The sequence below is a fragment of the Carcharhinus amblyrhynchos genome, chromosome 15 (assembly GCF_965287045.1).
Source record: "Carcharhinus amblyrhynchos chromosome 15, sCarAmb.v2.hapA, whole genome shotgun sequence".
Lineage (NCBI taxonomy): Eukaryota > Metazoa > Chordata > Chondrichthyes > Carcharhiniformes > Carcharhinidae > Carcharhinus > Carcharhinus amblyrhynchos.
In genome coordinates, this window is record NC_137338.1 from 60701106 (window position 1) to 60845284 (window position 144179).

General features: G+C 42.1%; 1 protein-coding gene and 1 long non-coding RNA gene across 2 annotated transcripts; both read left to right on the forward strand.

Annotated features, from left to right (window-relative positions):
- The first annotated feature begins 43208 nt into the window (after positions 1-43208).
- On the forward strand, positions 43209-96688 carry LOC145352878 (mucosal pentraxin-like). The gene is made up of 5 exons (XM_080203182.1): positions 43209-43754; positions 59297-59400; positions 65361-65999; positions 70183-70218; positions 96483-96688. Exons 2-5 carry the CDS (start codon positions 59298-59300, stop codon positions 96686-96688), a joined length of 984 nt encoding a protein of 327 aa, XP_080059308.1. The 5' UTR covers positions 43209-43754; position 59297.
- A 5631-nt stretch (positions 96689-102319) lies between these two features.
- Positions 102320-110630, forward strand: LOC145353356 (uncharacterized). Its single transcript, XR_013888687.1, has 3 exons — positions 102320-102371; positions 106812-106859; positions 110583-110630. It is a non-coding gene; the product is annotated as an uncharacterized LOC145353356 (long non-coding RNA).
- The last annotated feature ends 33549 nt before the right edge of the window (positions 110631-144179 follow it).

The following is a 144179-nucleotide window of genomic DNA, read 5'->3' on the forward strand; positions in this document are numbered from 1 at the left end:
TGCACTAAAAGAGTTGAGTCAATGGTTAAAAAGAAAAAGGAGGCTTATGTTCGGATGAGATTGGAGGGCTCAGTAAGTGCACTAGAAAGCTTTAGATTGGCTAGGAGGGAGTTGAAGAGTGAGTTGAGAAGGGCTAAAAGAGGACATGAGAAGACTTTGGCTGATAGGATTAAGGAGAATCCTAAGGCGTTCTATAAGTACGTCAAGAACAGAAGGTTGGTCAGGGCAAGATTAGGGCCAGTTACAGACAGCAGGGGGAAGTTGTGTGTGGAACCGGAGGAGATTGGAGAAGTATTGAACCAATATTTCTCTTCGGTGTTCACGCAGGGGGACATGAATATAGCTGAGGAGGACATTGGGTTGCAGGGGTGTAAAATAGACAGTATTACGGTTGATAAAGAGGATGTGCTGGAAATTCTTGAGGGGCTGAAAATAGATAAGTCCCCTGGTCCGGATGGGATCTACCCTAGGATTCTCTGGGAGGCTAGAGAGGTGATTGCAGAGCCTCTGGCTCAGATCTTCAGGTCGTCATTGGTCTCTGGTGTAGTCCCGGAGGATTGGAGGATAGCGAATGTTGTCCCATTGTTTAAGAAGGGGAACAGAGACTTTGCCGGGAATTATAGACCGGTGAGTCTTACTTCTGTTGTGGGCAAGGTTTTAGAAAAAATTATTAGGGATAGGATTTATAGTTATTTGGAGTGTAATGAATTGATTAGAAATAGTCAGCATGGTTTTGTAGCAGGTAGGTCGTGCCTTACTAACCTTATTGAGTTTTTTGAGAAGGTGACCAAAGAGGTGGATAGGGGTAAGGCAGTTGACGTGGTATACATGGATTTTAGTAAGGCGTTCGATAAGGTTCACCATGGGAGGCTTCTGCAGAAAATGCAGATGTATGGGATTGTGGGTAATCTAGGAAGTTGGATCAGGAATTGGCTATCAGATAGGAGACAGAGGGTGGTGGTGGATGGTAAATATTCATCATGGAGTGCAGTTACGAGTGGTGTGCCTCAGGGATCTGTTTTGGGGCCACTGTTGTTTGTAATTTTTATTAATGATCTGGATGAGGGTATAGTTGGGTGGATTAGTAAATTTGCTGATGACACCAAAGTTGGAGGTGTGGTAGATTGTGAGGAAGGGTGTCATAGTCTGCAGGGAGACTTAGATAGGTTGCAGAGCTGGGCCGAGAGGTGGCGGATGGAATTTAATGCGGAGAAGTGTGAGGTAATTCACTTTGGTAGGAGCAACAGATGTGTCGAGTATAGGGCTAACGGGAGGGCTTTGAATAGTGTGGATGAACAGAGGGATCTAGGTGTGTGTGTACATAGATCCCTGAAAGTTGGGAATCAAGTAGATAAGGTTGTCAAGAAGGCGTACGGTGTCTTGGCGTTTATTGGTAGGGGGATTGAATTTAGGAGTCGCAGTGTAATGTTGCAACTGTACACTACTCTAGTGCGGCCGCACTTGGAGTACTGTGTGCAGTTCTGGTCCCCGCATTACAAGAAGGATGTGGAGGCGTTGGAGAGGGTGCAGAGGAGGTTTACTAGGATGTTGCCTGGTATGGTGGGGAGGTCCTATGAGGAGAGACTGAGGGATCTAGGGTTGTTTTCGTTGGAAAGAAGGCGGCTAAGAGGGGATCTTATTGAAACATATAAGATGATTAGAGGTTTAGATAGGGTGGATAGTGATAGCCTTTTTCCTCGGATGGAGAAAGCTAGCACGTGGGGGCATGGCTTTAAATTAAGGGGGGGTAGCTACAGGACGGATGTCAGGGGTAGGTTCTTTACCCAGCGGGTGGTGAGGGATTGGAATGCCCTGCCTGCTGCAGTTGTAAATGCGTCTAGTTTGGGGGCGTTTAAGAGATCTCTGGATAGGTTTATGGACGAAAAGGGATTGGTATAGGCTAGTGGGTCATTGTTTTTGTAACTGGTCGGCGCAACATCGTGGGCCGAAGGGCCTGTTCTGCGCTGTAATGTTCTATGTTCTATGTTCCATCTGCACCAGAAACTCCACCATACAATGATCACTCTCCCCAAGAGGATCCTTCACCACAAGGTCCCTAATTCTACCCGCCTCATTACATAACACCAGATCCAAGATAGCTCGCTCCCTCGTCGGCTCCAACACACACTGTTCAAGGGAACTATCCCGGCAGCATTCCAAGAACTCCTCCTCGAGCCCACCGCGTCCAACATGGGTCGACCAATCAATATGCAGATTGAAATCCCCCATAATTACGGCTGTCCCATTTCTGCACCCCGCACTTATTTGTGCATTAACAGCCCACCCTACCTCCAGATCATTATTCGGGTGTAAGTCTCTACAAATAATCAAGTGTTAAAGTTACAAATAATGTAAGTGGAGAGAGGGTTAAGCACAGATTAAAGAGATGTGTATTGTCTGCAGCCAGGCAGTTAGTGAGATTTTGCAAGTCCAGGTAATTTGTTGGGGTTACAGATGGCGTGACATGAGGTTGAGGCTGACCTCATGTGTGCGGAATTTGGCTATCAATCTCTGCTCAGCGACTTTGCGTTGTGGTGTGTCGTGAAGGCTGCCTTGGAGAATGCTTACCTGAAGATCAGAATGCCCATGAATCACCAGGCTGAAGTGCTCCCTGACAGGAAGAGAACACTCCTGCCTGATGATTGTCAAGCGGTGTTCATTCATCTGTTGTCGTGGTGTCTGTATGGTCTCCCCAATGTACCATGCCGATGTACAATGTACTGATCAGTGCCGGCAGAGGGACTCAAAGAGCTAAGCTGTGCTTTGGAATGTGGGAGTGGTTTAATGAAAGCAACATGGGTTTGCGTGGTAATACTGTTGTTAAAACAATTGGAAACTATATAATACCATGAATACAGCTTTGAATTTAGTTACAGCAGCTATCAACAGAATTTGAAGGAAATGTTGCAGAGATCTAAGCATAGACCTTTGAAATCCAGTTTGTTAGTCAATACAAAGGTGTAAATATATAAATTCGCATAGATTAGCGTTATTATTCTGATTGGGTCCTTCCCTACAACTAAATTAGCTAGGGTTGTTTTCTCTGGAACGTCCGAGGCCGAGGAGAGACCTGATAGAAGCCTATCAAATTATGAGAGACATAGATAGGGTTGACAGTCAGAACCTTTTTCCTTTTCCCTGACAGTGCAGAAGAAGGCCAGTTGATGGATCAAGTCTGCACTGGTTTACTGAAAGAGCGCTCGACCTAAGCCTGCGCTTCTGCCTCATCCCTGTAACATTACATATTTTTCCTTTTCTGATAGCAATCCAGAAATTCAAATATCAAAAATTGAAATGTCTAATACTCGGGGACATGCACTTAAGATGGGTGGGGGGGGGGGGGGGGGGGGGGGGGGGGCGAAGTTCAAAGGAGATGTGAGAGGCATGTTTTTCACACAGAGTGGTAGGTGTCTGGAATGTGCTGCCAGGGGTGATGGTGCAGGCAGATACAATAGGGGGTTTAAGGGGCTTTTAGATAAGCACATGAATATATAAGGAATAGAGGGATATGGACCAAGGGCAGGCAGAAGGGATCAGTTTAATTTGGCACAACATTGTGGGCCAAGGGGCCTGTTGCCACACATATATTCTAACTAATTCAGTCTTATTTGTATTTGCAACATCGGCATAGTTACACCAAGGAGGGAAAGCAGGAAAACATGCCAGTTGGTAGAAACAAGGACATTGCATTTGCGTTGTGCCTTCTCACACCATATTTGCTTCTTTTGCAAATTATTTTAAATTTGTGCCCTCTCGTTTTTAATCCTTTTCTGAGCAAGAACCGTTTCTCCCTATCTACTCTATCCAACCCATTCATGATTTTGGAATCTCTATCTAATCTCCTCTTAGCCTCTTCTCTCTGAGGAGAACAGCCCCAACCTCTCCAATCTATCTTCATAACTGAAGTTTCTTATCTCTGGAACCATCCTTGTAAACCCCTTCTGCACTCACTCCAATGCATTCACTATTGTAACATGGGAAACACAACAGCCAATTTGGACGCAGGAAGGTCCCACAAATAATAAAGGAATTAAATGTTCAGATAATCCTCTTCTAGTGGTGGGATTCTAAATACCGCCTGGAATTTTTTTTCTTCTCATCTGACCTGGAATGCGAGGGGCAGGATCTTTTGGCCTCCCTTGTTCTGAAATTGGAAAATCCTGCCTGAGGTCAATGGGCATTTCCATGGTCTGCCTCCCTCGCCCACTCCAAATCTCACGCCGGGCGAGACGGTAAAATTCTCCAGGGCCTCGGTTAAACACTAAGAGTGGCAATTCCTTAATATTGCATTGAGAAAGTGCTCAAACATAGTTGTTGGGCTTGAACCTACCAGCTCAAGGCTCATGCAAGAGTTCTGTGAAGATTAAATCTGTCTGAATTGCAGGACTGATGGCTTTACCCGAACATAGAAAATTGTCTCAAAGTGTCTTTGGCTAACCAGCTTCAGCTGCTTCATCAATGATCTTCCAACCAACATAAGGTAAAAAGTGAGGATATTTGTTGATTATCACACAATACTCAGCTCCGAGAACACTAAATCATTCTGTGTCCACATGTAGTGAGATTTGGACAATAATCAGGTTTGAGCTAATAAATTGCAAGTAACACTCATGGTGCACAAATGCCAGATAATGATTATCTCCAATAAAAGAATGTTTAAACTCTCTCTCTGCTTGCTATTCAATACCATTATGACTGAATCCCTTATGCTCAATGTCCAGGGAGATACGATTGCTCAGAAAGTCTACTGGACCAGTCAGCAAATACTATGGATACATGAGAGGGTCAGAGGATCCTGCAGTGAGTAACTCACATGCTAACGACATGGCCAACATCCTATCCAATACCATGAGACACAAATTAGGGGTGTAAAAAAGACTTTTCACTAGGCTGGATGAGTTCTGCTCCAATAACATTCAAGAGGTCCAGACAAAGTAGCTTACTTGGTCAACATCCTATTCACAATGACAAGGGCAGCAGACACATGGTGACACCACCACCTGCAAGTTTGTTCCCACAGCACGCACCATCCTCATTTGGGATTACATCGCCATTCCTTCACTCTCGCTGAGTCAAAGTCCTGGGACTCTCTTCCTAACAGCCCTATGTTGCTACACCAGATGGATTGCAGCAATTCAAATAGATGGTTCATCACCATTTTTTGGGGGTATTTAGGGTAATAAGTACAGGTCTTAGCAAAAGTGCTGATTTCCCACGAATGAACAAACTTTAAAACAAAATAGGGTTGGAAAATCCATGCTGTTCACGTCACATTCCCGTAACTTGGATGGGAGTTTGTTGGAATGACTGGAAATTAGGCTTGAAAGCACCAGCACTGCTTATTTGCTTTATTTTCCAGATGGCCTTATGGGGAGCAGATGCTCTTTTGGCACGAAATAGACCGCAATCCTCAGTGAGGAGCTGGAATTCCTTATGTCAGGAATTCCAGTGACTTTGCCCTTCAAAGAAACCCAGCATGTCATTGGCATTATTACACTGGCACAAGGAAACCAGGCACATTGGCTAACTTCAGATCAAAGGTGGAACCCACCTAGGCTTGGACGTCGGATGAGGTTTTTGGAACTGTAAGACAAATACTCTTTACATGCAGTCGTCTTGTAAACAGCTGCTGCACATTACCAGAATGGAAATATTGGATCTATGATTCCCAAAGCTTCACACTATTGAGGTTTTCCTTCCCTCTGTGTCTGTCGTAGATTAATTGCTGGAGCGAATACTCAAGAATCTTGACATCATCCAGCATAAAGCAGCCCACTTGATTGGCAACCCAACCACCATCTTAAACATTCATACCCTCCACCACCAGTGTACAGAGGCAGCAGTAAGTACCATCTGCAGCAACTAGTCTTGGCTCCTTCGACAGTACCTTCCAAACCTCCAATCTTTACCAGCCAGAAAAAAAAGGGCAATAGGTGTATGGGAACACCATTACCTTCAAACCACACAATATCCTGTAAATGTATGGCTGAGCCTTCACTGTCAGTGGGTCAAAATCCTGGAACTTCCTCTCCAAATAACTGTGAGTGTATGTGCACCACATGAACTACAGCATTTCAAGAAGGTGGCTCGCCACCACCTTTCCAAGGGCAATCAAGTATGAACAATCGATATTTGTCGCAACAGAATCCCAGAAATTAATGATTTTAAAAATTGTAAGGGATTTATTGTCAAGATTGGTCCAAATCTGCATTATTGGTGTATCACACAATTACCAGATAGAAAGTGGTAGATTGGATCCTGGTCTTTAATCACCTAGCAATTCTTATCTTCCTCCCTGACCCCATGGACTTTGAAGGAGTATGTTAGGGAGGAAGACAGGAGAGATTAAATGACAAAAGGGATGATGGTAGAAGACAACAGGGGATTGTAATCACACAAATAAGTAAACAAAATATCGGTGTTTCCAAAATAAGAGACACGTTGCTGAAGCTTTTCATCTTGCACCCATCAGGAAAAATGCATGAATACCAAATTTTAAACAATTGCCGCAATTTAAACAAGAAAAAGACTGCTGATTGGTTGGCAAGTGGACTGAAGCGTTGCATGGAGAAGGCAACAGGGAACTATAGGCTCCCCAAGTTCCTGTGCAATTTATAAAAGGCATGGGACTTGGGCATATTTCTTTAGTTTGCTGAGAATGGTGTCACGTCTAGGAATGTATGCACTTCTAACACGTATAAATGAATCATTCTACAAACTGTGTTCCCTTTTTCAGCAATACTGAAGTCCGAACTACCAAAGGACTAAAAACATGGGTCTACAGGAGGTGTAAATTAGGCGTTTTGGGCGCCGTACTTACGCAAGGATATTTTGGCCTTGGAGGGAGTGCAAAGGAGGTTTACTAGGCTGATGCCGGAGTTGAGGGGGTTGAGCTATGAGGAGAGGCTGAATAAACTAGGCTTGTACTCGTTAGAGTTTAGAAGAATGAGGGGAGATCTCATTGAGACGTATAAGATGATGAATGGGATGGATAGAATAGAGGTGGAGAGACTCTTCCCGCTCAGAAAGGATAGTAGGACTAGGGGGCACAGCCTCAAGATAAAGGGGGGGCGGTTTAGAACGGAGTTGAGGAGGAACTTCTTCACTCAAAGGGTGGTGAATCTCTGGAATTCTCTGCCCGTTGAAGTGGTGGAGGCTGCCTCGCTCAATATTTTTAAGACGTGGGTTGATGGGATTTTGATAAGAGAGGGGATTAAGGGTTATGGGGAGAGGGCGGGAATGTGGAACTGAGCCACGACAGATCAGCCATGATCTTATTGAATGGCGGGGCAGGCTCGAGGGGCTAGATGGCCTACTCCTGCTCCTATTTCTTATGTTCTTATGTCCTTATGAGGGAAATGTATCAACTAATTTGTATATACAATGGCTAAGGTCCAGATAATCTGCTTTTGAAATGTGGTTGAGGAATGAATATCGGTCAGAACACTGGGGAGATCTCTTCAGTTTCAGCTCCCTGGAAATGTGTATTTTCACCTGAGGAAATTGGTGGAGCCTTGACTTAACATCCTATCTGAAACTGCAGCACTCCTTCAGTGTTGCACAGAAGCGTTTGCCTAGATATTTCACTGATGGCTGTGGAATGGGACTCGGGCCAGCAACATTCTGATTCAGAGAGGGTTACCAGTGGGGCCGTAGCCACTACGCTATGCTGGCTGGTGGGGAGGGGTTGGGGGTGGTGGGTAGAATTTGAAAATGTGGCCTTTAAGCTGCCTAGAATGGCTGAAGCTTTCAGAAACGGGCTGACATAGAAGCTGATCTATAGTTAAACATTTTGCAGCTCTCTGATGGGTAGCTGCCATCGTTGGATGATCAAAGATTTTGGATCACTTTTGACGAATTTTGTTCGATGGAGGAGCAGGCAGTGATATCTGGGAAAAGAGAGTGGTTTACTAAATGGATGGAGGAGTCTGACATGCAAAGATTCCAACTTTCAGACACATCTGAATGAAATGTTCCAAGGAGAGACTGTGTGTGTGTGTGTGTGTGTGTGTGTGTGTGTGTGTGTGTGTGTGTGTGTGTGTGTGTGTGTGTGTGTGTGTGTGTGTGTGTGAGATGATGAATGGGATGGATAGGATAGAGGTGGAGAGACTCTTCCCGCTCAGAAAGGACAGTAGGACTAGGGGGCACAGCCTCAAGATAAAGGGGGGGCGGTTTAGAACGGAGTTGAGGAGGAACTTCTTCACTCAAAGGGTGGTGAATCTCTGGAATTCTCTGCCCGTTGAGGTGGCAGAGGCTGCCTCGCTAAATATTTTTAAGACGTGGGTTGATGGGTTTTTGATAAGCGAGGGGATTAAGGGTTATGGGGAGAGGGCTGGAATGTGGAACTGAGCCACGACAGATCAGCCATGATCTTATTGAATGGCGGGGCAGGCTCGAAGGGCTAGTTGGCCTACTCCTGCTCCTATTTCTTATGTTCTTGTGTGTGTGTGTGTGTGTGTGTGTGTGTGTGTGTGTGTGTGTGTGTGTGTGTGTGTGTGTGTGTGTGTGTGTGTGTGTGTGTGTGTGTGTGTGTGTGTGAGAGAGAGAGAGAGAGAGAGAGATAGACCAGGAGGAGGAAACAGCAGGTAACTGCCTCTTGTGACATTTAGAACTCACCATCTATAATCAGAATTGCAGATTGGTGTTGAAGACCTAATGCAGGTAGGCATTGTACCAGATAGTTTGGTTCTTCCACCCAATATGGGTGCATTGGAACACTGTTCATTCACCTTCTAAAAAGAAAAGTTAGAAAATTACTCTTCATGCTTTACTGTGGATCAGCCACATGTTTAATAGGAAGATGCAAATTGACGGTTGGGACCAAAACAAGTAACAAACTTCTTCTGACCTTGGCAGCACGAGAACCCAGTGATTTAAATTCCTGGCGCCTCATCCAGTCAATTATCTGTTTGACATGAGCAGGGTTTCAGGCTGGCATCAAAGGATAAGTTGTGAGCAGAAGATTTTGGAAAGACGGGGAAACCTTGGGCAGGGATGGCCTAATGTTTACTTCTTTGAAACCGAAAGGAATTGGGAACCTGAAGGCTCCGTCCTGATCTCATTGGGAAAAGAAAACAAAGTCAAAAAACCCTACCTGTTTGGCACTCTGCTGGCCCCAGATTTATTTCCATTGGTCAAGTCCATAGTCAAGCTTCTAGTTAAAATTGCAGTACAGTACCAATGATGTTATCAGATTTTGATCTGCTTTTTTTAAGAAAGGATGGTTATGACTTTAGCAGGGTGCCCAATGTGGCTACTCAGAAGTGCAAGCTAAAATTTGAAACAGTTTGACATCATTGGATAAGTCGCATGGCTACTTTTAACTATGTATCAGCCTGTATTACCAGGAGGTGAGAATTAAAACCACCCCTCAAATACATATGGAATCCCACCCCCACCTAGCCCACAAAAAACCCTTCCTTCATGTCAACACGGTGATGGAGTCAAATTCCTTAAATGAATAACGGATAAACGAAGAAAATCATTTAAAAAATTCTCCGTACTGGAATCCCCTTTCTATTTTTTGCAGTGAAAGCTGATAAGTTTCAATGTTATAAAAGGTTCAAATGAAGTGTAAAAATCTGTGTTTATTGGTTGATGTGTTGTACTGACTCACTAAAAACCCATTTGATAAACTCTAGACGTATTTTGTCTCAGTGTCTAGATACGTAAATCAGCGGGTAGCCAATTCAATGCTACCTCATAACCTTTCCCATCTCAAACACTTTAGCAATCAAAGTGGCAATTTGCTTTGCTATTAAAATGACCTCATTTGCTACAATGACTATAAATGACCCATAGCAAAGGTAGATAATGCTGCCAAAAGCAGTAGTAAACCTAAGGACGATTGTATTCTGCAAATTATCACCAAACAATTGATAAGAGAAGAAAAAGTGAGAGTAAATGAGTAGGAAATATAAAAACAAACTGTAGATGTTTCTGTATGCATGCAAAGATGAAGAAATTAATGGAAGTTGAGGGAGGTCGCTTAGAAGCAGAGGCAGGGGAAAGTATAATGGAGAGGGAAAGGAAAGTTCAATGAATTCTTTGAGCATTTGAAAATTTGCAGTATCAATACTGCACTGGAAATAGCATAGCAATGTAACCAACAGAGCTTTCCTTCTGAAATGTAATATTTGACAAGCTAGAGCCTCATTACATTCGATCATTGTGATATTTGGCGGTGTATATTGACTGTGAGTGGACACAACTTCATCAAAGAGAGAAAGCATTAATCAGTAGATGTAACATTGGACCAAATCCTACAGACATCTCAAAAAGAAACACAGAGATCCTGGCCCATCAAGAATGATCAATCGCCACTTATCCTGGAAACCCCAAGGTCATTCGGGGGTTGTATTCACTCCTGGATTGCCAAGGATTAAATAGTTGTCTATTTGATCTCAATCGGGCTGACAGTGAGCACATGTCTTTGTCCATAGATTAAAGAGGAAAACATTACAGGCTCCTGTTATTGATTACTTCCAGTGACTATTGTCAGGTAGGTGAGCTGGCAGCAATGCATTTAAAGCAGAGAGGCACACGATAGCTGGGGAAGACCATACTTGGGTGACTGAGGCTGACTGTAAGAATTGGCTTGTCTTTTTAATCCTTCAGTAAATCAAAGATGATCCCGATTAGGTGTCTGCCTTGGCTCAGTAGAAAGCACTTTTGCTTCTGAGCCTGGAATTCGTGGGTTAAATTCCCACCCAATAACTTGTGTGCAAGATCATTGCATGCCAGATGTTGGCCCAAATTTCATGGTAAGTGCTTTGCTCTTATTCCTGTTATGTCACTGCCCCATTCATGCTTATCTAAGGGAATAAACATTGGGTGGAATATGCCGCTCTCGCTCGCCCTGAAACTAGAAAAGCTTGCCCGAGATCAATGGATCTTTCCATGATTCCATGAACTTCCCCTTACCTACTCAAATTCCTGTGGCAGGAAGGACGGTAAAATTCACCCCACTGTCTCTGGTGTTAATTAACTGTGGAATGGCAATCATTCCATCTGCTCAGTGATGGTGTGAAATTTAAAGGGGGACAGAGCAACATCACAGTTATTGGGGCATTAATTCCGAATCAGTTCCCTCAGCGATGTATTGATTGATTTGAACTGTTATCTTTTGCAAAAAAAGTTAATGGTTATCAGCAGCATGCGATGAAGCTGCTGTGTAACCAGTTTTATATTTAGTTACAAAACATATTGACCAGAAGCCTGAAAGGTGACTAATTATGAGCTTGTGTCAGATCAGCCAAAATACACAACTTTAGGATTTAATGGGCTTTTTATGTGATTATTTAAGCATGGCTAAAGTAAACATTTGTCCTTTAGAGGAAGAGAAGGGGGATGTAATAACTGGAAAAGAGAAAATGGCTGAGGCATTGATCAGGTATTTTGTGTCAGTGTCCACAATGGAAGACACAAATAACATGCCAAAAATTGATAACAGGAAGGCTATGGCAGGTGAGGACCTAGAAACTATCATTATCACGAAAGAGGTAGTGTTGGCTAAGTTAATGTTGCCAAAGGTAGACAAGTCTCCTGGTCCTGATGGAATGCATCCCAAGGTACTAAAAGAGATGGCAGGAGAAAGAGCAAACACACTAGTGGTAATTTACCAAAATTCGCTGGATTCTGGGGTGGTTCCTGCAAATCGGAAAACAGCAAATGTGACGCCACTGTTTAAAAAAGAAAGTAGACAAAAGGAGGGTAACTATAGTCTGGTTAGCTTAACTTCTGTAGTAGGGAAAATGCTTGAATCTATCATCAAGGAAGAAATGGATATAAATTGTCCCATTGGTAAGACATAGCATGGGTTCATGAAGGGAATGTCATGTTTGACTAATCTGGTGGAATTCTTTGAGAACATTACATGTGCAGTGGACAATGGGAAACCTGTGAATGTGGTGTATCTGGATTTCCAGAAGGCATTTGACAACATGCCACATCAAAAGCTGCTGCATAAGATAAAGGTTCATGGTGTTACGGGTAATGTGTTAGCATGGATAGAGGATAGGTTAACTAACAGAAAGCAAAGAGTGGGGGTAAATAGGTGTTTTTCTGGTTAGCGATCAGTGACTAGTGGTGGGCCTCAGGGACTAGTATTGGGACCGCAATTGTTTAAAATTTACATAGATGATTTGGAGTTGGGGATCAAGTGTAGTGTGTCAAAATTTGCAGATGATACTAAGGTGAGTACAGCAAGAAGTCTCACTTCTTACTAAGTAAGAAGTGAGACTTCTTACTGTGCTTACCCCAGTCCAACACTGGCATCTCCACATCATGGCTAAGATGAATGGCAGAGCAAAGTGTGCAGAGGACGCTGAAAGTCTACAAAGGGATATAGATAGTCTAAGTGAGTGGGCGAAGGTCTGGTGGATGGAGTGCAATATTAGTAAATGTGAGGTCAACCATTTTGATAGGAATAACAGCAAAATGGACTATTATTAAAATGGCAAAAATTTGCATTATGTTGCTGTGCAGAGGGACCTGGGTGTCCTTGCGCAGAAATCTCAAGGAGTTGGTTTCCAGGTGCAACAGGTAATTAAGAAGACAAATGGAATTTTGTCCTTCATTGCTAGAGAAACTGAGTTTAAAAACAACAAGGTAATGTTGCAGCTGTATAAGGTGCTGGTGAGGCCACACCTGGAGTACTGTGTACAGTTTTGGTCTCCTGACTTAAGAAAGGCTATACTGGCACGGGAGAGGGTGCAGAGGAGATTCACGAGGTTGATTCTGGAATTGAGAGGGTTGGTTTATGAGGAGAACTGAGTAGACTGGGGCTATACTCATTGGAATTAAGAAAAATGAAGGGTGATCTTATAGAAACATGTAAGATTATGAAGGGAATAGATAAGATAGAACAAGGAATTTGCTTCCACTAGTGGATGAAACTAGAACTAGGGGGCATAGCCTCAAAATAAAGGGAAGCATATTTAAGACTTCTTCGCACAAAGAGTTGTGAATCTGTGGAATTCCCTGCCCAGTAAAGCAGTTGAGGATACCTCATTGAATGTTTTTAAGGTAAGGAGAGATAAATTTTTGAACAGTAAAGGAATTAAGTGTTATAATGAGCAGACGGGTAAGTGGAGCTAAGTCCACGAAGAGATCAGCCATGATCTTATTGAATGGCGGAGCAGGCTCGAGGGGTCAGATGGCCTACTCCTGTTCCTAGTTCTTATGTTCTTGTTCTGCTTGTCTGAACACTACCTGAATTTTTTGTGCCCTAATATCCAACTCAAATCACCGCACAGATTGGATGGGACATGATAGGATTTTAGTCGGTTGGCATTTTTCTGTCTAAAATTCTAATGAAGTTCTTGGACCAAATGCATTAAGCAAGTCAACAAATTGATCAAGAAGTGAATAACTAGCAATCTGACGCACATGCATCCACTAATGCTCTAAGAACAGAACCATCAACCCACTGACATGCTAGAGCAGCTTTTCCATTTTCTGGTGCCTGCATGTCCTGTATCAGTAAAACGTGCAACCCGTAACCATCAGGCCATTTTTATGGATGGAAAATCACTGACCGACATTATACCATTTCCCTGTTGGTGCCAAAGTGGAAAATCTTCCTTTCTTTTCCCACTTTGAAAGGATAGAAAAATATTACATTTGTTCAGAAGTGGTTTGAAATAATTCAATGGAAGGATAATATTTAATTTTGGGGGATCATAACATATAGAGTTTTACAGTGCAGAAAATGCCCTTTAGCCCGTTGAGTCTGCACCGACAATAACTACCACTAAAGTCGCAGTAATCCAATTTTCCAGCACTTGTCCCATATCCTTGAATGTTGTGATATTTCAATTGCTCATCCAAATACTTTTTAAAGGTTATAAGGTTTCCAGCCTCCACTATCTTCTCAGGCAGTGCATTTCTGCCACCTTCTGAGTGAAAAAATGAATTTCTTAAATCCCCTCTGAATCCCCTGCCCTTTACCCTAGAACTATGCTCCCTTGTTATAAACCCCTCAACCAGGGGGAACATCTGCTTCCTATCCACCCTCATAATCTTATATTCCTCAATCAGCATTCTCTGTTGTAGAGAAAACAATTCAAGCCTATCTAGCCTTTCCTTATAGCTCAAATGCTCCATCCCAGGCAACATCCTGGTGAATCTTCTCTCTATCCCCTGTAGTTCAACCATATCCTATAGTGAGGTGACCAGAACTTCAAACCGTACTCCAGTTATAGCCTAACCAATGTTCTGTACAGCTCCAACATAACCTCCCTGTGCTTATTCTCTATCTCCATATGCCTTCTCAACTATCCTAATCACCTGTTTTACCATCTTCAGGGATCTATGAATAAGTACCCCAAGATCCATCTGACCTCTGAGCTTTCCGGTGTCCTGCCATTCATTAAATAGTCCCTTGTCTTGTTACTTAATCCAAAGTGCATCACCTCACACTCAGAGTTAAATGCCAACTGCCTTCTCTGCCCAATTGGCCAACCCTTCTATACCTTCCTGTAACCTACTCCCTTCTTCTTCACTGTTAACCACTCGACCAATCTTTGTGTCATCTGCCAACTTGCTGTTCGTTCCCTCCACATTCTCATCTATGTCATTTACGTTGAGCAGGAGTTCCATTGAAATGTGCTTCTTTCCACTGGGAACCTTGTCTTCATGATGTGGGTATGCCGGCGTTGGACTGGCGTAAACACAGTAAAAAGTCTGACAACACCTGGTGTTGTCAACCTTGTCTTCCACAGAGCAAGGTTGGGCTACAGACATTATCAAAGCTGTGCACAGGTACTATTTAAATATGGAACCAGATAGAGAAAGCAGTGGGCTCACAGCAGGGCTGACAAATCGGAGGCCACCCATCTGGGTGTGTGTCCCGTGCATGTATAATTAATATAGTGGGAAGCTGACAATTCAGAGTGAAAAGCTGCCATTGCGACCAGCAGGTAAATGCTATTTTTCATTGCACTTAGAGAACTGAGGGGAAAACCCAGCCCCTAAATCTTTGGACAGCTTCAGCCTCATGAAGAACGGTAGTGAGCTTGGGGCTTGACGTCCCTAAAAACGTTTGACCTCTTCCTCTGCCCTTCCTACTCTATTCTGTCCACCTGCTACTGCCACCCTACCTCATGCTTAGTGAGAGCACAAGCTCTCATACTGTCCCTTCAGTTGAAATTTGTGGACATGTTTTGTCCAAATGAACCTGCCTCCTTCACTCTTAGAACCATTGAATTCCTACAGTGCAGAAAGAGACCATTCAGCCCATTGATTCTGCACCAACTTTTCAAAAGAGCATCACCCCCAGGCCCACCTCTTCACTTTATCCCTATAACTCTGCACATCTACCATGGCGAATCTACCTAACCTACACATCTTTAGACACTAAGGCAAAATTCAGCACGGCCAATCCATCTAACCCGCACATCTTTGGACTTCTATTTTATCACCTGCATAGCAGAGATTTAATGCTTACCTCGACAAAGCCATTAGATGTAAGCATTTAAATAAGTCCGTTCTTCAGAAAAGTGATTTTTATGGTGTAATTTTTCATCCTATTCCACAACAGCAGCTTACATAATACAGTGTTCCTCATTTAATGAAATATACCCAGGAAATAGCACTTCATTTTACCTACTTAAGGTGCAGCGACAGAATTCCCGCACCACTTAACCACACTAAGAAACTTGCTACACACATTATGCCCAGAGTAAAATATTATCTTTATCTCCCTGGCAGCATCCACAGCTGAACAAGCAGTGATTGAAACATCTATTTCACTGTGAATTATTCATCACTCAAACATAAGCTGCTTGCATTCAAATTCATTTAACGACACTTAAACTGATGTGACCAATTGAAAAGTTCAATCTTGCTCATCTGAAAATGATTCATTGTAACACAATGCCCAAAAGAAAAAAGATTAGTAATCCATTCTGATTAATTAAAAAGTTATTGAAGCCATAAGCATCCAACAGAAAGAAAGAACACTGTTCCATGATCAATCAGGGGGTTAGTTTAACTCGGTTAGCTGGTTCAGCGATGCCAACTGTGCAGATTCAATTCCTATACCAGCTGAGGTATGGTGATCTTCAGGTTACTTCACCACAGGGCCAACATGGTGATACAGTGGTTAACACTGCTGCCTCACAACGCCAGGGACATGGGTTCAATTCTTGGTCTGGGTCACTATCTGTGCAGAGTTTGCACATTCTCCCTGTGTTTGCACAGGTGCTCCAGTTTCCTGCCACAGTCCAAAGATAGAATATAGAACATAGAACAGTACAGCACAGTACAGGCCCTTCGGCCCTCAATGTCGTGCCGAGCTTTGTCCGAACCCAAGACCAAGCTATCCCACTCCCTATCGCTCTGGTGTACTCCATGTGCTATCCAATAACCACTTGAAAGTTCCTCAAGTGTCCGACTCCACTATCACAGCAGGCAGCGCACTCCACACCCCAACCACTCTCTGAGTAAAGAATCTGCCTCAGACATCCCTCCTATATCTCCCACCGTGAACCTTATAGTTATGCCCCCTAGTAACAGCTACATCCACCCGAGGAAATAGTCTCTGCACGTCCACTCTATCTATCCCCCTATCATCTAATAAACCTCTATTAAGTCGCCTCTCATCCTTCTCTGCTCTAAAGAGAAAATCCCCAGCTCCCTCAAGCTTTCCGCATAACACCTACCTGCCAAACCAGGCAGCATCTTGGCAAATCATCTCTGCACTTTCTCCAACGCTTCCACATCCTTCTTATAGTGAGGTGGCCAGAACTGTGCATAATATTCCAAATGTGGTCTCACCAAAGTCCCGTATAGTTACAGCATAACCCCACGACTCTTAAACTCAAACCCCTTGTTAATAAACGCTAACACACTATAAGCCTTCTTCACGGCTCTATCCACTTGAGTGGCAACCTTCAGAGGTCTGTGGGTATGAACCCCGAAATCTTTCTGTTCCTCCACATCCCTTGGAACCCTGCCATTGACCCTGTAATCCTCACTCAAGTTTGTCCGACCAAAATGAATCATGGGTTAGATGAATTGACCATACTAAATTGCCCCTTTGTCAGAGGGATTAGCTAGGATAAATGCATGGGGATAAGGCCTGGGTGGGATTGTGGTCAATGCAGACTCAATGGGCCGAATGGCCTCCTTCTGCACTGAGAATTCTATGATTCTCCAGCTTTCTCCCTCTCAAATGGGAGAGCAGCCTATAGTTATCTGGGACTATGGCGACTTCATACAGAATGAATATTTACTGGTAGATGTACCAAATTAAGGGTCCATTTGGCCCATTGAGCTTACCCCACTATTCAGATACTTTCCCCATAATCCTTGACTCCCTTACAATCAACAATCAGTCCATTCCAGTCTTGAACTTGTTCAATGACACTGTCTCCACAGGTTTCTGGGGAAGAGAATTCAAAAGACTAGCGACCTCTGAGAGAAACAAAACTGTCCTCATCCCAGCCTTAAATGGGAGACAACTTATTTTTGAATTGTTTATAGATCCTCCGTTTGCTTTGTTGCCAAATATTTTTGATACGCAGTCATTGTTGCAATGTGGTTTAACAGATTAAAGAAAGGCGTGAGAGCCATGGTGTATTGATTAAAGGCATATAGCTTTAAGATCTTCTATAAATTGACACAATGCCCAAGGCATTGTTTTAAGAAATTATTGATATTAATGGCTTCAACCAAGACAAACTCCCCATTTAGGAAGGTAAAATGCTGAGGAATATTTCAGTTGAAAGGGTGAGGGTGCAGGAATGAGAAAGATGCCCTTGTTGCTGTTTAGTTTATTGCTGCAATTAAATACACGCCTGCTTGTGGTCGGATATACCTTCCCATTTCAAGCTCCAGTCTGAGAGTCTAACTGACTGCTTTGTGTATTAGGATAATTGTGTTTTATCACTGCTACTTAGTGAGAGGCTTAAGAAGTCTACCTCCAGAAGGCTGAGGTCACCTGACTGCAGAAGGCCAGAAGTGATATCAGACTGATTATATTTCAGAACCCAAACATTCTCTTTTCATATCAAACAAAAATTCCCTATTTCCTCCCGAACACTAGACACATTCGAATGCATGTACTTTGTGACTCTAAGTTACCCACATTATCCATTATACGTACACTGTTTTCATGCATTAATAACTGTTTTCCCTATGAGTTAGGTAGTGTATGTGCATTGCACACGGTGGGTGGGATTTTCTGCCGCATCCAGCAGTGTGTTTTAACATAAGATAAGAAATAGGAGCAGGAGTAGGCCATATAGCCCTTCGAGCCTGCCCCGCCATTCAATAAGATCATGGCTGATCTGTCGCTGCTCAGTTCCACTTTCCCGCTTTCTCCCCATAACCCTTAATCCCCTCTCTTATCAAAAACCCATCAACCCGCGTCTTAAAAATATTTAGCGAGGCAGCCTCCACCACTTCAACGGGCAGAGAATTCCAGAGATTCACCACCCTTTGAGTGAAGAAGTTCCTCCTCAACTCCGTTCTAAACCGCCCCCCTTTTACCTTGAGGCTGTGCCCCCTAGTCCTACTGTCTTTTTTGAGCGGGAAGAGTCTCTCCACCTCTATCCTATCCATCCCATTCATCATCTTATACGTCTCAATGAGATCTCCCCTCATTCTTCTAAACTCTAACGAGTACAAGCCCAGTTTATTCAGCCTCTCCTCATGGCTCAACCCCCTCAACTCCGGCATCAGCCTAGTAAACCTCCTCTGCACTCCCTCCAAGGCCAAAATATCCTTGCGTAAGTACGGCGCCCAAAACTGCACACAGTACTCCAGCTGCGGCCTCACCAATGCCCTATACAGCTGCAGCAAGACCTCCCTACTTTTATATTCAATCCCCCTCGCTATGAAGGCCAGCATCCCATTCGCCTTCCTGACCACCTGCTGCACCTGCAAGCTGGGTTTTTGCAACTCATGCACAAGGACCCCGAGGTCCCTCTGCACCGTCGCCTGCTGCAGTTTTTCGCCCCGTAAGTAATAGTCCTTCCTACCATTCTTCCTACCAAAGTGGACCACATCACAGTTGCCAACATTAAATTCCATTTGCCATTTCCTGGCCCATTCGCCCAGCCTATCTAGATCCTTCTGCAGACTCTCCACACCCTCCGCACAATTTGTGGTGACAGAGGTGGTCTGTCTGGGATTGACTGCAGCTGGTGAGATCCCTTTGCCTGACTGCAGCCAATTGCAGTGAAAGAACAGTTTCACTCATTCATCGTATATGTATGAGTAACTCGGGGCTGGATTTTCTGAGTGGGGCAGTGGGGAGTTAGGTAGGGAGAGTGCAGGGACGTACTGATTGCCCTTGCCATAAGAAAAATCTGTTCCAAACCAACTGAAGTTTTAAAAAGCCTGTCCCCCGGCTGTAGTATGCAGGAAATAGTCTAGTCAAGCTGAGGGGCGGACTTCTGCCTCCTCAATGGACAGGAAATCCTGAACCCGAGAGTTACTGACCAGCGGGTGCAGATGGGCACTGCTGTGGCTACAAGCATGGAGATCACAGATGGTGCCTGAACCCAGTCTGTCAGGTGGGAGGAGATGGGGTGGGACAAGGGCAAAGGGTGTGGGGGGAGGGGGTTTTAGAGGGCATGTGGGGAGGGCTAAAGGGGAGAGGTAACATCTTGGGGGAGGGGTGCACCCAGTGTGCACACGGCAATAATTGATTACTTAAGATCTCAATTGGTTCAAAGGTGGGTAATCTAGTAGGTGCCCTACCTGTATAACCTCTTCCCACTCCACTCTCAACTATTCTGAGGAATAGTTCAAAGAATTGAGTTATAAGGAGTGGTTGGATAGACTGGGACTTTTTTCTCTGGAGTGTAGGAGGCTGAGGGGTGATCTTATAGAGGTCTATAAAATAATGAGGGGCACAGATCAGCTAGATAGTCGATATCTTTTCCCAAGGTAGGGGAGTGAGAACTAGAGGGCATAGGTTTATGGTGAGAGGGGAGAGATACAAGAGTGTCCAAAGGGGCAATCTTTTCCACATGAGGGTGATGAGTGTCTGGAACAAGCTGCCAGAGGTAGTCGTAGAGGCAGGGACAATTTTGTCTTTTAAAAAGCATTTAAATAGTTACATGGGTATAATGGGTGTAGAGGGATATGGACCAAATGCGGGTAATTGGGATTAGTTTAGAGGTTTTAAAAAAAAGGGTGGCATGGACAAGTTGGGCCTAGGGCCTGTTTCCATGTTGTAAACCTCTATGACTCTATGAATTGGGGGCTGGGTGGTGGAGAGGTGGTCATTATCTACCAGTCACATTATACATGCCCCTCTGCTGAGAACAAACCTTTTTTTGGCGCATTACACTAGAAATGCCAAAACAACCTGGCAGAAAATCTAGAGTAAGAAATCTTACAACACCAGGTTAAAGTTCAACAGGTTTATTTGGTAGCACAAGCTTTCAAAGTGTTGCTCCTTTCTCAGGTGAGTCAAGGGTTGTGTTCACAAACAGGGCATATATAGAGACAAACTCAATTTACAAGTTAATAATTGGAATGCAAGTCCTTACAGGTAATCAAGTCTTTACAGGTACAGACAATGTGAGTGGAGAGAGGGTTAAGCATGGGTTAAAGAGGGGTGAATTAGCTCCAGACAGGACAGTTAGTGAGATGTTGCAAGTTCAGGTAAGTCATGGGGGTTACAGATAGTGTGACATGAACCCAAGATCCCAGTTGAGGCCATCCTCATGTGTGCGGAACTTGGCTATCAGTTTCTGCTCAGCGATTCTGCATTGTCATGTGTCGTGAAGGCCACCTTGGAGAACGCTTACCCGAAGATCAGAGACTGAATGCCCATGACCGCTGAAGTGTTCCCTGACAGAAAGAGAATATTCCTGCTTCCTGTCTGCACTGCAGACGCTACAACAATGGCTAAATGAACACTGCTCAACAATCATGAGGCAGGAGTGTTGTCTTCCAGTCAGAGAACACTTGTCACGGAATTTCTCACCACTGATCTGTCCTTGTTGCCGCAGTTTTTATATGGCTGATCCAGTTCAGTTTCTGGCCAATTCTAACCCCAGAATATTGATAGTGGGGGATTCAGCAATGGTAATGTCATTGAATGCCAAAGAGTGATGGTTAGATTCTTTCTTGTTGGAGATGGTCAGTGCCTGGCACTTGTGTGCAGCGAATGTTGCTTACCACTTGTCAACCCAAGCCTGGATATTGTCCAGGTCTTGCTGCATATCGATATGAATTGCTTCAGTATCTGAGAAGTCGCATTGTGCAATCATCAGCGAATATTCTCGCTTCTAACCGTACGATGGAAGGAAGGTCATTGATGAAGCAGCTGAACATGGTTGGGCCTATGGTATGTTAACCATGAGATTCCCATGGCAAAGAGATGGGATCTGTCCCAATAGATTTGGATAAAACTAGAACTAGAAAGAGTCAAGTGAATGGTCAAGCCCAATAATGTATCTCTTGTTACCCCACAGGCTGAGCCTGGCTATGCATCGTGACATTATTTTGGTCTAATGAGCTATAGTGTGAGCAAAGCTGACAATGAAGGCCCCACAAACAAGGTGGACTGTTATCAGGTAAAAGCAAAATATTGCAGATGCTGGAATCTGAAACAAGAGTAGAAAATGCTGGAAAATCTCAGCAGGTCTGACAGCATTTTTGGAGAGTTAATAGAGCCAATGGTTCGAGTGATGATGATTCACACTTTTATCAGTTTTGGCAAATGCATCAGAAAATAATTACCTGATGCAACTCATGATATAACCCACTTATTCTTTATTTCCTGGAACATTTAGGCATTGACAATGGTGCTTATTGTTAGAGAGGCTGCAAAGAGATTTCGTGACAGTGAAATGGAGATGGATTACAATGTGGAGAAGTGTGCATTTATTCACCTTCGGTCATGAAGGAGAACAGAAGGGCTGAATTTTTTTTTAAAGGTGAAAATCTTGTAACTGTTGACATTCAAAGAGACTCAAGTGTGTTAGAACTAGCATCACATCATGTACAGCAAGCCATTGGGAAGGCAAATGGCATGTTGGCTTCTATTGCAAGGGGATGGGTTGTACAGGAATAAAGATATCTTATTAGAGTTGTCCAGAGTTTTGGGGAGACACACACCTCGAATACTGTGTGCAGTTTTGGCCTCCATATTTAAGAAAATATATCCTTGCATTGGAGGCGATACAGTGCATTGGACCCTTGGATGAGGAGGTTGTCCTATAATGAGAAACTGGGCAATGGATTAGTGGTATTATCGCTAGACCGTTAATCCAGAAACTCAGTTAATATTCTGGGTTCGAATCCCACCACAGCTGATGGTGGAATTTAAATTCAATTTTAAAACATCTGCAATTAAAAATCTACTGAGGACTGTTATCGAAAAACTCTAATGTCCTTTAGGGAAGGAAATCTGCCATCCCTGATCTGGTTTAGATGTGACTCCAGAACTGCAGCAATGTGGTTGACTTTCAGGCAATAAATGCAAGCTAGCCAGTGACGATCACGTCCCACAAATGAATAAAAATAATTGGGTGTCTTTTGTCTGGAGCTTAGAAGAATGAGAGGTGATCTCACTGAAACATCAATATTCTGAGGGAAAAAGTCGGCAAAAGGGAGGATTATTTTTGGCAGATAGTTGTGTAGTCCTTGGTTTCGGCAGGACTCTGTGGCACCTTATTTGGAAATGGGCTGTATGGAGTATGCATGCCTGGTGAACTTGGCACACCTAATGTCCTCCAAATAAGGAATTTGCAACCTCGTTGGGAACCATGACCTCCACCCCGTAACCCCATTGGCTGAAAGCCAGGGAAGCTTTTTAATTTAATTTGATTTATTATTGTCACGTGTGTTGGTATGCAGAAAATAGTATTGTTTCTTGCGCAATATGACAGTCAAAGCTAGGGTATAGAGAAAAATAAACTTAATGCAAGAGAGGTTCATTCAAAAGTCTGATGGCAGCAGGGAAGGAGCTGTTCTTGAATCAGTTGGTATGTATCTTTTTGTGGCAAATGAAGGTGGAAGAGAGAATGTCCGGAGTGTGAGCAGTCCTTATTTATGCTGGCTGTTTTTCCAAGGCAATGGGATGTGTAGACAGAATCAGTGGGTGGGAGGCTGGTTTCAGTGATGGACTGGTCTTCGTTCATTACCTTCTGTAGAAAGCAGAAAGAATGTTTTCTATGGTGCACCTATAAAAATTGGAGGGTCGTAGCTCCATTGCAAATTTCCTTAGTCTTCTGAAAAAATAGAGACGTTGGTGGGACTTCTTAACTAAAGTGTCAGCGTGGGGGAACCAGGATGGGTTGTTGGTAACCTGGATCTAAAAATCTGAAGCTCTCAACCATTTCTACTTTGTCCACATTGAGGGAGACAGGGGCATGTCCTCCACTACACGTCCTAGAGTCAATGACTATCTCCTTCATTTTGTTGACATTGAGGGACAGATTATTATAGTCGTGCCAGTTCACCAGATACTCTACACCATTCCTGTAATCTGTCTCGTCATTATTTGAAATCTGACCCTCCATGGTGGTGTCATCAGCAAACTCGAAAATCGAGTTGGGAGGGGAATTTGGCCATGTAATCATAGATGTATAAGGAGTATAGTCAGGCACCAGTGCTGAAGATGATCTTGGAGGAAGTACTGTTGCCTATCCTTACTAACTGTGGTCTGTGGGTTAGGAAGTTCAGGGTCCAGCCACAAAGTGGGGAGCTAACCCCCAATCATGGAGTTTGGAGATGAGTTTCATAGGAATAATGATGTTTAAGGCTGAACTGTTATTAATAAATAGGAGTCTGACATACGTGTCTACAGCAACGGGTAGGAAGTAGAAAGGGCCAAGAATTTCACGTTTTTAGGTGTCCAGATCACCTGTTCTGGTCCCTCCATGCTGACACTACAGATAAGAAAGCCCAGAAACGCCTCTATGTTCTCAGAAGACTAAGGAAATTTGGCATGTCAGCTACGACTCTCACCAACTTTTACAGATGCATCATAGAAAGCATTCTTTTCGGTTGTAGCACAGCTTGGTTATGGATCCTGCTCTGCCCAAGATCGCAAGGAACTACAGAAGGTTATGAATGTAGCCCAATCCATCACGCAAACCAGCTTCCCATCCGTTGACTCTGTCTATACTTCCCGCTGCCTTGGCAAAGCAGCCAGCATAATTAAGGACCCCACGCACCCTGGACATTCTCTCTTCCACCTTCTTCCTTGGGAAAAAATATACAAAAGGCTGAGGTCACATACCAGCCAACTCAAGAAAGGTTCCTTCCCTGCTGCTGTCAGACTTTTGAATGGACTTACCTTGCATTAAGTGGATCTTTCTCTACACCCTAGCTATAACTGTAACATTCTGCACTCTCTCATTTCCTTCTCTATGGTGGTATGCTTTGTCTGTATAGCGCACGAGAAACAATACTTTTCACTGTTAATAAATGTGATAATAATAAATCAAATCAAATCAAATCAAATCAAAAATATATGAAGTGTCTGTCAGGTAACACATGATCCAGTTTCATTTCTCACCAAAGCTATACAAGCAGATATCCTGCGACCAAAGTAAAATGCTGCAGATGCAGGAAATTTGAAACATGAGTAGAAAATGTTGGAGTTGCTCAGCAGTCCTGGCTGCAGGATCAGTCCTGATAAAACGTCCTGAAAGGTTAACTCTGTTTCACTCTCCACAGAGGTTACCACACGTACCCAAGATTTGTAACTGACTCATAGTCACCCCCAGTGATTATTTATCCTCTACTCACCGCAATCTCTAAGTATTTGTGGCGGCAACATTTCATTACGCTTCGGAATATAATTGTTCGTAATAATTCCATTGTGTTTTTTAGTTCTTTACAGGCTGAGAATTCTGGCTTCAGATGGCAGTTTCTCCCACAGGAGAAGGTCAGAAGAAGGAGGGCTGTTACATTTGTGCACATCATCATTTTGTGAAAGGCAAACCATCCCTAACCTGACGAGATGTGAATTTGAGAAATTCAGGTCATCACAATGTTGAACTTATGGATGTTCGTTTACAATTGGAGTGTGATCACCCAGTGTTGTTCAGGTCCTTTACTGTAACCATGCACTAATATGGATACTTCAAATCATACATCTATGCTGCCACACCATGCATTATTAATAACCAGGTAAAAATGGGTTGAAGCACTCAGGAATGAATTAAGTGTGTCCTGCTCCATTGTCTGAAGCACAGTTATTCATAGATAAGAGGAAGCATTATCTCCATGCTCATTAAAACCAGTGTACTCAATGATATAATTAAACTGAGAGGTATCAGTGTTGGTTTCCTTCAGATGGCCCAGTTTCCTCCCACAGTCCAAAGATGTGCAGATTAGGCTGATTGACCAAGGGCGAATTATCCCTTAGTGTCCCACGATGTAGGTTAGGAGGATTAGCAGGATAAATACGTAGGGTAACGGGCGTAGGACCTGGGTAAGAAATAGATAGTCAATGCAGATTTGATGCGCCGCATGATCTCCTGCACTATTGGGATTCTGTGATGTTTCATTCTTGTATTTGTTTTTCAGGTGTTTATTGAACCAGAATTTTTATTGTTTTTGTCATCATTGGGTCATTTGTTGTTGTGAGTTGCAATAGCAGATATGGATCTCTACCAAAAATGCACAAAAGTGCAAGATCAAGATTCCAAGCACTGCAGAAAATGACCTAATGATGATAAAAACAATAAAAATTCTGTTTCAATAAACACCTGAAAAACAAATACAAGAATGAAATATCATAAAATCCCAATAGTGCAGGAGGAAATCATTTGGCACATCAAATCTGCATTGACTATCTATTTCTTACCCAGGTCCTATATGCGTAACCCCACTTATTTATCCTGCTAATCCTCCTAACCTACATCGTGGGACACTAAGGGATAATGCACCATGGCCAATCAGCCTAATCTGCACATCTTTGGACTGTGGGAGGAAACTGGGGCATCTGAAGGAAACCCACGCAGACATGGGGAGAATATACAAACTCACCCAAGGCTGGAATCAAGCCTGGGCTCCTGGCGCTGTAAGGCCAACCTGACGCTGTAAGGTGCTAACCTGCCACTCATACCACTGAATCGAATGATCAAATACTTCAGAAAATAGGAATGTGGCAAATTATTCAATTTCTCCAAAGAGGAGGCAAACAAATACAGCTTCAACTCCGTGGTTAATGTACATTATGTCACCCGGTCATTGCATAACATCCTTGACTCCAAATGATGCAGACAAGCAAAATGCATCATGCAGAAAATAACAATGTTTGGTAACTACTTCCATAAAATGATTCTTCAAACAAAGCTTCTTTCAGTAATTTATGTAGAAATAATGCTCTGAAGAGGCATAGCTCACCATTTTATGTCTGTGAAGTAAGATATGATATAATTCATGCACACTGTACTCTACTGCAAATTACTTGCAAACAAGGCTGCTCTCTTATCTGAAGAAAAAGATGAAGAGTAAGAAACAAAGATTATAAGAGACCCATCGCCATTTAACACATATGGGCCATAATCTAGCTGACTGAGATATAGGAGCCTTTGAAATAAGATTAGTGTTCTGTAGGTTGAGAAACTAGCTTAATGATAAAAGCTGGGCAGCAAGGACAAGTTGGGCTGAAAAGCCTGTTTCCAGGTTTTAAACCTCTATGACTCTAAACTATGAATACATGGACCAAATGGATCACTGAATTATCCTACCAAAAATCACAAAACAAACTGAGGGCTTGTGGTATTGAAAGTATTTGAATCAAGTCGCATTGAACTACTGCCGTCTGATGTTATGGGATGAAAGGACAGAGTTTCACTTCTTCCTAGACGAGAGGATGTTAGATTATAATGCTAATGGACTATTTAATGAGGTTACACAGCAGAAAGATAGGGTAACTGTAATCAGAACTCCCTGGATAATATGAGACCAAGAGCCAGAAGCAGGAGCATGGCAGTTATCAGGTGGATGATACGGAGACCTAGACTGAATATAGAACCTTCTAAAGGAAGTGAAGAAGGAAGTCAGAGCGACAAAGAAAGAGTATAAGAAGAGCCTGGCAGCTAACATAAAAGGGGATCCAAAAGTCTTCCATAAACATATAAATAATAAAAAGCTAGTAACAGGATATGTGGGGCTGAATAAAGACCAGAGGGAGGATCCACACATGGAGGAAAAGATCATGGCTGCAGTAATAAATAACTACTTTGCACTTTACTACAAAAGAATATGTACTAATGTCATAGTGAAAGAGGGGTGGTTGAGATATTGGAATGGCAAAAAAAATAGGCTGTGAGGAGATATGAGAAATTCTGGGTGAACTTAAAATTGGTCAGTCATGAAGATGCGCAGAATAGTAAGGATGAAAATTACAGAGACATTAGCCGTAATCTTTCAATCCTCCTTAGAAACACCAGTGGTTCCAGAAGACTGGAGAACTGAAAATTTAATGCTTTTGTCAACATTTCAAAGAACGTCTATTTGTATTTTATTGGCATTACCATACCATCATTTAATAACTAGCAAAGGGCACTCTACGTTCGTCAACTCTGATACTGATTGCATTACAATAGTGAGTCAGAGGTTTCCCAAGTGAAATATAAATGGCTGTGTTTGTGTACATAGAATGCCTAAAGTGTAGGAGGAGGCCATTCGGCCCATCGAGTCTACATCGACTCCCTGACAGAGCATCTCGCCTAGGCTCTCTTCCCTGCACTATCCCCATAATCCCACACATTTACTATGGTCAATGCCATCTAACCCGCACATTGCGGGATTCTAAGGGGCAATTTAGCACGGCCAATCTGCCTAACCGGTACATCTTTGGGGAAAACCCATGCAAACTCCACACAGTCACCCACAGGCTGGATTTGAACCTGGATCCTTAGCTCTGTGAGGCAGCAGTGCTAAACACTGTGCCGCCCTGACCATGTGGATTATTTACATGGGTGAAATAAAATAAGACAACAAATGTGTACAATTCTCATCATTGGTTATTATTCACTGCTAAATGAAAGGGATCACATTATGACAATTTTGCTTCATTTGTCCAGGTCACAAATTTAAAAAATCTGAAGCAAAAACAGAATGCTGGAAAAGCACAGCAGGTCTAGCAGCATCTGTAATGTGAGAAAACAGAGTTAATTGTTGGAATTCTACCGCCTCGCCCGCCCGAGGCTCATAAGATCCCACCCGAGGCCAATGGAGAATGCCATTCTGCCAGTCTCGCCCACTTCTGGGATGGCCACGCCGGTAAAATTCCGACCAAAGCCTGCATGACTTCTACAGAAAGCATTCTATGTTTTTCCTTCAGATTTCAGCATCTGCAGCACTTTGCTTTTTTTAAAGAAATGTGATCTGTTCATGGACAAGGTCACTGTGGTGAAATACCCATAAATAACATCAAGACAAAAGCAAATCCACAAAACCCATTAATAATTTAATAGGAACTATTGATTTTCTTTTCAAACATCAGTAATGCTGAATGATATAAAATCCTCAGTATCTTTATGGACACCAGAAATCCCCTGTAGTAATACTAGTAAAACTGAAGCTATAAATACTGAACTCTGAGGAACTGCTCGAAATCAAACATTTGCTTAGTCCAAGTACTCAGGCTTTCTCTGAGCAACTTACTTACAAGGCTGGATAAAATGATACTGAAAGTCATCTGGAAGTTGTAAGTAGACATGGGTGTTAGATTGGTCAATTACAAAAATGCGTTGAACACTTTTCTAATGGGGACAAGATCATAGAAGTCATAGAATCCTGATAGTGCAAAAGGAATGATGTGGAGATGCTGGCGTTCGACTGGGGTAAACACAATAAGAAGTCTTCACACCAGAATGCAGTCCATTGGATTTATCTGGTAGCAAATGCCACTAGCTTTTGGACACTCACCTGACGAAGGAGCAGCAAGCGCTCCGAAAGCTAGTCGTGTTTGCTACCAAATAAACATGTTGGACTTTAACCTGGTGTTGTAAGACTTCTTACTGTGCAAAAGGAAGCCAGTCAGCTCTTCAAGCCTGCTCCAATAACAATCTCAACCAGGTCCTATCCCCACAACCGCACATATTTATTTACCTTGCTGATTCTCCTGACACTAAGGGTCAAATTATTACAGCCGTTTAACCTAACCCACGCATCTTTGGGCTATGGGAGGAAACCGGAGTATCCGGAGGGAACCCAGGCAGACACGAGGTGAATGTGCAAACTCCACAAAGACGGTCACCCAAGGCCGGAATTGAACCTGGGTCCCTGGTGTTGTGAAGCAGCAGTGCTATATGGGCCTAATAATTTCAACTTGCCGCCCCAAATTGTCCTCATTTTAATCTATTATCATTTGATCAATATTGGCACTTTGAACTGCACTGAGAAGACAATCTGAGACCGAATGCCAGCTCCACTATACTGTCAGCAAAGCACATGCTAGGAAGTCATGATGTTCAGCTTTCACTTGAACACTTAAACAATAGGTCTCCACCCTCCCATTTATACTCTGCGCATCCAGAGCTTGGATGTTTCCCATCCCTGTCTTCCCTAAAAGTCAAGAAACTTTCACAAAGGCCAATGGAATAGAGATTATTGGGTACATTTCGTGAGATTCCCCTTTAGCAAAGAGCCTGCACGGAGAATTAGCTACATGATACAATCATACATCATACAATCATATATGATTGTTCCCTGGAGCAAGCTGAGTGGAGGACTGATTTGTGACTGGTGCAGTAAGGTAAGCGATTGAGTGTATTTTGATTTTATTGCGGGTTTTGTCTTTGTACGAGTAGTTTAACTGTAAAGCGGAAGTGAGCCACGGGGTGAGCTGGGAAGTGTTTTTGTAGTATAAGTAAGCTACTCACCCGCAAATCCCCCTCATTGTTCCCTGGAACAGAGACAAGCATTCCACATCTGTGGCCCTGATAAAATTTTCCAGTGAATTATATTACATGAAACTGTATTTTACAGCAAGAACATAGGTTAATAAGTATTCCTTTAAGTCTTTGCTGACATTGAATGAGCAGCGATTGATGCTCTGGTTATTTACACACTGAGCCAACTTTGGTTTGATAAGTTAGGGGTGAAAACCTCAAATTCAATGTCACAGATTATGTTGTTTGGGTGAGTTTTGCATCATCGAATCTTATAGTACAGAAGGAGGCCATTTGGCCCATAGAGTCTGCCCTGACCACAATCCCAATCTCCATAACCCCATGCATTTACCCTGGCTAGTCCCCCGACACTAAGGGGCAGTTTAGCGTTGCCAATCCATCTAACTTGCACATCTTTGGACAGTGACAAAAAACCAGAGCACCCAGAGGAAACCCATGCAGACACAGGGGGAATGTGCAAACTCCACACAGAAAGTGCTTCAAGCTGGGTATTAAACCCAGGTCCCTGGCGCTGTGAGGCAGTAGTGCTAATCACTGTAGCACTGTGCCGCCTGTATTGAAACTTGATCAATGGACGGGGTGAAAACCACCTGACAGTAAAAAACTGACAGAAGTTGGTTTTAACCATTGATCAACTGCGAAGATCTACTTTGCAATTGAACATAATAGCAGAGTGCTGAAGATGGACTCTGTGATACTCATGGGTCTGGTTAAGGTGTGTCAACTTAGAAAAAAATGAAGTAAACATTGAAATAAAAACAGAAAATATTGGAAAATCTCAGCAAGTCTGACAACATTTGTGGAGGGAGAAATAGAGTTAGCGTTTTGAGTTTGTAATCTACACTAACAACAAAACATGAATATGAGAATACTAACTTTTAATTATTCAATGAATGCAAAACATAATCACAGTAATGAACAACAAACTAAAGATTAACAAACAAACTAAAATGATTGAAGACATGAAAGCTTGGTGTGTACATTTCTGTACATGTCAATTCACTTGGGGGTATGTGATCTTGAAGATTTTCCACTTTTGTCAATGATCATTCCAGAAATATTGGATAAAAAATTCTCTTCGCTGTTGGCTGTTTGATCCACACTGGTTAGTCCAAGCTCACTCCCTATGTCCTGGTATTAAATCTAGGATATTATTTCACTTGGCTTTCTGTCTCCACAGTTGAACATGGTTCAGTGAAAGGCCACTTCTGATAATGAGAAGGCATGGGCAGTTTTTAGTGTTTCCCCAGGTTACCATTGTGTGTTGCAACAACCCTCAGATAAACCATGGTAACATCTGAACATAAACTAAACACTTGAATCAAAATTGTTCTTCAGTTCCTAACCCCTTTTCTAAAGACTTACATGTTGTTCTGTATACGCACTTCTACCAACAGGATTTTTATCGTATGTTGGATTTCTACAGATAAAAAATAATAAGAAATTATTTAAACTACCAACAGGCATGAATAATGAGTACTTGTTTGCATACTGTTAATAAATGTGTTTTTCAAAATATGCATTTTTACTTTGTGACAATGTGCAAAGAATGCTTTCTGAGCCCTGAGGAAACTTACAAGTCGATTTGGATAGTTGAAAAGTCAATAATCTGAGCTTAAATTCAAAATTATCCACCAAAGCTTCAGTCATTGAGCCTAAACCAGGATATCCGGGAGATTCATTAAGAATTAGCTGGAGCGAGTGATTTGGCCGAAATAATAGTTCTCAAAGCTCCGAGGTTGCAGCAATGCTTAAATAGAAGATGATGCATCTTGTTTTGGGAATAGTCTTTCAAAACTTTCCAAGGTGCATTGACGCCAGTCGTTAATATGGTCCCAAATGAAAAGAAAGAATAGGCTACAGGTGATGTGCAAATTACCAAGAAGGACTCGAATCAATCCACTTTAATCTCCAAAAGAATGCTTTCCTAGATTTTCTCCCTGACTCCCCCTTAATAAATAAAGCAAAGCTCCAGAATGTTTGTCAACTGATATATCCTGCACAAAACTACAGATGAAGAACTTGGATTTAGGAAAACATAAGAACATAAGAAATAGCAGCCATCTAGCTCCTCGAGCCTGCCCCGCCATTCAATAAGATTATGGCTGATCTGATAGTAGTTTAGTTCCACTTACCCGCCTGCCCCCATAACCTTTAATTCCCTTATTGATCAGAAATCTATCTACCTGTGACTTAAACATATTTAACGAGGTAGCCTCCACTGCTTCAACGGGCAGAGAATTCCAGAGACTCATTAACCTCTGAGAGAAGAAGTTCCTCCTCAACTTTGTTCTAAACTGACTCCCCTTTAATTTGAGGCTGTGTCCTATAGTTCTTGTTTCCTTTCTAAGCGGAAAGAATCTCTCTGCCTCTAACTTGTCTAGCCCCTTCATTATCTTATATGTCTCATTATAGGTCTTCATTATCTTATATCTCCCCTCAGCCTTCTAAATCCCAATGAGTACTGGCCCAATCTATTCTATCTCTCCTCATAATCTAACCCCCTCATCTCCGGTATCAACCTGTTGAACCTTCTTTGTACTCCCTCCAAGGCCAATATATCCTTTTCGCAAATAAGGGGACCAAAATTGCACACAGTACTCTAGTTGCGGCCTCACCAGTACCTTGTACTGGGGGAGGACAGTAAATTCAGTGTGGTTAATTCAGAATGAATAGAGGAGTGGTTAATTCATAGGAAGCTAAAGAATCTTGGTAAATGGGTCATTTTTAGGTTGGCAAACTCATGTAGCTGAGTAGCACAGTTGGGCTCAACTACTTAGAATACCTAATAATGACTCAGATGAAAGGATTGACTGTATGTTGTCAAATTTGCTACAAAGATAGATGGGAAAGCAAATCGGCAGGATATTATGAGGTGACAGGGGGTGGGGAGGGGGTGGTAGATGGCTTGCTCCCCACCCCTCTCTGGAAGAAAAATCAATTGATCTACTCCATGTCAGTCCACCCCACCATTACTTATTGTGGGTGGGCTAAATAGGGGCTGTGCAGGACTTCTGCCTCTCACTGGGGTGGAAGTCCCCCCTTAGGAACTGCCAGCCAATTTGGTTGGCCATCAGTTCCATAAGCACATTAATAGGCAATGTTGGGTCTGCAACCATGATGAAGAATGGATCCTGGAGACTGGTAATCTGGGATCATGGGCCCAGAGGATCTGAGCAAGTTAGGGGGGGATGGGGGTGTTTTACATAGCAGGTGAGTATGAAGAAAAGTTAGTGGGGAGGGTTCTAGCTTTGAATACTGTTTTAAAAGTGGCCTGACCACTCTCACCCAACTGTTTACACCAATCATTTTATGGTATGAGCAGTGTAATAAGCCAATTGTCTTGTTAATTAACTCAGTTAACTTTTCATTAAATAAGGTGGGTGGACTGCCAATTTTGGTGCCCACCCTTTATATTATGGGGGGGTGCCCACGGGTTTGGGCAGAAGGTGGTGGGATGGGCAAATGTCCTGTTTTATATGTCTCTCCCGGCAAACATGTCTAAAGGGCAAATTTAAAATTCAATTCAAAGATTCTGCTAAGGGATGTAGAAAGGTTGAGTGAGTGGGCGACAATTTGGCAAATCAAGTATAATGTCCACTTCAATACAAAGAATAGAAAAGGCACTTAGGGGATTTTTACAGTCATTTCACTGCAGTGTTAATGTAAGCCTATTTGTGACAATAACATATAAACTTTAAACTTTAAGTACCGTGAATAATCTTTATTCAAGGGGGGATATACCTCTATTGGAAGAGAATATATTCAAAGCCTAGAAAGATATGAGGCAGGATTTTCTTCCCCCTCCACAATGTATTTCACAGTGGCAGGGGGTGGTGTACCACATGGGCAGCAGGATAGTACCGTCCTGTTGAACACACACCTCACCGCTGGGAAACTCGCAGCAGAGATGCACCGTTGGCAGGACCATTAGATTCTGCCAACATAAATGCCAGCAAGATTTAGGTCATAATCTTGAATTATATGTGAGTCAGGTGTTATGAAGGCCAGAGCAAAGTATAGTTAGGGCCAAGGTCGAATAAGCCAAAATCTTATTCAGTGATAATGCAAGCTTGAGGGACGTTATAGGCTACTGCTCCTGTATCTTGTGTTCTAATGTCTATAAGCTGTGACAGCTTACTAACAGCAGACCCACCAACCATTTGCATTTCACAGTCTTTGTCCGCACTGTTCATGCACGAAGAAACACCCACTCTGTCTCTCATTGCTGCTTCCAGCTACAAATCGGGAATTTCTGCCTATTGCTGCTCGTCCAGGGAATGAAACAAGCTAGTATTGTTTTGATAGCTTTATGTCATCAGGAATTCTCAGCACATCATGCAGCGAGCTCTGTTCCTCAGCAGCAGTGACAACCAAAAGAGCTGTGAATGGTGATGGGGTGGTATAAACTTGCAGACTGGGCATATAATTGCCAAAGGAATAAAGTGTGACATGACATGATGCACTTTGGTTGGAATAATAAGGCGTCACATATTCCTGGGATTAGTCTGAATAAGGTAGAGGAGTGAATGGATTTCAGTGTCCAGATATGCAAATCATTAAAAATAGAGATGTGGGGTAATAAAACTATAAAAAACACACAACACAATGAGCTTCATTGAGAGAGGGATTGCATTGAAAAGCAGATACATTATGTTAAACAATGGTTCGACAATACTTAGGACTACTGTGCACAGTACTGGTGCCCATGTTGTAAAGAAAAGTAAAAAGGCATTGGAGAAGGTATAAAGGGAATCATTAGAATGATGCTCAAAATGAGAAGTTTTACCCATCAGAAAAAGTTGAATAGAGTTCCTTTCAGCTGGCTATTGAAGGCTGGCCTGATGTAGACCCTAAAGACAATGAAAATTGTGGTCTTATGGTTTTATTTGAGAAACTGATCAGCCATGATTGAAAGGCAGAGCCCTAGATTCACTTTCAGTCTCAGTATTTGACTTTCACCTACATTCAGAGCTTTTTTCTGAATTGTTAGCCGTTGCTCAGAGTTAGCCAGTTTTCTTGATTAACATGCAGTGAAAGAAGGCGCAAAGTCATGATTAAACAAAAGGCTAGATAGACGCTGAAAGAATGGGCAGAAATATGAGTGAGGAACAAAAGAAGAAATGGAGGAAGAGCTAAATAGGAAATATCTTGGACATTACTGTTTCGTCATACATTTACACATCAAAAATCTTTTATCTCAATTTTTTTTTGATTGTCCTCTTCTTGCTTTTTGACAAACTATGACCACAATTGTTATCTTCCTCTAAAGAGTACAAAGATTGTTCTCCTCTTTATTCATTGCCTGAAGGCATACTGTAAAAAAAGAATGTTCATTAATATATCCTCTAGAATACTCCTGTTACTTTTGTAAAAATGATCTTGATTATGCATGAAACAATAAAGATCATTATTTCTAGAAAAAGTTAAATAAAAAGCACTATGCCACCTTGATTTTTGAAAATGATCATTTCTCCTGTATTATCCAATTGCTGATGTGAGGCAATGTCAGCATTCACAGCTCAGGGAAGCTCACTGAAGGCAAAGTAAAAGTCCTCTCCAGTCTTCAGAATCTGTCTCGTGACAACCCCGAAGAAACCATTCACAAATCAGCCATCTTCTGGTATTGCTGACTGAAATGGTAAGACTAACTCCAGAACCCGAGCACAAAATTCAACGCTGACACCCTAATGCAGTGCTGCAGTGTTGGAGGTGCGAACTTTCGGATGGGACATTGAACTGTGACCCTGTCTGCTGGGTGGAAGTAAAAATCCCATGAAATTATTTCAAAGAGCAGCAGTGTTATCTGCAGTGTCCTGACCAATACGTACTCCTCAATCAATGTCGCAAAACAAATTATCTGATGATTATCGCATTGCTATTTGTGAGAGTTTTCTGTGTGCAAATTGGCTGCCGTGTTTCCCACATGATCACAGTGACTGTATTTCAAAAATACTCCATGGACTGTGAATCATATTGAGACATCCAGTAGTCATGAAAAGGGTCACATAAATGAAAGTTTTTTTCTTTGATAGCAAAACCTTATGCTGTGTTCATCTTGCCGATGGGAGTTGAATAGAGATTTCTCAACCCTGTTCCACTTTGGGTACTTACAATAGCCAAAGTTGGAAACTTTTGTTTGTCCAGTTTAGTTTGGAAATGTTTCAACTTCCTCAAGCTCGATTTCATTGCAACACCCAGTACCTTAGTGCATTGTCGTTTTTCAGGTAATAGCTAATTAAAAATAAATGGGATGTTGCATCGCTTGATCACTGTTTGCTCTTGATTACAGATGAAGCTATAAAAGGGAATATTTTCTGGGTTGAACACTTGATGCTATTAATGGCTCTCGAGTCCTTGAGCATGATTTTAACTCATTCAGAACATTTTCAATTACGGCTTTAAAATCGGGCCTCTGGTATTGGATGCTGTTACTGAAAGAAGGGTAGATGGGCAGGTTGTTTTACTTGAATTGAATTTCTTTGGTGATGCAATTCCAATTGAACTTGCAACAGATTCAGTGCAAAATCTCAGTAACAAAAAATCTCATTCCATTCCTAATAACCTCCAATACTCAAGGATGCTGCTCCAAGGAAACTGAAATCTTCAGCTGAGTGTCAGGGTGCACTTGGGCAGTCCAACTGCATTGCGAACAGAATCTTATTTTTCAAGCATACGCCAGAAGTGCAATGAGATGTCAATCAATGCATCCAGACAAAAATCCCAAAGCTAAATTGGTAATGAGGCACGAGTAATGAGTTCCTCAATGGATAGGTGCATTGTGCGATATGCGATTGAATGATATCAAGAAAGTCGTAAGTTAGGACCCTGATCTGTGTGGACCTGTGACAGAAATCGGATGGTTAAAATTGTATTTGCTATATCTAAGCTGAGGGGGAGAAAAAAATCAGCAAGTGTTGCTGCTCTTGATTACCATCAAATGACATGTGGTGAAAGAACTCTGAATCATAGAAACTCTATAGTGCAAAAGGAGTCCATTCAGCCCGTCAAGTCTGCACAGACACTCCGACAGAGCATCCTACCAAAGCCAACCCCGCTCTATCCCCATGAATTTACTCCTCCAATCCCAGCCTATACATCTTGGGACGCTAAGGAGCAATTTAGTATGACCAATCCACCTAATCTGCAGACCTTTGGTGTGTGGGAGGAAGCCGGAGTACCCAGAGGAAACCCATGCAGACATGGGGAGAACATGCACATCTACACAGTCACCCAAGGCTGGAATTGAATCCAGGTCCCTGGCACTGTGAGGCAGCAATGTTAACCATCTTGCCACCTTGCTACCTTTTTGTGGAGTTTTGATGAGGAAAGATACAGGACATGAGGCTTGTATATGACTAAATAGTCTTGTTGATTCTTGATGAGTAAAGTGTTTCTGTGCATCTTTGGAATCCTTTAGTCCGGAGGGATAGAGTTGATAGATTAGAACAAATTTAATTGTCATTTTCCTCTCTCAATGTGGGTTCGAGGAACTCTCATATGTGAATTCTGAGTTTTCTGAACCATGAGTACCAAACACAAACCAAGTCTGCTTCAATAAAGACTAGGGTGACTGAAGGTAAAGTAAAAGAGGTAAAGTAAATTGAGATGCAGAATATGTCTTTTTTGATTTGGTTTGATTTATTATTATCACATGTATTAATGTACAGGGAAAAGTATTGTTTCTTGCACGCTATACAGACAAAACGTACCGTTCATAGAGAAGGAAATGAGACAATGCAGAATGTAATGTCATAGCTCGGATGTACAGAAAGATCAACTTAATGCAAGATAAGTCCGTTCAAAAGTCTGACAGCAACAGGGAAGAAACTGTTCTTGAGTTGGTTGGTATGTGACCTCAGACATTTGTATATTTTTCTCGAAGGGAGAAGGTGGAAGAGAGAATGTCCAGAGTGTGTAGGATCCTTAATTATGCTGGCTGCTTTGTCGAGGCAGTGAGAAGTGTAGACAGAGTCATTGGATGGGAGGCTGGTCAAGCTTAAGTCTTAAAAGTGTGTAAATTACAGAAAAGGGAATGATGATTAAGAGCAATCCTTCCGTAGTTTTGACTTTCTGTGAGTTAATCTGCAAGTGTCATGACTCTTGAGCTGATTGTAAGAAAGCTTAGAGGGAACAAAAGAGGAAATTCTCTAACCACATTGGTACTGATCCAATATAGGACATTGGCCCAGGGTTTGTGGTATTATGCAGTGAAGTTCATTGCTGACTTCACAGCAAGCCTCACTGAGAGATCCTGCGATCTCTATGATGTGAATTTCACCTCCATCACTATGCAGTGAAACTTCAATGGATTGTAGCATTCTTTACTGGGCATTCTCAGCATGGAGGATGAGTAATGGCATCACATTGACCAAGTAGCTTATTATTTTAAAGGATTTTCATAGACTTCAGCCTCCAAACAGGGAGTAAAAGCAGTAAAATGTCACTTTCAAAACTGTTTAGGTCTGCTTCAAATACAACATTTAAAAATTATTATTTTAGGACTGTCTCTTAAATTTAAAGTCAATAGGAAGAAAGAAGGGAATCATGTGACCTGCTCTGAATTCTGCCAGAACATAAGAACACAAGAAATAGGAGCAGGAGTAGGCCATCTAGCCCTTCGAGCCTGCCCCGCCATTCAATAAGATCATGGCTGATCTGTCGTGGCTCAGTTCCACATTCCCGCCCTCTCTCCATAACCCTTAATCCCCTCGCTTATCAAAAACCCATCAACCCGCGTCTTAAAAATATTTAGCGAGGTAGCCTCCACCACTTCAACGGGCAGAGAATTCCAGAGATTCACCACCCTTTGAGTGAAGAAGTTCCTCCTCAACTCCGTTCTAAACCACCCCCCCTTTATCTTGAGGCTGTGCCCCCTAGTCCTACTGTCCTTTCTGAGCGGGAAGAGTCTCTCCACCTCTATCCTATCCATCCCATTCATCATCTTATATGTCTCAATGAGATCTCCCCTCATTCTTCTAAACTCTAATGAGTACAAGCCTAGTTTATTCAGCCTCTCCTCATAGTTCAACTCCGGTATCAGCCTAGTAAACCTCCTCTGCACTCCCTCCAAGGCCAAAATAGCCTTGCGCAAGTGCGGCGACCAAAACTGCACACAGTACTCCAGCTGCGGCCTCACCAATGCCCTATACAGCTGCAGCAAGACCTCCCTACTTTTATATTCAATCCCCCTCGCTATGAAGGCCAGCATCCCATTCGCCTTCCTGACCACCTGCTGCACCTGCAGGCTGGGTTTTTGCGACTCAACATGCCTGGCAACAGAGATCCTTATAAAATTCCAACAGGATTACGCAGGGTAAGTTCAGAAAGAATGTTCCCGGTGGTGGGGGAGTCCAGAACTAGGGGTCATAGTTTGAGGATAAGGGATAAACCTTCTAGAATTGAGGTGAGGAGAAATTCCTTCACCCAGAGGGCAAATGGGACTAGTTCAGTTTAGGAAACCTGCTCGGTACGGCCAATTTGGGCCGAAGGGCTTGTTTCCATGCTGGATATCCCTCTGTGACAGAGGGTGGTGAATGTATGGAATTCACTACCACAGGATATAGTTGAGGCCAAAATGTTGTGTGATTTCAAGAAGAAATTAGATATCGCTCTTGGGGCTAGGGGGAACAAGGGATATGGGTGAAAGGGGGATCAGAATGTTGAATTTGATGAACATCCATGATCAAAATGATTTGCGGAGCAGGCCCAAAGAGCCGAATAGCCTACTCCTGTTTTATTTTCTATGTTTCTATGCTGAGTGGCTTGGTTAATAAATACTATAGGGGGAACCCAGGTTGTTTTACTGGGAAAAGGGTGCAAGATGTTCACACACGTGGACAATGTCAAGAGCATCTGTGCTGACTCTGGGTGGATGGTTAGTCTTCAAATCTCACATGGAGGAGTTAGGGATGTCAGGTTTTATAAACAAATATACTTTATACTGCCTTGTCAGTTTCAAGCCAGAGTGGAATTGTGGGTTTGGAAGATAGCTAATTGGGATTGAGGGGGGGACATGGTACAGCACAGCCTGCGGTGGAGCCCTGAAAGATGAATCACAGCATCAGGATTTCCACATTAAACTGTGCATGCTTGATATCCACCGCAGACACCCTGGCCCTGCACTCAACCCTGGAACACTTAAATAACACAGACACCTATGATAGACTCCTATTTATTGATTATAGCTCAGCCTTCAACACTATTATTCCCACAAAACTCATCTCCAAACTCCATGGCCTGGGCCTCAGCACCTCCCTCTGTGATTAGATCCTGAACTCCCTAACTCACAGACCACAATCAGATAGGATAGGCATCAACGCCTCCTCCACAATCATCCTCAACACCGGTTCCCTACAAGGCTGTGTTCTTAGCCCCCGACAATACTCCTTAAACACCCAAGACCGTGTGGCCAAATTCCCCTCCACTTCGATTTTCAAGTTTGCTGATGACACCACCATAGTGGGCCGGATCTCAAACAATGATGAGACAGAGTACAGGAATGCGATAGAGAATCTGGTAAACTGGTGTGGCAACAATAAACTCTCCCTCAATGTCAATAAAATGAAGGAGATTGTCATTGACTTCAGGAAGTATAAAGGAGAACATGGGGACAAAGTAGAAAGGGTTGAGAGTTTCAAGTTTTTAGGTGTCTGGATCACCAAAAATCTGTCCTGGTCCCCCCATGCTGACACTATAGTTAAGAAGGCCCACCAACACCTCTACTTTCTCAGAAGACTAAGGCAATTTGGCATGTCAACTACGACTCTCACCAACTTTTACAGATGCACCATAGAAAGCATTGTTTTTAGTTGTATCACAGCTTGGTATGGCTCCTGTTTTGTCTAAGGCTGCAAGGAACTACAAAAGGTCATGAATGTAGCCCAATCCATAACGCAAAACAATCTCCCATCCATTGATTCTGTCTACGCTTCCCGCTGCCTCAGCAAAGCAGTCAGCGTAATTAAGGACCCCACACACCCCGGCCATTCTCTCTTCCACCTTCTTCCTTCGAGAAAAAGATACAAAAGTCGGAGGTCACGTACCAACCGACTCAAGAACAGCTTCTCCCCTGCTGCTGTCAGACTTTTGAATGGACTTACTTTGCATTAAGTTGATCTTTCTCTACACCCAAGCTATGACTGCAACACTATATTCTGCACTCTCTTGTTTCCTTCTCTACAAACAGTATGTTTGGTCTGTTTAGTGTGCAAGAAACAATACTTTTCACTGTATGTTAATATATGTTACAATAATAAATCAAATCAAATCAAAATCAAAATCCTGACAATTGTGCTCCATTTCAGAGATGCAATGACAGCGAAGGCTGGCAAAAATCTGGACCATTCAATGTCCTGACAGAGGAATGATAAAAGGTGGAAGCTTAAGACAAATTATCTTTCAGCTGACAGTAGATTGAGATAAGTGGTAAAAAATCATTGCCAGGGCTGGGAGCTGTCTTGGATTGTTCTACTCTGTATTGGACAGATTATCTGTTGTATCGAGAATTGAGATCTGGTCAAAACATATTTAGCATTACAGAGAAACTGAGTTTCCTGAGGCAGTTTTATCAAAGAAGGAGACCTGGATATTTTATTGGAGGCCAATGGAAAAAGTAAAGCTAAAAAAAAGCTACTGAATGAAGAACTATGTAGCCCCATCAAAAACATTTATCTTCAGATCTACATCAGTTGTGAATGTATTGAAGAAATTGGAGAACAATATGATCTAAAAGAAGTTGATGAATGAAAATAATCTACAAAAGAGTGTTTTGACTTGGATGAAGGGGATGAGGGAAGGGTAGTCATTGATGTGGAGGAGTAAAATAGACGTCAGTCCAGAGGTAAAGATTTTTCCACAAATCTAAGCACATATTCTGTTTAAAATGCTGCCTCCACGTAAATCATTCAAAGACACCTAAGAAGGCTGAATAGTCTTAATGCAGGAAAAAAACATATCTACAGATAATGAAAAGAATTATGGTACTCAGGGATCTCAACTTCAGGGGAGCTAAAATAAGTTTTGTTTGTATGGTGTCTTATCACATCCATGAGACACCACAACATGTTCTGACAAACAATGGACACATTGTGGTAAATGTATATTTAAAAATCACATAGTGTGAGCCAAGTTCCTGTGCATACTCTATGGGACAACAGGATTACGGCATCAGGAATGCCAACCCTAAAATTGCTTTTTGATTTGATTTATTATTGTCACATGCATTAGTATACAATGAGAAGTATTGTTTCTTGCGCACTGTAGAAAGCATACTGTTCACAAAGAAGGAAAGGAGAGAATGCAGAACGTAGTGTTACACTGATAGGGTGTAGAGAAAGATCAATTTAGTGCGAGGTAGGTCCATTCAAAAGTCTGAAGGCAGCAGGGAAGAAGCAGCTCTTGAGTCGGTTGGTACGTGACCTCAGACTTCTGTATCTTTTCCCCAACAGAAGGTAGAAGAGAGTATGTTGGGTGCATGGGGTCGACGTTGTTAGAGAGTTTAAAAGGATGAGAATGAAGTTACAGAAGCATAGAACGACAGTAGAAGATAGATTCAGAAGGTATGCTGAGCACAGCTTGCAGCAACTCGCCTCGCTCTGGCGCCATTCTATTTGTGAATAAACTCAAATATAAGAATATGAGAATGTGTGCACATACAGTCGCATATTCTCATTATATATCTGTGTATATCTACAGAGATATAGTATAATTTATGGTTTAAATCTTATCTGGTTGAAGGTCATCAAAGTGATATATTAACCCTATTTCTCTCTCCTCAGATGGTGCCTGGCTTGTGGGATATTTCCAGGATTTTCTTTTTTTTCCCCAGATTTTCACCATCTATTTTTGTATTTCATATTTCTATATATCTGCCTGGCATATCTATTGTCTATACATATGAGAAAGATTTGTACTAATATATCTTTCACTACCTTAGAATAAAGCCTTTTATACAGTCAACGAAGTGTGTTGGAATTTTAGGATAGTTGTTACTAAATTTCATACGTTTATCTTAAACATATGTAACATTTTCTAGTTCCTATATCTAATATGCAAGGTTGCTTATTGATAAGGTGGTGGGTTCAACCATCCCATCAAGAAGCACGCAGATTCCTGCAGTGAAGTGGGTTCCCGCTGCAAGTTTATCAGCTGTCCCTGTGATATATCGTTCCGATGACAAAGAAACATGCCAGGGGCTCAGTGGGATCTCTGCCTCTGTGAAACGGGTCCTCCTTCCCGGTGTATTTTTAGCCTGTGTTTCCCTACACGCGTGGCTGCTATTTGGGGAACCATTCCACCCCCTGGTTACGGGTGGGGCTCACACTTGTTGCACATCTGGCAACCAGGAAGTTACACGAAGCTGTGAACGAAAGTGGCAAGCGACGTTGGAATGAGGATTTAATCAAACTGGAATCGGCCCCGAGTCAGTTTCGGTCGCAGTCAGTCTCGCAAGCGGAGGCTTCACTGAAGATCCTGGTCCATTGATGGTCATTGACTGCCTGATCTAGAGAGAGATGCCCAGGCTACTGATTTATTGACAGAGACAGAGGTAGAGAAACTTCAAACTGCTGCTTGATACAGAGAGAGAGAGAGAGAGATATTCCTACTGCGGATTGGATTAAACTCCTCTCGTGTATGTGTTCACAGACTGTCACCCCCTGAGCTAGAATTCCACCTCCAACACACAAAAAAAGTGATCAATTCAGATCGAGGGGGAATATAAAGGCTTTACATCGGTCTCAGCACTCTGCATCCACAAGGATATAACCTCAGCGTTAACAAACCACTCTTCCATTGACACTTTCAAGACAAACGCAAGGGGATGATTGCCGACTCCCGAGGATTGCTGCAAATGAAAGAATGATTTTTAAACTGCTTGGATCCCAGAACAACAACTCCTGGCAAGTAAGAACGGTGTGTGTTGGGGCGGCGGGGGGTGGAGGCGAGCGGCTGGAGAGGGAGGTGGGATGTAGGATTGGAGATTGATCAAGATGTAAAGGCTCTTTCATCTTTGGGTTTCCTCTTGATCTGACTATTTGCAAATATATCAGAACCGTACATTTGCTTAAAATCGCTTCGGAGACACTCTCTTAGAAAGGAAATGTTTATGCTGTATTGATACACATATACACAGTAACTATGACTACATTCTGCACGCTCCCTTCCGTCTGTACAGTGTGATTTGTCTGTATTGCAAACAAGAAACAGTACTTTTCACTGTACGCTAATACATGTGACAATAATACATCAAATCATATTTCACACTGGACACAGCTGGATGCACACATACATTGGACACACTGGACACAACCAGATGCACACCTACAAACACACTGGGCACAGCCAGACATATACACACAACAGTCTCTCACTCACACACACACACGACACAGTCAGACACAAGACACAGCTAGACACACATGCACAGGACACATTAGACATTGCTAGACACACACACACATACAGGACACACTGGGCACATTGGACAAAGCCATACACACTGGACACAGCCAGACACACACACACACACACACACACATAGAAAGTAGACACACGAGTAGGCCAATTGGCCCTCCGAGCCTGCTCTGCCATTCAGATCCCCCCATATCCCTTTAGTCCCAAGAGCAATAGCTAATTCCTTCTTGAAATCAGACAACATTTTTCAACAACATTCTGTGATAGTGAATTCCACAGATATACCACATCCTAGGTGAAGAAGTTTCTCCTCACCTCAGGTCTAAAAGATTCACCCCTTACCCTCAAACTATGATCCCTCGTTCTGGACTCCCCCACCATTGAGAACATTCTTTCGGAATCTATCTTGTCTAACCCTGTTAGAATATGATATGAAATCCCATCTCCCTTTTCTAAACTCCAGGGAACATAATGCTAACCAACTTAAAATCTCTTCATTTGACAGACCTGCTATCCCAGGGATCAGCCTTGTAAACCTTTGCTGTACTCCCTCTATAGCAAGGGCATCCTCCCTCAGATAAAGACCACCAAAACTGCACACAATATTTCAGGTGTGGCCACACCAACGTCCTATAAAATTGCAGTTAAACATCTCTATCCGTCTACTCAAATCCTCTTGCTATGAAGGCCAACATACCATTTGTCTTCTTTGCTGCCTGCTGTACTTGCACCCTTACCTTCAGCAACTGATGCATGAGGACCCAAGGTCTCAATGAATATCCACCTTTTTAATTTACACCTATTCAAGTAATAATCTCTCTCCCTATTATTGCTACTGAAGTGGATAACCTCACATTTATCCACATTATACTGCATCTGACACGCAGTTGCCCACATACACAGCCTGTCCAAATCACACCAAAGTATTTCTGCACCTTTCTCACAACTCATCCTCCCACCCAACTTTGTATCATCTTCAATTAAACAGTCAACACATGCTAGAACACACACACACACATACACACACACGCACACACACACAGACAGCACGGTAGCACAGTAGCATTGCTGCTTCACAGCTTCAGAGAACTGGGTTCAATTCCCGGCTTGGTTCACAGTCTGTGCAGAGTTTGCACATTCGCCTCGTGTCTGCAGGGGTTTCCTCTGGGTGCTCTGGTTTAAGAACATAAGAAATAGGAGCAGGAGTAGGCCATCTAGCCCTTCGAGCCTGCCCCGCCATTCAACAAGATTATGGCTGATCTGAAGTGGATCCACTGTGAAAGGTTCCCTTTAGGATCCCTTCAGGATGGTGAATGGCTTGGGGGGGGAACTTGCAGAGTTGGTGGTGTTCCCTTTCACAGTCCAAAGATGTGTGGGTTAGGTTGATTGGCCACGCTAAAATTGCCCCTTAGTATCCTGAGATGCGTAAGAGGGATTAGTGGGTAAATATGTAGGGATATGAGGGTACAGCCTGAGTGGGATTGTGGTCGGTGCTGACTTGATGGGCCAAATGGCCTCTTTCTGCACTGTAGGGTTTCTAAATTCTAAGTATATACACACACACTGGGCACAGTGGACCAAGCCAGACACACACACAGGACACACTTTACACAGCACCCCGCCCCCCCCCCAATACACACACACACACACACACACACACACACGCTGGACACAGTCACACACATGCAGAAGGGGGCTGCTGTGATTATCTCCTAACTGTACATTTAACACACTACTGGGGCAATTTTCCTAAAAATGCTGAATTGGTGGGAAAACTGTTCTAGATCACGACTTTAGTGCAACTTTAGATCAGAATCTCCCACACTCTGTGCGCTGCAGAGGTCCAAGTCGTGAATATCATTAAAAACCCTGGGGCTGGGGCCTATTCACACCAGAGTTTGACAGTTCTGGAACTGTGCGCGTGCGCAGTGGTCCTGATCTGTCAGTCTCCCTGTTTATTGGCCACCAACCCAGAACTATCGCAATGCAAAGTGCCAGTGGGACCCTCCCCACCCCCACCAATCGCCCCTGCCCACAATAGGCCCCACCCCTTGACTCTGCCCCATGCCCTGGGCATGGGCACTTTGCCCCTTGGACAGTGCCGGGGACGCAGGCTGGCATTACCAGGGTGCCCATGCCCAGGAGCATTCCCCCCACCACCTGATCTCCTGGGGGTCCCAGATTGTGCCCCCCACCCCCCTTTCATTCCAGCGGGTCTCCCACCAGCTCCCCGAACGTGGGGTGTTACTCTAAACCCCGCCAGAATGAAATATTCTTGGCTGGTTGGGAGATGCTATCCGGCCTGGCAAATTCTATGCCAGGCTGATAATCACATGCAAAATAAATTTAAAATACATTAAAATAAGATTCATATTACTTATTTCTCTTTGCGCCAGTTTCCAGTGCAGTCTCGATTGCGTTTTTTTGGCTCTGGGAAATGCACACACATTCCCGGCACATGTGCAAATCCCATGAAACGACTGACACGCGATTCTGTGGACCGGACCTGCCAGAAGAGTTGCAGGTCGCGACGGGAGAATCGGGCCCTACAGTTCAGATTGTGTTCACCTAGCTGCTGTGCTTTCCGGATATCCCCCTATTCTCAGGGCACTACTGGGCTGCTGCTTTCCCTGTCACTCATATTAATTATTGATCAACCCCGCTGCCCAGCAATGTGGAGACATTTCCCTTTCAAAAGTAACTCGATCATAAAATCATTAAGACCTCAGAGTCGCCTTAGCGCTGAGGGGGATGGGGACAGCGAAGAAATTCATTGATTATAATTCAGAATGATGGTGGTGTGATGGGCACTTACTGCTGTTTTTCAGTGGTACAGTTCTAGTGGAGACCTTTATAAATGTGTTCCCAGATCATTGCTGTCTGTTCTATTGAAATACTGTATGCCTTACTTTTCCATAATAATTTTTCTAAACTGATTCTGCCTTTCTGTGATGCTTCTCCTCACCCCAGCAACTATCAGCTGAAGGGATTTCTACTGTTGATTAATTTTAGAGGATTCTTCGGCACATTGTAATGAAGCGACACTTGTCCAGTGTCTTGTCACCTCTCGAAAGGTGCAGTTATCCTGTCAGTGTGTTACCAATAGCAGCGTTATCCATCTAATTTACAGTGAAATCCAGTGTCAAAGATCGATTTGACCCCGGAACGGAATATATCAAATCCTCTCAAGATGGTTTATCGCTCTGTTTTACTGCAGGATAGTTGGTTGACTCACCTGATTTACTCAACAGATGTCAACACAAATCAGACAACAAGTTGAATTTATACAGTACCTTTAACATATTTCTCAGAAGCGTTATAAAACAGAGTGTGACAGAAGACAACATTAGCATAGATAGCCAAGTGTGGAATTTAAGCAACACCTTAAAAGGAGGAACGAAAGGTGGACATTTAGGCAAGGAATTTCAGAGCTTAGCACCTGACTGTAACCACATCATAGGATTCCTACGGTGCAGAATTAGGCCATTCGACCCATCGAGTTTGCATCGGTTCTCTAACAGCGCATCTTATCCAGGATCCTCACCCTATCCCTGTAACCCCATGTGTTTATCCCATTAATCACCCTAACCTACACATTTTGGGACACTAAGGAGCAATTTCTCATGCACCTAACCTGCACATCTTTGGAGTGTGGAAGGAGCACCTGGAGGACAGCATGCAGACATGGGGAGAACTTGCAAACTCCATATAGACAGTCACCCAAGGCCGGAATTGAACCCGGATCCCTGACATTGTGAGGCAATGGTGCTAAACACCATGTCATCCCATGTCAGTAGCATATCAGTAGTGTAAATACACAGTAAGAGATAGTTCAAAACAATTTGCAATCAAATAATTATTGTGTTACCAGTCGTTAAATGAATACAGGAACCAGCTGGCTTACTGTATGATAACACAAAACCAATAAAATGGATAATTAATTTAGATGTTTTCGGTTCAGGTTGGATAAGTGAAGATTGTTGGCCTAGAATTCTGGGATATTTTTCAATCCACCACATACAAGATGTTTAATGGCCAACAGGAACAGCAAAATAGGCTTTGGTTTAATGTCATCCAAAATACAGAACCCCTAAAAATGAAATGAGCCTTTGTGCTGAATTGCAGTATTAGTGTTGACTGGACATTGTAGTACTGAGAGAGCTCTGAACTGCTGTTGTTACGACTGGTCCCCATGCAGGGTCCCCTAATACAAAGAACAACACAGCATGGGAAACAGGCCCTTCGGCCCAATGAGCCTGCGCCGCCATTTTAACATTGTGAGTTCCGTCTTCCACCCATGACCTTTGTCTACGCTTATGGCACTCCACATTGGAAACCAGATTGAGGGGAGACTAATTTAGGGATAATTTGTTCCACCAATCAGCCTAAGAGCACATCTCTGGGGTCTGGGAGGAAACCGGAGCACCCGGAGAAAACCCACGCAAGCACGGGGAGAATGCACAAACTCCCACAGATTGTGGCCCAAATTCATGTATTTGCGCAGCAAACAGTGATAGGCACTGAGCTGTCGTAATATGTTATCGTCTGCCCCCACTATGGGAACTATCTTGGTACAAGCCCCAATTTGTTAAATTCTAGATGAGATACCCCAAATGGTTATGCCCCACCAAATGAGGAGTAATGAACTGGCTCCCTTTCTTTATCCAACCACCTCGCTTGGTCACAACAATATTAATTCAAAAAAGATCCCTTCTCTTGTGGGTATCTTTTCCCAGTCCCAATATATTTTTGTTTTTAAAGGAGCCAATTTAATTAGGCTTTTTTGAACTAGAGAAAGCATGAGTTTATTAGTTAATAAACGTAAGGAATATAAGAAAGCACACGCAAGTACATTCACACAGATTAAAATGGGAAGTGAGTCCAAAAATGAGTTAAAAAATGTGTACAAATCAGTCTATGACTTGTCCATGAGGTGTGGATGGTGAAATGTTATGGCTGTTTGAAATATGTGATTCTAGTAGCACTGATATCAGTGTTGAGATTCTAGAGTCCTACAATTTAGTAGAGAAGTTGCTCTGCTTCAGTTTCAGCTGTAGCTTTTCTGATTTAGCTCTCTTCAGCAATCAAGAGAGAGTGAGACTTGTATTTTTTCATGCCAGAACAGGGAAGGATTCTGCTATCATTTTGTTTCTGTGTCACAATCTCTAATGTACCCAGCAGTAGTCCACACTGATCAAGTTTTACTGTTGTTTTTTCATCCCAGTCTCTTGTATATTCCTGGAAGGTAAAAATTCACAAACCAGTCTTAGACATAACTTACGGGATGTAATTCCAGTTAAGATGATAATCAGCTTCCATTATCTCCACAGGACATTGCTGTTCATATTTGCATTGCTTCTTCCTTTCAAATGTCTGTCTGAGACCGTTTATAACATTCCACTCTTTCTCTCTCTCTTAATATCATCCACATCGGAGAATCAGACTGGAGTTACCATTCTCAGAATTTACATTCTCAACCATCTTTAGCCTGTGTGGCTATTTAAATAAAACAGATCTTATTTAATAGCTCAATCTTTCCATACACAATTGAGGGTTTTTTTTCCATCATTCTGACATTATTTTTCAGAGGATGTAAAAGATCCTTTGACAGAAGATTAGTGGAGTTCTCTCAATGCTCTGGGCATATTCTTCCTTTGAACCAACACCGTTAAAACAGATTTTAGCTGTTCATTTATCTCCCAGCTGTTAGTGTTTTACATAGATTGGCCATTGGCTTTATCTAAAGTATAAATGCTTCCGCTTCAGCTATAGTCCACTGATTGTGATGTTCTGATCTGAGGACCTGAATGACACTACATAAAAACAAGTTATTTCTAATCCTAATGGGATTACATATATGCCCCTATATAATTTGAACATTGGTTGAATATTGGAACTGGCAAATGGAATTTAATGTTGGCAAGTGCGAGGTGGTCCACTTTGGTAGGAATAGTGGTAGGAAGGACTATTACTTATGTGGCGAAAAACTGCAGCAGGCGACGGTGCAGAGGGACCTTGGGGTCCTTGTGCATGAGTCGCAAAAACCCAGCCTGCAGGTACAGCAGGTGGTCAGGAAGGCGAATGGGATGCTGGCCTTCATAGCGAGGGGGATTGAATATAAAAGTAGGGAGGTCTTGCTGCGGCTGTATAGGGCATTGGTGAGGCCGCAGCTCGAGTGCTGTGTGCAGTTTTGGTCGCCGCACTTACGCAAGGATATTTTGGCCTTGGAGGGAGTGCAGAGGAGGTTTACTAGGCTGATACCGGAGTTGAGGGGGTTGAGCTTTGAGGAGAGGCTGAATAAACTAGGCTTGTACTCGTTAGAGTTTAGAAGAATGAGGGGAGATCTCATTGAGACATATAAGATGATGAATGGGATGGATAGGATAGAGGTGGAGAGGCTCTTCCTGCTCAGAAAGGACAGTAGGACTAGGGGGCACAGCCTCAAGATAAAGGGGGGTGCGGTTTAGAACGGAGTTGAGGAGAAACTTCTTCACTCAAAGGGTGGTGAATCTCTGGAATTTTCTGCCCGTTGAAGTGGTGGAGGCTGCCTCGCTAAATATTTTCAAGAAGCGGGTTGATGGGTTTTTGATAAGAGAGGGGATTAAGGGTTATGGGGAGAGGGCGGGAAAGTGGAACTGAGCCACGACAGATCAGCCATGATCTTATTGAATGGCGGGGCAGGCTCGAAGGGCTAGATGGCCTACTCCTGCTCCTATTTCTTATGTTCTTATGTTCTTGAGCGAATTGTGGTGCCTGATGCTTGGAATCTGCCTCATTTGTATTGCTGAGTGCCAGTGATCCAAAAAACAGTTGTGTTTGCACCTTTAATGTGTTCAGCCGCAACCCATGCTCGATGTCAGTAAAAGTCCATGTGCAGAAGTACTGCAAGTCCATTTGTTTTAATATTGGCTGAATTATACCAATGTTGGCAGTGATAAATCACCTCTTGATTTTCCTTAATCTCTCTGCTGCTCCATTTGTTGGACGATGTTGACCCAAGATACAAAGATGTGCGGGTTAGCTTGATGGGCCATTGTGTCAGGGGAGTTAGCAGGCTAACTATGTGGGGTTATGGCAATAGGGCCTGGGTGGGATTGTAGTCAATGCAGCCTCGATGAGCTGAATGGCCTCCTTCTGCATTGTAGGGATTCTATATAAAAAAAGATTGGGCTGCTGCTATCTGGAAGCACTAAAATATATAAAATTCATTGGATCACTATTTTGATCAAGATTCAAGTGAGACACACGCGTGCGCCTCGAGCTTGCAACTATCCAATTGAGGAAAAAGAAGGAGTTGCATTGAGATAGCATTGCAGGACATCCCAAATCAGACAAAGCATACCATACATGGAGAAGCAGAGAGAGTGCAGAATATCATGTTAAAGTCATAGCTAGGGTGTAGAGAAAAATCAGCTTAATAGCTCGTATTAAGTTGATCGGTCTCTACGCCCTGGCTATGACTGCAATACTTCATTCTGTACTTTCTCCTTTCCTTCTCCATGTATGCTATGCTTTATCTGTACAGCATGCAAGGAAATAACACTTTTCACTGTATACTAATACGTGTGACAATAGTAAATCAAATCAAATCAAATCTCCTTACAGTCAATGATGTACTTTTGAAGTACTGTCACCTTAGTATTGAGAATTGGAGGCTCATATTCATATTTTGTCGTGTGGAAGTTGATGCAACACAATTCATCATCCAAAAAGAGTCAGTTCATCTACTTACACTATGCTGTTTTGCATCACAAAACCACACTTTCTGTTGCTCAATGTCAGTGTACGTCATTATCCACAAACAAACTATATCAGAAGTTAAGCAAATCCCAACGATAACATGAAAAACTCTGAAAAAGTGTCTGAGGATTACAAACATTCATTCAAATCTTTTGGTTCAGTTGTTTAACTGCTTTAGTTTCCTTCTCTTGGCCTGCAATATTACATGAACCCTTGATTCACTTACCAACCAATAAATGGACACATCCTCCATTTAAATGTATTATAAGTGATTAATTGTATGGTAAAAGTTTGTAATTTAACAAGTTCAAGTAAGACCTGTTAAGATATAATTAATGCCATACTTACTTGGCCCACATTCTCTGACAATCCTAGTTGCAATGCAGTCACAAAAATGGTTAGATTGTGTTTTAAGTACGACAGAGTAAATTGTGTTCTTGACCACAATTCCCTCACTTTTGTTTACAATTGAATCTCGTTCCTTCACTGTCGCTGGGTAAAAACACAGGAACTTCCTCCCTAACAACATTGAGGGTGTACCTACACCTCCGGAACTGCAGCAGTTCAAGAAGGCAGCTCACCACCACCTTATGAAGGGCAAGTAGGAATGGGCAATAAATGCTGGCCTCACCTGCGATGCTCACATTCCGTAAAATCTAAATGATCCAGGTGGAGGTGGATGGGATTATGGATCACATGGTAAATTCTGCAACATGAATCCAATCAGCGAGGGATTCGGATATTTGTTGAAATCCTGGCACTGCCATTGATTTTATTCCACTTCTGAAACAAGATAACTGAACTAAACAAATATTACCATCTACGTCATAACTAAACCCGGTTTTGGTTGTAACCATAGAATCTTACAGGACAGAATGAGGCCATTCAATCATCATGTCTGTGCCAACTCTTTAGAGAGAACTATCTGCTTATTCTCACTTACTTCACTGTCCTGGACAGTTTTCCCCTTCCACTATACTTCGAATTCCCCTTGGAAAATTGCGATATCACCCACTTCTTTTCAGGCATACATTCCACACCATAACAATCAGTTGGACAACAGAATTCTTTCTCAGCTGTCATTTGGTCCTTTTGCCAATTATCTTAAATCTGTAGCCTTTGACTGGAGCTCTTGCTGGTAGAAACACTTCCTCTGAATTTACTCACACAAAGCCCTTCATTATTTTGAAAACCTCTATTAAATATCTTGGTTCTCGAAGGTGAACAAACCCAACTTCTCCAGCTTCCTCATTCATAGCTTTTGATTTTGTAGGATGTTGGCAAGTTTAATTTTTAGTTAAATTGCAACCAGAAACTAATTTGTATTTCCCGAGGAAAGGATAGAATTTATGAAGAAAATATATTTGTGAGGAGCATACTGTCCCCAATCTATACTCCACTCCCTGGTCTAGTTGTACAAGATTTTCCTGTGCAGTTATTGTTTCATGAGTAATGCCAGTGACACCATTTGTGCAGCTTATACGAGCTTGAGTTACACTCCCTGATCGTGCCGTAATGGTGTGAGGTGGGGGCAGGGTATAATTCCAGTCACAATTGACAGGGCTACCATTGTACCTTCTACTGATTGAAAAAAAGCATGTTTGCTCTTCTCCATCCACAATAACGTTGAAACAGAGGAGGCTACTAGGGTTCAAATGGACCAAAATGGTTTTGCGCTGTCTTTAGTTACACTGTCACCGCTTTGAAGCAAAATCAATATGAGACCGCCTCGAGGAGGTTGCTCCATTTACATTGATCTTTAGGCGGTCTTTGTTACCAAGGCAAACACTTTAGTTACAGAGAAAAGGGCATGCTGCCTTAATCAGTGACACAATGGTGTCACTACCAGGGCCAGAGAGAGAAACCACAGGCCCTGGTGCTTCTCCTATTCTAGGCTCATTATCCACCACCCTCACCTTCAACTCTCTCCCTCAGTCACACATATTATATTTCCCCTTTTAACATTCACCAGTCAATTCACTAAACCATTGTAGAAAGATCCTAGTGAAATGATAACATACATTGTTGCAGCTGGCAATAAACATGTCCACAATGTATGGCAACATGGGGTCATTAATATTGAGAGCAGTATAATGCAGCTAGTTTGTGTGCACCCGATAGGTGAGCACAGGAGTTTACAATGCAAATACATAGCGTCTGAACTGAAACACAATAATGACGTGATGTGATGGAGTCCCTGAACTTCATTTTCTTTCACCCACGGTTTCTCACAATCATTCGACAAAACAAATAACCAGAATAAGAATCCCAGTTTTAAAAAATTGGACAATTTACCTATTTGCCTGCTTAACTTTATAATTTGAATATTTCAAAGCATTTTCCTTCTCTGTGGAGTTCTCTGGAGTTTCCTTCTCTGGAATTCTCTGCCCGTTGAGGTGATGGAGACTACCTCGTTGAATATATTTAAGTCACGGGTAGATAGGTTTCTGATAGACAAGGGAATTAAGGGTTATGGGGAGAGGGCGGGAAAGTGGAACTGATCCACTTCAGATCAGCCATGATCTTATTGAATGGCGGGGCAGGCTCGAAGGGCTGGATGGCCTACTCCTGCTCCTATTTCTTATGTTCTGTGAGGTGGTCCCCAAGGTATGGGGCTGCTCATGGTATAAAGTGTGCCAGAAAAGTTTGTAGAGTTTAGAGAGAGTTGGGTTGAGGAGTTGAGGGACCAGGGCATAGTTTGCAGGTGAGATCCACAGCATGGAGCTTCTGTTGGGGAAAACTTAACAACACAGAAACTAGAATCAGAGTAAACCATTCGGCCTACTCCGCCATTCACTTTGATCATGGCTGACCATTGAATTCAATATGCTGATTATCTCCTTCCTCACATATCCCTTGATCCCTTTAGCCCCATCAGCTATATTTAATTTCTTCTTGAAATCGGACAACGTTTCAGCCTCAACTACATTCTGTGGTAGTGAATTCCACACGTTCACCACCTTCTGGGTGAAGAAATTTCTCCTCACTTCAGTTCTAAAAGGTTTACTTCTTACCCTCAAACTATGACTCCTAGTTCTGAACTCCCCCCATTGAGAACATTTCGAATATCCTTTCTGAATCTACACCGTATAACCTTGTTAGAATTTTATAAGTTTCTATGAGATCCCATCTCACTCTTGTAAACTCCAGTGAATATATTCTATCCAACTTAATCTCTCCTCATATGACAGACCTGCCACCCCAGGAATCAGCCTGATAAACCTTTGCTGTACTCCCTCTATAGCAAGGTCAATTTTCCTTAGATAAGGATATCATTACTGTACACAATACTCCAGATGTGGCCTCACCAACACCCTGTACATTTGCAGCAAAACATCCCTATCCCGAAACTCATATCCTCTTACTATGAAGGTCAACATACCATTTGCCTTCTTTACTGCCTGCTTACTTTCAGCGACTCTGACGAAGATGACTCTTCATCAGGGCCTGACTCGATGCTATTCCCTCTCCACAGATGCTGTCAGTTCTGCTGAGATTTTCCAGCATTTTCTGTTTTTGTTTCAGATTCCCGCATCCACAGTATTTTGCCTTTACCTAAAATTGATGATGTTTGAATTAAGCACAGCACATACTGAAAAAAAATTGAGGTGATTATTCCCCTGTGAAAGACATAGTTGATTCCTTGGTGCCAAACTGATCTTTGAATAACTCTCACATTGGAAACCATTACCATGTAGCATTCCAGCACTGGGACATTTTGTTTCACAAAGGTACCGAGGGTTACCAAACCAAGCTGGGTAAATGGAGTTAAGATACAAATCAGCTATAATTTATTTGAGTGGAGGAATATGCTTGAGAGACTGAATGGCTTATGTTTGTTCCCATGTTTCTTGTGCAGCTGTTTTTTTTGTCTAAACATGAAATTTAATATTCAATAATCCAATTTATTTCTTCATTAGTAAATTATATCAAATGAGATAACATACACACCGTTTCTGTTACGTATTATTTAATCTTTCTAGAATTAGGTTTATCACAAGCTGTTTTGCCAAGGTCGATGATTTGTAACACAGGGCTTCAGGATCAGCCTAAATGTGTGGCATGACGGCACAATGATTAGCACTGCTGCCTCACAGTACCAGGAACCCAGGTTCAATTCCGGCCTCGGGTTACTGACCGCACATTCTCCCCGTGTCGGTGTGGGTTTCCTATGGGCGCTCTGGTTTCCTCTCACGATCCAAACATTGCAGGTTAGGTGGATTGCCCATGCTAAATTGGCCCTTAGTGTCAGGGGGACCAGCAGGGTATAAACATGGATAAAGCCTGGGATTGTAGTCGGTGCAGACCCAATGGGCCGAATGGCCTCCTTCTGCACTGTAGGGATTCATAGAGTCATAAAAGTTTACAGCATGGAAACAGGCCCTTTGACCCAATATGTTCATGCCTCCTTTTTTTTTTGAAACCCCAAAACTAAACCCTATTGCCCACATTTCGTCCATATCGTTCTATACATATCGTACCCATGTAACTATCAAAATGTTTTTTAAAAGATAAGATTGTACCTGCCTCTACTACTACCTCTGGCAGCTAGTTCCAGACACTCACCACCTTCTGTGTGAAAAAATTGCCCCTCTGGACACTTTTGTATCTCTCCCCTCTCACCTTAAACCTATGCCATCCAGTTTTAGACTCCCCTGCCTTTGGGAAAAGATATTGACTATCTACCTTGTCTACGCCCTCATTATTTAATAGACCTCTATAAGATCACCCCTCAGCCTCCTATGCTCAAGAGAAAAAAGTCCCATTCTATTCAGCCTCTTAACTCAATCCATCAAGTTCTGATAGCATCCTAGTAAATCTTTTCTGTATTCTTTCTAGTTTAATCATATCCTTTATATAATAGGGTGACCAGAATTGCACACAGTATTCCAAGTGTGGTCTTACCAATGTCTTGTACAACTTCAACAAGATGTTCCAACTCCTGTATTCAATGTTCTGACCAATGAAACTAAGCATACCAAATGCCTTCTTTACCACTCTGTCCACCTGTGACTCCACTTTCAAAGATCTATGAACATGTACCCCGAGATCTCTTTGTTCTGTAACTCCCCCCAGTGCCCTACCATTAACTGAGTAAGCCTTGCCCTGGTTCAATCTACCAAAATGCATTAGCTCGCATTTGTCTAAATTAAACTCCATCTGCCATTCGTCAGCCCACTGGCCCAATTGATCAAGAACCCGCTGCAATTGGAGGTAACCTTCCTCACTGTCCACCAGGCCACCAATCTTGGTGTCATCTGCAACCTTACTAATCATGCCTCCTATATTCTCATCCAAATCATTAATATAAGTGACAAGTAACAGTGGGCCCAGCACTGATCCCTGAGGCACACTGCTGGTCGCAGGCCTACAGTTTGACAAACAACTCTCTATAACCAACCTGTGGCTTCTGTCAGGAAGTCAATTTTGTATCCATTTAGATACCTCACCCTAGGCAAAAGGCAGGGAACTATAGGCCGGTTAGTTTAACGTCTGTTGTAGGTAAAATGTTAGAATCCGTCATCAAGGAGGAAATAGCGAGGCATCTTGAGGGGAATTGCTTGATAGAGCAGACACAGCACAGTTTCGTTAAGGGGAAGTCGTGTCTGACAAATTTACTGGAGTTCTATGAGGATGTGTCTTGGGCGGTGGATAGAGGAGAGCCGGTGGATGTGGTCTTTCTTGATTTTCAGAAGGCGTTCGACAAGGTACCTCACAAGAGGTTATTGCAGAAGGTCAGTGGACATGGAGTTGGGGGTAGGGTGTTAGCGTGGATAGAGGATTGGTTGTCAAATAGGAGGCAGAGAGTGGGGGTCAATGGGTGTTATTCGGATTGGCGGATGGTGACTAGTGGAGTGCCCCAGGGGTCGGTGCTGGGGCCTCAGCTATTTACCATTTATATAGATGATCTGGAGGAGGGAACTGAGTGTGTGGTGTCGCAATTTGCTGATGACACCAAGATTGGTGGAACGGCAAATTGTGCGGAGGGTGTGGAGAGTCTGCAGAAGGATCTAGATAGGCTGGGCGAATGGGCCAGGAACTGGCAAATGGAATTTAATGTTGGCAAGTGCGAGGTGGTCCACTTTGGTAGGAATAATGGTAGGAAGGACTATTACTTACGTGGCGAAAAACTGCAGCAGGCGACGGTGCAGAGGGACCTCGGGGTCCTTGTGCATGAGTCGCAAAAACCCAGCTTGCAGGTGCAGCAGGTGGTCAGGAAGGTTAATGGGATGCTGGCCTTCATAGCGAGGGGGATTGAATATAAAAGTAGGGAGGTCTTGCTGCGGCTGTATAGGGCATTGGTGAGGCCGCAGCTGGAGTACTGTGTGCAGTTTTGGGCGCCGTACTTACGCAAGGATATTTTGGCCTTGGAGGGAGTGCAGAGGAGGTTTACTAGGCTGATACCAGAGTTGAGGGGGTTGAGCTATGAGGAGAGGCTGAATAAACTAGGCTTGTACTCGTTAGAGTTTAGAAGAATGAGGGGAGATCTCATTGAGACATATAAGATGATGAATGGGATGGATAGGATAGAGGTGGAGAGACTCTTCCCGCTCAGAAAGGACAGTAGGACTAGGGGGCACAGCCTCAAGATAAAGGGGGGCGGTTTAGAACGGAGTTGAGGAGGAACTTCTTCACTCAAAGGGTGGTGAATCTCTGGAATTCTCTGCCCGTTGAAGTGGTGGAGGCTGCCTCGCTAAATATTTTTAAGACGCGGGTTGATGGGTTTTTGATAAGCGAGGGGATTAAGGGTTATGGGGAGAGGGCGGGAAAGTGGAACTGAGCCACAACAGATCAGCCATGATCTTATTGAATGGCGGGGCAGGCTCGAAGGGCTGGATGGCCGACTCCTGCTCCTATTTCTTATGTTCTTATGTTCTTACAACAACCTACCAAGCGGTACCTTGTCAAAGGTACAATAATTCTCACTCCACATTGTGGAATAGGAGGTCAATGAGATTGGTATTGGTCATAGGCCTGAAATGAAGTCTATCTCTTCTCACTCTGTGTCGCCAACTCCAGTCTAGTTGCATATCTCCAATTCTCTTTACCCCATTTTTGCTGTGACGCTGGATCCTTCGATAAATATATCTACCTCTCCGCCTCCTTTTCCTCGTTTAAGATTTCCTTTGCAACTCATCTCTTTGACCAATCCATTGTTTTGATCACGTATCTGTGAAACAATTTGCCAAGGTCAAAGGCGCAACATAAATGTAAGCTGCTGCTTATTATGTAGAGCAGAAAACATTTATTGAACTGTTTTAATTTTATTATTAATTTTGCTTTCTTTTTAGAATGATTTCCTGCGGAACACAGTATTGCAGCTCAAGCTGCTGGATGTCTGCTAAAGCTCATATTGTCTCTGCTGTTCTTTTTTTTGTTCTCACTACATATCAAGGTAAGAATCAATGGTTGTGAGTTAGTACCAGTGATGGCCTCAGTTAATTATACCAATTCTATTGGACGTGACCTGTCAAACACATTCTGGGTTAGGAAGCCAACTTCAAAGTTATCTTCAAAAATTGCTTTATCTGGCAGCATGATAGATCCAGCTCCAGCTGCGGTTCCAAATAGACACTGTAAAGAGAGACCTTTTCATTAGTTGACACAGCTACTATTGTTTAATTTTCTTTTTCTCTCCAGTTGAGTGTAAACATTAAAACATTTAAAAGTTGAAACTGTACTCATATATTGAAAGTTGGCTTGCTTTTAAAATCATTTTTACACGATGTGAGCGCCACTGGCCGGAACAGCATTTATTGCCAGTCCCTAATTGCCCAAGAGACAGTAATAGTGATCTGCCTCCTTGAACTGTTACAGGCCACGCAGTGTAGGTACATCACAGTGCTGTCAGGGAAAGAGTTCCAGAGTTTTTAACCTGGTGACAGGGAAGATATATTTCCAAGTTGGGATGGAGTGACTTGGAGGGGAACTTCCAGGTGGTGGGCGTTCCATGTTTCTGCAGCCCTTATCCTTCTAGATGGTGGCAGTAATGGGCTTCAAAGATGCTGCCTAAAGAGCTTTGGTGCGTTCTGAAGGTTGACCAAGGAGAGACAACAATATGCACAATCTAACCCTCCTCACTTATCATAAGATCATGGAATCCTACAATGCAAGAGAAGGCCATTCAACCTATCGAGTCTGCACTGACCACAATCCCACCCAGGCTGTGTTCCCATTAGCCCATGCATTTACCCTAGCTTTGACAAAGAGTCATCTGGACTCAAAATGTCAGCTCTTTTCTCTCCTTACAGATGCTGCCAACCTGCTGAGATTTTCCTGCATTTTCTCTTTTGATTTCAGATTCCAGCATCTGCAGTAATTTGCATTTAGCCGAGCTAGTCCCCCTGATACTAAGGGGCAATTTAGCATGGCCAATTCACCTAACTCGCAAATTTTGAACTACGGGAGGAAACGCCCACACACACAGGAAGAACATGCAAACTCTACACAGACAGTGACCGAAGCCGGGAATCGGACCTGGGTCCCTGGTGCTGTTCGGCAGCAGTGCTAACCAGTGCGCCACACTGCTGCCCCCACTTTAAAATATCACAGAGCACTTTTTAGAGAGGAGAATAAAATGGCCTCTAAATCGGTAGAAAGGAACATATGGAATGAAGTTAGGAGTAAAATCTAAATGATACTTGTACAGTAAACATGTTTCATTGAATGCAGGTGATGGGGAGTTATTTGTGCTCTCCACATCAGGATGTTTGACACTGTTGGGTTAGAAGATTCATGTTTTTAATGTCTATCTATGTAAATAAAAGTTTATTAAAGTGTGTAAAGGTTGATTCTAATTCCAGCCTTTATTACCTAGCTTAATGAAAGTAAGCACTAAAGAGTGGCTCAAGTGAAAATTCTGAGGCAGAATCTTCCATGCAGGAGGGAGGAGGTAGGATTTTGAATGCAGGAGGGAAGAGGCAGTGTAGGATAACATACCTAGGGATGATGATGGAGTAGTCTGGTACATTGGCTGAGAGGTTTGATTCTCTGAGTATGACTATGGACAGGATTTTGGCCCCCACTCTGCCACGTGTTTTCTAGCAGCGGAGGTGACACACCAGTGACTGCTGACAGGATGTTCCAGTCATGGACGTCTAGGGCATTTTGCATTGGTCACCCATTCCATCACCAGGGAACCTTTGGCGGGACCAGAAGATCCCATTGGTGGGAAGGGCCAAAAGATTCAGCCCTATGTTTATGTCTCAACAAGTCTTTGGGACACCTCTCCCTGTATTGGCACAAGTCCCCAGATGTTATTGAGGAGGACACTGCAAAGCTGACATGTGCCTTTGTCATTACCAATGCTTAGGTCCATGCTGACCGCGTCCATTCAGTTTTATTATTGCTTTTTATAGAGGTTTAATATAATTGATTAGTTTGATACGCCAAATCAGAGGATAGTTCAGAGAAGAGTTGCTGTGGGTTGGATTCACTTGTGGGCCAGGTTGGCTCAGGCTTCCCCTTCCCCTTCCCAAAGGGATATTGGTGAACCCGATGGGTTTTTAACAATAATCTGTAAATTAAACTGGTGCCGGTCTTTTTTTTTGTGATGAATTGGATTTAACTTCCCCAACTGCTGCATATTGCATTGGATCTTTAGTTCAGGCGGCTGATGGTTCTGTAACATAACCACTTACACTTCTATACCTGATGTGCTCGTGGGTGTGCACTGGATCAACTTGCTGAGCTGCATTGTCTTATCATTGTGTAGGACATGTCTGAAAACTGAGGAAGTAAGATTTAACAAGTCACTTTTTTTTGAATGAGAATCATGCCTTTCTAAAAGACATGACTGTGCAATATTATCCCAGTGGGAATGATTAGACTTAACAATCTTCAAAAAGCAATGTTTATGAATAGGGATCACATTCCTGTCTCTTGCTCAAGCAATGTGCATCCATTTCAAATGCAGTTTGATAACGTCAGTCAGGGTGTGATTTGTGTTTTTGGCAATCCAGGACTGAAATTGAAAAAAAAAATCAGTCAGGATCCTTGTCGTCCGCTGAACCCCTCCAGGGGAGTTGCCATTGGTTATGGCAAATGTGATGCTGTTGGAGTGACTGGTTAAAATTAAGGAGTGTTTTCAGCCACACCCTCTACACAGTCTATAATTGATCCACACTCCACCATATCTACCTGCATCTGAGTCAAACGGCCTGAAGCAAGTTGGCATCGTCACATAAAACAGCAACAAAGCAGAGTAGGAACCCCACAGCTTTCACAATGTAACAATTTTTCAGAGATCAACCCAGCTGGTACAAAAGTATCTTGCAACTAATCCACTCGCCTTCCAATTGTCAGCTAACTCTGTACTTGTGATGCCAAAACACTCAGTGAGAAACATACATATACAGACTTGATGGAAGCTAAATTGAATAGCCCTGAAAATGGGTGTGGGATCGTGATGTGTAGTTAACTTGTAGCCATTCAGTATAATCCAGGAAACATGCCAACTTTGTGCTGCATGCTCATTTGTAGGATTGATGTGCACTGTTCATTGGTTGGGGCGCATCAGCAGGGGCCTCCAAGTTGTAACTTGTTCACACCAGTTAAATGAAGTTGGCTAAAATAAAATCATAAAATAGATAAAGCTGGCTTTGGCTTAGACAATAACATAGAGATGGGATCTTGCACCTAATGAGTGAGTGGAATCGGCTGCCGTCGGTGGTGGTAGAGGCAAACTCGCTGGGGTCTTTTAAGAGACTTCCGGATGAGTACATGGGATTTAGTGGAATTGAGAGTTATAGATAGGCCTAGTAGGTATGGATATGATCGGCGCAACTTGTGGGCCGAAGGGCCTGTTTGTGCTGTAGTGTTCTGTGTTATATGTTCTATGTGGCACCAGGCTTCTGCCAGGACAAGGCGTAAGGATAGTACTGATGTCAGCCTGCTGGAGGGTGAGGTCATTTGGATGGAGCAGCCAATAGAAAAATGCTGATGGGTATGCACAGTGACATGTCTGACCCATTGGGAAATCTAAGGTTGTTGTCAAGTGACACAGAGGGGCCCAACAGCAACTTGGCACAGGGTTTGACATGGATGGATCTTGACACCGTATTGGAGTGACAGCTTACATTTCAGGATGACAATATTCATTCTTCTATTCCTGCCACTGTGTCAGTGCCCTCGTTTGAGGTTCCCTGTCGGTACTGAGATGGTACAGTTCACTTCTGGGTAGTTTAGAGCCAGTGCTGTTATGGTTAGTGGCAGGGGCTGTCACTTCATGATGGCGAGATTATGCAGAGTACAGTAGAACACAAGTTTTGACATCTGTCCTGCCAAGTACTATAAGGCTCCTCAAGAGAGGTTCAAGCAGCAGTAGCGTTGTTTTATCATGCTAATGGTTTGCTATTTCACATTGTGTGACAGCTTGTTTTTCAGTGTGTGTACACAGTACACATTTGTGCACTGGACTCATCAGCAATATTATTGCCCAGTAGTCACCCATTGCCATGGTGGCTCAGAAACAGCTGGCACAGTACGAAGGCATCATGGCTGCTGACAAGCATTGAATTACTTGATTCACTGTCTATGGTCACTCTCTAGTCTGACCTTTTGAAAGTGGCATTCCATTTGGATCTAATTGCCAGCAGAGTTGACTTATAATACCTGAAAAATGCGCTTGCTGTCAATGGCATCCTATGCCACGGGGAAGGCTGCAAATCCTATTGGAGGTTTGTGCTGATCCCACCTGCTTATTTCTAGCTAGCTTTCTTTGAATAAACAGCCTCAGTGATCTTTCTGTATCAGTGGGTGGCAAGCTGTGAGTTGCTGCAAATATCTCCTCGAGCCTGGAAGGAGCCAGATGCATAAATCTTCATCATCACAATCACCTTCATGGTCACACTGGTCTTCGCCCTCCCATGAGTTTAAAGTTTAAAGCTTTTTATTAGGCTTGCAATGAAGTTACTATGAAAACCCCTAGTCATCACGCTCCAGTGTCTGTTTCAGGTACACTGAGAGAGAATTTAGCATGGCCAATGCACCTAACCAGCACGTCTTTTGGACTGTGGGAGGAAACCGAATCATCTGGAGGAAACCCACGCAGACATGGGGAGAATGTGCAGACACCACACAGGCAGTGACCCAAGCTGGGAATCGAACCCGGGTCCCTGGCACTGTGAGGCAGCAGTGCGAACCACTGTTGCCACCCTGCAAGTTTGCAGTCACGGCTGCATTTGGTTGCAGATTTCAGTCTCTTTACTAAAGCACAGACATTGGCTGGAATCCTCCCATCCCACCCACCACTGGAATTGCAGAAGGAGGCCATTTGGCCCATCAAGTCTGCACTGACTCTCCAAAAGGGCATCTTACCCTTCCATCCTTCATCCCAACTCACCCAGTATCACCGTGGGCAAACCTTTGGATCCATGCTGAGATGAAGTCAAGTTCTCAGTGTTGATTGATGACTTAATTGTTTCAAGAAAAATGCTCATTGATTAAAAAAACTTCAGTTAAATTCTTTCAGCTACTTAATTCCTCATAAAAATGCAAGCATTTGTATTCATAACCCCAAATCAAAAGCTGTGGCCATGGTTTTCAGTCCTGCCAGCAGCGGGCATCATCGCAGTCAGGACTTTTGGCTGCTCTCCAATTTTTTCCATCCCGCCTGCGATGATTCCCATCACTGGCATGGCCGTAGAATTCCATCTATAATCACAGCTCAGAGCTGTCAATCAAAGTCTGCCCTGACAGGCACCCCGCTGTGATATTCATAGGTTGTGAAATCAGTCGTGCTGCACTAATCCTATAAGCCTGAGTCCTAAGTCAATAGACAAGTGAAATTGCAAACATTTTTTGTTTACAAGTGCAGTTTCTTTTTATTTAAAGGGCAGGAGATTTAATTCCCTTCAAAGTTTAGCAGTTCAACAGAGCTTATCCACTTTTTATACACATTTACATCTACTCTTATCAATAGCAATAAGCACCTTACCGCTCTTCAAAGGTTCTCTGGACATATCTAAAAGAGTACTCCACCTCTTCAAATGGCTTGAAAAGGTTGATACGGTCTCCTTAAAAATGTAAAATCCATATTTCTGAAACCTGTGTGATGATAATTGGATCTGTTGAAGGAAGCTTCACTTCTACATGTACCTCCATTGTAAACAATGAGAATGTTAGGGGATTTTCACAGCAACCTCATTAGACTGTTAATGTAAACCTACTTGTGGCACTAATAAATAAATTATAAATCCAACAACAGCACTTGCATCTTAACCAATTGATTTATGTGAAATAGGCACATTTCTTTGTGGGCTTTTGACTGCTGAACATTAACATTTCTTACTTCTTTGATCTTAAAACTCAAATGGCAATGATCATGTATTAATTTTATTTTCCAATTCTTTCCAGGAAAATGCGCTACCCTCAAAAACCAAAAGGCAGTTTTCCAGCTTAATGCTCCTGATGAATATGGGACACTATCACCAGGAACAAGCATTCCTCCACTTGATAGTTTTACTCTCTGCATTGACATCAGGCTAAGACAGAATAATATGAAAGGAATGACAGCATTTACTTACAACACAGATACCAAGCGCATTCCTTCCAATCCTAACCATGACCTTGGCATTATGGTGATAAACAGAAAATTGATAATCTGGTTGTTTCATCAACGGATTAATGTACAGAAAAACATTTCCTTAGCTAACTGGCATTCCCTGTGTTTAACGTGGAGTGGAAAAACTCACAAAACATATATTTATGTGAATAAAACAGAAGTGCTTTCAAAAACACTGAACAGCTATTACGAACTTGGTCAAAACGGGAGCCTGGTGCTTGGTCGAAAGCACAGTCGGGAGCCAGACCGCTTGAGGGTGGACCCTGAGACATTTGTTGGAGACTTGTATCTGTTCAGATTGTGGGATCATGCAAAAGGCAGGAAGGCAATATCCCAGCTAAACTGTGAAGATGGAAATGTTATCAACTGGGACAGCCAACAATGGGACTTCAGTGGATCAATCTTGGAATATGATGACTCACTACCTTGCTGTAAGTACCACTGCGCTGATTAAAGAGTTTATTTAAGGTATGATCTTATCACATGATTGAGAAGAAATTGAATTGTATTTTCATCGCTAAGGTAGCACAGTGACACAATTACTTAATAAAGAGTTAACAAAGAGTTTTGCCTTTCCAATTTGATGGACGTAAGCCAACATAACAATCAGATTACACAAAACCGTTCGCTCAATTTTTATTTTTCTCACCAATGCCAACAATACTTTGCCAATTACACTCCACCCAAAATTGCACCTAATCACATATTGCCAAAACAGTACTGCCAATCCTTCTGACACAATTCCACTCGGTGAGTCACGTACTGCCACAACACTTTCCCAATCACATTCCACTAACATGTTCTACCTATTCACAGTCAAAAAGAACAATTGGCTGAGAGCCAGCGGAGAGGACTACCTCACTCACCTCAATATAAACTGGAAAATAAATTCTCCACGCAAAATCAAAAACCGATTAATAAACTTTAGCTCAACAGCTTCATCCCTGCAGACCTTATAAAGCACTAACCCCTTGAACACACCCCAATACATTATCCTACCCTTAACTGCATAATTCCCATCTGGCCATTTGATTCCTCACATTTGGATGCCCAGTAACCATCTTCATGTAAACAACTAAAATCCGTGTACACAAGAGCCTGCCTCCAAATAAGAAATGATCAATTTCATGGCTCGAAAGCACTTACAAAGGAACGTTCATCCTTCATACTATTCCTGATTTGCAGATAACTAACATAAAAAATAAATAGGACTGGAAAAATGTCCAACTTGTCCATTTTGCCCACCCCAGGTAGCCATGAAGCCTTAACCATCATGGTTCATGAGGCTCTGTAAGGCAATTCAAGTCCAACAGCCAAAGCCGGGATTCTCCAATCTTGTTCACCCCATATCCACTGTCAGCGAGAACAGAGAATTTGGCACTCGGCCAAATTTCCATTCACTGCTGTGGAATCGGACAATCCCAGTTGTGGACGAGATCGAGGAACTCCAGTCCAAATCTAGTTTGCAATTTAAACCTTTTATTGCATTTGTTTAAGTCCTTGATACTGCAATGTCCCTAATGAACATGATGTGGGTATGCCGGCGTTGGACTGGCGTAAACACAGTAAAAAGTCTGACAACACCTGGTGTTGTCAGACTTTTTACCTAATGAACATGCACAGAAATAAATAATATTACTCAATTGCCCCCCTGGATAGAGATATAATGTAGGTCAATCTTTTTGATCCTGATTTTCTAAAAATAGGTAACAAAAGAAGAAAAAAAAATTTCATAAGCTTCTTGCCTCACACACTGTCCTTGTACGTTCATTATATCCTGATAACAGTTATAGTGAAGATTCCCGGAAATGCAAATGTCCGTGCTAAACTTTCAGACGGCCAATGTGTTTATCATCAAGCATGCAACCATTGACCATTGTTTAACTTCAAGTCAATCATGGCTATCTTATGATCAGAAAAAGAGGCCAACAGGCATGAATTTCATATCCAGCCCTGTTTGTCAAAGTTAACCAATACAATTAGTTAAATTGTACCCTGATACATTAAATCATAAAGCATTTTGGGAATGAACATCACAAACTAATTTCCAACTTGCAGTACAAATTTGAAAGCTATTTATCAGTAAAACAAAAACTTCAATCAAATGAGATTGAACCTAACCTTAATTCCATATTTATCTGTTCATAAGAATAGGTTACTTTATATTCCACAGCAGAGAGTAGTCATGTAATCGCAGATAAAAGCCAAATACTGTGGATCCTGGAAATCCGAAAGAAAAACAGAAAAAATGCTGGATTATCTCAGCAGGTCTAGTAGTACCCGTGGAGAGAAAAACCCAGTTAACATTTTAAGTCCATGTGACTCTTCCACAGAACTTCTCCAAGCAGTTATACAGACTCGAAACGTTAACCCAGAGTCTGGAATTTCACTGCCCCGTCCACCACGGAAATTGGAGCGGGCAAGGGGCGGAACATGGAAAGGTCCGTTGACCTCAGGAGGGATTTTAAGGTTTTGGGATGAGCGAGGTCGTAAAATCTCACCCCGAGTATCTCTCTACAGATGCTAAATTTGCCCAGTATTTTCTGTTTTCTCATAGTCATGTAATCTACTGGGAGTGGAAAAATAAATAAGAAACGTGAAGGCCGATGTAGGAAGGAAAAATATTGGAAAATTTCTCTCTGATTCCCCCTGCCCCTCCCTCACCACCACTACCAAGAGGAACCTCTAGTTCTTCAATGTGTAATTTATGGGGTTTTTTTTATAATAAACAAACTGATTTTATTTATTTCAGTAATGACTGAAAATTAGGGAGAGGTGAGAAGGGGAGAGATGACCGCTGATAGGCGAAGAGACAGAAAGATACCATTGTCCTTTTAAAATGATTGAAAGAAGGAACAACACAGTTGAAGAGGCAAAAAGAGCGATATGACCCCTGTGACAAGGTGTGAACGGAAAAGCTGAAATCTGGATGGGGTTGGGGGAAAGAGGAGGAGAAGGGGAAGAAGGAATGAGGGACCTTTTTGCATTATGGATGTAGATCAACTCAGACTTCACTAGGAACAAGGTGGAAGGTTGCAGTGTTGGGGAATTAGCTGGCCCAGTGTCCTTCAACTTGCTGTGAGCAATGCAACAATAAATCTTCGAGTAATTTTTCCGTGAAAGACCGCTTTGAGTGTTATAATTAAATATTTGAAGGTCGATTTGAACTTGCGGCAGAGTTGGTGGTGAGGGGTGAGTCAGAGATGGTGGCAAGACTGAATGCCATCATCGGTGTGAGCCCAACTGGTGTATTTTATTTGTTGAGTCTTCTTTACATGTTGGTTACCTAACACTACCCAACTGGCGAAGAGGACTTTGGATGACAGCAGGCAACTGCTGGTGACCCAGGGAAACCATTCCCAGTAAAAAGTAAGTGCTTTGCAAAGCTGAAAGAAGAGAATCACAGTTAGTGGAGGAAGGAAAGCCCAGGCCAGGAAAGGCCCAGTGTCTCTTTCTCAGATCAAGAGGAAAATTCCTGGCCTTTTTGGTCCCTGAAGGAATATTAATGTAAGTTAGCAGTCTCCTGCTCCATACTACCATTCCAAATGCTGGTTATCAATGGAGATGGTACTACAGCTTGAGGCATGGGGGTCTTCCCTGAGATCCCTATGATTCAAAATGTCTGCAGATGCCTGAGAAGGCAAGCTGATGATTCATGAGGACATAGTTATATTTTTATTCAACACTCTCTCCCTGTCCTACCCTTGGACAATTCAAGGCCTTATATCTACTGATCTGCAGAAGAGCCTTCATCTCAGCAGCCTTCTTCTGCTGAAGCTGAATATCTTCATGCATTTCTAGATATATTGACCAGCAAAAGGAGTGGGCCTACACCTGAAGATTCTCCAGCTCGTGTGAATGGCCCAGGAATGACTCTACGTACCTGAGTAGTGCTTTTCCTGGCCATATTAATAGCAACTAAGTGTCCTCTTTGGGGTCTGCACGTGAATTGATAATCTGTATCAAGAACGAGTCTATATAGTACAAAGATTATTTAATGTCGTAGATGGACCAAACCATTAATAATAAAATTCCCTCCCTAAACAATTGTTCATGCTTAAGGGACAATTGAAGCTTTCATGATTTAAATCAATTTTTTTTAAGCAAGAAAATCATAGAATATGATACAAAGACAGAAATATGGAGTGGAGATGCATATCAGCTGTAATCTAATTGAATGTAGCAGGTCTGAGGAGTTGAATGGCCAGCTGCTAGTATTGCTGTAACTGTATGAGTAATTATTTGGCAATGCAGTCTTCGTTTATTACTTATGTTTAACAGTTGACTTTTCTCCAAAAAGTTTCTTAAACATTAACAAAAGCTCCCAGGTTTGAACTTATACCAGGTGTAGCATTTATGCCGAGTAAAGTTGAATGTATGTATAAAAGACACACATCCACTTAGAATAGATCAATGCCTTTTAGCAAATGATGAACAAACAAACTTCTCTCGCACATGTTTAAATGAGTGTTAGCAATGTTATGCTGTGATTCCAATCCCCCTGTATAATAATTCATGCCGAAACCAGTAATAAAAGCGCCCTGTTGGCTGAAAGATGCAAGTCGCCTGTATATTTAGGTGGGACTGAATATTGATAAAGTTCTGATCTTTTAGGTCAATCGTTTCACAAATCTCGTTTCAAACGTTCAGGTAAGGAGTAAGTATATATGTATATATATACTTTGGGAACTTCCTGGTTTGAATATTACCTCTCTGAAACATCTCTTCTATCTCTCTAAAGGTTTTGTGCAAAGATGTATTTTAACTCTAATAAGGGCTGTCAAGTAAGGACAAGGAGAAAAGGAAAGCCAATGGGAGACATTTAAAAGATTTTCTTGCGCACTTTTGACAGTCAGGGTCAGAAATAAGTGAGGAGCCCAGAGACCAATCCCCAAGTGACAGTTTTGGGTGGCTTTGAGAGTGCAGAAGTATTGGCGTCTGTCCAAGTGTGTTGTCAGTGTCTGCACATCAGACCATATCTTTCTCAAGCATTTAAACAGCATCATTTACATGTGGTGTTTGAGGATTACGATATGTTTCCTACTTTACTTTTTTTAATTCCATGAATCTGGTCTAATTTTTTGACAACACATAGCACAGAAAACTAGTTTATTGTTTGTGCTATCTTGCCAAATTGCATCAGCATTTAGGTAAATGAGGGTTAGCTGAGACTAATCTACAACCTTTGTGCCTATTAAGTTACCCAACCCTGTTTCCACAAACAAGGTTGGAAGATATAGCCACACAGTTTGAAGTATCCTGTGTGGGACAGTACATCATAAACAGCCAAACTTTACAGAAAACCTTTAAAGGGTTCCTCTTTTTGTATATCACTTTGATAAGTGTTTCCTGGGGAAGAATGTGTCTCCAAATTCAGGCACATCATTGATCCACTCACTGAGTTTACAAACTAACATTAAAAAATACTGTTCAAGTCCAATTTGGAATAAATGTTGTGAGTTTGGGATATTTCTGACTGCCTAGTTTTGGAGAAACATCTTAGAAAGGTTTCTTTGGTATTGCCTCACTCTTGGAGGCACAATGATATTTTACTTTGGTATTGCTCACAATACTTTTAATCGTTGGGGTTCTACTTCAAGGCTTTTCTTTTGAGTCATTCTGAAACTGTGAGCATGTTTCACCTATTCCTAACTACCCTGAGAGGATGGTGGTGGGCCTTCTTTTTGAACTACTGCATGTGACATTCTTTGTACAGGTTTCGCTCAACTGAGTGGTTTATTAGGCCACTTCAGAGAGTTCAGAATCAATCACAATCGCGTTGGAGTGGGAATAGAGTCACATATCAACAAGGCTGGACAAGGGACTGCTTGTTTAAAATATATGAATGAAGAAGTCGGCCAATCCAAAAGTCACATGGCCATTTTTTAATGATGTCTGTTTTTTTATTTCTAGAGTAAACTGAATTCAAAATTTTAAGTAGCCATGTTGAGATTTGAAATTATATTCTGCTGGATAATAAATTGGACTATCAGTCCAGTAAGATGACACAACATGACCAGACATGATAATTTAAAAATGTAGCTCTGGCTCAGCACATTCATACGGTGAAGCGAAGGTTTCTGAGATGTATGAATTTTATCATATTCATATATGGGAAATACACTGATATTAATAGCTCTTATTTTTTAATCTTTGTTACAACCATGGAAAAGGTGTTTCCTTGAATTCGTCCGTGAGCTAAGGATTCATTGTGGTGTGGCTGTCTTCAATTTATGAATGATGCAGTTTAAAAGATGTGGAAATATATTTTACCCCTAAACAAGATAATATGTTATCCCCTTACATAAACTACTGCTGAAAGTTAGTTAGGTAAAGATAAAGTCATCTTAGTCCCTGATGACCATAGGCTGCTCTTGCCTTTGAGGGGAAGAGCTGACCAGTGACGATTTTAATCTGAGGATCACCACATCTCAAGCGTGATGCTATTTCAATTCAGTCTCTATGAGCTATCATTAGAGGTCTATTGTTTGAATCCCTTCTTCCCGAAGCGAAAGGGTTGAAACGTATGGTTTGGTTTTGTAGCTGTGATAGTTCCTGGTTTATATTTGGAGGTTTGCCTTTTTAGGTCAATTCAGCAGGTTCCAATGTTTTGCGAAGAGTAAGAATGTTTCCTGTTCCTCATTAATTCTGTTGATACAGCACATGAAGATTGACTGGACTCTTGTGGCAGAGCACCAGTTGTTTTCTTAATACTTTCTTCTTTGGCCTATCTTGACCAAGAGCCCTGTCTGATGTTACTTCTCAGAGTACACCCAAATGCCTGTTCTCAGCCTATTTTTAAAATTGTAACCAAAACAAAAATGGCTGCTACATTATTTTTAATGAAGCTTTGCTCCCCCAGGAAGTTAATCATGTTGAGGTCCTGTGGCATTGTTTTCTGTCTCCGGTACAATCAGAAGTAAAAGGGTTTTTCAAATCTTTTAAAATTTAATGAAGCACCATGGAGGAGCTTTGCATTTTTTTTAATGACTCTCTACAGCCAGCTCTAGACACACGAGTCTAACAAAGATTTTAATAAACACAGAAAGATGCCATGTTGTCTGTGCATTTTGAAAAATGCTTTTAAACTCAATGTAAAGGTTTGAGAACAGAAATGTGCTTTTAAAATAGTTGGCCCTTAGATCTGTAATATCATATTAACACACTGGGACAATCTTTTGGATTGGTATTTCACATCGATCACTTGGCTTAGAAAAGAATGGTCAAATTCATTTCTTTATTGCTGAATGGCTGGAGTATGAAAGCAAGGAAGTTTTTCTACATTGTTCAGGCTGCACCTGGAATACTGTAAACAATTTTGCTTTCCGTACTTAAGGATGGCCATGTATTTGAAACAGCTCAGAGAAAGTTCACTAGTTGATTCTTGGGATGAAGGGGTTGTCTTAAGGGGAAAGATTGAACAGTTTGGGCCTATACATATAGAGTTTAGAATGAGAGGTGTTTTTTTTATTCATTTATGGGACATGGGCATCATTAGCTGGCCAGCATTTACTGCCCATCCCTTGTTGCCCTTGGAGGAGAGTTGAGAATCAACCACATTGCTGTGGCTCTAGAGTTACATGCGGACCAGACTAGGTAAGGACGACCGATTTCCCTTCCCTAAAGGACATTGGTCAACCAGATGGATTTTTCCGACAATTAATAATGGTTTTACGGTCATCAGTTCTTAATTCTGGATATGTTTTATTGAACTCAAATCCCATCATCTGCTGCAGTGGGATTTGAACCCACATGTCCAAAACATTAGCTGAGTTTCTGGATTAATAGTCTAGCGATAATACCACTAGGCCATCACCTCCCCTCCTATAGGAAGGAGGAATTGCTTCTGTCAGAGAGTCATTAGTCTTTGGAATTCTCTTCTCAGACAGCAATGAAGGCTGGTCATTGAATATATTCAAGGCTGAGTTTTGATCTATAAGGGAGTTAAGGATTATGGAAGGTAAATTGCGTGGAGGACACAGAAAGTCTGCAGAGAGATTTGGATAGGCTAAGTGAATGGGCAAGGATCTGGCAGATGGAGTATAAAGTTGGTAAGTGTGAGATTATCCACTTTGGAGGAATGATAGTAAAATGGACTATTATTTAAACGGTGAAAAATTACAACATGCTACTGTGCAGAGGAACCTGGGGGTCCTTGTGCATGAATCACAAAAACTCAGTTTGCAGGTGATCAAGAAGGCAAATGGAATGTTGGCCTTTATAGCGAGGGGGATGGAGTATAAAAGCAGGGAGGTCTTGCTGCAATTGTACAAGGTACTGGTGTGGCCGCACCTAGAGTACTGTGTACAATTTTGGTCCCCTTATTTAAGAAAGGATATATTAGCTTTGGAGGGGGTGCAGAGAATGTTCACCAGGTTGAATCCGGAGATGAGGGGGTTAGCTTATGAAGAGAGATTGAGTAGATTGGGCCTGTACTCATTGGAGTTTAGAAGGTTGAGGGGAGATCTTATAGAGACATATAAGATAATGAAGGGCCTAGACAGGGTAGAAGCAGCTAGGTTATTTCCACTTAGAATGGAAACAAGAACTAGGGGGCACAGCCTCAAAATACAGGAGAGTCAATTTAGAACAGAGTTTAGGAGGAACTTCTTCTCCCAGAGGGTAGTGAAGCTCTGGGATTCTCTGCCCATTAAAGCAGTAGAGGCTACCTTGTTAAATGTATTTAAGTCACAGATAGATTTTTGGCCAATAAGGAAATTAAGGGTTATGGGGAGCAGGCGGGTAAGTGGAACTGAATCACTATCAGATCAGCCATGATCTTATTGAATGGCGGAGCAGGCTCGAGGGGCTAGATGGCCTACTCCAGCTCCTATTTCTTATGCTGTTATGGAAGACAGGCAAGAAAGTGGAGCACGGTTAGATCATATTGAATAATGGAGCAGGCTCAATGAACCGAATGGCCTACTGTTGTGACCTTATTTCATTTCAATAGGCATGGAGCAAACAATTGAGATTAGAAGTTGTGGAGATCTGAATAGATATTATTGCAGAGGGTGGTAAGACATTGATTCAATGAGATGGGCTATGGTTGGGCTGTCATGCATGGAATGTGGAATGACGAATAGCCATCCCTCATTCCAAGCATTCTAATGTTGTGTAATGGCTTGAAATGTCAGCCTTGTTTTTGCATTATTGCACTGTGTTATGGTAAGATGTGGGTTCAAGTGTTTTAATTTGGTCATTTTTTTTGACACAAGGTGAGTTGCTTTCAAAGGAGGATGTTTAATCCCTTAAAGCAAGGGAGAAATTAACTTTAGAACAGGGGTAGCAACATAAATCTGCTTTTACAAAGTGTTAGGATGAATATGCTGCGTGGATAAGTGGGTGTCTCTGATTGAGAACAGCAATCAAAAGCACAATGCTGCTCTAGAGCAGGAGAGGGACAAAGCATAGAGAGGATGGGCCCAAATGTGCATCCCAGGAGATGGAATCGAGCACTCCATTGAATTCTCTACACTTATGCCCCTTTTCTAAAGACAGTGGCTCATTCAGGGACAGGAGCACCCTTCATATTACGTCACTGTGTGAACCTGCACAGTGCATGTTGACAGACTATTCAGCTGGAGTGGCACCACATTGAGCCTGCTCTTGATTCTCACTGAACACTCAGGCAAACACACTTCCAGCAGGCACAGCTAGGCAGTGGGGAAGGGCAGAAACCCTTGCCTGTTTCTCTTCACGTGGGCTGGGGACAAGGGTTAACAGTTCCTCCCCAGTACTTAGCCACAATAAAGGTCACAGCAGCCACTCATGTGATGTGCACAGCCCAGTCCTATAATACAATATTGGACTGAAATCTTAACCTTTCCTTTCCTGGCGTCTCCAGTCAACATACCAGCCCTCAGGTAGGTAGAGATATTGATGAACCTCAATGTGATATAGTGAAGATTAAAATAGAAGATGGAACTACCAAGTTACAAAATAACTTAATAGGAAATTTGATGCGAGAGATAAATGTTATTCATTACCTTACACATTAGATTTTCTAATACTCACTGATATTGTATAACAGATTATGAACACTATAATGCAAGGAAGGGACGGAGGTTGTTAGGTAAGTAACCAAATGCTTTTCCCACAGTCATAAAGCAAATTGTTTGAACTCATGTTTTGCTAACATAAACTTTAAATGAGGCTTTGAAGGTTTTATTGTCTTTTTGTATTCTTCCGGATCATTTGTCATATTGCTCGAGTGAGCTCACCGCATCCTTTAATCAATTGCTGAACTTGTTAAGATTATGGGCTAGCCATGTGTTACTGAAACTAGGGGTTAATTTTCTGCCAAATCACCCACCATTGAACTTGCAGATTCCTGAGTGAACCTAATCACCATTACTGAACTGATAATCTGCCTAGAGCATTGATTGAATAATTAGAAACACCACTGGCTACCTCACATGACCTTGCATAAATTATAAGGCTATGGATCAATTTACAGTGTCCATTAACAATATACAACATCCATGGACTATCTGAACCAATGAAAAGAATGAACTTGGGAGCTACTTAAAGCACTCACTGGTGAATGACATTGCCCACGTCAATTGGTACTCTTTAATACTGACCCACCAGTGTCCATAGGCCAGCAGTAACTATGCATTAATTATAACCAGAGTAGATGCTGAAACATTTTCACTTGTTAATTATACAGCATATATCCCTCCAAAAGCTACAATTAAATAAACTTCAAAAACTATAGGTGAGCCACTATCTATCAGACCAACCACCTCTTGATAAACTGCTAGACCACATCATTCTCAAATCAAATTCTAATAGTGTACAGCCAATGATCTACTCCATTGATTCACCGATATAGTCATATCTTAGAAGTTGGTTTAATCTATTTCCAATCAGATGTAAGGGCATGGAATTTGTGTATTCAAATTAACAAAACCTTTTTATAGTATAGCTTTCAAACCTGTTTATAGTAAATTAAAAAGCTGAAATACAGCAAGTTTTAGCCTAAATGAATAAATGAGCCCGAAATATTAGTGCTCTTTTGAAACAATGTGGAAGACAATTATTTCAGAAAATACCCAGTTTGTGTCAATTCCCTGCGTGCACAATGCTATTTGGTAAGCTATGTAAATAGTGCCTGATATTTATATCTTGTTTCTTACTGTTTCAAATATAAAAACAAGTTCCGATAAGGGTCAGGGTGGGATTCTCTATTGGGCTATGCTTCAACATGAGTCTACTGATGGTTTTGTTGTGGGCCTGGTAACCCCACGGTGATCTATTGACAGACTAGTATGACTCAGTAGTATTCGAGTATGAGTGTGGAACTCACAACCACTTGGAAATATTGACGTGATTGACATTTAAGGAGAAGCTCGATGAATAGAAAGGTGTGTTGTTGGGGTTAACCACAGTAAGATAGGAGGAGACATGTATGGAACATAATAACTTACATTCATCTATTGGACTGATTGGTCTCTTTCTGTGCTGCAAAATTCTATTCAATATCATTTTGACACTGAAATTCCTCTTATGTGAAGTTTTCATCGATATGACTATGACTGACCTAATACACACCATAATCAGATGGTCTTACACACTGCCAGATGATCAGTCACTGAATACATATTATGGCTGGAAATTTCATCTGTAACAGATAGCAAAGAAGAGGATGTATGAGGGTTTTTCTGATTTGGGATTCCATTGTACAGTCTGTAGAGCATTGTAACAATATGACTTCATGGGATTACTAATGAAACAGATCACATGTTGCACCAAGTAACCAGGTTGCCTGCAATGAATGTTTATAAAAAGTGTCGGGGATTCAACTGGAACTAAACATGAATAGAGTATTATTAAAAGTTTAAAGAGTTTCTTAGTGTCACAAGTAGGCTTACATTAACACTGCAATGAAGTTACTGTGAAAATTTCCCAGTCACCATACACCAATGCCTGGTCGGGCACACTGAGGGAGAATTTAGTGTGGCCAGTGTTGGGACCACAATTGTTTATGATTTATATAGATGATTTGGAGTTGGGGATCAAGTATAGTGTGTCAAAATTCGCAGATAACACTAAAATGAGTGGCAGATCAAAGTGTGCAGAGGATGCTGAAAGTCCACAAAGGGATATAGATAGTCTAAATGAGTCGGCAAGAGTCTGGCAGATGGAGTACTATGTTGGTAAATGTGAGGTCATCCATTTTAGCAGGAATATTATTTAAATGGTTAAAATTTCTGCATATTGCTCTGCAGTTGGACCTGGGTGCCCTTGTGTAAGAATCACAAGGAATTGATTTGCAAGTGCAGCAAGTAATTAAGAAGGCAAATGGAATTTTGTCCTTCATTGCTAGAGGGATGGAATTTAAAACAGTGAGGTTATGTTGCAGCTGTATAAGGTGCTGGTGAGGCCACACCTGGAGTACTGTGTACAGTTTTGGTCTCCTTACTTGAGAAAAGATATACTGGCACTGGAGGCGGTGCAGAGGAAATTCACTAGGTTAATTCCAGAGTCGAGAAGGTTGGCTTCTGAGGAGAAATTGAGTAGACTGGGGCTATACTCATTGGAGTTCAGAAGGATGAGGGGAGATCTTATAGAAACATATAAGATTATGAAGGGAATAGATAAGATAGACGCACAGAAGTTGTTTCCACTGGCAGGTGAAACTAGAACTAGGGGGCATGGCCTCAAAATAAGGAGGAGCAGATTTAGGACCAAGTTGAGGAGGAACTTCTTCACGCAAAGGGTTGTGAATCTGTGGAATTCCCTGCCCAGTGAAGCAGTTGAGGCGACCTCATTGAATGTTGTTAAGGCAAGGATAGATAAATTTTTGACCAGTACAGGAATTAAGGGTTATGGTGAGCGGGCGAGTAAGTGGAGCTGAGTCCATGAAAAGATCAGCCATGATCTTAATGAATGGCGGAGCAGGCATGAGGGACCAGATGGCTTCTAGTTCTTATGTAATTATGTTCTTATCATGTGCTTATGTTCACGCCTGATTTCTCGCCTCTCATGATTTTGCTGGCCTTATTTTGCCTGGGAAGGGTAAAAGACTGATTTCAATATTAGTTAAACTTACTAATAATATCTAAGGGCAAATGTTACCATCCCGCCCATCACAGGAATCAGAACAGGTGAGGGGCAGACTGTGGAAAGGACTGTTGACCTCGGGTGGGATTTTCCAGTTTTGGGGCGAGTGAGACCAGAAAATCCCACCCTTAGAATTTTTTAGAGAAACTTCCGCCCACAATCTTTAAGTCATTTCGAAACTCCATTTCACTTCCCTTTAACAGACGCCTACAGGAAGGTGCTGAAGCCCAAAACAAAGTGGCAATGTTTACATCTCAACTAGAGAACTTTAGATTTAGATTTAGATTTTCTGCCCACAACACTGAGAAGATTAGTTAAACAGTAAAGTGGTACACCCAATGAACATGGCAACTGCTGTAAATATATGGCAACTAAGTCTGGATTTTCCAAAAATGAGGGAAAGATAGAATGGAACTGCCACTAATCTCAAGCTCAGGCTGAGCCAGATTTGCCAACTGGCAGCCCTCATACTAATGATATGAGGTTATTGATAAACAGGCAGTTTTCCCGGCAACTTTGGCCTCAGGCATGTTTAGCTACAGAATGTCAGGTGCTGAAAGAATAGTAGTTTACCATTAAAAATGCGAATATGGCAGTCGCTCGAAACTGGATTAACAGTCTACACTAGCATAGTGGAGATATGGATAACTGTTGTCTTTTTGATGCTGAGGAGTTGGAGGCCATGAATCAGGAGATTTACAGAGGAAGTTGGCTCTTTTTCAAGCTTAAAAACACCCTCCAGTAACAGCACAGGAACAAGCCACATGGCAAGAATCTTAAAGTTATAAAGCACCTTTCACAATCTCAGGACTTCGCAAAGTGGTTCACAGCCAGTGACGTATTTTTGAAGTGTATTCATAGCTGTAGGAAAAGTAGCAGCAAATTTGTACACAGTAAGATCCCACAAGCTTCAATGAGAGGAAAGACTAAGTAACCTCTTTTTTGATGTTTTGTTGAGGGATAAATGTGGTCCAGGACTCTGGTGAGACTCTGCTGTTCTTCTTTGAAGTAACATCCGTATGTGCACGTGAGAGAGTAGGTGGGGCCTTAGTTTAACATCTCAATCACTGAGGTGGCACGGTGGCACAGTGATTAGCACTACTGCCTCACAGCGCCAAGGACCCAGGGTCGATTTTGGTCTTGGGTGACTGTTGGTGTGGAGTTTGCACGTTCTCCCTGTGTCTGCATGGGTTTCCTCCTGCAGTCCAAAGGTGTGCAGATTAGGTGGATTGGCCATATGAAATTGCCTCTTAGTGTCCGGAGATGTGTAGGTTAGGTGGATTAGCCATGGTAATTGTGTGGGTTTACAGAGATAGGGCAGAGGGGAAGGACTAGGTGGGATGCTTTTTTGGAGATTCGGTGCAGACTCAATGAGCTAGATGGCTTCTTTCTGTAACGTAGGTATTCTATGGTTCTATTAAAAGATGCAACCCCACCCCTCCCCACCGACAATGTAACATTCCATCAACACTGCATCAAAATGTCAGCCTGAATTATGCGCTCAAATGAACTGGACTCACTAACCTCTGAGTCAGGGGTAAGAATCCCATCATCAAACACCAGCTAACATAAAAGAAGATCATCCACTAATGCACACTTTCAGTTCACTCAAGAGGTTTGAGCTTTCAGGAGACAGATGAGTCCACTTGTTGCATGTACCGGTGGCTCACTACACTGAGGTGCACGTTGAAAAATCTTTGGCCAATGGTATGAGCTATGGGATGAATTTAAATATTCACACATTTTCCATTCAAAAGACTTTTATATAAAACCTTCCATGGAAAACTTCATAAAGGCTAAATTATTTTAACTTATCATTTTCTTAGATATTTTTCTTTTTTAGAATCCTTACAGTTACACAGCGGCAGTAACATACAACTGCAATTATTGAGCTTGGCTCTGAGAAAGCTAGATTTGTATTAATTTCCTGTCACAAACCTGGGATGCGTCAGTAAGCTTATTATTTCCCCTAGGTGCTTGTTAATTCAGCTTCCTTGCCATTGTTTTGTACAGCAATGCTGTATGACAATCAGTACAACTGCCTCCCACAACATTGGCTCGCGTAGTGTAAACTCCATTTCTTTAGCAATCAGGTTTTATTTATTGGCTCTGGGAATAGTTTCTAAATTCCCATGTTTCTTTAGTCAATGCATTGTGAAGTGGGGTAATAATATTCCAAGTGCTTGCTGGCACTGTGGGACACAGCCTGCCCACACTGTGTATCTTAAAGGAACAGGCCTTTGCCCACCTTTTTCTAATGTGCTGGTGAGCAAGATGTCCACGCTCAGGTATGTGCTTGAAGGAATCACAACAAGTGCCTCTGAATGAGATACTACTTCACAAGATAACTGCAGAGAAGGAATACCATTTGGCTAATCTTCGATCCAACATGATCTAAATGCTGCTCCAACCAATTGCCTTTCCCCCATGTCTTCACCTCCATTATTTTATTCTGCCATCTATTCCATGTAACTTGTCACCCTTTTGTGAAATAGGAATTTCCTGAAATGGTCTTATTTTGCCTTTTGTTTATGTGAACCTCTTGACCTATACTATCTTGATATAATTTACCCTTTCTATATCCGTAGAATCCTCAATGCCTGTAGAAGATTACTTCCCAGATTACTCCATTCTAGGTTAAAGGGTTCAAGGAAATGAAATTGGTTCCGCATTGGGCCTGTTTCTCAGGTACATTTTGAGGTGTGATGGTAAATGTGAAATGGTCCACACTCACTGAGCTCTTTTTTTAAACATTGCAGCTGGCTGTTTAGTTCATCATTAGGACCCTTGAACAATATGCTTCTATTATGCTTCTATTAATGAGAAGCATAATAACTACTTTAAGGCCTCTCTGGAAAATTAGTTCACATCGAGTGGAGCAGGTACCTGATCTTTCTACTGAGCATTCTTCAGTGACCTCTATGACTTAATCAAGGATAGAATCCTCCAACTGCATAGGTCCCCACCTCATCGCTCTTCCACCCCACATTCCACAAAACCCCTCCCCTGCCATACACCCACTTCTTCCATTTGGACCATGGTGAGTCATGTTGTCTGGTGTTCATTGTCTTCAAAATACAAGCTACCTGTGGAGGTTCTAGCGTGATTGGCAACTCATGCAAGGAATATTACAGAGGTCCAAGTTTGTATAAGTCTTGATTTTCCCAGTTGGGGCACAGTTAGCCCCTCACTATGTGACCAGGAATGGACCATAACAAATTTCTTTCCAGTCTTTCCTCATGACTTTGCCCTTTAACACTAAGGATCAACTTTATGACTGTTCTCCACAGCGCCTTCTTGAACTTGTTACTTGTGGCCAATGGCCATGGACACAACAACCATCTCTATTGACTGAGAGCATTATACAGTTGAAATATGACTTCCTTTGACTTGTAGTCTTTAGCAATTAAGTTTAACCTTATTTCTATTAAAGTCACTGGGTTTTGATGGACCAATTGTTTAGTATCACTTTAATAATAAATTGCAGCTTTTCAGCTTCACTTAAACATTCAGAGTGAAGTGAGCAATAGCCGACTCTAATCAACACCTCCTTTATATTCACGAAAATACAGCTGACTCACGCATGTCTATTAACAATTTCACTTCAATCCTTTAATTATTTATTTCAATGGTTCAATTCTGGTCATGAATTCAGTGATGCATAACAGAACCCAACTTGATTGGATCAGCAATTGTCAACGTTTGAAAAGAATAGCCAAAAATAAAAGATTATTATCGATTATGACACTTAATACTTAAATCCAGTCTGAGGTATAAAACACCTCCTGTTTGACCTTCAGACTGAAACTGAAAAGGTGCTGCAGTTAAATTTATGGCTTGTAAACAAGGGGACAATTGAACTACATCCAATTTACGTGGGCCAGTAATTGCATTCAAGAATTCAAACTACAATGATAATCTTCCAGGTATTAGTACCTGACTTTGTAGCATTTTCCCACCTGATTCCCATTGACTCAATGATTAACTCCCACCTTATTCCCATTAATGCTTGCCTTCATTGACTGGGGTATTGAGTTTAAAAATTGGAAAGTCATGTTCACGCTTTATAGAACCTTAGTGAGGCCACACTTGGAATATAATGTTTAATTCTGGTCGCCACACTACCAGAAGGATGTGGAGGCTTTGGAGAGGGTACAGAAAAGATTTACGAGGATGTTGTCTGGTATGGAGGGCAGTAGCTATGAGGAGAGGTTGGAGAAACTTGGTTTGTTCTCACTGGAGCGACGGAGGTTGAGGGGAGACCTGATAGAAGTCGACAAGATTATGAGAGGCATGGACAGAGTGGATAATCAGAAGCTTTTTCCCAAGGTGGAAGAATCAATTACTAGAGGGCACAAGTGCACAAGGTGCAAGGGACAAGTTTTAAAAGAGATGTACGAGGCAAATTTTCTACACAGAGAGTGGTGGGTGCCTGGACTTTTGTGGGGTCTTGACAAGCACATGAATGAGATGGCAATAGAGGGATATGGTGCCCGGAAGTGTAGGGGGTTTTAATTAAGTCAGACAGCATGGTCGGTGTAGGCTTGGAGTGCCGAAGGGCCTGCTCCTTTGCTGTAATTTTCTTCGTTCTTTGATTCCAGTTTTACCATGGTTTTTTGTTGTCACACTCAGTCAAATGCTGCCTTGATATCAAGGGCAGTCTGTCTCACCTCACTTCTGGAGATCAGAGTTCTTGTCCATGTTTGAACCAAGGCTGTAATGAAATTAGGAGCCGAGTGGCCCAGCAGAACCCAAGCTGAGCATCAGTGAACAAGCTACTGCTCAGAAAGTGCCACTTGATAGCACCCTTAAAGGCTCCTTCCATCACTTTATTGATGTTCAAGAGTGCACTAATGGGGCATAATTGGATTAGTTGGATCTGTCCTGCTTTTTGTGTATAGGACATACCCATGCAATTTTCCAGTTTGCTAGGTACATGCCAATTTTGTAGCAGTACTAAAGCAGCTTGTCTGGGAGTATGGTAAGGTCTGGAGTACTGTTGCTGGAAATTGTCATGGCCATATCTTTTATAGTATCCAATGCCCTTAGTTGTTTCTTGATAGCTCATGAAATGGTTAAAAATAGAAAATGCTGAATAAACTCAGCAAGTCATAAGAACATAAGAAATAGGAGCAGGAGTAGGCCATCTAGCCCTTCGAGCCTGCCCTGCTATTCAATAAGATCATGGCTGATCTGAAGTGGATCAGTTCCACTTTCCCGTTTTCTCCCCATAACCCTTAATTCATAAGAACATAAGAAATAGGAGCAGGAGTAGGCCATCTAGCCCTTCGAGCCTGCCCCGCCATTCAATAAGGTCATGGCTGATCTGTCGTGGCTCAGTTCCACCTTCCCTTGTCTATCAGAAGCCTATCTACCCGTGACTTAAATATATTTAGCGAGGTAGCCTCCACCACTTCAATGGGCAGAGAATTCCAGAGATTCACCACCCTTTGAGCGAAGAAGTTCCTCCTCAACTCCGATCTAAACTGCCCTCCCCTTATCTTAAGGCTGTGCCCTCTAGTCCTGCTGTCCTTTCTGAGCGGGAAGAATCTCTCTACCTCTACCCTATCTACCCCCTTCATTATCTTATACATCTCTATAAGATCCCCCCTCATCCTTCTAAACTCCAACGAGTACAGACCCAGTCTATTCAGTCTCTCTTCATAGGCTAGCCCCCTCATCTCCGGTATCAGCCTAGTGAACCTCCTTTGCACTCTCTCCAAGGCCAATATGTCCTTGCGCAAGTGCGGCGACCAAAACTGGCCGCCTGGCAGCATCTGCAGAGCAAGTAACATAGTTAATGTTTCGTGTCCACATGACCCTTCTGCAGAACTGAAAAGCATTAGAAATGTGAAGATTATATACTATTGCTTTGTCAATCCTTGTGTTTGATTGGTATGTTTACGTCAATTAGTAGCAAGTAAGGGCATTCCTCTACTGCTCTTCCTTGAAATCCTGCCAGAAGGATCTTTTGCATTCACCCAAGAGAACAAATAAGGTCTCAGTTTAATATCTCTATTATTTAAAGAGGGGACCTCCTTCACTCTGACTCTACTACACTGGAGTGTCAGTCTAATGCACAAGGCTGTGGACTAGCTAGGACTGAGAAGTGCTCACTACAGAACCCATAGCCGATGCTAGTAAAGGGAGGAAGAGAACAAATGAATTAATAATGGCTAATGGGCTAGGCTGCATAATGGGCACACTTATTGAATGATGAACTATCCTACAAGCGACATTTAGCCTCTTCCTTTTCTGCTCTCACTTGTCCCCATCTCGGTAATCTTTCCCTCTTACCCTCTCTCTCTTTACCCTTTCTCTCTCTGCTTCCCTTCCCTTCTCTTTACTCCATCTCTCCCCTCCCATCCTTCTCTCACATTACCCTCTCACTTCCCAACCATCTCTTTCTCTCTTTCCCTACCTCCTTTGGTCCACTCGCCAAGAGTCTGGGCTTCTGGGCGCGTAGACTGTGGCAGGAGCTGGTGCCACATACTTGAAGAAACCTGCAGTCGCGTTGCAGCATGAACAAAATGAAGCTTAAGAATTCTTCTGCCACTCACAAAGGGCAGCAACAAGACTAACTGGTCTGCCACCTAATGATGCATGTGCCAGACAACTACTTGTAAAACAGACAAAAATATTTTGTCCCTGTGTTTGTTCAACCGCAAGATTGCAATTAAAATACCTTTCACATCAATACAGATTCCACAAAGCAGGTCACGTATAGCCCCATGAGATTATTTCCACAAGAAATACTAAATTAAACCATTCATACTGTAGCTGAGGTATATCCATAAACATCAAATTCTAATCTAGTCATTATTTATTTTATTAATGAATATACTTATTTTGTGGCTTTAGATTCTCTTTTTGTTTAAAATGAATATTCCACTGTTATTCTACAGCTTTTGTGTGTCAATTTCTCCTCCCTCACCTCATTCTAAAATTTCCCTTTATCTAGTCTGTAGTTTCATATTGAACTGGCTTTCTTAAATTCATTTCTAGTTAGATCTTAATCCTTGTCCTGTTGTGCTCCCTACTTCTGAGGTATTCACCCATATTTAGTTATTCATTGAAATATTCAATTTGTCATAAAAAGGATCTAACAACTCCCCAGTTCCTGTCAGCCTGCTTAATAGAGGAATCCCACACACATTTTAGGAATTCCCTTTTCTCCGTTCTTCCCAAATAATGAGATAATCAAAATCTATGAGGACAAAATCCTTTTTGTGTTTACTCATTGTTCAAATCTGCCTGCAGGTTTCCTCTTTCAGTTCCAGGTGACAATTCAGGGCGCCATAATGCAGTCCTACCAATATAATAAGACTACATTTATTATTAAGCTCCAACCAGGTCCTGTCTCTACCATTTATTTAACTATATCAACCACTCTCTACAGCAGGTGACCTTACAAAGTAAAGATACTTGTTTTTCTGAGATCCACTTAGATCCACTTACTGCAGTGGTCACTCAGTCCTGGCACCAAGTACGTGTGCTACCCATGCACTTTCTTCAACTTAATGAGATGGACTTCAGGAATATAAATGTGGCCATAATCCAACCAAAATCTATTTCTCCTATGGCCTGAAAGATCAATCTCGTGGTGTTGAGCCCTATTGATGAGACACCCTGATGAGTGACCAGCGAATGCTATGAAAAATATGGGCAGCATGGTGGCACAGTGGCTAACATTGCTGCCTCACAGCACCATGGACCCATGTTCGATTTCAGCCTTGTGTAATTGACTGTGTGGACCATGAGGTAGGCCTTGAAGATGTAACAATGGGAGCTGTTTATTGAATGTGTTTACTGTTTCATTGTCAATCCCAGACTGACCCCCGGTGGAGCAAACCCCTGGGATCACGTGACCCACTCTCTTAAAGGGATAGCACTCACCCAAAACTACATATATCAAGAGGGGAGGGTTAGGCATGAAAGATTGCCGGCATGAACATACAAGTTGGGGAGCTGGCTGAGAAAGGAGGGCTAGCATTAACTATAGGAGGTCAAGCAAGAGAGCTCATACAAATGATGCTAGTACAATTCAACCATTAGATTTAGCAACTGAGAGTAGCGATCGGTTACCATGAGAACCTGAACTTTGTCCACAAGTGAGGAAACTCCACCATTTTCTTATCATTTATAGAAGTGATGGTGTGACAGCAGCTCAAATCATGCTAAGCTTGTCCCCCAGTGCATTTTCAGTCTTGTTACACACCAGATGCCTGGATTCAGATTTTTGAGTTGAAATCTGTTTTGCAACTGTTGGATACCTTTTTCTCGTGGCCTAGGCTAACATGAATGAATTCCATCAGTAAAAATGATGGTTTGTGTATTTTTCTCCACTCCTTTACCTTAACGTTTGCTTTACTAGGTCATCCATGCATAAAGAAACCAATCGGCTCAAACACTGAAGCGGGTCATTTATAGTGAAAATATTTAAAAATAAAATGTGTCCCTTGTTTAAAGGACCGTGCCTTTATCCAAAAGCACAGCCACCACGAACATCTTTAGATTCATGGATTCAGGGATACGGGTAAGGTGTATGAGTTGCTGATGTTGCTTCTAGAGAGACAGCCACATCAAACTGAATGTCCATTCTGGAGATAGCTGCAATAGAAATGAGGCATTGTCATGTGGTACTTGTGCTGGTTGTCAGCAAGCTGACTCTCCAGCCTGTCCATCCAACCAGTGACAGATCAATACTGCATCAGTCTAACCCATTGAGGAAGTTCTTATGTGTTCAGTTATTTGTCAAAATTAGTTGTTCCATGTCTGCTATTGGTGCTGTGGAATTTAATATTTGCATGCCTAATGTCCTTCTGCCCACTAACTCTCTCCTCCCTTCGTGACTCCTTAAAACTACCTCTGTGACCAAGATTTTTTGGCTTGGTGTTGCTATCTTTGAGATCCCACTAGTTTGAAAGGGTTGCATTAGGTTAATGTAACTTTAAAGGGGGAACACACGGAAGCATATGACGCATTTACAGGTATAAGAGAGCCCAGTCTAGTTCAAAGTATTTTCTTCCACACGTGGGACAGTTCCCTTATTATTGTGAGAGCAGAAATATGCAACATCCTCGTGAAAGGCGGTGTAATCATCATAATGAATCATCAAAAGATTTTTGGCAATCAATGCCTATCCCTTTGCCCCCTGGCACTTTGGCTACAGTCCATTGTTGGAAGCAAACTATATTGCACCTTGAACCCAGGGTTAGGCAACAGGCTTAAAACAATTGATATTTAGTTCATCAAAGAGGAGGCTCCACCTCCACATTCAAAAATGTCAACAGTTCCTTCCTGGCGAGACTTGAAAGACATTTCCCTGAAAAATGTCCACATTGGTTAATTACTTAATAACATGAAAATTATGCGTTTATCTCTTTACCCACGCAAAGCTATGCAATGTTTTCTTTTGTGACTGAAAGAGTTAGAAGGTGAAGAAAATGAGTACTAAAGGGCTAAAAGAAAACTAAGAATATTGGAAATCTGATACAAAAAAAATTAATAAGTTACATCAGGTGCCAACATACATAGTAAGAAGTCTCACAACACCAGGTTAAAGTCGAACCAGTTTATTTGATGGTAATCCCACAAGCTTTGGAAAACTTGTGGGATGATTATCAAATAAATTGGTTGGACTTTAACCTGGTGTTGTGAGACTTCTTATTGTGTTTATCCCAGTCCAACGCCGGCACCTCTACATCATGGCCAACAAACATAGACAGGAGAGAACAAGTCGCTCAAGCTGCCATCCTTATTTCACTAGGAGTAGAGAGCTCAGGGAATATTGGGTGTGGAGACAATGGAGGAAGTGGGCAAGGAAGCAATGGGTTCCATTAAACTCCTAGCTAGCACCTACCTTTGCTTTTAATTCCTTGTCCATGGGCAAACAGCGCAGCAATGGACAATGCACTGTCTTGAAATAGCTGCTCCAAGTAGGTGGGATTGATGAGTCAATTATTTAGGTCTAAATGGGAGAATTTAGTTAAGAACAGAACATGGTTGGGGTAGAAATAAACATGGGTGGAATTGGCAGAATTGAAACTTGTGGGATGGCGAATCAGTTGAAAGGTTTCTTTAGCTGCTGAATCTGGGGATATGGAGCTTATTTTAATTTCCCCATGGAAAGTATTCAGCTTTATGTTCTTATGTTTCTTATGTTCTTATGTTCTTATACACTTCCCCAATTTGCCTACATTCCCTAGATATATATAAGTCACATTTCAGATTATTGAGAAGATAAATTGAGCGAGATGGGAAAAGTGACAGAAATCACCAGATTGATTCCAGGGATGAAGAACGTGTCTTGTGAAGAGAATTGAGCAGTTTAGGCCTATACTCACTGGAGTTTTGAAGAATGGGAGAAGATCTAATTGAGGTATATGAGACGCGAAAGGGGATTGACAGGGTAAATATAGAGCAGATATTTCCCCTTTTTGGGCATTCTAGAATGAGATGCTGTAGTTTTAGGCTAAGAGGTGGTAGAATAAAAGCAGCAATGAGGAGGAATTACTTCAATCAAAGGGTTGTGAATTTGTGGAATTCTCTACCCCAGAGTGCAGTGGACACCGCAGCACTAAACAAATTTTAGATAGGTTGGTAATTATTGGCGGGATGAAGGGTTATGGGGAGCCGGCAGGAAGATGGAGATGAGACTGAGATGAGATCAGCCTTGATTGTATTGAATGGCAGTGCAGACGCAAGGGATTGAATTGCCTGCTCTTGCTCCTATTTCTTATGTTCTTATTTAACTCCATTCACAGAAGGATGCAGTGTTGGAGAGTTGCTTTCCAGGTTTTGTTTTAAATGGTGGACGCTCTTGTGTGATGGTATCTTTCTTGACTTCTATATAATCTTCATATATTGGGGCATTCAATTTGTAGACATCTGATTGAAGTCACCACCGAACTGAACACAAAAAGTATGAACGGACCTGCCTAATACACCCACTTTGGCTATCAAATCCTCTTACACATCGCCCAAATGTGGAGTGGTAGCTAGAGGTACTACAAGCCACCTAATGGGATCATTAACACTATCACCTTCAGGAAACGGGTTGGGAAGCAATGCTTTTGTTAAATAGAAGAGAAGAAATTGTACCTTTTTTTTGTCCTGTTCTTCTCTACTGGGCTGCAATAACATCCATTAATACACAACCTCAACACATTGTCCCCCTGTCCGATAGATTAGGTACTGTAACTTAAGAGCAACTTTACGTGCACAGCTTTCCTGTAGCTCGGGTGACCCAGCCTATACCTTGTCACATACACAGCACATGCAGCCTCAATCTTAACATATCATGAGGGAGTTAACTTCTTTGACTGAGTGCAGTGCATGCCAGAAATTCGGGCTTGTGTTCCTCATGACGTTTAGAAACAATTCACATGAAGATAAATATGCTTCGAAGAGCTTTTATTCTCATTTAAGGTGTAACTAACATGAACTTTCAATAATGGCCATATCCATTCGATTGGCATGAAGAATGGAACATGTGGATTTGGTAAAGAGTTTAAATAAATTTGGATGGTTTCCTGATTCAACAGTGAATAGTGAGATCCAAGTTTAGTATGAAAGTAGGAGGATGGGTCCTATACAAAGACCTCAATAAAAGGGCGGGATTCCCCCCATACCCGAGGGATTTGCTGTGGTGGAGGCAGCCCACCATTGGTCAACGGTCTAGAGGGGGCATATGGAAGGGGATTCCTGGGCTGAAGTTTCACTGAGTTGGGTCAATTCTTGAATCCCTTACAAATGGCAGCTGGTTCCTGATTCTAGGATTCCTGACCCCATTCCCATGTTGTTTGACTTTCAGGAGTACCTTTAAAGGGTGCAGGCTAATTTTCTTCTGGTGGCATTGTGGAGGTAGGCTTGTTCTACTCTTCTAAAATTCTCGCAGAGTTGGACCAAGTTTTAAAGAGTGGCCTCTTAGAGGAATCATGCACCCGAGGCTGTATTAGAGGACCTCTTAAAACACAAGTTCCAAACAGCTTCTTCACCCCTCACTACGCCAAAGTGAAGCCTCACCTACCCACCCCCCATGCCAAGCTATGGCACTTCCATGCCCATGGACCCACTATAAACTGTATAGAACCAATGAAGCCTATTGCGGTCGTGGGTGGAGAGGGGGACTGGTGGTGTTGAGATGGCGGCGCGGGCTCGTTGGGCCGAAGGGCCTGTTTCCCGGGCTGCTTTTGTTCTTTGTTCTTTGTAACTGAGAGGCAAACATGCATTACTCTTGCTGAAATAGCTGCACTGCAGGGAAAACACTGTTTGATTGACAGCTCTGGCTCTCTGATTTCTATGGTCAATTTCGCAGTGTTTATTCACACAGAATTAAGTGATATCAGGGTGTATGGTTTCTGTTATTGACACTTTTAAGGGTCTGGATGAACGACACTTTTGCCCTGTTGTGAAATAACATTTTCTGAACATAGTGTAAATAATGAATGAACAACTTTTTTAAAGCATTTTTTTTTACCTATCCTGCTGTCACTATCAGTTTATTGGTTTTATACAGTGTATTGTGAGTTAATGGTCGTGGAAGTTCCATACTTTAGCATAGGGGGAGCATGAGAGGTGATGGATTGAGTAGAGTGCCATAAGTTTGGTATTGGGGGTCGCATGTGGTCATGAGGGTGAGTGGCAGGGCATAGCTTTGAAAACAGAGTTAGATGAAGCTGCATTGGGGCATGGAGTCCATGGGAATTGGTGGAAGTGCATCGCCTTTCATAGGAACCATCAAAGCCTGATATGGGTACATGAGTGGCATTGATGGGGCATGGAGAGTATGTGTGTGAGGTGGGAGGAGTCATGAGTGAATAAGGGCTGGAGGGTCTCTGTATTTCTATTTTAACCGGGACACAGTTTGGGGAGATTTCAGAGCAGTTTCCTATCCAGGTTGAGAGTTGAACAGAGGGTCACGTTGGAAAATTTGATCAAAGCATGTGGCCTTCCATTCCCCATTGCAATACTTCATTGATTTCAATGCTACCTGGGAAAGATTCTGACCAGCCAGCAACAAAGAACACTGCTGGTTAATTCACTGAACCTTTTTCCTAGTTTTCAGACCATCCGTAAGAGGGGATCACCAGCTAAAAGATTGTTAAGGAGACATACATGGGACCTCTTAGTACCGGAAATTCTTAATTACAGCAGTCTATTCCACAAACATTAACATTTTTCTGCTGACCTTCCATGTTCATTGTTATGCACACTAGATCATAGGAACTATATTTGGTTGTGCTTAATGCAGTACAGAGCATCAGAGTGATTGCAAGACTCATGTTTAAATTCATTCAACAAGATCTGGGAAGGTATAATGCTATCATCTGAAAAGAGGAGACTTCAAAGAGACTTACTGAAGGCTTTCTGTTGAGATAATAAATAGGCCAACAAGACAATTGGACAGAAATTCAACTTCAACAAGTTTGTACAGTGGATGCTATTCAATTAGTCGTCCATTCTATATCTTGGCTGATTTCCCTTTCCACTGACTTCATCAGAAAAACAGTCCTAACACTCGGAGATGCTTCTAAAACGGAACTTCACTCCCAGTGCTACCAATGAATTAGTTTAAGTTGAAGGATAATGAGTGCACAGGATTTTATGGCACATGTCTTGGCAAATACATTTAAAAATAGTACACTAAGAAATTGCAATCCTTGAATGTACTGTGGAGAAAGGCAGGTATAATGGAAAAGTAGGAGAATGGAATTCATAACTTGCAAAAGAAAGTACACCAGGCAACAAAGTTGCTACAGTCCTCCTTACAATCGTTCTTATTTTAATTCTCCATGTTCAAGTATCTAAATTTCAGGTTGCTCGTAGCTAAATAATGTTTTCCACTACCATGATAATTATGTTAATCTATCACAAGAAGTGGCTCTTTAACCTGCCTTGGTCACTATTTCTTTCCAGCTCATAGCAAGGCCAATCCTAATTCACCCTACGAGGGGTGAGGAGCACACATTGCTATTACGATTTTCAAAGAATTCTGATGCTTTGGTTTCAAGCTTTATGCAGATAGAATCTAAAATTAATATTTTTTTAAGACAGGCTGAAATTTTCCAGCTGCTCCTGCCAATGGTGACCCCCTGCTGCGGATGCCCTGGACCTCCTCACTTTTCACTCCACCAGCCTCTGCATTCGAAGGATCATTCAGTTTTGCCAATTCCAGTATGACAGTACCAGAAAACACATCTACCCCTCACCCACCCTGTCAGCGTTCCACAGGGCCTTCTCCCTCCATGGCACCCTGCTCCACTCCTTCATCACTCCCAACTCTACATCATCTTCACACAGCACCTTCTCTTGCAACCTCACTACTTAAAGCCCCAAACACTCCATTCAGGTGAAGCAACGTTTCACTTGCACCTCCTTCAATTTCATCTGTTGTACTGGCTGCTCCCAATGTGGTCTCTTATATTGGGAAGTCCAAATGCAAACTTTGGTTGGATTTAATGGATTATTGGTCATTGTCGAATGGTTGGATTTAAGCTGCTTAAACTTAACTTTGCAGAACATCTCTGCTCAATCTGCAACCATGGCCCCCAACCATTTATTGTATGCCCTTTCGGGATTGCTTGTACTACCACTTGATTCTAATTCCAGGGTCTCAGCCTCAGTTGTTCTGTGTATTTTTTTTCCCCTGACCTTTCCTTATCTCTCTTTCCCTGTGGCTCTCAAGACACAGTCTCACACTCATTTGTGAGACATGGACATTGCTGGCTGGCCAGCATTTATTGCTCATCCCTTGTTGCCCGAGGGCAGTAAAGAGTTCACCTCATTGCTGTGGCTCTGGAGTCACACTCCAGTAAGACGTCTCACAACACCAACTTAAAGTCCAACCAGTTTATTTGATAGTAAACCCACAAGCTTTCGGAAACGCTGTTCCTTCGTCAGGTGTGTGGAAATTCAAAACCAGCTAAGGATGGCACATTGCCTTCCCTAAAGGGTATTAGTGAACCAGATGAACTTTTTTGATAATTGTCAATAGTTTCTTGGTCATCAGTAGATTCCAGATTTTTTCTAGTGAATTCAAGCGCCACCATCTGCCGTGGGAATTGAACCTAGGTCCCCAGAACACTAGTTGGTTTCTGGATTAATAGTCTAGCAATAACACCACTTGGCCATCGCCTCCTCAGAGCATTGGCATTATATAGTTTGTTGCACCATGCTTAGCCTATGTCTAGTCTATCACCATGGGCACTTTTGAAATGCTACCCTTTTCTATCCATGAAACCTTCATCCATACCTTTGCCATCTCCAAATGCAAGTAATCAGTTGCCCATTTAGTTGACTTATTGAGCACCATTTAATATAAATTCTGTCTGCATTTTCCCCTCTCGCACAGAACAGATCTGATTTTAAATTTTAAGCACATTTGGGGTGAAGTTTATTTTTATTTACTAATTAGTCGCAAGTAGGCTTACATTAACGCTGCAATGAAGTTACTGTGAAAATCCCCTAGTAGTCTGGCAACTGTTCAGGTATGCTGAGGGCAAATTTAGCATGGCCAATGCATCTAACCAGCATGTCTTTCGAATTATGGAAGGAAACCGGAGCACCAGGAGGAAACCTATGCACACACGGGGAGAATGTACAGACTCTGCACAGACCTTGACCGAAGTCAGGAATCAAACCCGGGTCCCTGGCGCTGTGAGGCAGCAGTGCTAACCATTGTGCCAATGTGTCATCTATGTGGTGCCACCTTGCCATCCATGATGAGGTACTGGACTGTTGGGAGTCCCTCACAGAAAGTTGAGCGTAAGTCATTGGCCTTATTAAAATATCATGAGTGGCTTGTCCTCCCAATTGACTGCAGAAGTGGACCGCCTGCCTTGCCACCACTCACAATTAACTCTGCACTCACTGCACTTAACTCTTACAGTTGAAGTTGGATTACTTTCTTTCCAGTCCTGAATTGAAGCTGATTTTAACCTGTTGGAAACTATTGGGTGCTGGTGAAATGAGGCAAGTTGTTGAAAATGTTGGAAACCATTGGACCCAGTTGGAAACCATTCAGAAGCAAATGAACTATTAAGCGCTATAGAACGTTGGGAATTATGTGAAACTGTTAGGTGGTATTGAGCTGTTGGACTTTGTCGGATTGGTGGGCTTGTTTGCACAGTTGGATTAAGGAATGACTACAGGAATGGGTCATTCAGCCTCATAAGCTTGCTTCATACTGCAGTAAGATCATGGCTGCACTTCAACTCCACTTTGCAGCCCAGTTTGCATAGCCTTTGATTGCCTCAGTGCTCGAAATTCTGTTGCTCTTGGTCTTGATAGTTGGACAAAATTAGATTGTTGGACAGTTACAATTATCACATATCATTTTGGATTGATGATTGCTGCACAGTTAGTTATAGTTGGGTCGCTGAACATAATTGGATTGTTTGTCATTATTGGATGGCTAGATGCTCAGATTTTTGGACTTTGTTGAGAAGCTGAGTGGATTTGTGGGAATTTTGTATAGAAAACAAGTTGTGTTAAGAGGCAATGAAGCAGCAAGAGAGGCTGAGGGTATGGATCTGAACATCCTTGTGCATTGTTGGACATTGTTGAGTGATGAATTTAGCGGATCATTACGCATTGTTGGATGGTTGGATTTAATGGATCGTTGGTCATTTTTGACTGGTTGGGCTTTATAGATTGTTGGACATTGTTGGATGGTTAGATTTTGTGGATTGTTGGATCGTTGGATTTAATGGATTATTGGTCATTGTTGAATGGTTGGATTTAAGCTGCTTTATCCTAGCCTGAGGACAAATCCTTTGGTTTCTGCGGTTAAGTGGTTGGACTTAATAGATTGTTGGACATTGTTGGTGACTGAACATTTGGTCAATTGGATATTGTTGGGCCTTTTTGAACACAATTACATGACGTTTTCTACCAGACAGCACCTGTGACTCTCTGCTGCCTCCGTGGTGGTTTTAGTGATGGAAGTGTGGCGAAAGAGGAGCCACTCTTCCCCAGAAGCCAAAAGGGTTGGCCCCTGGCTACGATGAAGCAATTGAAGAAAAAGGTGTTTGAAACCTCTATACCCCTAGCATCACCCTGAGCAAATTGCTTCATTGTATAGAAGCTCGATACTCAAAAGAGTAACACAGGTCAGTACATCATTTAAGTTCTCCCCATCACTGAAATGCCATTTCACAACACTTTTCTCACCACACTCCCACCACTTTCATTAATTTGATCCTCTTGATTACATCACACTATAATACCTCAATTGCTAATTTCAAGCACACTCATCTCTTCCTTTCCTTTCTTTACACTACACATTAACACCATATTCTAACTTGCATAACCACTATTCCTCCCACTACTCCTTCCTCACTTAACAACACACGCGGTTCCCTTTACACTTTCAGACCTCCACTCTCTCAGTGCTTCTCCTCCACCTCACAACACAACTCCTTCCTATACAAAATTCCAACACAGCTCCACTCAACTTCTCAATGCACATTCGCAAACCGGTATCCTCTCTGGCCATAGAAAACAAAACTTGTCCATGACATTGATGAGAGGAGCAAACCTGGAGAAGAAATTCCTGAGGCTCTGGAAGCCAGTATAGACATGATGGGCTGACATAATTTCTATGTTTCTCTGATTTTACCTCATTGCCCTCACCCAGGCAAAGCAGTACAGCCTGAAGCTCAGTGACCCAGGCAGATCCAATGCCTTCAGGGTTGACTGCAGAGCAGGCTGCCTGCAGATTGTACTACAAGCCTTCTTCACCTCACGTGGATTGAGCAGATTGCCTGTCCTCAAGAATGTCGCCTCCTGTGTTGTTTGTTTGACTCCCATCCTAAGTCATGTTCCTCTTCCCTTTCCTTCAGGAAATCAGGGAGATTCTTCCGCAAGCAGCGATAGCAACACTGACAGTAGCCTTGAGGAGACCGATAAAGGAACTGCAACGTCAAGCACTGCATCTCCGCTAGGTACCAGCTCAGACATTGCCAGTCCACAACGATTAGATATAAGTTTGAGGGGCCTGCGCATTGTGAGTCTCAGCACACCAGTGAAGAACAGCAAGTACTGGTAGCAGGGGCAGGTCAGGAGATAGCACGCTAGATGGTACGAATGTCCCCCAGCGATCGTATCAAAAACCAGCATGAAAGCAGGAGCAATTTGCACCATTTTTTTGGGTGTTAAAAATGGAATCTTACCTCACTCTGTCTCCTGCCAACAGAGGGGAGGGACGGGGCCTATGCTTGTCAAAAGCTGCCAGATAGCAGCAGAAGGTGTAATTGTGCACGCTCAGATCTTTTGTGTTCTGTGAACACGGAAATCTGTCAGTGACAGTCTCCCCAAGCTATAGCTGGCCTTCATGGCCACTCCCCACTACTGTGGGGCTCTGCGGCCAATTCTACCTCCCCACCTTCCCCCACTCCATCCCCGGCCTGGACTGATCAACCCCACCCCCCTTCCCCACCACTTTGGCATGGGCTGCTCATCCCATTAAAACCCCCCCTCCCCCCACGTCCCCCCAACATCCCCCTCCTCCTACCGCTGCACACGGACTGGCTGATCGCCAGTTCCATCTCCCCTCCTACCCAATCACTATTACAGAGCAGCAGCGTGGCTCCCCTTGATCGACCCAACCTCTCTCCATAAGCCCAGCTATTGATGACTAGCTGATGATCTACCCTGGTGAGATGTGTGTGCAGCCAATGCTGTCCTGCAAGTGCCGGAAGCTCCCCATTTCGCAAATCCACATTTTTTTTTGTCCACCGTTAAGACTAGCTGGAATGGTCATTGTGGAACAAAAGGCATAAGTATCAGTTTAATGCACACTGGCACATGTCCTCTTGCAGAGTGCTGGATAGAAGAAACTAAGAGCTGTGGGGACTTCCAGAGGCACCAAAAGCCTCATGACCCCCTCATCCAGTGGACAGCAGCTGGCCTTGTAGAAACTTCCAATTATCTGATGAAGCTTCCTGCAGGAATGTTCCACATTCAGATCAAAAAATGTTATTCCAGACCTTTACACCCTTTTTACTTGATATGCCCTCCTACGATTACCCACTCCCTTGATATGCCCTCTTAAGATTACCCTTCATTTTCTTTCTCCCTTCTGAAAGACACTTGCCCTGAGACTTGCGAGACTGTTGCTTCTGTCCGTCCTGTTGTTCCTCCCACTTCACTAACATGTCCCGTGGCCCTGTCACTCCTGTCACTGAAGAGCCAATTGACGTTCCTGTCACTCCTATGACTTTTCCCAATCTTGAGGTCCCCATGATGGTAAATTGGTCAATGTGCAGGGCAGATATTGATAGGATAATTAGTTGAATGGGAGTCTCAGGCACTCTTTCATGATATTTCCAGCAGTAGGGATGCCCCACTAGCACCACTTTCAGGATTATTGGTGTCGACCTGACTTGGATGTACATGAGCATAGACTTGCTTCTCCATTCTATCCGTGAGAAGGCATTTCTCAATGGCTAAAATGATGAAACATACCTAAGCTTTGATCAACGATTGCAGTACAAGATGCTCTGATAAATATAAAAGATGCCATGGCTCAATTTAAAGGGAGAGTTTTCCCCAATGCTGTGGCAAATATTTGTCCTCATCCAATATCATATCAATAAATTATCAGAACAATAACCCATTGCCATTTTTCTGAGTTGTGGATGTCATGTTTCTTACATTTCAAAAGTGCTTTATTAGCTGAAAAAAGCTTTTGAACATCTGATGGTCATGAAAGACACCATACAAATATGAGTTCTTTATGGACATATTGTTATATAGATGCTGCAGAAGTCTCAGTAGACGTTGTCTCTGCAGAGCCATCTATTCAACTCATCTTGTCATCAAATAAGTGCTTACATCAGTTACTGCCTTGGGATGAAAGCACATCCACCTGAGGCAGAGTGCATGGGCAAAATTTTCCCATCCCATCCACCAAGGGAACCATAGTGGGCAGGGGGTGGACCACGCAAAAGTCCGTTGACCTCAGCAGGAATGTCCGGTCTTGGGACAAGCGCGGCTGGAAAATCCTGCTCTACATCCATGAAAGAGATCAGCTAACAAATGCTCTGAACGTTACCATATTAAAATCATGGTTGGAGTTTGATTCTGTTTATATGGGCAGACAAATATAAGATCAGTTTAAAACTCAAAGAAAATCAATTCTAGATAGTTGAATGACAATATAAAAATGGTCAAATATGTTCTCAACCAGCTTCATTTGAAAAAACTGGAGAAGATATAATCAAGCAAACTATCTGTTTCTGGTTTGACTCACTTGTTGAAAATATTCATTGATTTTCTGTTTTGTTATTCGTTTGTGGAGCATGGGCAGTGCTGGCTAGCCAGTATTCATGACCCATCCCCAGTTGCCCTTGTTCAGAGGGCAGTTGAGAGTCAACCACGTTGCTGTGGCATTGCTGTGGTTCTGGAGTCACATATAGGCCAGTCCAGGTAAGGAGAATACATTTCCTTCCCTAAAGGACATTAGTGAACCAGATGGGCTTTTCCAACAATCGACAATGGCTTCACGGTCATCAGTAGGTTTTTAAATCTAGATATTTTTTCTTTAATTCAAGTTCCACCATCCACTGTGGCGGGATTCGGACCTGGGCCCTCAGAACATTAGCTGAGTTTTCTAGATTAATAATCCAGTGATATTAGTGTATAAGATAGTGAAAGGGATGGATAGGGTAGAGGTGGAGAGATTCTTCCCGCTCAGAAAGGATAGCAGGACTAGAGGACACAGCCTCAAGATAAGCAGGGGGGGCAGTTTAGATTGGAGTTGAGGAGGAACTTCTTCACTCAAAGGGTGGTGAATCTCTGGAATTCTCTGCCTGTTGAAGTGGTGGAGGCTACCTCGCTAAATATATTTAAGTCACGGGTAGATAGGTTTTGACAGACAAGGGAATTAAGGATTATGGGGAGAAAGCGGGAAAGTGGAACTGATCCACTTCAGATCAGCCATGATCTTATTGAATGGCGGGGCTGGCTCGAAGGGCTAGATGGCCTACTCCTGTTCCTATTTCTTATGTTCTTATATTAGGCCAGTGCCATTTGAAAGAAATTGATTAATTTTAGTCAATATGGTTGATACTGAGGGAAACTGAAGATCTTTATGAAAAGGGATTCCTTTCAATCTTCCTGGAATTCCCTCAGATCTTCCGAAAACATGTGTAACTTTTAAGCATAATTAATTGCATTTTTGTTTGATATGATAAATTGCTCCTATCTGATTTAATATCTTGTACATCATTTACAGGCAGTACTTCTGACAATGTTCTCACATCTTCTCTGCCAAGCACAACAGGTAGTGAAAATATGCTTTCTGAGAACGTGATGGTTTAGGTTAATTGTTTAAGACATGAACTGCTGGGATGATGCTCTATTGAAACCTGTGAAAGTGCTGCATTGAGGTTGGGTGCCTTTTAGAGATGTAGAGCTTTCATCATAGCCTTGAGTTTCTGTAATATTCTACACTGCTCAAGCACTTACAGACAAGTTTGGTGTAACTCATAATTAAATTTGGCAACTTTGATGATATTGTGAACCATGGGTCCAAGTCTTTAGCAACATAATACAATTGGAGCTAATATGCAGCTGACTTAACCACTTGCGATTTATTTGCAGGCAATTTCTTTTGCAGTACAATCACTTCATCTGTGATAGTTAATTGCAAATAATTGTCATTAATTAATGGACAGAGTTCGATTTTTGTTTCTATCACAGTACGAATTCACATGTTTTTCTTCTCATCCTCTACATTGTTATGACGTCGAGGTCAACATTTAGCACTAAAAAGAGATGCAGGGCAGGATTTTTTGGATGGTATGATTCCTCAGCTTGCTCTGCAGAGTGTTAATTAGCTGGAGATGGAATACTACCCATCACTTGGTCGGAAGCCCTGTCTCAGAGGGCTTCCAGCAAATCCGATGGACTGGCAGCCCTGCAATTCAGCAGTGGCCCTGGACTGGGACTACAAGCAGTCTCCAGATTCAAGGTTCCGGAGTTCAGGGCCAGATCTGTGTGGGTGGTCTTATGGCAAATTGAGGAGATGAGGCCTGAGGAGTGAGGGAGAGAGATGTGTGTGGAGTCCTGAGGGAGATGCTGGGGTTGGAGAAGGGAACACCTGTAGGGGGGTAGGCCTTATGGGGGGAGGAGGTTGTTGAGGGATGGAGGATTCATCCCACCCAATTCACTCCACTTTCTGCCTGAAGGGCTAAATGGCCTACTTCTGCTCCTATTTCTTATGTTCTTATATTAGGCCATCGCCATTTGAAAGAAATGGATTAATTTTAGTCAATATGGTTGATACTGAGGGAATCTGAAGATCTTTATGAAAAGGGGTTCCTTTCAACCTTCCTGGAATTCCCTCAGATCTTCAGATCTTCCGAAAACATGTGTAACTTTTAAGCATAATTAATTGCATTTTTGTTTGATATGATAAATTGCTCCTATCTGATTTAATATCTTGTACATCATTTACAGGCAGTACTTCTGACAATGTTCTCACATCTTCTCTGCCAAGCACAACAGGTAGTGAAAATATGATTTCTGAGAACGTGATGGTTTAGGTTAATTGTTTAAGACATGAACTGCTGGGATGATGCTCTATTGAAACCTGTGAAAGTGCTGCATTGAGGTTGGATGCCTTTTAGAGATGTAGAGCTTTCATCATAGCCTTGAGTTTCTGTAATATTCTACACTGCTCAAGCACTGACAGACAAGTTTGGTGTCACCTCATAATTAAATTTTGCAACTTTGATGATATTGTGAACCATGGGTCCAAGTCTTTAGCAACATAATACAATTGGATCTAATATGCAGCTGACTTAACCACTTGTGATTTATTTGCAGGCAATTTCTTTCGCAGTACAATCACTTCATTTGTGATAGTTAATTGCAAATAATTGTCATTAATTAATGGACAAAGTTCGATTTTTGTTTCTATCACAGTACGAATTCACATGTTTTTCCTCTCATCCTCTACATTGTTATGATGTCGAGGTCAACATTTAGCACTAAAAAGAGATGTGGGGCAGGATTTTTTGGATGGTATGATTCCTCAGCCTGCTCCGCAGGGTGTTAATTAGCTGGAGATGGAATACTACCCATCACTTGGTCGGAAGCCCTGTCTCAGAGGGCTTCCAGCAAATCCGATGGACTGGCAGCCCTGCAATTCAGCAGTGGCCCTGGACTGGGACTACAAGCAGTCTCCAGATTCAAGGTTCCGGAGTTCAGGGCCAGATCCGTGTGGGTGGTCTTATGGCAAATTGAGGAGATGAGGCCTGAGGAGTTAGGGAGAGAGATGTGTGTGGAGTCCTGAGGCAGATGCTGGGGTTGGAGAAGGGAACACCTGTGGGGGGGGTAGGCCTTATGGGGGGAGGAGGTTGTTGAGGGATGGAAGATTCATCCCACCCAATTCACTCCACTTTCTGCCTGAAGGGCTAGATGGCCTACTCCTGCTCCTGTTTCTTATGTTCTTATGTTAGGCCATCGCCATTTGAAAGAAATGGATTAATTTTAGTCAATATGGTTGATACTGAGGGAAACTGAAGATCTTTATGAAAAGGGGTTCCTTTCAACCTTCCTGGAATTCCCTCAGATCTTCCGAAAACATGTGTAACTTTTAAGCATAATTAATTGCATTTTTGTTTGATATGATAAATTGCTCCTATCTGATTTAATATCTTCTACATCATTTACAGGCAGTACTTCTGACAATGTTCTCACATCTTCTCTGCCAAGCACAACAGGTAGTGAAAATATGATTTCTGAGAACGTGATGGTTTAGGTTAATTGTTTAAGACATGAACTGCTGGGATGATGCTCTATTGAAACCTGTGAAAGTGCTGCATTGAGGTTGGATGCCTTTTAGAGATGTAGAGCTTTCATCATAGCCTTTAGTCTCTGTAATATTCTACACTGCTCAAGCACTGACAGACAAGTTTGGTGTAACTCATAATTAAATTTGGCAACTTTGATGATATTGTGAACCATGGGTCCAAGTCTTTAGCAACATAATACAATTGGAGCTAATATGCAGCTGACTTAACCACTTGTGATTTATTTGCAGGCAATTTCTTTCGCAGTACAATCACTTCATTTGTGATAGTTAATTGCAAATAATTGTCATTAATTAATGGACAGAGTTCGATTTTTGTTTCTATCACAGTACGAATTCACATGTTTTTCCTCTCATCCTCTACATTGTTATGACGTCGAGGTCAACATTTAGCACTAAAAAGAGATGCGGGGCAGGATTTTTTGGATGGTATGATTCCTCAGCCTGCTCCGCAGAGTGTTAATTAGCTGGAGATGGAATACTACCCATCACTTGGTCGGAAGCCCTGTCTCAGAGGGCTTCCAGCAAATCCGATGGACTGGCAGCCCTGCAATTCAGCAGTGGCCCTGGACTGGGACTACAAGCAGTCTCCAGATTCAAGGTTCCGGAGTTCAGGGCCAGATCTGTGTGGGTGGTCTTATGGCAAATTGAGGAGATGAGGCCTGAGGAGTTAGGGAGAGAGATGTGTGTGGAGTCCTGAGGGAGATGCTGGGGTTGGAGAAGGGAACACCTGTGGGGGGGGTAGGCCTTATGGGGGAAGGAGGTTGTTGAGGGATGGAAGATTCATCCCACCCAATTCACTCCACTTTCTGCCTGAAGAAAAAGCAGAATGTGTCCCACCTGGGTGTCATATTTAAAAGGCACCCAGCATCACTGGACCACCATTGAGGAAAAAGATAGATTTACAGGAACATGCTGGAGGATTGATCTCTTCAAAGACACTGAATCTGGAAGTTCTACCTTTAGATGTTCCCTTCACCCAGTGTTATTATGGAGTCCGGGGTCCAGGGTTGCTGCCTCCTCCTTTGTGTACAGGTGTTAAAACTTGAACCTGACTTTGAATACATTTCAGTTTGAATTTATGCCTCCAGAACAAACAGATCAGATGTGTTTATCTCCAGATGGATTCAATGTGAGTTCACATGGGCTTGCCTCCTGGCACATCCTATAGGAGCTCCCAATTCTTTCTCCAAACTACTCCATTTTATCTTCAATTTAAGGGAACCAGTTTAAAACATAAATACATAGCCTTATAAAAGACTAGCATTCATAACAACGTTGATTGACAAATTCTGCCCCCTCCATTCATTTTCCATCTCCTTTAAGGTGCTCTGTGATACGCAGGGAAGGAAGGGACAGAGAGATTAATAGTCGCAGCTAATTGTCATGTTACTCACCTTGTTTCACTGTTGGACAATCACCAGTATATTTTAATAACACAGAAAATGTCAGCTGCTTGTCAATGACGTGTAGTGACGCCATGCAGGGGAATGGTGCATGACTATGAGTATATAATTTGTAAGGGTGTGGAAGGAATGCTAAGTAGTCAGCCATTGCCCTGAACATTATCAATTGCACAATTTCAATTGAGAGGATTGAAGACTTAAAAATTGGTAATAACATTGAATTCTTTTTTATTCATTCATGGGACATGGGTGTCGCTGGTTGGCCAGCATTTATTGCCTATCCCTAGTTGCCCAAGAGTAGTTTAGAGACAACCACATTGCAATGGCTCTGGAGTCACATCTAGGCCAGACAAGGTAAGTGCGGCAGATTTCGTTGCTAAAGGACACTAGTAAATCAGATGGGTTTTTCCAACAATCAGCAATGGTTTCATGGTCATCAGTAAATTCTTAATTCCAGATATTGTTTATTGAATTCAAATTCCATCACTTGTCATGGCGGGATTTAAACCCGGGTCCCCAGAACATGAGTTGAGTCTCTGGGTTAATTGTCTCGTGATAATGCTTCTACGCCATTGCCTCCCTTTGGTTTGGTTTCGGTTGATATATATTCAATAACAGAATTTTAGGGGATTAGGGAGAGGGAGGTCCAGTTGTTGTGACTCATGTAGCAACCGAAGAAATTAGAATGAGGTACTCTGGAGGAACGGGGTTCTATATCAATTAGCAAAATCTCAAGGTTAAGAATCTCCAGATTACTGTTTGGGGCATTTGCACATTGGCATGATATCAGGCAGATTAGGGAATTAAACGCATGGCTCAAAGAATGTGGGAAGAGAGATTTTTGACTCATTGGGCACTGGTACCAGTATTCAGGGGAAAGGAAAATTATTTTGTTGGGATGAACCCTGCTGGAATCGGGATTTTGACAAATTATATTAGGGCTGGAAATTTCCATCCAGCCTCACCAGCAGGAACTTCTGATCCCTCTAACGGAAAACCTGTGCCGCAAGTATCCCAGCGGCAGATGATGCACAGAACAGGAAACCCAATTGACAGTGGTAGGACCGGAAAGATCCCGCTGCCGAGAAACACACAAAAGCGGGTGGAGAAAATGCCCTAGGGCCCTGGATAGGATCAATGGCTTCGATGAAGTTGTGTACTGTCAGCAAAACTATTCAATTGGTACTAAGAACAAACATTCAGAGAATTGGATGTACTTTATAGGGCTATAGTCCAGAGACAAGAACCTAACACATTTGCAGTACACAGTGCTTCCTGCAGAATCAGAAGAGGCCTCACAAAATATCGTAGTTCAATAAATGCCAGAGGTTTGGATTATGGATTGAACTACAAAAATGTAGCTAGAAGGAATATCATGCTGGAACAAGTAAATAAATTTGTCCATTTAGAACAAATGGTGACAGAAGATGTTTGATGTCATGTGGAAGTTAAAGGATGGATAGAATTAGCCAGATGTAATTTTGTGAAGACGGAAGATTTAACAATAATAAAACTCAAAATTGCAACAAGGGCAAAACTCATAAGATGCTTCATTTCATCCACTTCCTACATGCCTCAAAAAGCTGGACAATAAATAAGATCTGTGGAAGGAGATTTGAAATGTGGATGTTCGGATGTATGTTAAATACTTCATATAGTTACCATAAGACTTGTGAAGAGATACTCTTTGCAAGATTAAAGTGAACTCTAAAATGTGTGATTGAAAAAGAGAAATGTTAGTAATTCAGCCATTTGATAGAGCTAAAAAGCTGCAGAGATCTCTTCTGGTGGGGAGCAGAGAAGAAGTAAACATGGGTAAGGTTGGATGACAGATGTCATAGAATGGTTGCAAAGGAACTGCATTGGACGTGTGAGTATGGTGTTAGATGTGACAGTTGATCTCCTAATAGGAATACCTTAAAGTAACAACAAGAAATAATTTGTCCGAGTTTGCTGATGATACAAAGCTAGACTGAAATGTAAATTGTGAGGAGGATACATAAGAGGCTACAAAGTGATATAGACAGGTTAAGTGAGTGGGTAGCAAAGTGGCAGGTGGGTTAAAATTTGGGGAAGTGTGAAGTTATTCAATTGGGTGGCAAGAATACAAAAGCAGATTTTTCACCGAAACAAAAGAAACTTCTAAATGATGTTCAGATATGCTTCTTGTATTCATACAAGTACATAGAAAGTTAGCATGTAGGTGTAATAATCAATTAGGAAGGCAAATGGCAATTTGGACTTTATTGCAAGGGAATGGGAGTATAAAAAGAAGAAATCCTTTCTATAATTGATAGGCCTTTGGTGGGATCACAGCAGAGATACTGTGCACAGTTGGGATTTCCATTTTTGACAAATTATGTACTTACACTGGAGGTGGTTTACTGGATTGGTCCCTGGGGTAAGAGGGTTGTCCTTTGAGGAGAAGCTGAATAAGTTGTGTCTATATTCTCTGGAGATCAGAAGAGTGGGAGGTGACCTCACAAAAGCATACAGGATTCTGAAGCTGCTTGATTTACTGTGAGGTTGTTTCCCCTGGCTGGGGAATCTAGAACATGGGGACACAGACTCCGAATAGGACTGAGATAAGGAGTAAGTTCTTCATTCAAAGAGTTGTGAATCTCTGGAATTCCCTACCCCAGAGGACTGTAAATGCTTCAACATTGAAGATATGCAAGGCTGAGATAGGTTTTTAGGCTCTTAGGAAGTGGGGGAAAGTAGTTGAAGAAGATCAGTCGTATTAAATTGGAAAGCAAGCTTGACGGGCTGAATATCCACTTCCATCCATATTTCTTGTGCTCTTCTGTTCGAAAGTAAATACTTTTTCAGTGCAGGCAAAGCGGTGTAATGGATGCAGGAAATTCATGAGAAATTTAACAAAGAGATGACAGGTTCAGGGTGTGGGCTGTTGATTATCTAATCTTAAATCTTATTCTTTTCTACAGCAATAAACACTACAGTTGCTGTGACATCATCTGCAAAGGATACAAGAGGTATGGAAAATGTACTCTTGGAAAATATTAAGAACATAAAAAACCTACTTTGAAATTTGTAGTGTTAAAAACCCCAGAAACTACTGACATGTTTTATTATAGAAACATGCAAGACAACAGGAGACTATTTAGGCAATTGTGGCTCTGTTAGCTCTTTGATAGTGTTTGACAATTACTCCCAATATCCTGCTCTTTCATCAGAGTCCTGCAAATTTCTCCTTTTCAACTATTTATTCAATTTATTTTTGAAAGTTACAGTGGGTTCTGCTTCCAATAACTTTTCAGGTAGACTATAAGATATAGGAGCAGAATTAGGCCATTTGGCCCGTCAAGAATGTTCCATCATTCAATCACGGCTAATAAGTTTCGCTACCCTATTTTCTCATCTTTCCCCCGTACCTTTGATCTCCTTACCAATCAAGATTCGATCTATCTCTGTCTTAAGTATACTCAATGACCTATCTCCACAGCCTTCTGTGCAATGCATTCCATAGATTTACCACCCTCTGCCTGAAGAAACACTTCCTAATCTCAATTCTAAATGGTCGTCTCTTTACTCTGAGGCGGTGCTCTCAGATCCTAGTCTCTTCCACTAATGAAAAAATCTTCCCGACATCCATCCTATCCAGGCCTTTCAGTGTTCTGTAAGTTTCAATGAGATCCCCCTTCATCCTTCTCAATTCCTTCGAGTCCTTAAATTCTCCTCAAGTGTCAAGCCTCCCATTCCTGGGATCATTCTCATTAATCTCCCCTGGACCTTCTCCAGGGACAGTACATCCTTCCTTAGAAATGGGGCCCAAAATTGCTCACAATACTCCAAGTGTGAATTGACCAGAGTCTTATAAAGCCTCAGCATTACATCTCTGCTTTTGCATCCTAGTTCTCTCAAAATGAATGTGAACGTTGCACTTGCCGACCTAACTACCAATTCAACCTGCAACTGAACCTGAAAAGAATCCTGAACTAGGACTCCCAAGTCACTTTGTGCTTCCAATTTCTGAATTCTCTCTCCATTTAGAAAATAGTTCCCGTCTTTATTCTTCTTACCAATATGCATAACTTCACATTTTCCCACATTGTATTTTATCTGCCACTTCTTTGCCCATTCTCCTCACCTATCCAAGTCAATCTTGCCTCCTCAATACTACTTGTCCCTCCGCCTAGCTTTGTATCATCTGCCAACTTAGCTACAATGCTCTCAGTTCCTTTATCTAGATCACTGATGTATAAAGTGAAAAGTTATGGACCAACACTGACACCTGCGGAACTCCACTAGTCACCAGCTGCAATCCTGAAAAGGACTCTCTCTGCCTTTTGCCTGTCAGCCAATCTTCTATCCATACTGATACCTTTCCTTTCCTCTAACATCACAGGCCCTAATCTTATCTTATTGAGCAGCTTCCTTTGCAGCACCTTGTCAAAAGCCTCTGGAAATCCAAGTAGATAACACACGGGAAAAGAAATTTTTGACTCACTGGGAACTGGTACCAGTACAGAAGAAAAAAATTTATTCCATTGGGATGGGCTCCACTTAAATCCAGCTGGAATCAGAACTTTGATATAACATGATAGGGCTGCAATTTTCCGTCCTTCCTCATCGGCTGGATCTTCTGGTCCCGCTGCTGGAAAACCTTTGCCGCAGGTTTCCCAGCAGCAGAGTTTAGTAAAGTTAATTTATTTATTAGTCGCAAGTAAGACTTACATTAACATTGAACGCAAAACCCCATTAACAATGACAGGATCAGAAAGATCCCGCTGCAAAACTCGCTACAGAGGCTGCAGAAAATGCTGCCCTCAGGCTGTGGAAAGGGTCAATAACTTAGATGAAGATGTGAACTGTTGACAAAATTATTCAGTAGGTACACAGAACATTAGAGAATTAGATGTGCTTTTCAGGGGTATAGTTCGGAGGCAAGAACATAACACATTTGCAGTACACAGTGTTACCTGCAGAATCAGAAGAGGCCCTACAACATATCATAGTTCGCTAAACTCTAGAAGTTTGGATTGTGCATTGAACAACAAAAATGGTAGCAGGAAGGAATAAATATACAAAGCTAGATTGAAGTGGGTGGAACAAGTAAATAAGTTTATCTATTTAGAATAAATGATAACGAAAGGTGGTAGATGTGATGTGGGAGTTTAAGGATGGACAGATTTAGCCAGATGTAATTTTGTGAAGACGAAAGATCTAACGATCACAAAAACCTAAACTTGTAATAGGGACAAAACTCATAAGATGCTTCATTGCCTCCGCTTCCTGCACGCCTCAGAAAGCTGGACAATAAATAAGATCTGTGGAAGGAAATAAAGGCGTTTGAACTGTGGATGCTAGGATCTAAGTTAAACACTTCATATACTCACCATGAGACTAGTGCAGAGGTACTCTTTGAAAGATCAAAGCGAACTCTAAAAAGTGACATCTAGAAAGAAAAATGCCAGTAATTCAACCATTTGATCAGAGCTAAAAAGCTGTAGAGATCTCTTTTAGAGGGCAAGGCGGTGGGGGTGGGGGGGGCAGAGGACAAGTAAACATGGGTGTGGTTGGATGATGGATGTCACAGAATGCTTGCAACGGAACTGCATTGGATGTGTAAGAATGGCATAAGGCGGACCATGGTAAGACACCATGACAGCTGATTTCCTAGTAGGAAATCCTACTACAAATTCCTACAAGCAACAACCAGGAGTAATTTAATCAAGTTTGCTAATGATATAAAGCTAGATTGAAATGTAAGTTGTGAGGGGGATACAAAAGAGGCTGCAAAAAGATATAGACAGGTTAAGTGAGTGAGTGACAAGGTGCCAGATGAATTACAGCATGTAGAATTGTGAAGTTATTTAATTGGGTGATAAGAATAGAAAAGCAGATTTTTCTTCTAAAAATGAAAAACTTCTAAATGGTGTCCACATGTGTTTGTATGTATTCATACCACTACACAGAAAATTAGTATGTAGGAATAACAATCAATTAGGAAGGAAAATGATGCATTGGACTTTATTGCCAGGAAATTGAAATAGAAAAAGGAAGCCTTTCTATAATTGCATAGGGCTTTGGTGGGATCACACAGAGATACTGTGCACATTTGGGATTTCCATTTTTAATAAATTATGTACTTGCTTTGGAGGTGGTTCATTGGATTGGTGCATGGGTTGAGAGAGTTGTCCTTTGAGGAGAAGTTGAGTAAATTGGAAGTACATTCTCTGGAGTTAGAAGAATGAAAGATGGCCTCACTAAAGCATTCAGGATTCTGAAGCAACTTGATCAGATATTTACTGTGAGGTCGTTTCCCTTGGCTGGGAAATCTAGAACATGGGGACACAGTCTCAGAATATGAAATTGATCATTTAGGACTAAGATAAGGAGTAAGCTCTTCGTTCAAAGAGTTGTGAATCTCTGGAATTCTCTACCCCAGAGGAATGTAGATGCTCCAACGTTGAATATATTCAATGCTTAGATAGATTTTTAGGCTCTTAGGAAGTGGAGAAAAGCAATTGAAGAAGAAGATCAGTCAAACTGAATTGGAAAGCAAGCTTGAGGGGCTGAATATCCACTTCCATTCATATTTCTTGTGCTCTTATGTTCTAAAGTAAATACTTATTCAGTGCACACGAAGTGCTATAACGGATGCAGAAAATTCATGAGAAATTTAACAAAGAGATGACAGGTTCAGGATGTGGGCTGTTGATTATCTATTCTTAAATTTTATCCTTTTCTTACAGTGGAAAAGACTACAGTTACTGTGACATCACCTGCGGAGAGTACAAGAGGTATGGAAAATGTACTCTTTGAAAATATTAAGAATAAAAAAAAAACCTACTTTGGAATTTGTAGTGTTAAGAACCCCAGAAACTATTGATGTGATTTATTACAAAAACATGGAAGACAACAAGAGGCTATTCAGCCAATTGTGGTTCTGTCAGCTATTTGAAAGTGTTTGACAATTACTCCCAGTATCCTGCTCTTTAGGCAGAGTCCTGCAAATTTCTCTTTTTCAAGTATTTTTCCAATTTCTTTTTGAAAGTTACAACTGGTTCTGCTTCCAACAGCTTTTCAGGTAGACTGTAAGATCATAAGTTACAGGAGCAGAATTAGACCATTTGGCCCACTGAGTGTGCTCCGCCATTCAATCATGGCTGATACATTTCTCAATCCCATTCTCCCGCCTTTTCCCTGTAACCTTTGATCCCCTTACCAATCAAGATTTGATCTATCTCTGTCTTAAATATACTCTGTGACCTGATCTCCACAACCTTCTGTGGCAATGAATTCCAAAGATTCACCACCCTCTGGATGAAGAAATTCCTCCTCATCTAAGTTCTAAAGGTTCATCCCTTTATTCTGAGTCTGTGCCTTCAGATCCTAGTCTCTCCTACTAATGGAAACATTCTTCCAACGTCCACTCTGTCCAAGCCTTTCAGTATTCTGTAAATTTCAATGAGATCCCACCGCCCCATACCTCTAAATTCCATCAAGTACAAACCCAGAGTTCTTAAATGGCTCTCAGATGTCAAGCTTTTCATTCCTAGTATCATTCTCATGAACCTGCTCTCACCCCCTCCAGGGATGTTACATCCTTCCTTAGAAATGGGGCCCAAAATTGGTCATAATATTCTAAATGTGGTCTGACCAGTGCCTTGGAAAGCTTCACATTTGGTTTTGTATTTAATCCTCTAGAAATGAATGCAAACATTGTATTTTCCTTCCAAACTACCAATTCAACCTGCAAGTTAACCTGAAGGGAATCCTGAACTAGGACTCCCAACTGCTTTTGTGCTAATAATTTCGGAATTCTCTCCCCATTTAGAAAATAGTTTACTCCTTTATTCTTCCTACCCAAAGTGCATAACCTCACATTTTCTCTGTATTCCATCTGCCAATTCTTTGCTACTCTCCTAACCTGTCCAAGTCCATCTGCAGCTTCCTCAGCTCCTCAATACTATTTCCCCTTCCACCTAGCTTTGTATCATCTGCAAACTTAGCCACAATGTCCTCAGTTCCTTCATCTGGATCATCGATGTATGAAGTGAAAGGCTGTGGTGCCAACATTCCCTCTGCGGAATCGCACTAGTCACCAGCAGCCATCCTTTTATCCCCCATTTTCTGCCTTCTGCCAGTCAGCCAATCTTCTATCCATGCTAATACCATGCCTCTAACACCATAGGCCCTTGTCTTACTCAGCAGCCTCCTGTGCGATACCTTGTCAAAGACCTCTGAAAATCCAAGTCGATAACATCCACTTGCTCTCCTTTGCCAAACCTACTTGTTACCTCTTCAAAGAATTCTAACAGATTTAACAGGACTTGACCTCTCCATTTTGCATTGTCCAACACGCACTTCCAAGTATTCCAAAATTGCATCCTTAATAATGGACTCTAAAATTTTACCAATGATCGAGGTCAGGCTAACTGGTCCGTAATTTCCTATCTTTTGCCTCCCTTCCTTCTCAAACAGGGTTGTTACATTTTCCAGTCCTCTGAGACCCTCTCTGACTCCAGTGATTCCTGAAAGAGCACCACCAATGCCTCCAATATCTCTTCAGCTACCTCCTTCATAGTTCAGGGATGTAGCCCATCCGCTGTGTGATTTATCCACGTTCGAACCTTCCAGTTTCCCTAATACCTATTCCTTAGTAATAGCCACTATACTCACCTCTTCCCCCTCACCCTCTTGAATTTTTGGTGTCTTCCATTGCGAAGACTGATGGGAAGTACCTATTCAGTTCCTCCGTTATTTCTTTGTTCCGCATTACTACTTCTCCAGCATTTTTTCCAGTGGTAAATTCCAGTGGTCATTTTCCAGAAGTGGTGGGTTCTAGACCATAACAACCCACTGCTTGAATTTAACTTCTCTTTTCTGCTCATTTGCTAATGACCTCAAATCCATGCCCTCTGGTTACTGACCCTAATGCCAGTGGAAACTGCTTCTCCCTAACTACTCTGTCAAAAACTTTTTGAATTGTGACCACCCCTGTTAAATCTCTTCTTAAGAGTCTCCACCGGCAGAAGAACAAGTCCACTTTCTCTGGTTTCTGAGCAGATCTGAATTCCCAACATCTGAGGAGTAAATCTCCTAAGTCATTGGAATAAATCTCCTTTGATATATTTCTTCAAGTGTGGTGCCCAGAATTGTAGAAAATCAGCAGGGGCCTAAACATTGATTTTGAAAAAGCTTTTTTTTATAAAGATGGGCAATACCTTATTCCATCTATGAGCCATATCAGGTTAAAAGAGCATGTATCTCACACACCTCAATGTTTACCAAAAGCATTAGCTTGCAAGTTTCAATTAACTTGCCTTTTACTCTTCTAACCTCATTTAGCTTAGGTACCTCTTATATAGAAGAGGATTTATGGTCAAAACATTAGAAGTCTATAAACTTCCAGAGTGTTCAAACACTTATGGTCAACATGGTACCACCTATGAGTTATACTCTTACTGCCTTGGGATCTACGACATGGTCCATCATTGTATAATGCAATTGAGGGCAATTTGCAACAAAAGTCATGACAGAGAGCTCATTGCATCAAATCAGTACCTGATATATACCTCAGCTAATTTTCATATCCACTGCCTCATGCTCACTTGTAAAGGACCACTCCATCAAATTACTCCATGGGAGTGAAGATGGAAACCTACTGCACCTCACCTCAGCACTCATAGACATTTTCCAGGGAATTTCTTTCCTAATGGTACCACAACATCAGTGAAAGGTAAATTTTACACAGGCACCTGAGAGATTTAATTGTTGAAAGTGACTTCTGTACATTAATGGATAAAGTTGGGTTTTTATCTGACTATATTAATATCCATTGGTGAGAAGGAGCACAAAATTAATGGTTGACAAATCCTGAGCCTCTGTTCGATTGACACAGCATTTGCTTTTAACATGCACAAAGAAGCACAGGAAGATTCAGACAGAGAACATAAGAACATAAGAACATAAGAAATAGGAGCAGGAGTAGGCCATCAAGCCCCTCGAGTCTGCCCCGCCATTCAATAAGACCATGGCTGATCTGAAGTGGATCAGTTCCACTTACCCGCTTTCTCCCCATAGCCCTTAATTCCCTTATCGATCATAGAGGCAATTACAAGAGCCAACTTATCGTAAATGGTATCTGGTCAGATCCGAGACAGGAATGATGCATTGATGTGAGTGCAGACTTTGTAGATAAGGTGAAGAAACTCAAGTTAATCAGCTATTAAACCGTACACTATCATTCCCCCAATTTTAACTGAAGGAATTAACAACTTAGATTTAGTAGGAGAATATCCAATTCTTTTTTCTATTTGGTCTGACAACAAAAAGTCTTGCATTTTGGCTGAGAATTGATGTCGCTGCTGTTCAACCGTAATAAGTCTCTTGCATAAACTGTTGTAGGGAATGATCTGGATCTGTATAATTCATGAAGTATTTAACATTTTACAATATAATCCTGAAGCTGTTCACCTTTGCTGTATACTGTTTGCAGTACAAAGTCATGGGCAGTGTGTAGCTGTTGATCGTTTGACCTGAGATCCTGTACTTTTCTTACAGTGAATAGCACTGTTGTTAATGTGACACTTTCACCACAGCACACATGAAAATGTTCCCTTTGAAAATACTATGAAATCCCTGACTTTGAAATTGAATATTTCAAAATAAAGAATTAAGAATTAAACAGGACAGATGGAAGCTAGTCAACCCAACCTGCACACTTTGATTCTTGGAAAGGGTACTCATGAATTTTGTCTACACCCCTATAATAATCTCATTCTGTAGGACCTATCCAACTCTCTTTTAAATTTTTTGATAGAATCAGCTTCCACCACCATTTTGGTTGGAGTATTCCAAATCATAAATTTCTGAATGAAGAAATTTCTCCTCACCTCCCTTTGTAGTCTTGCTAAATTCGTTTTACAGGCACTATTTTCTTGGTGTATGATATTATTTCTGAACAACTCTTTTCATGAATAATTTTCACCTTTGTCATAATCTGTCATCAGTTTACAAAGCATGTTGATTATCTGATCAGAAATCTTGTACTCTCTTTACAGCAGACGTGACTTTTGCTACTGAGACATCTTTCCCACAGAACACAACAGGTATTGAAAATGAAATCTCTGAAAATATTAAGAATGTAAGAAACTTAATGTTCAAAGCAAATATTTAAAAATCACCAGAAACGTTAGATCTATCATAGAATCACATATCACAAAAAACTGAGGCCTTGAGGTAGTGTCTCTACCTCTGGAACAGAAGACCTGGGTTTGAGTCTAATGCCAGGACTTGTTTGCCATGGAAGGACTGTTCAGTGTGTTCAACATGCTGATAATCAGCTCAGGAATCCTTACAGCACTTCTCCCCCAAAAACAGAAAGTGTCGGAAAGTCTTAGCAGATCTGACAACGTCTGTGGAGATAGACTGATGTTTCAAATCGGGTGAACCTTTGTCAGAGTTGAGGACAAGGAAACTCTGATGAAGGGCCATCCACACTTGAAAAGTTGGCTCTGTTGTATCTCCACAGATGCTGAGATTTTCTAGCATTTTTTGTTTTTATTTCTCCTTCTTGCCACTCTAGATCGAATATCTTGTACACATTTCACAAGCATCATTTTTTTGCAAAGTTATGAAGGCTTTTCCATCAAATGGAATAGGTAATGAAGCATATTTTCTGAAAATGTGTTAATTAAGTTACTTGTTTACAACCAGGGGGTTGTAGTTGGTTGTAGATCTGCCAGAATTTTACAGCCATGCCCACCTTGGACTCAGGGCGGCTGTGTCTCGGCGAACGGAACGCTCCATTAACCTCAGGAGGGAGTTTACGAACCTCGCCCAAGTTAAGTCATAAAATATCGTCCACGATTTCAGCCTTTCAGGTCTATAATCTTCTACACGGGGTCAGGCATTTATATTCAAGGTGCTGTCATTATAGTATTGTATTTTACAAGCCATTATCCATATTTTATCGTTAGAATAATTTGTGACATTAGCAGAGCAGAGAGCTTGCAATATCAGATTGGCATTTATTAAATACTTCAGCTGTTTTCTTATCCAGTGACATTGTGTTAGTCTAGACCACTCTGATGTTCACTCGAATATCACGATGATGGAAATCTATTCCACACAAGTTAACCAATTCTAAACATTTTACAGGGAATTTCTTGACCAATGTCACCACCTCACCTATGACAGGTAATTGCAAATATTTGTCTGAGAGATTTATGTTTTTAAAGGTAAGGCTGTACCATGAACATATTTTGGTTTTTAATCAACATGATGGAGCAAATTTATATGTGATCTCAGCAACGCACGATTGACAAATTCTGCCTGCTCTGTTTATCTGACTTCAACTATCTATTAAGGTGCATAATGATGCACAGGAAGGATCTAGACATAGAATAATAGTCAAGCCAATGATTTTTGACACACACTTCCTCCCACTGAAGTGTGTGACAACTCAGAAAACCACCATCCTTGTGCAAAAAACCCAGGGTGGAATCTTACAGCTGTTAACGCCATTCAGATTTTCTGTTCCCACTGCAGTGAACGGAGATTTGGCTGGGTGCCAAATTTTCCATCCTCGCTGCAGCAGCAGTGGGATATGAGCGGCCAGTAAGATCACACCTCAAGTGCCAGGTCAAGCCAAGATGGGGTGCAATGCCTCATCTTGTCAGCTTGGATCTTGTTCGTCTCTCTCTCTCTCTCGAGGAAACCTTGAATTGGATTAAATTGGATTTCGAATTTGGTTTTTGGAGCGTAAGGAATGGATTTGGGTTTGCTCGGTCCACTTTGAGCATCGGCTTTGTAACTTTAAAGATGGAGTAAAATATTAAATTTTTAATAATGTCATCTATTTGCAAACAATTTACATTGACACCAGAGGCGTGGGGGGAGGGGGGGTAACAGTGCATCAGTCTGAATGTATACTTTGCAGATAAGCAATTTCTTTGAACATTATCAGTTACATCGTTAAATTTGGGGTCAATGAATGGCAATTAACAACTTCAAATTAAGATTAACATTTCTGAAATTCAATGTTTTGATTTTATTAAACTCAAAATTGGGGTTTTGACAATAAAGAGTTTAAGTATGACAGCAAATAGATGCATTTCCATTTAGTCACTCAGCTCCAGAAAAAGTTGGGGAGAATAGTGTAATTTATTAAACTCATTGTAAAACTTAACGTTTTGCAACTCAATCTTTTAGTAGTTCACCTGTACCGTAATATATGGACAGTTTAATCAATGATGCCAGAGGCAGGATGAGGCTTCTGTTCAGAAATCTTGTACTTTACTGACAGTGAACAGCACTGTGGTTAATGTGACTCAGCTTCTCCATAATTCACAACAGGTCCTGCAAATGTGCTCTCTGAAAATGTAAAATATGTAAGAAACCAGCTGTTGAAATTGAGAAAAATGTTCAACGCCAACAGAGGAGCAGGGCTTATTGTGAACCTCAGCTTTTTCCTTATCCACTGATCGAGCTGATTTTATACCAGGCGACCCCACCAAATTCGCCCATGCATGGTGAAGATGGAAACCTGCCACGCGCAAATCTAACTGCTTGAAATCCTTTTACAGAACAATCCTTCACCAATGCTATCAGCTCACCTGACAGATAAATGTAATAGGTATTTAAGAGATGACAGTTTGAAAGTCTCAGCTACCCAGTAAAGGAGAAGGTTTGCTTTTTGTTCAGCTGACTGTACGAATATTCTTGTTCCCTGCTTATTTGCCAACTGCGCCTCCTTTTGGGTGCGCAGTCAGGGACCATCTCAACAATACCAGGAATCATCAGATCCTGTTTGTTTTGTCACACTTATCACTGCAAACAAATGAATGCATTTTTTAAGAACACAAAAAAAAACAATCAATCAAATGCTTGTAAAAGGCATGTCTTGCCAACAGAAAGGGAAATGGCAGATCATTGAGAGTGCATAGTTTATAGATTGCGGACAAAACTCAGGATAGATAATCGTTCCCCTGGATATTATCATTGCCAGAATTTTAATGGGCAGATTAATGACTGGGAATCAATTTTATATTTTCTGAAATTAGTTCTGCTTAGGCTGACGTAAAGCCACTGTGAAGGAGTAGACTGAAGCTATTAAACTCATGAAAAGTTTCTCATTTTACAATATAATTCTTAAGTACATCACCCACACCATCCTTTTACTAAGTAATGTTGTGGACAGGGAATGGGGATTGACTGATTTGAAATTGTGTTCTTTCCTTACAAAAAACAGCACTTTTGTTCATTTGTCATCATCTCCACAGACCACAACGGGTGGTGAAATTGTACTTCTTAAAAAATTATTACAAGAAATCTGATGCTGCAAATGGGTAGTTAAAATGCAAGTTGGCTTGGTTTAACATTGAATACCAACCGGAAATACTTGGGAATGGTGTCTACAGTGGCTCATTGACAGCTATCCAGTTAACAGTACTGCTTTGCTTTTACATCTTTGGTCTGAAAGTTTCCCCTTTTCTCATATCCCTCCTATCCCCTTTTGAAAATTACGACAGAATCCGCTTTTAGACGATGGATTCTAAACCGTACCAACTCACTGCGTTAAATTAATTTTTCCACATGGTCTCTCTAATTATTCTGGTTACTACCTTAAATCGATATCCTCTTGTTACTGACCTACCTGACAATGGCTACAGTTAGTGATGGTGAATGCATTGATGTTCATAACCTACAATTTTCAAATCTGACAGTCAAACTCTGACAGTCCAGTGCCGGCATCTTCACATCATATTAACTGATACTCAGAGGGCCCAATTTTACCATGGCGTCATGCCCGAAAACGGGCACAAAAACTTGGTAAAGTTGGTGTGAGGCGATTGGCACGATCTGTGCCCAGTCCACGCAGATGCCCAATTTACCAAGGCCCGAAAATGGCCGCGATCTGAAACGCACCCAAAATGGGCGCAACGGTGCATGCATTTAAATCGAATTAATGGGCTGCCTGCCCAAGTTCAGAGCTATCGGCAGCTCTCTGACTCAGATCGGTGGTGCGGGGGAGAGGCGGGCCAGGTCATTCTGGTGGAGCGGCAGGGGGAGGGAGGCCCGAACATTCTTTGGTGGGGTGGGGGAAAAGGGAGGCCAGATCGTTCTGTGGTGGGGGAGGGTGGGGTGGAGGTGGGTGGAGGCCTGATCATTCTTTAGTTGGGGGGGGAAGGGAGAGGGAGGCCATATCGTTCTCTGGTAAGACAAGGCGGGGGTGGGAGGCTAGGTGGATCTCTGTTGGGGGGGTACCACTGTCACTCTGCGGGCAGTTGGTGGGGCGGGGGGGAAGGTGGGGAGTGGCACGAGATGGGTCTGGATAGTGGGGTGTGGATGGATAAGGGGGACAGTTATGTTGTGAGGGTGGGGTGATGTCTGTGGGGGCCATCGCTCCCGCTTTTTGCTCCAAGGCCACTTTATCCACTTTTAGCGGCCCAGGAGCAATGTGATAGGGGTGCATTTTTCAAATTTTTTTCTCACTGCGCATGCACGGTTCAAAGCTCCGCTCAGAAGCTGCAGCATTTCAAATGCGATAAGCCCCACCCGCAGCGCAATTCAGATCCGTGACTTTTTTTCAGGCTAAGTGTGTATAGAACGGCAAATTGTGCGGAGGGTGTGGAGAGTCTGCAGAAGGATCTAGATAGGCTGGGCGAATGGGCCAGGAAATGGCAAATGGAATTTAATGTTGGCAAGTGCGAGGTGGTCCACTTTGGTAGGAAGAATGGTAGGAAGGACTATTACTTACGTGGCGAAAAACTGCAGCAGGCGACGGTGCAGAGGGACCTCGGGGTCCTTGTGCATGAGTCGCAAAAACCCAGCTTGCAGGTGCAGCAGGTGGTCAGGAAGGCGAATGGGATGCCGGCCTTCATAGCGAGGGGGATTGAATATAAAAGTAGGGAGGTCTTGCTGCAGCTGTATAGGGCATTGGTGACGCCACAGCTGGGGTACTGTGTGCAGTTTTGGGCGCCGTACTTACGCAAGGATATTTTGGCCTTGGAGGGAGTGCAGAGGAGGTTTACTAGGCTGATACCGGAGTTGAGGGGATTGAGCTATGAGGAGAGGCTGAATAAACTAGGCTTGTACTCGTTAGAGTTTAGAAGAATGAGGGGAGATCTCATTGAGACATGTAAGATGATGAATGGGATGGATAGGATAGAGGTGGAGAGGCTCTTCCCGCTCAGAAAGGACAGTAGGACTAGGGGGCACAGCCTCAAGATAAAGGGGGGCGGTTTAGAACGGAGTTGAGGAGGAACTTCTTCATTCAAAGGGTGGTGAATCTCTGGAATTCTCTGCCCGTTGAAGTGGTGGAGGCTGCCTCGCTAAATATTTTTAAGACGCGGGTTGATGGGTTTTTGATAGGCGAGGGGATTAAGGGTTATGGGGAGAGGGCGGGAATGTGGAACTGAGCCACGACAGATCAGCCATGATCTTATTGAATGGCGGGGCAGGCTCAAAGGGCTAGATGGCCTACTCCTGCTCCTATTTCTTATGTTCTTATGTATGGGGACGCCTGAGAACAGATTTCCAAGTCGGGTTTGAATTGCGCCCGGATTCAACACTTAGAATCAAAATGGTAAAATCGGGCTCAGAGACTGGGCCATTTCTTCAGACAATGGGAGGAAATCTTCTGGCAGAGGCAGCCTTCGGAGGGGCAGGCATTGTTCAGTCTGGAATCTTACACCTTGGTGTTCACCAGTTAGATGTTTAACCAGCAGAGTGAGGATCTGTCACTTCTCAATGGAACATAGAGATTTCAAAATGGTCACTCAAGTCATGTGACCTTCTTTCTCCACAACGATTTCAAAAGAGTTCCGGTATCTGGAACTGGTTTGATATCAGGAGTGATAATGTCCCAACCATTAACTGTTGAGAGTTAGCATCCTTTTTGAGTTTCATGTGTTGAGAAGGCATTGTCCAGGCAGACCCTCTGACTCCAGTAGAGAGATAAGCTTATCAAGATGCAAATAACCTCCAGGCAGACCCCCTGACTCCAGTAGAGATAAGATTATCAAGATACAAATAATCTCCAGGCAGACCCCCTGACTCCAGTAGAGATAAGATTATCAAGATACAAATAATCTCCAGGCAGACCCTCTGACTCCAGTAGAGAGATAAGATTATCAAGATGCAAATAACCTCCAGGCAGACCCCCTGACTCCAGTAGAGATAAGATTATCAAGATACAAATAACCTCCACCTGTCCTCTCTGTGGTCCACTTTTGAAATAGACCTGAATAGTCACACGTGTGAAATTAGTCAACATCTCTGCAAGCATAATGAGCTTTGATCTGCGAGGGTCATGGGTTTGGGATTATAATATCCTTACAATTGGGTGTGAGATCCACGACCATGAGAGAGGGCTTATTTTGTTCTTCCAGTTTGTGGTTGTAACTTCCAGAACAACGTGGTCTCATAACTCATGGCAAGAGTTGCGATAAATGGGTGTTTTTCTGGTTGGCCATCAGTAACTAGTGGTGTGCCTCAGGGATCAGTATTGGAACTTGCAATTATTTACGATTTACAGAGATGATTTGGAATTGGGGGCCAAGTATGTGTCAAAATTCGCAGATGACGCTAAGATAAGCTGCAGAGCAAAGTGTGCAGAGGACGCTGAAAGTCTACAAAGGGATTATAGATAGTCCAAGTGAGTGGGCAAGGGTCTGGCAAAGGGGGTACAATGTTGGTAAATGTGAGGTCATCCATTTTGGTAGGAATAACAGCAAAATGGACTATTATTTAAATGGTAAAAAATTGCAGCATGCTGCTGTGCAGAGGGACCTGGGTGTCCTTGTGCAAGAATCACAAGGAGTTGGTTTGCAAGTGCAGCAGGTAATTATGAAGGCAAATGGAATTTTGTCCTTCATTGCTAGAGGGATGGCATTTAAAAACAGCGAGGTGATGTTGCAGCTGTATAGAGTGCTGGTGAGACCACACCTGGAGTACCGTGTACAGTTTTGATCTCCTTACTTAAGAAAGGATATACTGGCATTAGAAGGGATGCAGAGGAGATTCACTAGGTTGATTACGGATTTGAGAGGGTTGTCTTATGAATAGAGATTGAGTAAACTGGGGCTATTCTCATTGGAATTCAGAAGAATGAGGAGAGATCTTATAGAAACATATAAGATTATGAAGAAAATGGAGAAGAAGTTGTTTCCACTGGCAGGTAAAACTAGAACTATGGGGCATAGCCCCAAAATAAGGGGGAGCAGATTTAGGATTAAGTTGAGGAGGAACTTCTTCATAGAAAGGGTTGTGAAAATGTCGAATTCTCTGCCCAGTAAAGCAGTTGAGATGACCTTATTGAATGTTTTTAAGGCAAGGATAGATACATTTTTGAACAGTAAGGGAATTAAGGGTTACGGTGAGTTGGCGGCTAAGTAGAGCTGAGTCTGTGCAAAGATCAACCATGATCTTATTTAATGGCATAGCAGGCTCGAGGGGCCAGATTACCTACTCCTAGTTCTTATGTTCTTATGATGTTCATCCATCCTTGGTTCAACAGAAAGTCCATTTTAAAAGGAGCAAAAAAGAATAAAAGTTTTGATATTTATAGTTTTGGATTTCTTTTCATATTGACCTAACATATTTCTTGCCACTAGAAGGGGAAATACCAGATCACTCTGAGTACATTGAAGAAACTCAGATGTTCCTTTGAACATTAACATGTTCAATTTAATGGGGAGATCAGTGGTGTGGAGTCAATATTACAATTTCTGACTTAAATGCACAAGTGGCAGTGAAGGATTAGCTCAAATCTATTAAACTCATGGAAAATTTCTGATTGTGCTATGTAATCCTTAAGTAATTTAGTTGTGCTGTGTTCATTTCACAAAGTATTGCTATAGACAGGGTGAGAGGATTAAAATTGTGATCTTTCCTTACAGCAAACAGCACTATTAGTGCTGCATCCTCTGCACAGACCACAATGGGTATGTAAAGATGTGTCCTTTGATAACATGAGGAATATAAGAATCCTTTCTATTGAAAATGGGTAGTTAAACTGCAGGAAGCTGCTGAATAGGTTTAACATAGAATGATACAGGACAGAAGGAAACCATTTGGTTCGTGGTAGCTCATTGAAAAAGCTATCCAATTTGTCGCATCGCTCTGCTTTTTCACCCCTGCTCTGAAAGCTTCCTCTTGTTTGGAATTTTTCCAGTTGTCTTTTGAAATTCAGAATAGCATTTGCTGGATACTGAACCATATCAGCTCACCATGTAAAGTTACCTTTATCTCATCTCCACCCTAATTCTTTTGCGAAGTTAAATCCATGGCCCTTTGATGTAAATTTATCTGTCAATGGCCACAGTTTCCTATACTGATCACAACATTAACTGTGCCTAGTCTCCCATATCATCTAAAGAGTCAATCTCTCAGTCATTTAATGACTATTTTTACTAAATTAATAGCACCATGGGCTTATGATGTTATTAATCATGAGCATGATTATAATGAGGCTCTGAGCAAATTAATTCCCCCGGGGGCAATTCACAATATCAGCAGAGGTGGAGAGTTTGTAATATCAGATTGGAACCTGTTGGGTGGAATTCTCCCAAAAAAAATTCTATGTGTTGAGTTCACAGGAAAATTGGAGTAATTCATGCTGTTTTTGTTCAGACTAGAATCTCCCACACTCTGTGCAATGCAGAGGCCACCAGCGTGAATCTCATTAGATTTTAGGGGCCGAAGCCTATTCCCACTCAGGAGGCCCCACAGTCAGCCTCCAGATTGCTGGACAGCATGGGATCCCCACAGTGCTGCCCCCTCCCAACCATTCCCCCACCCCCATCCCAGACCACCCCGATCTCCAGCAACCTTCCCCTGGTCCCACAGTTGCAATCCTCTCCAACTCCTGGCAGACCCACCCCCCCACCACAGCTGACCCCCCATCACTGGCCTCACTCCTGCCCCCATTGATCCCAATGCAGAGTGGCAGCAGATAGTCCCGCCCCCTAGACCCCTCAATAAGCCCTGACCCCTAGGGCCCGATCCCCGTCTGATGCGCAGTGCCAAGGTACCCCTGGGCATAGACACTTCGCCCCTTGAGCAGTTCTGGAGGAACAGGCTGGCACTGCCAGTGTGCCCAAGCCCAGAGGGAAAACCCCAGCCGCCCAACCCCCTGGCAGCCCTGATTGCGCCCCCTTCACTCCAACAGGGTCAAGCCGCTAGCTCCCAGAAAGTGGGGAGCTATAGTAATCTCCGCTGGAGTGGAACACTCTGGCAAAGTGGGAGACACTACCAGAGAATTCAGTCCCAGGTTTGCCGAGTTTAGTTTATAGGCGTCTAACCACTTGGACTGGGCATCTATTATCACCAGAAACATGGACCTCGTGTACAGGCCTGCAAAATCGACATGGAGGCGCGACCATAGTCTACCTGGCCATCCCCATAGGTGCTGCGGGACTGCTGGTGGTGACTTCTGACCCTGTTGGCACCTCTGGCACTGTCCTACCAGTTTTGCTATGTCTGCGTCCAGACTGGCCACCAGACATAGCTCCTGGCCAGCATCTTCATTTTTGATACTCCTGGGTGCCCATGGTATAGTTTGCCCAGTATCTTCCAAAGGCCCTGCCTTGGGATAATGACCCGTGCTTCCATAGCAGGATCCCTGCACTATATGATTCTATGGTTCTCTGATTTGCCTTGCCACCGGAGATGGAAATGATCCATCAAAAAGAATGCAGTTTTTTGTAGATGTGTAGAAGTTTTTCAGTGAGATTGTCATTCTGCTGAATATTATAATTGCCCCAATTTTGAGATATTTAGTTTTTGAAAATGACAACTGACCATTAATGGACAAAGTTTGATTTTTGTGTACATGATGGAATTTATATACATATTCTCATTTATCAATACATTTGGAGGACAAATTCTACCCTGTGCTCACTTTAATTCCCTTGAAGATGCACAATAATATGCAGTGAAGAATTGGAGAGAGTAATAGTTAAATGGGGTATGGCTGGTGATTGATCTGAACCATTGTATTTTCCTTACAGCAAACTGAGCTTTTGTTAATATGACACCTTCTACCCAGCTCACAAGTATTGAAAACACCCTCCTCGAAAGTACTAAGGAAATAAGAAATTTGAAGTTGGACTTAATTAGTTATTTACTCAAGAAAATGGCAAAAGCAATTTATCATGGGATCACACCAAATGGAAGGAAGCAGTTCAGCTGTTTATAACTCTGCCATACTCTAATTGAAAGAGGTATCCAATTACCCCCTGCTCTTTCCCAATGTGAATGTCTCCTTTCCAAGGATATTGTTAAAACAACATCAGCTTCCACCAATTCTTCAGAATTGCAATCTAAACCATAACCACTTGCCGAGTAAAAATAATTTCTCCTCCTCTTCCCTCTGGTTAATTTACTAATTATTTTAATTCATAAATTCTGAACAATTACCATCTTGCCAATGCTTACGATTAATTCCTTTCCTTACAATTAGCCTGGGTAGTTAGCAACATAACTAATAGGAAAACTCTGCCAACTCTGTCCATTTCTCATCAGCATCCCCTTTAAGGTGTGCAACAAGATGTAGTGAAGGGCTCAGCAATGACAAGAATAGTCAAATCTGTTTGTCTCGACATGCACCCGTTTTGGCTGATGCTGCAATAAACCAACGTACTTTTCAATGGTTCGATAGACGTCAGTTGAATGCTTGTAAAAGGCAACTTTTGACACCAGAGGGTGAAATGGCAGATCAGTATGAGATGTGGTTTGTGGGTTTGTGGAAGAAACTCAGGATAAATGTTCGATGATCTGAATGTTAAATGACACAGTTGTACAAGGAGATCAATGACTTAAAATCAATATTAACATTTCTGAAATTAGTGCTGCTCAGGCTGACTTAAATTCACAAGTGGTAGCGAAGGAATAGTCTGGATCTATTAAACTCATGAAAAATCTTTCATCTTCCTATATAATTTTCAAGTAATTCGGTTGTTCCATCACAGTGAGGACATTTTACAAAGTAATGTCACGGACAGGGTGTAAGGGCTGATTGTCTGATCTGAAATTGTGATCTTTCCTTACAGCAAACAGCACTATGAGTAACAATGCATCAACTGCACAGCCCACAACAGGTACGGAAAATGTGCTGTTCAAGAATATAAAGCGTATAAGAAATCTGATCATGGAAAGGGATAGTTAAACTTTAAGAACGTTTTGAATTGATTTAATTAAAATCATACAGGTTATTTGCCTCATAATGTCTATGGCAGATCTAATATCCAATTAGCGGCAGTGCTCTGCTTTTTCATCCTTGCTTGGCCCTTTTCAATTATTTCTCCAATCCTCTTTTGAAAGTTACAACAGAATCTAGACTGTGGATTCGAACCCGTATTGACTCGCAGTGTTACATTAATTTAATCTCCCCTGTAATTCTTTTGATAATCTTCAATTCATGTTCTCCTCTTATGGACCTACCCGGCAATGGCCGCAATTTTCTATAGCGATCACTCCTTTTAATATGGATAATCTCCTGCAATGTGCAAACTCTGACAGTCAAAGTCAGTGTCACCTAATGACAACATTTTAGAAAATCGAAGGCATCATTAATCATGGGCTCCGGCTCAGAGTAAAGTAATGCTCTTGGGGAGATTTACACAATACCAGCAGAAGTGGAGGGGAGCTTGTAGTGTCAGACTGGAATAATTATTATTTGGTTCAGTTGATTTTCTTATCCACTGACATTCTCTTAAAAGGCATTCTGTCATGTAGTTCCAGACAGCAACATCAATAGAAATCTGCTACATCCAACCAAAATGTTTGTTTTCTTTTTGCAGTGAATTCCTTTTCCACTATGACCAACACACCTGTGACAGGTAATTGTAAATAGTTATTTTCATGAAAGATTCAAATTTTGAAAAATGGCCATTGTATATTTATGAACACAATTTGACTTTGTTAACTTGATTGTATGAAGGTACCTGAGCTGCTTCTTCCCAATGCAGATTGACTAATTCAGCTTCTCTGTTGGAGGCAGCACCTTCTATAAGATGCAAAATAATACACTCGGAAGATCAGAACAAACGCTATTTTCAAAATCTAGTGCCTTGTTACAAGCTCACTGTCACTGACACTAGAAACTACATTAAAGGCCAATATAGTTTTTAAGAACAAAAAGATCAGTCACTTACTTTCAAATGAGATGAATTACCACAAAAAGGAAAAAAAAAGTGTATCAAAATGTGTGGAGGTTGTAGATGTGTAGATGACACTCAGAGTAAATACTGTTTGTCTGGAAATTATCATTTGGCAGAATTTTAATGAGGAAATCTGTGACTCCTAGATTAATTTTTTTTATTCTTTCTTGACATATGGATGTTGCTGGCAGGCCAACATTTATTGCCCATCCCTAGTTGCCCTTGAAACTGAATGGCTGACTCAATCATTTCAGAGGGCAGTTGCCACATTTCTGCATGTCTAGTGTCACATACAGTCCAGACCAGGTAATGGTGACAGATTTCCTTCCCTCAAGAACATTAATGAACCACATGAGTTTTTCTAATAACCAACAGTGGTTTCATGGTCATCAGTAGATTCTTAATTCCAGATTTTATTTATTAATTCAAATTCTATCACCTACCATCTACCACATCCAACCTAAAAGGTTGTAATCTTTTTACGGGAACTTACCGGTGAGAGGTAACTGTAAATTGGTGATTGAGAGATTTAAGTTTTGAAAATAGCAGCTGTGCATCAATAAAAATTCCTGAAATTAGTTCTCTTTATAATCCAAGCTGCAAAATTTTGCTGAATTGGGCCCTCCCTGGTGGTGGGATCTTCCAGTCCCTCTGATGCTGACCCGCAGTGGCAGAGTTCCTAGCGGCATGCCTGGAAAACAGTGCAAATGTGGCACTGGAGAATCTTGCTGCTAGCCAATGGCAAGCCACCTCTGCTGCTGGAAAGTCCTGCCACTGTGGGTGGGTCTGGAGAATCTCACCCAGTTTCATCTCATCTACTTGCTAATATGTTTGCTAATTACCTTCAATCCATGTCCCATGGTTATCAACCTTTCCTCCAAGGAGTATAATGAATAGTTACCATTGTTAGCATGATACCTTCTGATAGGATTATAGAATCCCTACATTGCAGAAGGAGGCCACTTGGCCTGACGAGTCTGCAGCAACTCTCTGACCACATACAGGCCCTTTCTCCAACCCTATCCCTGTGACCCCACACAAATAATCCAACTAACCTACACATCTTGGGACGCTAAGGACAATTTAGCATTGCCAAACCTCCTAATCTGCACATCTTTGAACTGTGGGAGGAAACCAGAGCTGCCAGAGGAAATCAACACAAATACAGGGAGAACTTACAAATTCCACACGGAAAGACAGTCACACAAGATCGGAATTGCCCCCGGGTCCCTGGCGCTGTGAGGCAGCAGTGCTAACCACAGCACCACCGTGCTGCTCATAATGAGTACTGACAATGTGCTCTTTGGGCATATTAAGAATCTAGGAATAAGACAACGAACGCTGAAACTGAGTACTTAAGCACCCCAAGATCCTATTGATCTCATTAACATTGAATCAAAGTGGATACTATGAGGCTTTTTGACATATCGTAGCTGTGCTGAGTCTTTGAAAGTGCAATCCACATCGTCCCATTCTTTGATCTTTGCCTCTGTAAATTTTTCTTTTCAATGATAGAAGAGAATCAGTTTCCATCAATCATTCAGGCACTGCAGTCTAAACCATAAGATTCTCCAATTAAAAATAATACCTCCTTCCCTTACCTCTAATGTGTTCAGTAATTACCCTACATCCATTGATTCTGAATGCCCATCATTATGCTAGTGGATTCAGTCTACTATCGGCCTGTGCCCCTAATGTCTGTAATTTCCAACAATGTTGAAGCTCTTAGAGTCAAGCTTTGCATCAATTAAGAGCTGCTTTTACAAGGGGGATGGTGTTGTGAAACAACGACCCGACCCATGAGCCACGTGTTACACTTGTCGAAATTACAATGTCAGCAGGAGAAGGAACCTTGTTGTAATGCATTGGCCACCTGGTATACACCTCAGCCTTTTTCCTCCTGAATCATAGAAACCCTACAGTACAGAAAGAGGCCATTCGGCCCATTGTGTCAGCACTGATTACAATCCCACCCAGGCTCTACCCACATATTCCTACATATTTATCCACTAATCCCTCTAACCTACGCACCTCAGGACACTAAGGGCAATTTTTAGCATGGCCAATCAACTTAACCCGCACATCTTCGGACTGTGGGAGGAAACCAGAGCACCCGGAGGAAACCCATGCAGACACGAGGAGAATGTGCAATCTCCATACAGACAGTGACCCGAGCCGGGAATCGAACCCAGATTCCTGGAGCTGTGAAGCAGCAGTGCTAACCACTGTGCTACCATGCCACCCATCACTTTGGGCATGTTTATAAAAATGCGAGTGTGCCTGATTAACCCAATGGGATATGTAGCTGGAAATAAACCTCATCCATCCTAACTGCTTGTAATCTTCCTGTAGGAAATTCCTTTTCCAGTATGACCAGCTCATCTATAAAAGGTAACTGCAAAGGGATTGTTGAGTGTGTTAAATTTACATGATTTAGTTTTGCAAACCAGGCCACAACAACTTGGCTAAAACATGCTGTACTTGGTTGCAGTCATCAGGTTACATTTCAGCTTCATTTGAAGCAATTTTTTAAAAGTGGCATCTTGGCGTTTTGGCTAAGATGCAAATGAGATCAAGCCTTGGAGGAGGTGCAATGCCTACTGCAATCAACTTGGATCATGCAGATCAAACCCAAAACAGGAGGTGAGAGCCCTGTCTTGTCAGCTTGGATCGGGAATGTCTCACTTGTTGAGACTCTGAATTGGACTTGATTTAATTGAATTGGATGAAAAGAAAAGTAATAACAATGCGTCCACATCTTCTCTATCTATACTTTTCAACAGTTCAAAACCAATCAGTTGAATGCTTGTAAAAGGCATGTCTTGCCACCAGAGGGGAATGGCAGATCACCATGAGTGTGTGGTTTGTGTGTGTGTGGAAGAAATTTGGGATAGATGGATGTTCCTCTGAACATTATCGTTGGCACAGCTTCAGAGGAATATCAATGACTTAGAATCAAAATGACCATTTCTTGGAACTAGTGCTGCTCAGACTGACTTCACCTGTGTTATGTTACAAAGTAACATTATGGACAGAGTGTGAGGGTTGATTGTCTGTTCTGAAATGATGTCCTTTCCTTACAGCAAACAGCACTTCTAGTCATGAGTCATCACCTGCACAAACCACAACAGGTAAAGAAAATGTGAATATAAGAATCCTCCTGTTTAATATGAGTAGTTAAACTGCAGGAAGCTTTTGAATTGGTTTAAATAGAATCATACAGGCTATTTGCTTCATGGTGTCTACGATGGATCTTTGCAAGAGATATCCAATTAGCCGCACTGCTCTGATTTTTAATGTTTGCCCCTTTTCAAGAATTGCTCCAATTTCCTTTCGAAAGTTAAAACAGAATCTGCATTTAGACTGTGGATTTGAACCCGTATTGACTCTGCATCAACTTAATTTTTCTTCATCTCCCTTGTAATTCCTTTGTTAATAATTTTCAATCTATGTTCCCTTATTATGGACCTACCTGGCAATGGCTACAGTTTTCTATAGTAATCACTCCTTTTAATATGGATAATCCCCTGCAATGTGCAAACTCTGACAGTCAAACTCAATGTCACCTAATGACAACATTTTACAAAATTGAAGGCATCACGAATCATGGGTCCTGGCTCAGAGTAAAGTAATGCTGTTGGGGGGATATACACAATACCAGCAGAAGTGGAGGGGAGCTTGTAGTGTCAGACTGGAACAGTTATTATTTGGCACAGTTGATTTTCTTATCCACTGATGTTCTCATAAAATCACTCTGCCATGTCAGTTCCCAAGATTAGCATCAATGGAAAACTACAAATGACACAAGGGTGGTTAACATTGAGGCAGAGTGTCTTGGGTTGCAAGAATATATAGTCAGAATGATCAAATGGGCAGAAAAGTGGGAGATGGAATTTAACTCTGTAAAGTGTGAGTTGATACACTCTGGAAGGAGTAACTTGGCAAGAAAGTATTCAATGAATGGCAGGACACTAGGACATTCTGTGGAATAAATGGTCTTTGGCATTTTTGTCCACAGATCTCTGAAGGCAGAAGAGCACATTAGGTGGGTGGCTTGCCTTTATTGTTCAAGGCATAGATAACAAAAGCAGGGGAATCATGTTGGAGTTGTATATAACTTTGGTGAGGCCTCAGCTAGAGGTCTGTGTGTAGTTCTGATCACCACATTATTGGAAGGATGTGATTGCACTGGAGTGGGTTCAGAGTAGATTCACCAGGATGCTGCTTTGGATGAAACATTTAAGTTGTGAAGAGAGGTTGGGTATGCTTGGCTTATGTTCATTGAAGCAGAAAAACCTGAAGGATGACCTGATCGAGGCATACATGATTATGAAGGACATGGGCAGAGTGGATAAGGAGCAACTATTCCTTTTAGTTGAAGGGTCAGTCATGAGGGGACATCGGTTCAAGCTGAGGGGTAGGAGGTTTAGGGGGGGATGTGAGGAAAAATCTTTTTATCCAGAAAGTGGTGATGGTCTGGAATGTGCTGCCTGAGAGAGTGGTAGAGGCTGGTTGCCTCACATACTTTAAGAAGTAGCAGGATGAACACTTGGCACGTTATAACATCCAAGGCTCTTGGCCAAATGCAGGCAGATGGGATTTGGTGGGAGGTCAGATGCTTTTAATTTATCGGTGCAAACTCGATGGGACGAAGAGCCTCTTCTGCACTCTATGATTCTACAACACACAACCAAAATGTTTGTTATCGATTTACAAGGATCTCCTTTACCACTATTACACCACACCTGTGACAACAATTGCAAAAAAAGTGATTTCTGAGAGAGATTGCAACTTTAAAAATGACCACTGTATATTTATGAATAAAGTTTGACTTTGTTAACTTGACTGTATGAATGTACCTGAACTACTTCTCCCCAATGCAGATTGACAAATCCAGCTCCTCTGTTCTCTTGGGGACAGCACCTCCTATCAGATGCACAATAATAACAAGGAAGTTCTGGACAAACCGTACTTTCCAAATCTCATACCTTGTCACACACCCAATGTCACTGGCATGAGAAACGACGTAAAACGCCATATTGTTGTTTTAAAAAAAAATTCACTGAGCTTTAAATGAGATTTATTACCCCACAAAGGGAGATAAAATGCAGTAAAATGTGTGTGTAGGCTGTAGACGTATAGAGGATGGTGTATTCCTCGGGGATCAGTGCTGGAACCTTTGCTGATTGTAATATACATAAATAATTAAGAACATAAGAACATAAGAACATAAGAAATAGGAGCAGGAGTAGGCCATCTGGCCCTTCGAGCCTGCCCCGCCATTCAATAAATAATTCAATAATTCCTCTGGATATTATCAGTGGCAGAATTTGAATGAGGAGATCAGTAAATCTTAGCATTATTCTTTCATGGAACATGGGTATCGCTGGCTGGCTAGCATTTATTGCCCATCCCTAGTTGCCCTTGAAACTGAGTGGCTTGCTATATCGTTTAAGATGGCATTTGAGAGTCAACCACCCTGCTGTGTTCTGGAGTCACCAGTAGGCCAGACAAGATCAGGATGGTAATTTTCTTCCCTCAGGAACATTAGTGAAACAGATGGGTATTTCCGACAATCAACAATGGTTTCATGGTCATGATAGATTGTTAATTCCAGATTATGTTTATTGAATTCAAATTCCACTATCTACCACATCTGACCTAACTGCTTCTAATCTTTTTATAGGAAATACCTTGACAAACATTACCACCACACCGTTGACAGGTAAGTGCACATTGGTGATTGAGAGATTAAAATTTTGAAAATAGCAGTTGTACATCAATAAAAATTGCTGAAATTAGTTCTCTTTACAACCCAAGCTGCAAAATCTTGTTGAATTGGGATAAAACCTGTTGCCCTACTTGTTGGCGGGATCCTCCAGTCCCACTGATGCCGACTCCCAGTGACAGGGTCCCTGGCAGCATGCCCAGAAAAGAATGCAAAATGCCGTTGACATCGGCAGGACTGGAGAATCATGCTGCCAGCACGGGTGAGCCACCTCTGTCACCAGAAAGCACAATGTGGGTGGGACTGTATAATCTCCTCCAATTTCTCATTACTTGGGGTGGCACAGTAGCACAGTGGTTAGCACTGCTGCTGCACAGCTCCAGGGACCTGAGTTCGATTCCCGCCTTGTGTCACTGTCTGTGAGGAGTTTGCACATTCTACTTGTGTCTGCGTGGGTTTCATCCGGGTGCTCCGGTTTCCTCCCACAGTCCAAAGATGTGCAGGCTAGGTTGACTGACCATGCTAAAATTGTCCCTTGGTGTCCTGAGATGAGTAGGTTAGAGGGATTAGTGGGTAAAATATGTAGGGTTATGGGAGTAGGGCCTGGGAGGGATTGTGCTCTGTGCAGACTTGATGGGCCAAATGGCCTCTTTCTCCATGATAGGGTTTCCATGATTTCTATGATCTATTCTCCAGTACATTTCCTAAATACCTTTAACCCATGACCATTGGTTACCAAACTTTCCTCCAAGCTCTATAGTGAACAGTACCATTGTTAGTGTGACACCTACTGATAGGGTCATAGAATCCTTCCAGTGCAGAAGGAGGTCATTTTGCCCAATGAGCCTGCAGCGACACTCTGACCTTACCCAAGCCCTTTCCCCAGGGTTATCCCCATAACCATACACATTTGCCATGTCTAAAGAATCTATCCAGCACCTCTTCAGACACTAAGGGACAATTTCGCATTGCCAAACCACCTAATCTGCACATCTTTAAACTGTGGGAGGAAACTGGAGCACCTGGGGGAAACACATGCAGACACGGGGAGAATGTGCAAACTCCACACAGTGTTACCCAAGGTTGGAATTGAACCAGGTCCCTGGTGCTGTGAGGTGGCAGTGCTAACCACTGTGCCACCATGCTGCCCATAATAGGTACTGACATTGTTCTCTTTGAGCAGATTAAGAATATGAGAATTAAGACAGTTAATGCTGAACCTGAGTGCTTTAGCACAGCGGGAAGCTGTTGATATGATTAACATTGAATCAAAGTGGACAGAATGGGGCTTTTTGACTCATTGTGCCTGTGCTGGGCCTTTGGAAATGTTATCTACTGAGTCCCACTCCCTTGCTCTTTGCCTCTATAAATTTCTCTTTTCAAGTATACTAATACAATAGAATCAGCTTCCACCAATGTTTCAGCCACCGGAACCTAAACTTTGAGATTGTCCATTAAATATAATGTCTCCTTATCTTACCTCCAACGTGTTCAGTAATTACCCTAAATCCACTGACTCTAAATGCCTATCATCATGTCAGTGGATTCAGTCTATTGTCGGCCTGTGATGGAATGTCTGTAGTTCCGTACAATGGTGAAGCTCTTAGAATCAAGCTACGTGTCAATTAAGAGCTGCATTTTGCAATGTAGATGGTGTTGTGAAACAAGGACCTGACCCATTATCCACGTGTTACACTTGTCAAAATTACAATGTCAGCAGGAGAAGGAACCTTGTAGTAATGCATTGGCCACCTGGTATCCACCTCAGCCTTTTTCCTCCTGAATCACATTGGGCAGGTTTATAAAAGGGCGAGAGTGCCAGATTAATCCAATGGGATTGTTGGCTGGAAATCTACTACATGCATTCTGACCGCTTATAATCTTTCTGTAGGAAATTCCTTTTCCAGTATGACCAGCTCATCTATAACAGGTAACTGCAAAGGGATTGTTGACTGTGTTAACTTTACATTATTTACTTTTGCAAACCAGGCCATAACAACTTGCTGAGTAAAAATTATTTATCCTCATTGTCTCTCTCAGACTGTTCAATAGTTCAAAACCAATCAGTTGAATGCTTGTAAAATTCATGTCTTGCCACCAGAAGGAAAATGGCAGATTGTTATGAGTGCATGGTTTGTTTGTGTGTGGAAAAAATTCAGGATAGACAGATGTTCCTCTGAACATTTAGTTGCCACAATTTTATGGGGATATCAATGACTTAGAATCAAAATTAACATTTCTTGAAACTCGTGCTGCTCAGACTGACTTCACCTGTGTTCATTTTACAAAGTAACATTATGGACTGGGTGTGAGGGTTGATTGTCTGATCTGAAATGATGTCCTTTCCTTACAGCAAACAGCACTTCTATTCATGAGTCATCACCTGCACAAACCACAACAGGTAAAGAAAATGTGAATATAAGAATATAAGAATCCTCCTGTTTAATACCAAGAGTTAAACTACAGGAAGCTTTTGAACTGATTTAAATAGAATCATACAGGCTATTTGCTTCCTGGTGTTCACGATGGATCTTTGTAGGAGATATCCAATTAGCCGCACTGCTCTTATTTTTCACGTTTGCCCCTTTTCAAGAATTGCTCCAATTCCCTTTCGAAAGTTATAACAAAACCTGCATTTAGACTGTGGATTCTAACCCGTATTGACTCACTGCATCAAATTCATTTTTCTTCATCTCCGCTGTACTTCTTTTGTTAATAATTTTCAATCCATGTTCCCTTATTATGGATCTACCCGACAATGGCTACAGTTTTCTACAGCGATCACTCCTTTTAATATGGATAACCCTGCAATGTGCAAACTCTGACAGTCAAACTCAGTGTCACCTAATGGCAACATTTTACAAAATTGAAGCCATCATTAATCATGGGCCCTGACTCAGAGTAAAGAAATGCTCTTGGGAAGATATATACAATACCAGCAGAAGTGGAGGAGAGCTTATAGTGTCAGACTGGAACAGTTATTATTTGGCACAGGTGATTTTCTTATCCACTGACAGTATCTTAAAGTCTTAAAGATAAGATCTGTAGCCCTAAGTGTCGGTGGGATCCTCCAGTCCCAGTGATGCCGAACCACAGTGACTGGGTCCCTGGCAACAAGCCAGAAAGCAATACAAAATGCCATTGACATTGGCAGGACTGGAGAATCATGATGCCAACCAAGGTTCAGCCAGCTCTGCCGCCAGAAAACACACTGTGGGTGGGACTGTATATCTCATCCAATTTCTCATCATCTGTTCTCTAGTACCTTTGCTAAATGCTTTAATGCATGTCAATTGTTAACTAACCTTTCCTCCAAGGTCTATCATGAACAGTACCATTGTTAGTCTGACACTATTGATAGATTCATAGAATTCTTACAGTGTAGAAGGAGGCCATTTTGCCCAATGAATCTCTGACCTTACCCAGGCCCTTTCCCCAGCGCTATCCCCATAACCATACACATTTACCATGATCAAACCTCTTCGGACACTAAGGGACAATTTAGCATCGCCAAACCACCTAATCTGCACATCTAGGAAACTAGAGCACCTGGACAAAACACGCAGACACGGGAAGAAAGTGCAATGTCCGCACAGAGTTACCCAAGGTTGGAATTGAACCCTGGTCCCTGGTGCTGTGAGGCAGCAGTGCTTACCACTGTGCCACCATGCTGCCCATAATCGGTACTGACATTGTCCTCTTCAAGCATATTAAGAATATGAGAAATAAGACAATTAATGCTGAAACTGAGTGCTTTAGCACCCGAGAAATCTATTGATATGATTAACATTGTATCAAAGTGGATAGAATGAGGCTTTTTGACTCATTGTACCTGTGCTGGGCCTTTGAAAATGTTATCGACTTAGTCACATTCCTTTGCTCTTTTCCACTGTGAATTTCTCTTTTCAAGTATACCAATACAATAGAATCAGCTTCCACCAATGTTTCAGCCACTTTGAGATTCTCCATTAAAAATAACATCTCCTTATCTTACCTCCAATGTGTTCAGTAATTACTCTAAATCCACTGACTCTAAATACCTGTCATCATGTCAGTGGATTCAGTCTACTGTAGGCCTGTGCCCCGAATGTCTATAATTCCGTACAGTGGTGAAGCTCTTAGAGTCAAGCTATGTATCAATTAAGAGCTGCATTTTGCAATGTGGATGGTGTTGTGAAACAAGGACCCGACCCATTTGCCACGTGTTACACTTGTCAAAATTACAATATCAGCAGGAGAAGGAACCTTGTAGTAATGCATTGGCCACGTGGTATACACCTCAGCCTTTTTCCTCCTGAATCACTTTGGGCAGGTTTATACAAGGGCGAGAGTGCCAGATTAATCCAATAGGATTATAAGGTGGAAATCTGCTACATGCAACCTAACTGCTTATAATCTTTCTTTAGGAAATTCCTTTTCTAATACGACCAGCTCATCTATAACAGGTAACTGCAAAGGGATTGTTGAATGTGTTAAATTTACATTATTTCGTCTTGCAAACCAGGCCATAACAACTTGGCTAAAATCAAGTGTAGTATCGACTTGGTTGAAGTCATTAGGTTACATTTTAGCTTCATTTGAAGCAATTTTTAAAAGCGGCATCTCGGCTTTTTGGCAAAGATGCAAATGAGATCAAGCCTTGGAGGAGGTGCAATGCCGACTCCAATCAGTTTGGATCATGTAGATCAAACCCAAGGCAGGAGGTGAGAGCCCTGTCTTGTCAGCTCGGATCAGGAATGTCTCAACTTGTTGAGACTCTGAATTGGACTTGATTTGATTGGATTGGATTAAAATACTAATAATAATGATAATAATAATTTATCCTCATCGTCTCTCTCAGACGATTCAATAGTTCAAAACCAATCAGCTGAATGCTTGTAAAATTCATATCTTGCCACCAGAGGGGAAATGGCAAATTGTTATGGGTGCATGGTTTTTGCGTGTGTGGAAAAAACTCAGGATAGATGGATGTTCCTCTGAACATTTAGTAACATAATGGACAAGGTGTGAGGGTTGATTTTCTGATCTGAAATTATGTCCTTTCCTTTCAGCAAACAGCACTTCTAGTCATGAGCCATCAACTGCACAAACCACAACAGGTACAGAAAATGTGAATATAAAAATATAGGAATCATCCTGTTTAATATGAGTAGTTAAACTGCAGGAAGCTTTTGAACTGATTTAAATCGAATCATGTAGGCTATTTGCTTCATGGTGTCTACGATGGATCTTTGTAAGAGACATCCAGTTAGCTGCACTGCTCTGATGTCTCATGTTTGCCCCTTTTCAAGAATTGCTCCAATTCCCTTTTGAAAGTTAAAACAGAATCTGCATTTAGACTGTGGATTCTGACCTGTATTGACTCACTGCATCAAATTCATTTTTCTTCATCTCCGCTGTAATTCTGTTGTTAATAATTTTCAATCCATGTTCCCTTCTTATGGACCTACCTGGCAATGGCTACAGTTTTCTACAGTGATCACCCCTTTTAATATGGATGAGGTCCTGCAATGTGCAAACTCTGACCTCATGTTCATGAGTTTTCACCTCATGACAACATTTTACAAAATTGAAGCCATCATTAATCATGGGCCCTGGCTCAGAGTAAAGTAATGCTCTTGGGGGGATATACACAATACCAGCAGAAGTGGAGGAGAGCTTGTAGTGTCAGACTGGAACAGTTATTATTTGGCACAGTTGATTTTCTTATCCACTGACATTCTCTTAAAGTCACTCTGCCATGTCAGTTCCCGAGGGCAGTGTCAATGGAAAACTACAAATGACACAAAGACTGGCCAGGTGGTTAACATTGAGGCAGAGTGTCTTGGACTGCAAGAATATATAGACGGAATGATCAAATGGGCAGATAATGGTGGATGGAATTTAACCCTGAAAAGGGTGAGGTGATACACTTTGGAAGGAGTAATTTGACAAGAAAGTATTCAAAGAATGGCAGGAAACTAGGAAGTTCTGTGGAACAAAGGGGCTTTGGCATTTCTGTCCACATATCTCTGAAGGCAGAAGGGCATGTTAGGAGGCAATGCAGGTGGAGAAGGTGGTCAAGAAGGCATACGGCACGCTTGCCTTCATTGGCAAGAATTTAAAAATTGGCAAAAACTGAGTTTAAGAATTGGCAAGTCATATTGCAGATTTATAGAACCTCAGTTAGGCCGCACTTGGAATATAGTGTTCAATTCTGGTCACAATACCAGGAGAATCTGGAGGCTTCGGAGAGGGTACAGAAAAGATTTCCCAGGATGTTGCCTAGTATGGAGGGCAGTAGCTGTGAGGAGAGGTTGGAGAAACTTGGTTTGTCCTCATTAGAGTGACAGAGGTTAAGGGGAACCAAATAGAAGTCTACAAGATTGTGAGAGGCATGAACAGAGTGGACAGTCAGGAGCTTTCTCCTGGGTGGAAGAGTCAGTTACTCGGGCAAATAGTTTTAATGTGCGAGGGGCAAGATTTAAAGGAGATGTACGAGGCAGGTTTTTTCACACAGGGACTCGTGGGTGCCTGGAACTCGTTGCCGGGGGAGATAGAGGAAGTGGATACAGTAGTGACTTTTAAAGGGGTCTTGATAAGTACATGAATAGGATGGCAATAGAGGGATATGGTGCGCGGAAGGGTAGGGGGTTTAGTTAGGTCAGGCAACATTGTCAGTGCAGGCCTGGAGGGCCACAGGGCCTGTTCCTGTGCTGTAATTTTGTTTGTTCTTTGTTCTTTGAGAGTGGTGAAAACGGCATTTAAGATGCTTGCGTTTATCAATCGAGGCAGAGATTACAAAAGCAGGGAAGTCATGTTAGAGTTGTATAGAACTTTGATGAGGCCAAAGCTAGAATTCTGGTCACCACCTTACAGGAAGTATGTGATTGCACGAGAAGGGGTGCAAAGGAGAATCACCAGGATGATGCCTTGCATGGAACATTAAAGTTATGAAGAGAGGTTGCATTGGTTTGGCTTGTTTTTGTTGAAGCAGAAAAGACTGAGGATGACTTGATTGAGGTGAAGAAGATTATGAGAGAGATAGACAGATGGGTTGCGGAGCAGTTGCTCCCCTTAGTTGAAGGGTCAGTCACGATATAAGATTGAGGTAAAAGGTTAAGGGGGGATGTGAGGAAAAACCTTTTTTACCCAGAGGGTGGTGATGGCCTGGGATGTGCTGCCTGGGGGTGGTAGAGGCTGGTTGCCTCACATACTTTAGAGAGTACCTGGATAAACACTTGGCACCTCATAACATTCAAGGCGATGGGCCAAGTGCTGGCAGATGGGATTAGGTGGGAGTTCAGATGTTTCTATGTATCGGTGCAGACTCAATGGGCACTTTTTGTGATTCTTTCACTCAATGTAAATCTACTATAGCCAATCAAACTGTTTGTTATCTTTTTACAGGGGTCTCCTTTACCACTATGACCGCCACATCTGTGACAGGTAAATAGTAATTTGCAAGAGAAATTCAAATTTTGCAAAGACTACTGCACATTTATGAGTACAGTCTGTCTTTGTTAACTTGACTGTATGAATGTACCTGAGCTGCTTCTCCCCAATGCAGATTGACAAATTCCGCTTCTCTGCTCTTTCGGAGGCAGCACCTCCTATAAAATATACAATAATACACAAGGAAGGTCTGGGCAAACAGTATTTACCAAATCTGGTACCTTGTCACATGCCCAGTGTCACTGGTACTAGAAATTACATAAAACATCAGTGTAGCTGTTAAAAAGTAATCAATCCCCTTGTTTAAAATGAGGTTTATTACCACCAAAGGGAGAAAAGAGCAGCAAAATGTGTGTGTAGGTTGTAGACATGTAGAGGATACTCGGAGTAAATACCATTCCTCTGGATATTAGCAGTGGAAGAATTTTAATGAGGAGATCATAATTCTTAGCTTTTTTCTATTCTTTTGTGGAACATGGGTGTCGATCGCTTGCTAGCATTTATTGCCCATCCCTAATTGCCCCTTAAATTTCGGAGAGTGATTGAGAGTCAACCACCTTGAAGTGGATCTGGAGTCACATGTAGGCCAGACCAGGTCAGGATGGTAGATTTCCTTCCCTCAGGAACATTAGTGAAACAGATGGGTATTTCCAACAATCAACAATGGTTTCATGGTCAGCATAGATTCTTAATTCCAGATTATGTTTATTGAATTCAAGTTCCACCATCTACCACATCTGACCTAACTGTTTCTAATCTTTTTATAGGAAATCCCTTGACAAATGTTACCACCTCACCTGTGACAGGTAACTGCAAACTGGTGATTGAGAGATTAAAATTTTGAAAATCGCAGTTGGACATCAATTAAAAATTGCTGAAATTAACTCTCTTTACAATCCAGGCTGCAAAATCTTGTTGAATTGGGATAAGATCTGTAGCACTAAGTGTCGACGGGATCCTCCAGTCCCACTGATGCCGAGGCACAGTGACTGGGTCCCTGGCAACAAGCCAGAAAGCAATACAAAATGCCATTGACATTGGCAGGACTGGAGAATCATGATGCCAACCAAGGTTCAGCCGCCTCTGCCACCAGAAAGCAAACTGTGGGCGGGACTATATATCTCATCCAATTTCTCATCATCTGTTCTTGAGTATATTTGCGAATTACCTTTAATCCATGTCAATTGGTAACTAAAGTTTCCTCCAGGGTCTATAGTGAACAGAACCATTGTCAGTCTGACACTATTGATAGGTTCATACAATTCTTACAGTGTGTAAGGAGGCCATTTTGTCCAATGATTCTCTGACTTTACCCAGGCACTTTGCCCAGCGCTATCCCCTGAACCATACACATTTATCATGATTAATCAATCTAACCTACACCTCTTCAGAAACTAAGGGACAATTTAGCATTGCCAAACTACCTAATCTGCACATCTTTGAACTGTGGGAGGAAACTAGAGCACCTGGAGGAAACGCACGACAACACGGGAAGAACGTGCAAACTCCGCACAGAGTTACCCAAGGTTGGAATTGAACCCTGGTCCCTGGTGCTGTGAGGCAGCAGTGCTGACCACTGTACCACCAAGCTGCCCAGAATAGTTACTGACATTGTTCTCTTCGAGCATGTTAAGAATATGAGAAATAAGACAGCTAATGCTGTAACTGAGTGCTTTCACACCGCAGAAAGCTATTGATATGATTAACATTGAATCAAAGTGGATAGAATGAGGCTTTTTGACTCATTGTACCTGTGCTGGGCCTTTGAAAATGTTATCTACTTAGTCCCATTCACTTGATCTTTGCCTCTGTCAATTTCTATTTTCAGGTATACTAATACAATAGAATCAACTTCCACCAATGTTTCAGCCACTGTAACCTAAACTTTGAGATTCTCTGTTAAAAATAATAGCTCCTTATCTTACCTCCAATGTGTTCAGTCATTACCCTAAATCCATTGAGTCTGAAAGCCTTTCATTATGCCAGTGGATTCAGTCTACTGTAGGCCTGTGCCCCTAATGTCTATAATTCCGTACAATGGTGAAGCTCTTAGGTCAAGCTATGCATCAATTAAGAGCTGCATTTTGCAACGTAGATAGTGTTGTGAAACAAGGACCCGACCCATTAGCCACGTGTTACACTTGTCGGAATTACAATGTCAGTAGGAGAAGGAACCTTGTAGTAATGCGTTGGCCACCTGGTATATACCTCAGCCTTTTTCCTCCTGAATCACATTGGGCAGGTTTATAAAAGGGTGAGATTGCCAGATTTATCTAATGGGATTATTAGCTGGAAATCTACTACATGCATCCTAACTGCTTATAATCTTTCTGTAGGAAATTCCTTTTCCAGTATGACCAGCTCATCTATAACAGGTAACTGCAAAGGGATTGTTGACTGTGTTAACTTTACATTATTTACTTTTGCAAACCAGGCCATAACAACTTGCTGAGTAAAAATAATTTATCCTCATTGTCTCTCTCAGACTGTTCAATAGTTCAAAACCAATCAGTTGAATGCTTGTAAAATTCATGTCTTGCCACCAGAAGGAAAATGGCAGATTGTTATGAATGCGTGGTTTGTGTGTGTGTGGAAAAAGCTCAGGATAGACAGATGTTCCTCTAAGTATTTAGTTGGCACAATTTTATAGGGATATCAATGACTTAGAATCAAAATTAACATTTCTTGAAAATAGTGCTGCTCAAACTGACTTCACCTGTGTTCATTTTACAAAGTAACATTATGGACAGGGTGTGAGGGTTAATTGTCTGATCTGAAATGATGTCCTTTCCTTACAGCAAACAGCACTTCTAGTCATGAGTCATCACCTGCACAAACCACAACAGGTAAAGAAAATGTGAATATAAGAATATAGGAATCATCCTGTTGAATACAAGTAGTTAAACTTCAGGAAGCTTTTGAATTGGTTTAAATAGAATCATACAGGCTATTTGATTCATGTTGTCTACAATGGATCTTTGTAAGAGATATCCAATGAGCCGCACTGCTCTGATTTTTTACGTTTGCCTCTTTTCAAGAATTGCTCCAATTCCCTTTCGAAAGTTATAACAGAATCTGCATTTAGACTGTGGATTCTAACCCGTATTGACTCACGGCATTAAATTAATTTTTCCTCCTCTCCGCTGTACTTCTTTTGTTAATAATTTTCATTCCATGTTCCCTTGTTATGGACCTACCCGGCAATGGGTACAGTTTTCTATAGCGATCACTCCGTTTAATATGGATAACCCTGCAATGTGCAAACTGTGACAGTCAAACTCAGTGTCACCAAATGACATTGTACAAAATTGAAGCCATCATTAATCATGGGTCCTGGCTCAGAGTAAAGAAATGCTCTTGGGGAGATATACACAATACCAGCAGAAGTGGAGGGGAGCTTGTAGTGTCAGACTGGAACAGTTGTTATTTGGCACAGTTGATTTTCTTATCCACTGACAGTATCTTAAAGTCTGAAAGATAAGATCGGTAGCCCTAAGTGTCGGTGGGATCCTCCAGTCCCACTGATGCCGAACCACAGTGACTGGGTCCCTGGCAACAAGCCAGAAAGCAATACAAAATGCCATTGACATTGGCAGGACTGGAGAATCATGATGCCAACCAAGGTTCAGCCCGCTCTGCCGCCAGAAAGCACACTGTGGGCGGGACTGTATATCTCATCCAATTTCTCATCATCTGTTCTCTAGTACATTTCCTAAATACCTTTAACCCATGACCATTGGTAACCAAACTTTCCTCCAAGGTCTAGAGTGAACAGTACCATTGTTAGTCTGACACTATTGATAGATTCATAGAATTCTTACAGTGTAGAAGGAGGCCATTTTGCCCAATGACTCTCTGACCTTACCCAGGCCCTTTCCCCAACGCTATCCCCATAACCATACACATTTACCATGATCAAACCTCTTTGAACACTAAGGGACAATTTAGCATCGCCAACCACCTAATCTGCACATCTTTGAACAGTGGGAGGAACCTAGAGCCCCTGGAGAAAACAC

Excerpts from the sequence above, each read along its gene's own strand:
- LOC145352878 (XM_080203182.1), top strand. The coding sequence starts at position 59,298 with ATGATTTCCTGCGGAACACAGTATTGCAGCTCAAGCTGCTGGATGTCT. Across the intron at positions 59,401-65,360 it reads TGTTCTCACTACATATCAAG|GAAAATGCGCTACCCTCAAA; the intron begins GTAAGAATCAAT and ends AATTCTTTCCAG. Across the intron at positions 66,000-70,182 it reads TGATGACTCACTACCTTGCT|GTCAATCGTTTCACAAATCT; the intron begins GTAAGTACCACT and ends CTGATCTTTTAG.